We start from the raw sequence: 144,179 nt of genomic DNA on the forward strand, positions 1-144,179 counted from the left end.
ACTCTGCAGCTGAAGAGAAATGTAAATGGTGAAAACCTTCTTGGGACTTCCCCATACATCCAGTGGTTAAGACTCTATGCTTCCAATGCAGGGAGCGCAGGTTCGATCCCTGACCAGGGAACTAAGATCCCACATGCCTTGCAGCATGGCAAAACAAAACAAAACAAAAACCTCTCAGGATAGCAGGTCTCACTTGAAATGTATTCAATGAAACCTCAAATGGACCCTTCGTGTTAACTAGCAATTCTAATTTCTCTAATTCATTCCTGTTGCCCTCTCCTATACAACTATTTCATACATATCTCTTTGTCTTAGTTTTCTTGGAGTGACATAACTAATACCATAGACTGAGTGGTTTAAAAAACAGAAGCTTATTTTTCACAATTCTGAAGACGGAGAAATCCAAAGTCAGGCTGACAGCATGGTTAGTTTCTGATAAGGGCTCTCTTCACGGCTTGCATATGGCCAGGTTCTCCCTGCGTCCTCACTTGGTAGAGAGAGAGAACAAGTTCTCTGGTGCATCTTCCTGAAAGGGCATTAATCCTGTCATGAGGGTCCCATCCTTACTTTATTATCTAAACCAAATTATTTCCCAAAGGCCCTCTCTCCAGATACCATCACATTGGGCGTTAGGGCTTCATTTAGCTTCACTTGTTTGGTTTTTAGGTTCTACATATAAGTGAGATCATATAGTATTTGTCTTTCTCTGACTTATTTCACTTAGCATAATACTCTCAGGGGTACTTAATGGTGCTCATTGGTAAAGAATCCACCTGCCAATGCAGGAGACATGGGTTGGATACCTGGGTCAGGAAAATCACCTGGAGAAGGGAATGGCTAGTCACTCCAGTATTCTTGCTGGGAAATCCTACGGACAGAGGAGCCTGGCGGGCTACAGTCCATGGGGTTACAGAGTGTTGGACATGACTTGGTGAATAAACAGTAACAATACCCTCAAGGTCCATCCATGTTGTTGCAAATGTCAAGATTTCCTATTTTATGGCTTATTTTTAAAATTATATATATATATATATATTCACATCTTTATCCACTCAACAGACACTTAGGTTATTACCCTGTTTAATTTTTACCAAAGAACTTATCACAAAATCCTGTTGGAGTTCCCCCAATAATGTGTGCCTTACATTTTTAACAAATGTCATGAATAATTTTTCTTTAACATCCTCATCTAAAATGTAATCGCCACCCCCACCCCCCACAATTAGGGATTTTATGCTATTTATTACAATATTTCTGTCACCTAGAATAACATGCCACATAGTATTTGTGGAATGACTGAATGAGCATCTCATGTTAAGAGGCAGCCATCATTGCTTCCATGCCCATATCCTATACACAGTACAGGTAAGCTAAGGCAGGTGAAGCTGACGTCACTCCTCAGGAACGCTGAGATGATGTCAGAGCGAGGGTGCTCTAACTGAGCAGAGACATGGCTTTAACTTAACTGAAGCCAAGGCATCCATTTGTCTCTCTGCCTTATATCCCTCTGAGAGCCCACCTGCTGCTGCATCACAGAAACCTCTACTCGCCCACTGTTATTTAGCATTCTTACATGTTGAAGTGTGATTTCTCCAATTCCAAGTGTCTATTTGTAGATAGCAAATTCTCTCTTGTAACCCATCAGAGAGATGAGCACACTACCTCGGGCCAGGAAGAATCATTCTAACAAAGTAAAGTGTCACACAGAGACAGGTCATGGTTCCAAATTTTCAGAGGAAGGGACGGAAATATTGATTGGGAATCCCCCTGTGCAGCTATATTAGAGCTCTCTGCAAGAGACGTGGCTGGTGTTCTGCTCCAGCTTGGCTGTTTGTGCACCTACCCGCCAGCCGTGGTGCATGTTGACTGATGCTCCCTTCTCCTAAGGGATGCTCTAGTCCAATTCTAGCTCTACCCGCCCCACCCCCACTCAAACCCAGGCCTAGGGAACTGGGGGCTAACGGCTACGCCCTAGCCTCAGGATGGGACTACTCTGGGTGCGGTTTGTGCCCTAGAGCTGCTCCATGGGATTGGACAAAAACAGTTTCCTGTTGAGTCCACAGCCACACCTAGCTTTTTTCCACTCATGTTATCATTCTTTCCTGATTCCCAAGCATCCCAGTCTCAGGCTATGCCTGTAGGGACCAAATCTAAGTCACCATCCACAGACTGTAGATTTCTTACAATACGCGTACATCTCACACACACACATACACCTCCCTTAAATTGATTCCTATGATCTACCAGATGAAGCCTACGCTCCTCTGAGCATTCAGGACATTGCAGAGCCAGGCTTCTTTTTCAAGAGTTATTTTTCATCCTCACCATACTGACCTCCTATGGCTCCCTAAAACATCCCCTCCCAGCCTTTGCACAGACTGCTTGCCTGGAATGATCTGCTCTGCCTTGCCTGAGTCATCAACCCTTTGCTCCTTATTCAAGGCTCGGCTCAAATATCACCTCTTCTGTAAAGCTGCCCATGTCCCTCTGGGCTCAGGAGGTGTCACTTCTCAAACTCCTACAGAATATTGTGAAGGATAACAGCTATTTGCTTGCCTGACTCCTCTACTTAACTAAGAGGTTCTTAAAGGAATTTTGTTTTTTAATAGTTCTTAGTAATATGTGAAGGTAAAGAACCCGCCTACCGATGCAGGAGACAGAAGAGATGCTGGTGTGATCCCTGGGTCGGGAAGATCCCCTGGAGAAGGAAATGGCAACCCACTGCAGTATTGTTGCCTGGAAAATTCCGTGAGCAGAGAAGACTGGCGGAATACAGTCCATGGAGCCGCAAAGAGTCGGACGTGACTGAGCAACTGAGCATGGTAATATGTAAAGTAGTGGAGGAAATAAACAATGTACACCTTCAGAAGGCACAGATTCAATGCATTTTAACTCACACACAGACTAAGAGCCTTATTATTTCTGATAATAATTTAATACTTGAGAAGGCTCTGGAAGGATATGTATCCAACATGTTGAATAATTATCATACCTGGATGATAGTGTTATTGGTGGAATTTGGTTTACTTGTATATTTTTATCTTTTTTTCTTGTTTCTTGTGTCAGCAGCTTTTAAATATAATGCAAAATGATGATCCTAGTATAAAAAAATTAAAATTCTATTTCTTCTCAGGAATTAAATAATATTTATATAGAGAAAAAGATGAAATCTTTTGTATAGATTAACATTTTTACAAAAGAATGTCAAACAGAAAACAAATATATGTTTCCTCTGTTGTATAATTTTTGTACAGTGAACGTGGTGCTTTTATACTAAGAAGCATGCATTTTAAATGTCAAAATAATTTAGATAAATTTCTTAAACAATCTAAAAAGAAAATAAATCTACTTGGTAAATTCATTTCAATTTTTACAGTAACTTTGAATAGTCCAGCAAAAGATACGTGGACTGAATCAAACACAAGCTCACTTGGCTCTATTCCAGAAGAGCGACCACATTCTTTTGTATTATTACTTGCTGTGAATACCTATAGGAAACAATGGTGTTTAAATGGCACCAAGATTTTTCATTGGTTTCTTATATTCCTAGCATTTTAAGTTCAAGGTTTTTGCTCTGGGCTTATCCCATATTTGTAATGAGTAAAAAAGCACATAAGCAGATGACCGGAGGATGGATTTAAAAAAAAATCACTCATGGTTTCAAGTAGCCTGTCTCTCAGGAAAAAAAAAAAAAATCACCAAACAAAACCACAAGTCAGAGAAATCATTCCTGAATTCCTCGCACAAAGAAATTATGACTCTTTCTTCCCTTAGAGAAGAAAAAAACAAGAATAACAACAACGTTTTAAATGAGATCTCATTTTAGCTTTCTGTATTCAGTCTTTTGCTTAAGTATTAATGTGGCCAAATAACCTTTATCTTTTCCTCTTAAAATTATTTAATTCTAGCTTCACCAATTAGGGAAGACAATTGTGTATTTGCATAATTGGGATCACAGTTTTTTATATTGTGATACAAGTTGACTGATACATCCAGAGATTTTATACATATTCTAAAAGATGTAATAGGAGGCTGAGCTATATGTCTTGACTCCATGATTTTAAAAAGTTTGTCAAGGCACAGTAAAATTAACAGTAATGATACCTTATTTCCACAGTGCCTTTCATCTGAAGACTAAAAACATCCAACATTTAGAGTACATTATTAAGCCACGCTGACTCTGTGGCAAAAGTACTTTATTTTAGAAATGGTGACATTTTTCCATTATTTGTCTGACTTGTTAGATGGGTTGGTGCCTTTGGAATTTTCAAAGAAAGACTTGTTAACCCTTGATAGAGAAGCAGCTCAAAAAATGTTTACAAACAATATAATTTAGTTTCTACAGTAGCATAAACAGAGTATAAAACTTATTCTTAGCCCACACAGAGAAAACACAACTGATTAAAAGTATTTCTAATATTGTGGACATATACTAATGCACTAAGCCCTGTGTCAGGCATGCCACATTTGGTATCTCATTTAAACATCACAAGAATCCTCCAGATAGATAAAATTATTTTTAATATGCACAAGAGAAATGGTAGGTAGCATGGTTTAAACTCCTAAGAGTTCTAAGTTAAACTCCTGGATTGGGATCCAGATTTCTGTAGTTACCTTTTTTAACACCCTGATTGCTTCACCATTAGAAGGATGTAGAGAAGAGAGTGGAAGATGTTTTTATTAGCCTAATTTTTCTTTGCCTCTTTCATCTATTACAATCTCAATTGTTCATTAAAAAGCTAAATTTTCAGAAGAAAGAATAAAAAATACTGACATACATGCTTCATAAGAGTTTTTATCTTTGAATAGCACGGTGTGGATGGTCAGATGACTTAAAGATAGTAGGTTCCATTATGTGACTCAAGATCCTGATGTTATAGGATAGGGCATGCATGTTGTGAGTTAAGTCACTTCAGTTGTGTCTGACTCTGTGACCCTATTAACTGTAGCACGCCAGGCTTCTCTGTCCATGGGATTCTCCAGGAAAGAATACTGGAGAGGGTTGCCATGCTCTCCTCCAGGGGATCTCTGCAACCCAGGGATGGAACCCGAGTCTCCTGCATCTCCTGCATTGGCAGGTGGGTTCTTTAGCACGAGGGCCACTTGGGAAGCCCCCATAGGGTAAGGCAGAGTTTCCCAAGGCATGCCACATATTACACCACAGGCACATAAGATAATTTTGTTAACCTCTGAATGTTTTACTAGCTATATATTTTTAACATTTTGATATCTCTCTATTTTTAACACCCATAAGGAAACAAAATACCCAGCAGAACAAAGGCTTACTCTTATGGATGTTATTACAACAAAGTCAAAATAGTTAGTCTGCTTTGCATAGAATAAGTGCATTTACTCAAGCAGATCCATGAGTGGGTCAAATCTTCAATCATTAAAATTTTTGTTTTGGATGTAAGGGTAGTAGATGAATGAGTATGATGGGTAGTACATTTTGTTTTGGATGTAAGGATAGTACATCTATGAATGAACAGATAGATGGTACGGATTCTTTTACATCAAATTTCCATTTTCATTATTATGTATTTTTTACTAATGTATCAATTTATCAAATCAGGAAGTCAATCACTGTTTATTATAAGAGTATATGCCATTGTAAATTATATCTGGATTGAGTTCTTTGTGTTTTAACTAAAACTATTGTAGGTTTAAGAAATTTTTAGGCATAATAAAAGAAATTTATAACAAATATGAGCACTAACGGTGAGAGCAATAAAGTGACATCAATGACTGAATGCCAGTTACAGTTAAAGATATATCAGCTTTAACAAAAAACAAATATTGCACAAATATGACAAATATTGTTTTAAATTTGGAATTTAATTGCCAGCTGAGAGTGAATCTGTTTCGTTATGTGTGTGTTTAGAAACACTGATATCGTTTTGACACACAGAAGAACACTATGAGAAACATATCAAATATTATGAAGCAAAACAGGACAATCAAACACTCTAGAAACTAACATGCTGTATAATAAGGGTAAGAATACAAAAGCTTTATTATGTTGTGAGGTAACTGGTGAAATTACATAGAGTCCTCATGGCAAAAATGTAAAAGCAAAGATTAGGGACAAAACAACAACAACAAAAATGATTGATAAGGTGCATCTATCAAATAACAGGGCTCATTTTAGAATTACAGTTACAAACAAAAAGTAAAGCAGCAATTTTCACCCAGAGAATGACAGTCAATACAATTCTCTGCAGACTGATGAATTCACTAACATTGATCAGTTCAGTTCAGTCACTCAGTCGTGTCTGACTCTTTGCAACCCCATGAATCGCAGCACGCCAGGCCTCCCTGTCCATCACCAACTCCCAGAGTTTACCCAAACTTATGTCCATCGAGTCAGTGATGCCATCCAACCATCTCATCCTCTGTTGTCCCCTTCTCCTCCTGCCCCCAATCCCGCCCAGTATCAGGGTCTTTTCAAGTGAGTCAGCTCTTCACATCAGGTGGCCAAAGTATTGGGAGTTTCAGCTTCAACATCAGTCCTTCCAATGAACACCCAGGGCTGATCTCCTTTAGGATGGACTGGTTGGATCTCCTTGCAGTCCAAGGGACTCTCAAGAGTCTTCTCCAATACCACAGTTCAAAAGCATCAATTCTTCAGGCTCAGCTTTCTTTATAGTCCAACTCTCACATCCATACATGACTGCTGGAAAAACCATAGCCTTGACTAAATGGACATTTGTTGACAAAGTAATGTCTCTGCTTTTTAATATGCTGTCTAGGTTGATCATAACTTTCCTTCCAAGGAGTAAGTGTCTTTTAATTTCATGCCTGCAGTCACCATCTGCAGTGATTTTGGAGCCCAGAAAAATAAAGTCAGCCACTGTTTCCACTGTTTCCCCACCTATTTCCCATGAAGTGATGGGACCAGATGCCATGATCTTAGTTTTCTGAATGTTGAGCTTTAAGCCAATTTTCTCACTCTCCTCTTTCACTTTCATCAAGAGGCTCTTTAGTTCTTCTTCACTTTTTGCCATAAGGGTGGTGTTATCCACATATCTGAGATAATTGATATTCCTCCTGGCAATCTTGATTCCAGCTTGTGCTTCGCCCAGCCCAGCATTTCTCATGATGAACTCTGCATTTAAGCTAAATAAGCAGAGTGACAACATACAGGCTTGACATACTTCTTTTCCTATTTGGAACCAGTCTGTTGTTCCATGTCCAGTTCTAACTGTTGCTTCCTGACCTGCATACAGGTTTCTCAAGAGGCAGGTCAGGTGGTCTGGAATTCCCATCTCTTGAAGAATTTTCGACAGTTTATTGTGATCTACATAGTCAAAGTCTTTGGCATAATCAATAAAGCAGAAATAGATGTTTTTCTGGAACTCTCTTGCTTTTTCGATGATCCAGTGAATGTTGGCAATTTGATCTCTGGTTCCTCTGCCTTTTCTAAAACCAGCTTGAATATCTGGAAGTTCACGGTTCATGTATTGCTGAAGCCTGGCTTGGAGAATTTTGAGCATTACTTTACTAGCATGTGAGATTAGTGCAATTGTGCAGTAGTTTGAGCATTCTTTGGCATTGCCTTTCTTTGGGATTGGAACGAAAACTGACCTTTTCCAGTCCTGTGGCCACTGCTGAGTTTTCCAAATTTGCTGACATATTGAGTGCAGCACTTTCACAGCATCATCTTTTAGGATTTGAAATAGCTCAACTGGAATCCATCACCTCCACTAGCTTTGTTTGTAATGATGCTTCCTAAGGCCCACTTGATTTTGCATTCCAGGATGTCCAGCTCTAGATAAGTGTGAGTGATCACACCTTCATGATTATCTGAGTCGCAAAGACCTTTTTTGTACAGTTCTGTGTATTCTTGCCTCCTCTTCTTAATATCTTCTGCTTCTGTTAGGTCCATACCATTTCTGTCCTTTATTGAGCCCATCTGTGCACGAAATGTTCCCTTGGTATCTCTAATTTTCTTGAAGAGATCTCTAGTCTTTCCCATTTTATTGTTTTCCTCTATTTATTTGCATTAATCACTGAGGAAGTCTTTCTTATCTCTCCTTGCTATTCTTTGGAACTCTGCATTCAAATGAGTATACCTTTCCTTTTCTCCTTTGCCTTTTGCCTCTCTTCTTTTCAGAGCTATTTGTAAGGCCTCCTCGGACAGCCATTTTGCTTTTTTGCATTTCTTTTTCTTGGGGATGGTCTTGCTCCCTGTCTCCTATACAATGTCACGAACCTCAGTCCATAGTTCATCAGGCACTCTGTCTATCAGATCTAGTTCCTTAAATCTATTTCTCACTTCCACTGTATAGTCATAAGGGATTTGATTTAGGTCATACCTGAATGGTCTAATGGTTTTCCCCACTTTTTTCAATTTAAGTCTGAATTTGGCAATAAGGAGTTCATGATCTGAGCCACAGTCAGCTCCTGGTCTTGTTTTTGCTGACTGTATAGAGCTTCTGCATCTTTGGCTGCAAATAATATAGTCAGTCTGATTTTGGTGTTGACCATCTGGTGATGTCCGTGTGTAGAGTCTTCTCTTGTGTTGTTGGAAGAGGGTGTTTGCTATGAACAGTGTGTTCTCTTGGCAAAACTCTATTAGCCTTTGCCCTGCTTCATTCTGTACTCCAAGGCTAAATTTGCCTGTTACTCCAGGTGTTTCTTGACTTCCTACTTTTGCATTCCAGTCCCCTATGATGAAAAGGACATCTTTTTTGGGTGTTAGTTCAAGAAGGTCTTGTACATCTTCATAGAACCGTTCAGCTTCTTCAGCGTTACTGGCCGGGGCATAGACTTGGATTACTGTGATACTGAATGGTTTGCCTTGGAAACGAACAGAGATCATTCTGTCGTTTTTGAGATTGCCTCCAAGTACTGCATTTCGGACTCTTTTGTTGACCATGATGGCTACTGCATTTCTTCTAAGGGTTTCCTGCCCACAGTAGTAGATATAATGGTCATCTGAGTTAAATTCACCCATTCCAGTCCATCTTAGTTCACTGATTCCTAGAATGTCAATGTTCACCCTTGCCATCTGTTTGACCACTTCCAATTTGTCTTGATTCATGGACCTAACATTCCAGGTTCCTATGCAATATTGTAGTGTCAGAAAATCTTTGACGTATTATGGAAAACTGCAAGTAAAAGTAGTCTATAAAAGCTTTTTCACAGCCAGGTTGTACAACTGAAGAAGCATTTTAAAATTTATTGATGAATTCAGATAATCACTAACAATGACAATAAGTGATACTGGGATAAACACAAGAACCAAAGTCTTCTTCTTGGTCAATAGAGATACACATAAAGTTTTTTTAAAGTATTTATTCAAATTGTCAGTCACATGCAAGACTCTGAGTTCTCAAAATTTTATCAGGCTTTGGTAAAAAACAAGCATAAGTTAAAAATCAGAAATTACTGTCATATGTCATTTATTAGATTCCCTGCTGCTGACAGGAGGCCTTACATATTCATTCAAGTTGCTCCAAATGTGAAATATTCATATCTAGTCCTACTATAGTTGTACCATAGATTTAACCTTGCTTACAGAATGATTTGAAGTTCTACTGACACATAAATAGCTAAAACAATTTTGAAAAGTAACAAAATTAGAGGTCTTATACCTACCTAGTTTTAAAATTTTACTATAAAGTTTCAATAATCAAGACAGTATGCTATTAGCATAAATGGAGGCATAGAGATAAATGGAAAAGAACTGAGAATCCAGAAAGAACCCTTAACTTTATATTCCATAGTTTTTTAATTTGTTTGTTTTGTTTTTATGGGTTTAGGAGGGTTTGTTGTTTGTTTACTAAAGACTAAGACAATTCAATAGGGAAAAGATATTCTCTTCAACAAATGGTGCTGGGACAACTGAATATATTTACAAAAATGAACCCTTTACTAACACCATTAATTGAGTCAATTAGCTCACATATAAATAACTCAATAATGTAACAGACATAAGATCTAAACCATAAATCTTTTAGAAAGAAACTTCTGTGAAACTGATTAGGCAAAAATTTCTTAAATATGTTATAAAAATCACAAACTACTACTGAGAAAAACTGATGAAATGATATTCAGTAAAATTAAAGACCTTTTGTGTTTATGACACACCATTAAGAAAATGAGTTGCCCAGAGACCAGAGGAGAATATCTGCAAATGCTATATCTGATAAATGCTATAAATGATAAATGCTATATCTGATATTGTACTGAGAATATGTTTCAAAAAATTCTTACAATTCAATAAGAAGAATATAAACAACCAAGTATAAAAACAGGCTTAAAGAGAGATTTCATCAAAGAAAACACTCAAATGTCTATAATCAAATAAAAATGCTCAAGATCATTAGTTATTAGTGAAGTACAAATAAAAAACACAGTAAGCTACCACTGCACACTCACCAGAAGAGATATAATCAAAACCACAGACAATACCAAATACATGTGAGCATGCAGGGAGATTCAAACCCTCATGCTGCTGGTGGGGACGTACAGCAGTACAGCCACTTTGGAAGCAAGCTGGGTCATGTCTTCAAAAGTTTCCATATAATCTTATCATTGTTGTGGTTTAGTCGCTAAGTCATGTCCGACTCTTTTGTGACCCCATGGACTGTAGCCTGCCAGGCTCCTCTGTCCATGGGATTTCTCAGGCAAGAATACTGGAGAGAGCTGCCATTTCCTTCTCCAGGGGATCTTCCTTATTCAGAGATTGAACCCCCATCTCCTGCATTGGCAGGCGGGTCCTTTACCACTGAGCCACCAGGGAAGCCCCAATCTTATCATATGAACCAGCAATTCCAATCCTCAGTGCACACCCACAGGACGTGAAAATATGTCTCCAACAACAGATGAGTGCATGAAGAAATGTGGTATTACATATAAAATGGAATACTAATCAGCCATAAAAAGTAACGAAATTTTGCCATTTGTAACAGTCTTAATAGACTTGGAGGGTATTATTCTAAATGAATAAGCCAGAGAGAAAAAGACAAATGCCGTACAATATCACTCATATGTGGAATATAAAATATAAAATAAACTAGTGAATATAACCAAAAGAAACAGACTCACATATATAGAGAACAAAGTAGTGGTTACCAGTGGGGAGACAGAATGAGGGCAGGGCACGTTAGGGGCAATGGATTAAGAGGTGTAAACCACTATGTATAAAATAAATAAGCTACAAGGATATACTGTATAGCGCAGGGAATAGAGCCAATATTTTATAATAACTATAAATGGAGTATAACCTTGTTGCGGATCACTATGTTGTACACCTGAAACTCACATAATATTGTATATCAGCTAGGCCTCAATAAAAAATTTTAAATGCTAATCAACTTGAAAAAAACAAGAAATGAAAACATGTATTCACAAAGATTTGTGCATGAATGTTCATAGTAGTATTATCCATAATATCCATCAACTGGTGATGGATAAACAAAATGTGGTATCCATACAATGGGATGCTACTCAGCAATAAAAAGAAACAAATATTTATATGTTCCCCACAAACTGGGAAAAAAAAAAAACCTCAAAAACATGCAAGTTGAAAGAAGACAAGCACAAAAGAATATGTAGTGCTTGACTCCATTTACATAAAATAACCAAAAAAGATAAATTTACAGAGCTAGAATGCACATCAGGGGTTGTCTGGAACTAGACATGGGAGTGAGAATTGACTCAAATGATTGACTTTAGATGGATCCATATAATATTGAGGGGTGGTGGAAATGTTCTAAAACTAGATAATAGTAATGGTTATACAACTTGTAAATTTCCTAAACAAATAAATAAGAGAATTAAACTGAAGTCAACTGCCCCACTACAGTGTCATGAACCCTTGCCATTTTTTCCAGAATTTAGCTTAATTCTTAGACTCATGACCCGTTAACTAAAAGAATGACCAGGTCCCCATGAGAAAGTTCTCTGAATACAGCGATAGTAACTGACTCACTTCTTCTCTAATGTAATTTGATTATTTATTTGGATAAGGGTCCAAGGTAGAAAGAGGAAACCTCAGCTCTTGCTATGGCTCTTGAATAGAAAGTCTGAATCAACACTGATGCCCAAGGAACTGAAATGCTACAATATGCACATCAGTGGTTCTGCTGAATCACCAAGAGAGCTTGTTAAAGCATAGATTCTTTTTGCCAACAGAGAGATTCTGTTCAGTGAGGTTCTGAATTTCTAACAGGTTCCCAGCTGACGAAGGTGATGCAGGTCCACAGACCACACCTTCAGTGATACTTGTTTACCCATATCATGATGAAAAACTCTCAGATCAAGTTTTCTCCCGCGGTCTGAGACAACTACTCTCTTAGGAAAGTTGCTTACAGGGCCTACACATGAATCACAAAATCACAGAAATATGAAAATATAACTTGGTAATGACATTTCCATCAATGTACATGGAAATTACATCACTATGTGTGCTTAATCAACAATAATTGTTTCATTCCTTTAATTTGTCTCAACTTTTTAGTTCAATCATTGAAACTCATTCTGTCTTGTAATTAAGAAATATTATCCATTGTTTCCAATGAAATACATAAGTAAACACAATGTCTTAATGTTTTATTAAAATACTATGATCCATTGGTAAAAGCATATGTTACATGAAAGAAGCATGTTAAAATGGAACCGAGCCCTGCAAAAGAAAATATTCTACCATATATGAATTCAATTAATCAGTGGCCCATTACAATGATGACTAACAACAAAACTACTCAGGCAATGAGTAGGAGCTAGTGGTAAAGAATACACTTGCCAATGCCAGAGAGGCCAGAGATGCAGGTTCAATCCCCGGGTCCAATTTCTGGGGGAAGATCCCCTGGAGTAGGAAATGGCAACCTACTTCAGTATTCTTGCCTGGAAAATTTCAAGGACAGAGGAAATGGCAACCTACTCCAATATGCTTGCCTGGAAAATTCCAAAGAGTTGCAAACAGTCGGACATGACAGAGCATGCAGTGTGGCAATCATAATGGCACTAAGGCAATGTTCTTCAGATACTGTTAAACTCTAATAAACAAACATCACATAGCCAGTTCAGTTCAGTTCAGTCGTTCAGTTGTGTCCGACTCTTTGCGACCCTATGGACTGCAGCACACCAGGCCTCCCTGTCCATCACCAACTCCAAGAGTTTACCCAAACTCATGTCCATTGAGTCGGTGTTGCCATCCAACCATCTCATCCTCTGTTGTCCCCTTCTCCTCCTGCCCTCAATCTTTCCCAGCATCAGGGTCTTTTCAAATAAGTCAGTTCTTCACATCAGGTGGCCAAAATATTGGAGATTCAGCTTCAACATAAGTCGTTCCAATGAACACTCAAGACTGATTTCCTTTAAGATGGACTGGTTGGATCTCCTTGCAGTCCAAGGGACTCTCAAGAGTCTTCTCCAACACCACAGTTCAAAAGCATCAATTCTTCAGTGCTCATCTTTCTTTACAGTCCAACTCTCACATCAATACATGACTACTGGAAAAACCATAGCCTTGACTAGATGGACCTTTGTTGGCAATGTAATGTCTCTGCTTTTTAATATGCTGTCTAAGTTGGTCATAACTTTCCTTCAAGGAGTAAGCATCTTTTAATTTCACGGCTGCAATCACCATCTGCAGTGATTTTGGAGCCCAAGAAAATAAAGTCTCTCACTGTTTCCCCATCTATTTGCCATGAAGTGATGGGACTGGATGCCATGATCTTAGTTTTCTGAATGTTGAGCTTTAAGCCAACTTTTTCACTCTCCTCTTTCACTTTCATCAAGAGGCTCTTCAGTTCTTCTTCGCTTTCTGCCATAAGGGTGGTGTCATCTGCATATCTGAAGTTATTGATATTTCTCCCGGCAATCTTGATTCCAGCTTGTGCTTGCTCCAACCCAGCGTTTCTCATGATGTACTCTGCATATAAGTTAAATAAGTAGGGTAACAATATACAGCCTTGATGTACTCCTTCACCTAAAAGTACAAAGAATATCTCCACACCTGGCTGTTGCTATAAATGTTGTCAAACAATGACAAGCCTCTTTTGTTCCTTGCCTTCACCTTTACTGTACAAAACCTCAGATTGATATCATCAAATAAAACGCAACATTTCTTTTCAAGCACTGCTACCCCACAGAGTCAGGAATGTGAGGCAAGAAGTTGGATCACATTGTGGGTAACTGTTAGATTGTCGCCTTTAAAATAATGCGTGTGTGTGTGTGTGTGTGTGTGTGTGTGTGTACTTTGAGCTGAAATAGGTTAGCGCCATTGCCAGAAGCTGGTTATTATTACACCATATTACAGAGGTATATAACAATTTTCAGAAGCATTTCTTAAAGCATTTTACTTTTATCACAGAAAAAACTTCAGAACATGCATGTGAGTTCACGACAAAGCTACACCGCTCAATACCATGTAATTTCTCCATACACTGTTCTTACTCTTACGCTTATCCTCTACAATAATTAGGGGCAAAGATCTATTCCTCTGCCCTTTTTATTCCTCTTTCTAATAAACAGGATATTACTGCCTCCTCACTGAAATATTGTGGGACTTCAAAAGCCAACACTAACATGAAATTGCTTTAAATTTCTGTTCAGGAACCTTGTCAAATGTTCTGTTTAAAATTTTATTTATATATGTGCTAGCAAGAATAGAATCTTTGGGGACTAAATACACCAGTGCTGTGCATTTCTATGAAAGCACATTTTGGTACAAGTCTAATTTGGCCGAGAGGGTTCTGAGTCACCGCGTGGCCTGGGTGGCCCCAGGCAGCGGTCTAGACCAGAAGCACTGCAGCCGAGAGAGAGCAGGTGACTCAGCCTCTCCACCCCTCAGTGCCTGACCTGACTTCCAAGAGGCCCTCGCAGGAGATGAAGACCCTACGGAGAGGCCATGTAAGGATATGTCCTCTGATCTGAAAGTCTACTGACACCTCCATACATCGATCTAGCAAAGATGAAACCCCCCAGCAATGTTCAGCCACCATCCACATCAGATATAAATGCACTGTTTATCTCTTTAAAAGTACCTCATTTTGGCAATATTCTTTTCTTATTTTTGAAATTAAAAAAGAGTAGTTAGCTAGCTGGATTATCAGGAAAACACAGCTCAGCTATATTTACATGGAAGAGTGCTTCTTGAAGACCCTGAGATGCCCTAGAATCGGAGGAGGACGGCAGGCACACAGGCCCCTCGGAAAGAGGGCCGGGACCAGGCGAGGCACTCGAATGCTCTCAGCCCTGTCTCTGCTTTCTCTCTCTCTCTGCCCTCTTATATTCATCACTGCCTGATGCTGTTTTGCTCTCAATTTTTTCACCCAGCAGGTGACATGACCACATTGTCTCAGCCTCTGGACACAGAAGGGAGATGCCTTATTTCCCCCGACTTCTGTTCAGAAGGTCCTAGAGAACCCTGGCTAGCTTGGTCCAGACCCCTTGCTGCCCTCTTAGCCGCGTTCCTGTATCATCAGTGGCTGGCCCAGTCAAGCTGGTTGCCTGCCCCTGTGACTAGGCGCTGGGCCTGTGATGGCGTGATCGGCTGCCCCCAGCAGAGCCACGGAGGTACCTGCCCCAAAGGAAGTTATTTTAGCATCTCAAAGCTCACGCATGTTATCTGACCAGGACATAGATTAAGAGAAAACAGCATAAGAAGCACGTTAAGAGGCACACACACAGAGGAACAGCAGACCTGGGATGGAGCCAAATCATATTCATCATATTCAAACAACATCATTTCTGAGGATTTTAATAAACATACATCTCATACCAATCTATTATTGATAGAGTTGGGTTTTCAGAAATCTGGTTTTGGGAAAAAGCTGAGAATTTTAGACTTTCAAATTGATTAATCAAATGCCTGCTTTTGGAAAGGTCAGGAAAGACAGGAGAAAATTTCCAATACATCCTTCAACAGTCTGGGGACATGTTATTCAGAATATCTCCAGTGACCCAGAAAACAGAAGTTAGATGGTGTTTTGTGTATTTTTCCCCTATTCTCAAAGGCTCCCTTTTCTTCACTTTTCATCTCCAGAGAACAAGGAAAGTTCAGCTCTCTGACAAATGATCAGTGGTTATTCAGAAGTGTTTAAGGGCCTAAAATCTAAAACTTTGGAATTATGTATGTTATTTGATCTTTTTTTTTTTTTTTTTTAGTTAACTAGGTGACTTAAGTAATGAATGGTACAGGTTCAAACTGAGACAACATTATAAGCCAGGAAAAATATTTTCTTTGTGTATAGTTCTTACAATACAAATAAGATCAATGTTTTTATGAGAGCGAAAGAATCCAAATAGGAACTGAAGGCAAAGTTTATTCAAAAGCACTTCAGGCTTTATAAAATTAATTCAATTTAAGTGGATTATTAAATTTTATACAAAACTGTAAAAGCAAATATTAAATAACAATGTCTCAACTGATTGGATATAACCCAGGTTGAAACCAAATTTTAAGGAGAGGTTTTGACCTGGTATAATTATAGACAATCACATAATCTAAGCATGAAAAATGCTCAATTCTATAAATTTACATACACTTGAGTCTTTCAATAAGAATAATGCCACTTGTCCAACCTAGGGTTCACAGATATTTTTGTAACATGAATGAGAATAATTTGATGATATTTAGATTTTACAAATTGTACAAACACTAAATCATAATATATGATTTAGTATTAAATCACATAATCCAAAGTCATGTGTACCTGATTTCTCATAGGAAGATATAAAACAACCTCTAAAGCAAACTTAAACTGTTACTTTGGAAGCATTAGGACATAATGGACACATGTCATGGTCAGATAATATGCATGAGTTTTGAGACATTATTAATGAATTATCTTCTTTTATTATAGAAAGGTCAGGATTAGATGCGATATGATATGGGGGAAATAGCACTGTTCTAGGAGTCAGGATGTCTGGACTTCAGTGCTTTCCACCACCAAATAGCCAGGTGACCTTGAACAAGCCACAAAAACCTCTTCAGAGCTTAGTTGTTTTTGTAAAATAAGAGGATTTGATAAATGGTCTCAAAGTCCATCCCAGCTCTGTAATTCCATGCCTCCATCCATATATGGTGTGATAAGAATAGGGCTAAATAATTCAAAATACATTACTGCCTCTCCATTCTTTTCTCTTTTCTTTCTTCTCTCATCATTTTCATGACTTCAACGACATTCTCAATACATATTTATTCCTGTGTCTTTAATACCTAGCATATAGTCTGGTCAAAACTGCAGTCTATAAAAAGAGCTGTCTATCTTCAAGAAACTCAATCTAATACAGCAAACATATAAATCAATTGCATTACTGTGATTCAAGTTCAAAAATAGCTAGTAATTTATATTCCTCACAAAGACAGTACAAAGAGACCAATGAAGTGTTATTTAAGTTAGCCCAGAAAAACTTAATTAAGCAGGAAACACCTCAATATCTGACAAGGATTTTTTTAGTGATAGGGAACTAGTCAGGCAACAGAGGGAACAGAATGTTCACTGGAACCATGGCATTGTAGTATGTTCTGCTTAGGTGCAGATACAACAATTCTAATTGTCATGAATTTCCTGCCCTTGAACATCAGATTTCTTGGGATTTACCATCCTTTCTGAGAGTTGTTTTTTTTTTAACTTATAGCTTAAAAAATAAAAGCCACTGAAATATCTTTTACATTTGGTACTTCTTGATTATTATAGATATTATACATATAATATTAAAGATTATGTTTTATCAATTATTATTTGGGGGGGCTCTCTATTTGGTTCCAGTGATCAGCATCTCCATCCTTTAACAAATATTAAATGTAATGACGACTATAGCATTGTGACATATCATGATATACTCATATCTTATTTTTGTTCTTCAAGAATGTCTTATCTTTGGGTTTTTGCTCTTTCATACAAAATTTTAGTATCAGCTTATTAAGTTTCACTAAGACAAAACTGTTGAATTTTATTGGAATTCCATTAATTCTAAAGATTAGTTTGGGGAAAACACAAATCTTTATGATATTGAACCTTCTTATCCATGAAATATGTTTTTTCATTTATATAGGTCTTCTTTAACATCATTTAACCAAGTTTTAAATTGTTTCCATACAGCTTTGCCTATCTTTTGTTAGGTTTGTTGCTCTGTACTTATTTTTGTTGCTGTAGTATTTTAATGCTTCTTATTTATTTTTCATGTATTGTCATGTTATCTATAATCTCCAGTACACTGTTAAATGGAAATGGTGATAACTGACAACTTCCTGATTTTAAAATGAAATGCAAGTACATATTACCATTAAGAATGTTTACTGTTCATTTTGTACACACTATCAAAATTTTAAATTACCCTTCTAATCCTATTTTTCTGAGTGTTTATAGTGAATGAGTTTTGACATGTCAATGCTTTATTTGAATTTATTGAAATAAAATTGTTTTTCTTATTAATGCAGTGAATTACATTAATTATATTTCTAAAGTAAACTTTCTTTTATGCTTGGGGAAAAAAAAAACCAATCTGGTCATGATATGTTACTTTTTACATATCATTGGATTTGATTTGCAAATAATTTGTTTAGGATTTTTGCATGTATGCTCATGCCTGATATTGAACTGCAAATGTGCTGTCATACAATCTTTACCAGTTATTTACTACTGCAAAGCCAGGTTCTCTCAAATATAGAGACTTAAAACAATACAACCACAAAATCTGAGCAGGGTTTCACTGGGAAAATTTTCAGCTCCCTGTGGCACTTACTGAGATCATTCAGTGGTCTTCAGCTAGTGACTGGACTGAGCTGAAGTTCACAACAGTTTCAATCAAATGTCTGGCGCCTTAATAGAGAAAGTTCAAATGCTAAGCTCAGCTGGGTTCCTCCAAATAACCTCAGGGCCTCTCCACGTGGTCTACATACACAGTGGTCACACTTCTTACATATTCGCTCAGGGCTCCAAGAGATCAAGGCAGTAGCCACCAGTCCTCTTAAAAACTAGGGCCACAATTGGCATGGCACCATTTCTGCCATCTGCCATCATCTACTGGTAAGACAGTCACAAGCAAGTGAGTATCATAGAGGAAGGGAAATAAACTCCATCTCTTTTTTTTTTTTTTCTTTTAATTATTTTTATTAGTTGGAGGCTAATTACTTCGCAACATTGCAGTGGGTTTTGCCATACACTGACATGAATCAGCCATGGAGTTACATGTATTCCCCATCCCGATCCCCCCTCCCACCTCCCTCTCCACCCGATTCCTCTAGGTCTTCCCAGTGCACCAGGCCCGAGCACTTGTCTCATGCATCCAACCTGGGTTGGTGATCTGTTTCACCATAGATAATATACATGCTGTTCTCTCGAAACATCCCACCCTCACCTTCTCCCACAGAGTCCAAAAGTCTGTTCTGTACTTCTGTGTCTCTTTTTCTGTTTTGCATATAGGGTTATCGTTACCATCTTTCTAAATTCCATATATATGTGTTAGTATGCTGTAATGTTCTTTATCTTTCTGGCTTACTTCACTCTGTATAATGGGCTCCAGTTTCATCCATCTCATTAGAACTGATTCAAATGAATTCTTTTTAATGGCTGAGTAATATTCCATGGTGTATATGTACCACAGCTTCCTTATCCATTCGTCTGCTGATGGGCATCTAGGTTGCTTCCATGTCCTGGCTATTATAAATTAAACTCCATCTCTTAATGAAAGAAATGTCAAAGCATATGTATACAGTTGTTTGTTTTTTAATCTATCACAATACCTGTTTATAACTTTGTTAGAAGGTCAACTATTTTAATATCATGAGTTTGGAATATCTCTTTTTTTATTCACAAAAAAAAACATTTAGTAAGATTGTAATCATCTGCTCCTTAAGTGTTTGGTGGACGTTTCCTTTAAAACCATCTGTCCCTGTTGTTTTCTATTTTGTGAATATAATGATTCTAAGAATGTTGAGGCTTTCTATTTCTTCTTGAATTGTTTTTGGTAGGTCATTTATTTTTGTCTAAGTTTTCAATATATTGGCACAAGTTATTCATTGAATTCTCTTTTTATTCTGTACAGAATCCAGTTATATCAATTTTATTAACAATATTATATCAATTCTTTATCTAGCCAAAATTTGTTGACTTTATTAATATTTCTGAAACTTAACATAGTCATTTCTGTTGCATGTTTGATTCTTTCTCCTTATATCATGGTCTAAGTTTTTACTAATTCTTTCCATTAATTTTGTTTTTTTAACATCTCTTATTCTTATCTGTATCTAAGAATTTTATGTTTTATCCATTTATAAGAATTCTGTATTAGTCCAGTCGCTCAGTTGTGTCCAACTCTTTGTGACCCCATGAACTGCAGCATGTCAGGCCCCCCTGTTCTGGTGAATACAGGCTTCTTGTTGATCATGTTATGAATATGTTCTTCCACTTTGTGGCCTGCTTTCTCACTCCTTTGATGAATGCAAGCCCTTAACTTCAAGGTACACTGTCATATCCATCTTTTACGACTAATGTTTTGTATATTCTGTTTAAGAAATCTATCACTATCCTCAAGGTAATGAAAATGTTCTATACTACTTTTATCTATCAGAAAGATCTAACATCCACCTGGAATTCATATTTGCATGTGATGTTAGGGATCACTTTTGCTGGTGTTGGTATCTGTTGACTCAGAACAATTTATCAAACAGATCTTCCTTTTCCTATTGTTCTGTAATTTCTTCTTTATCACGAATCAAGTAGTTTGTTTCTGGGCCCTAATCTGTTATGTTGGGCTATTTATCCATTCTTGTGCCAGCACCACGCTGTAATTATTATAACTTCCTAATAAGCTTAATATCAGAGAGAGCAAGTTCTCTAAACTTCTTCTTTTTCAAGATAGTTGATTACTCTTGACTGTTTGCATTATTATATAAGTTCTAGCATCTACTTGTTGATTTCTACATAAAAATCCATCAGAATTGGCTTATATTCTGGGCTTATATTGGGGAGAACCAATATCTTTAAAATATTGACTCAATCCATGAATATAATATATTCTATCACTTATTTAGACCTTAATATTTTTTTCTCTTTATTTTTCACTGTTTTTTTTCTTTTTGAATAATGGTCTTGCACAACTTTTGTCATATTTATTCCTAGATATCTGTTGTGGTCTTTTTAATACTACTACAATTGTTATTTTATTTTCTAACTCATTGCTGATACATAAAAAATATAAATGATGTTTTCATATTGACTTTGCATGCAGCAAACCTACTAAAATCATTTATTAACCCAATAAGTGATTCTTTGGATATTCTAAGTACCAAATTATATTGTGTATGAATAATGATGTTTTCTTTTCTTTCCAATTAAAATATTTTTATTTCTTTCCCTGATTTACTGGCTAAGATCTACAGCAAAATGTTGATTAAGTGATGATAACTAGTAGCCTTCTTATCTCTGACAGAAACATTATACCATTGAATATGATGCTTGCGGTAGTTTGTTTTGATTTTTTTTTGTTCTGAAATAGACTATATCAAACTAGGTCAATATTTTACACCTTTTATATATTACTTGATTCAATTTCCTAATTGAATTTTTATGATCTGCACCACTATGAGCCAGTATGCCCTTTAAGTTTCATTTTTCAAATCCTTTTAAAATTTTTATTATGAAACTTACACTGGCCTCAAAAAGTAAGCTGGGAAGTATTTCCTCCTATTTTATTCTCCAGAAAAAAATTATAACATTAGCACTTTTTTCCTAAGTATTCAAAAAAATTGACTGGCAAATACCTTTATTCAAGAATATTCAAACTATTTTTTCTTGTATCTGTTTCAATATTATGTTTTTCTAGGACTTTGTTGTTGATGTTGTTGTTCGGTCTCTTAAGTTGTGCCAACTCTTTGCTAATTTGTCAATTTCATGTAAATTTTCAGTTATTAGCATGAAATTGAATACACAGGATCTGTAGAAATGTCACCTTTTCATTTCCAATGTTAAGTATTTCTGCCTTCTTGTTCTTTTTTTCTTTCCCTTGATTAATCTCATAATGGGTTTGTCAATTTTATTTTTCTTTACCAAAGTATCACTTCTTGGTTCTGTTAATCTTTATCATTTTTTAAAAAATCTACCACTGATTTCTTGTCTTCTCTTTGAAATTTATATCCTCCTTATACTTTCTTCAGAATTCAATTGCTATTTTTTCTAACTTCTTGAGATAGATGCTTAACTCATTTTACATTTCTTCTCTTCTTTTATGTATTCAAAACTAAAAATTTGTCTTTCAGTATGGCTACCTGCCATGAGCTTAACAAGTAGTATTTTTTAACATTTAAAAATATTTCCTAATTTCCATTGCAATTTCTTCTTCAATTCACAGATTACTTAGAAGCATACTGCTTGTTTTCCAAACATTTAGGGGATTTCCTTCTCAGCTTACTGACTTTCATCTTAATATCACTGTGGTCAGTGAACATGCTTTATTTTAATCCCTTTAAATACGTCGAGACACGCTTTCTGGTATAAAGTGTTGAAAGTGTTAGCCACTCAGTCGTGTCCAACTGTCTGTGACCCCATGGACTGCAGCCCACCAGGCCCTCTGTCTATGGAATTCTTCAGGCAAGAATACTGGAGTGGATAGTCACTCCCTTTTGCAGGGGATCTGGAGAAGCACATATTAAATTTTAGTAAATTTACTCTTGATCACAGAAAATCAAGCTATAAATATCACTATTTGGTGTTAGCTTTTATAACCTCCTTTGAATAACTACTTCAGTTAAACCCTCTTTACTGTCTTTTTTTATTGGGATGGGGGTTATCCTGAGAGGTAGAAGCACAGATTCTTGATTTAACCAAGTCTAACATAATTCAGTACTTTTACTTCTTCCAAGATAATGCAGGATCTCGTAGTCATCACTCCATATTTATATGACACCGTTGTCACATATTTTAACTCTACATATTTTAAATTCCAAAGATGGCAAAAATATTGCTATTATTATTATTTTAACAGTAAACATTTCTGTAGGTTTACCTACAAATTTACTCTTTTCGGTGCTCTTTGCTTTTTCTTGCATTTCCAATCATCCGTCTGGAATCACTCCTCCTTTCCTACTGAAGGACATGCTTTAGTATTTCTTTCAGTGTGGATCTGCCAGTGATGAATTCTCAGTTTTTGGTTGTATGAAAAATGCTTTTACTTCACTTTCATTCAAAAAGAAAATTTTCACTGGAAATAGGATTCTAGATTAGCAATCATTTTCTTTCAGCACTGTCTTCATTGTCCTCTAGCCTCCATGCTTCCATTTACTCATTAATCTTTGTTCTTTTCTAATACATGTATCTAAAACTAAAAATTTCTCTCAACATGGCTTTAGCTACATACCATGAAGTTTAGACAGTTAATCCTATTTTGATTCCTTTGGGTTATAAAAGGTTTTTTTTTTTTTTAAAGCTGCTTTTTTTGTGTATTTCTCTTTCCAGATCACCAGTTTTACTATGATGTGCCTATGTGTTATTTTGCTTTTATTTATCCTGCCTGGGTTTCATAAAGTACCTTGAGTCTGTAGTTTGATGAATTTAATCATTTTTGAAAAACTGAAAGTCATTATCACTTCAAATATATCAATATTTATTTCCTTTCACCTCTCTTCCAGGAACTTTATTTATCCATATGTTAATCGAGTCTCAGGCTATTCCCTTAGCATCCCCAAGTGTTTCATCTATTTTGTATCTTTTAAAAAAATATTTTTTCAGACTATCTTCTGATTCATCTGTAAGATTTAACCTGATGTCATACTCATTATTGAATTCTCATTTTCTGTGATTTTTAGAAATATGTTTAGTTCTTGAGTTTCCATTTCATTCTCTTAAAATTATCTTGAACATAGCATAGCTACTTTAATAGCATAGCTACTTTAACATTTTACCTGGTACCTCCATTTTTTAGACTCCCAGTGGGTCAATTCCATTATTTGTTGTTTCTCTTAAATTTTGATGATGTCCTCTCACATACTTGTGTGCCCTTTTATTAGTTATTTACTTGGGTGCTAGCTATTGTATATTAAAATTTTTTTAGAATTAAATTTAGGCCTATATTAACTTCTCAGGGAAAGATTTGATATCTCTTTTGGCAAGTATGGTTAAGGGCTTTAACAATCTGGGGTCACCTTATGTAATTTTAGGAATTAAAATTATTTCAGGCTAGGTCCCTGCAAGGGTTTGCTTCATTTCCAATTCACTACAACTTCTAGAGTGTAGCTGTGATGTTATATTTTAAAAAAAGAAAAGAAGGTAAGAAAAAGAAAAGGTAACACTGAATAGAGAGGATCTCAACTCAAAGCAGGAGGTTTCTATCATTTCTCACCTTTCTTAATAGACCCCGCTCACCAATATTTTGCGAAAACATGGGAGCCTAAATTGAATATATTATCATCCAGAGAAGAATTAAATTTGTTTCTTCTGAGACCCAGTTAGCACTACTGATGAGAACAAGCTAGTCCATTCCAAGATCCACAGCTTAATCGGGGAGTCTTGGTATCAGCCACTCAACTTTGTTACATTCCTAAGGCTTAGTTTCCTTATCTTAGCTCTGGCGTTAGAACCAGTGTAAGCCTGATTTCTCATTGATGCTTACTCAATCCTCTGATTTTACAGCATAGATTACTTTTTATATGTTTTCTTCTTCGTGTGTTTATGTGTTTGGGCCTCTCGGAGATTTTCCTTTCTTCCTACAAGCTTAGTGATGCAAGAAAGTTTTCCTAACATAGGATTTATGCAGAATCTTCTTATCATAAGGTGGACTGTCCAGAGCAAAATTCTCTGCCTCCTTTCTTCCAATTTATCATTTTGTGAGCTTTTTGAGGATGATAACATTCTCAGAAAACTTACCAGATGGAGCTCAAGTTTAAGCTTAGAGCTTTTATGGGAAAAAACTAATAGCAAATAAAAGTACATACGTTGATAATGACAAATATATGTCTTTGAAATACTTTATAATGTAAACAAAATAAATCTTCCTCATCTTCATTATGTTCTAGTTGGTTTATAGATGACTAATAAGACTCAGATGAGTCAAAGACATAAAACCTCAGTCTCACAGTAGGATCAGTAGGTAATCAAGACAGCCATTTATCTAAATCTCAAATTCTGGCTTTAAAAGAAAGATTTATACAATGGTAGTTATCCCAATTTTCTTATACATAGTTTTAGAATTGTCTCTGCACCTTACTTGCTGAATGGGAGTTCAACATGAATGGGAATTCTCAGTAAGTGTTGAGTGAATGTGAAAACAAGAGAACTAGACTCAAATCTGTAGAACAAATTACAGCTTTTTAAAGTTACTATGAAACATTTTTGTTTCTTTTTAAGATTAAATGTATTCAGAGAGTTGGAGTATGTATGAAGAAAGGTGGGAGGTATCCCAATGCCCTGGCAATTTGAGCAGTCCAGAAGGGCCTACTGTTGATTAATCATTCATATGTTAACTATAAAAACAGTACTACAGACTGCCTCGACTTACAATGGGGTTACAAATAAACCCACCATAAGCTGAATATATTGTAAGTCGAATATATTGTAAGTCAAAAATATTGTAAGTAGAAAATGCATTAATACACTTAGCCTGCTGAACATCACAGCTGAGCCTGTGGGCACGCTAAGCTGCTTCAACCTTGTCTGACCCTGTGCAACGCTATGGCCTGTAACCTGCCAGGCTCCTCTACCTTAAACATGCTCAGAACACTTACATTAGCATACAGTTAGGCCAAGTCATCCAACACAAAGCCTACTGATGGTAAAGTGTTGACTATCTCAATCAATGGTGAGAAACAGAATGGTTGTAATGGTTGTTCTCCCTGACTGGGAGCTGTGGTGGCTGCTGCCGACCGGCATCATGAGAGTATCAGGCTGCCTATTACTAACCCAGGAGAAGACAAACATTCAAATTTTTAAACACGATTTCTACTGAATGCATATCATCACAAAGTCAAAAAACTGTAAGTCCAACCATAACATTGTAAATTGGGGACCCTCTGTACCACGTCAAAAATTACAGGTAAAAGATGGCATTGGGTAGTGTTAAGACTTAAAGAGTGACCGTTAGGCTTAAATCCCACTTAAACTAGTTACTACCAATTTTACTTTGGATGAGTTTCTTAACTTTTCTAGGCTTCCAGTTCCTCAGTAAAATAATGTTAATACTTGCTTCATAAGATTCCCATGAGGTTTATGATATAACAACAAGTTCCTAAAAACACAGTAAAGATTCAAGAGGTTTATCAAGTTATTTCTTCCTAGCTATGTTTTTCTAGTTCTCCAGCCAAGCTCCAAAGTAGACCTCATGGTTTATGAAGGAACATGAAAAAACTTAAGCTGGTGTTCAAGCCGTGGTTTGTCCACATTGCTGCTGCTGCTAAGTCGCTTCAGTCGTGTCCGACTCTGTGCAACCTCATAGACGGCAGCCCACCAGGCTCCGCCGTCCCTGGGATTTCTCCAGGCAAGAACACTGGAGTGGGTTGCCATTTCCTTCTCCAATGCATGCAACTGAAAAGTGAAAGTGGAGTCGCTCAGTCGAGTCCGACTCTTAGCAACCCCTTGAACTGCAGCCTACCAGGCTCCTCCATCCTAACATTTTCCAGGCAAGAGTACTGAAGTGGGTTGCCATTGCCTTCTCCTTGTCTAAATTGAGTAAAGCCTAAATAGGCAACAGAAATAATGAGAAACAAATGGGATGTTTAAGAATCTTTGTTACAATCATGTGTCATATTTTTACTAATACAAATGAGGATTTGTCTTAAAATACGTAATTCTAAATCTGACAGTGTTAAACTTAGAATTATTGGTAGTGTTAAAGGAACTAAATAATGAACTTTAAATAGAAAAAAAAAAGAGGAAAATGGCTATTTATATATGAAAATAAAGGCTTGGCCCAGCAATACCACTTCTGGGCATACACACCGAGGAAACCAGATCTGAAAGAGACGCGTGCACCCCAATGTTCATCGCAGCACTGTTTATAATAGCCAGGACATGGAAGCAACCTAGATGCCCATCAACAGATGAATGTATAAGGAAGCTGTGGTACATATACACCATGGAATATTACTCAGTCATTAAAAAGAATTCATTTGAATCAGTTCTAATGAGATGGATGAAACTGGAGCCCATTATACAGATTGAAGTAAGCCAGAAAGATAAAGAACATTACAGCATACTAACACATATATATGGAATTTAGAAAGATGGTAACGATAACCCTATATGCAAAACAGAAAAAGAGACACAGATGTACAGAACAGACTTTTGGACTCTGTGGGAGAAGGCGAGGGTGGGATGTTTCAAGAGAACAGCATCAAAACATGTATATTATCTATAGTGAAACAGATCACCAGCCCAGGTTGGATGCATGAGACAAGTGCTCAGGGCTGGTGCACTGGGAAGACCCAGAGGGATCAGGTAGAGAGGGAGGTGGGAGGGGGGATCGGGATGGGGAATACATGTAAATCCATGGCTGATGCATGTCAATGTATGACAAAACCCACTACAATATTGCAAAGTAATTAGCCTCCAACTAATAAAAATAAATGAAAAAAAAAAAAGAAAACAAAGGCTTGGGAGTTAGAGAATAGAACCAACTCTAAGAGTAGGCTCCAAGAAATTTACACTGAAATAGTTAACATCTAAAATAACAGAAACGTTACGAAAATATGCATCTATTATAAGAAAAAATATGCAAAGCAGCAATTCAGAGATTTAGCCAGCTAACATATCTTGTCATACTTCAAAGAATCAGTTATGTCTTAATTCACAATCACATTTGGAAGTTATTTGTTTATTTTTAATGTTGGACATAATTTTAGAACATTTTAATGTTTGATAATCATTTACTGAGCATATAACTATTAGGAAAGCATTGCACTGGATCAGCAAGTGATACAAAAAAATGTATCTAGCCTTCAAGTAAAATCATACATTACAATATGACTTTACAGTACAAATTTGACTGATCCTACTGCTATAGAAGGCACAGCATGTAACAAGAGTGTAAAAATTGAGGAAAAAAAAGAGACATCTGAAAACATCAAGGAAAAAAGATGTATATTACATTGCTATTCAAAAAGTTCAAAGACCTTCCTGTGCTTTCTCTAGCCTAGCCTGGCAAGAATAATAGATTACTTGGATTGATTTCTCCCCACTGCATGGAACAAGCACCGTGAAAATTCCTTAAATATCTCATTCCACATTCACAATAATCCTATAAGGTAGGCACTCTTTTTGTTCCACTTTCCAGATGGGCAGTTGAGATTAACTTGAGGTTATACAGCTAGCAAGTAGCAGAGCTCAGTCTTAAACTTGGCGGTCTAACCAGGAAGACAGCCGTCGCCTCGTGCTATGCTGCTTCAGAAGCATCCAAGCAAGCTGCACATTCAGTGCGGATGGGACACCCCCTCCCCACCCTTCTCAGATAACCAGTTCTAGGGAAGCAAGACTCACTGTCAGGCTCTTCCCTATACTTTTACTTTATTCTCTTCTGCTGTAGCATGAACCCACTGTCTTTATTTAAAATTGGCTCAACATTATGCTAAGTGAAATAAGACAGACAGAGAAAGACCATATGATCTTACTCGTTCACAGAATCTAAAAACACCAACCTCACAGGAACAGAGAGTAGAAAGGTACTTGCTCTGGGCAGAGAAGTGGGGGAAAGGAGGAGATATTGGTCAATGGGTACAAACTTGCTGTTTTAAGATAAGTTCCAGGGATCTAAGGTACTGCATGGTGACCGTAGTTAACAATACTGTATTGTATCCTTTAAAGTTGCCATGAAAGTAGAGCTTTAATGTTCTCACCATAAATAATAACAACAACAAAAGCTAATTAAGTGAAGGATGCGTTAATTAACTTCATTGTGGTAAACATTTCACAATATATGTGTATCAAATCATCACATTTTACACCTTAAACTTACACATTATATGTCAATTATATCTCAATAGGATTGAAAAAAATTAAAATAAAAAAGTTTAACTGCCTCAAAAACCTCTAGGCACCTTTACTTCAATAACTGATTTATTTTAGTATTTCATCTGTCTTAACACATAATTCTAACTTGCAATAAATTTTAATTCAGTTCTAACAACATGCTAAGCACTGGTAATACACCAACGAACCTGTGAAGTGTCTATAGCCATCGTTATTACCATGGTGAACTTAGTTAAGACATCAAAAAAATACATATTGAACTCCAACTATGTACATGGCATTGATTTTAGAGTCTATGACGCATTCAAGAAGTTTAAGACATAATCCCTGTTCTCAACAAGTTTATAGTTCAGCCGCAGAGAGACAGAAAGAAAAACATGAGAAAGTAAATAATTCAAAATTATTTCTATACAAGACAGTAAAACAGAGCTTATCACAGTGTGTTACATAATGACTAGTTTGTTAGGATATTTTGGAGAAAAGAGGTTCTGTAGTAAAAAAAAAAAGTTTTGAAGATTCTAGATTACATATAGTCTTCATTATAGTAATATTCATTGTTATTTCTCAAGAGTTTCATACTTTGCAATGGTTTTCAAACTATTTGGAAAAAGAACACTTGTTTCATAAAGTTCAATTGTTCTGTGTAATAAAAAAAAAAATCTGTCTTCTGTGGAAAAGCTTTTTAAAAACCAGTTGAGCAAGTGTCTTTAAATATATAACAGGCATCTGCAACCCCACAGTGCCAACCTCATGAACCACATTGCTCGTGGCTGCCTTTCCCAGGACCTGGGACTTGATCTCACAGTTGTCAACAAAGTACAATTGCTACTTACTCCCCACTGATTCAGTATGCATGATGAAACAGCTTTGTCACTCCTAGACTTAGTTATATGAGTTGGAGAAGGAAGAAACCACAGTGATCAGGAATAAACCAACTTCAAGGAAGAGATAAATATTGAACTGAGCTTTGAAAATGAATGAGAAATTCCTTCATTAAGTCTAAATCTTTTTTTTAACCCACATGAAATTACTTACTTATTCAGTCTTTCCTTCAGCATTCCAGAAAAAGGAAGGTTAAAGGACAAAAATGGAAATAGATACACTGTCAACTATAATTAGGCTGAAAAGAGTTACTAAATATAGTCATTCATATATCAAAGAGCTCGTGAGAACTCCTGAACAAGCACGACTGGTATGACTTGAGTTTCTTGGGGCAGGCCTCCCCAGCCTGGGGGCTAGCAGGATAATAAGAATGGTCGCATCTCAAATTTCTCTGCCTCCTTACTCTCACCTGCATGGGGAGCAGACACCAGTCCCAAGAAAGTCGGCTCTTGTTCCCCTGCCCAACTATCTCTACAGGTCCCGAAAGAGTATTTCCAAAGTTTCTAGAATCTTACTGTTTTCAGGCTGTGGCCTAACTCACTGCAGGCAAACACTGAGGGAGAAGTTAGTGAGAGAACTGATACTCACGTTGATAACGCTGTTTCTTGGTGTTCCTCTAACTGCACACCCTTCAGGTGATGGGCAGCATGGCCTCCCCTATAACTCTCTCTGAGTGGAAGTCCCTTCTGTTGCAAGAAGTAGGAAGAATGTCCTTCTCCCTACATGAGTCAACATATCACTCCAGACCTAGGCAGAATTTTCTCTACTTTGCGCCTCTTGTCTTTCAGAATCACTTGTGAAAATACTCCCTTAAGCTTCTGCTTGTAATACATTTTTGGAGACAATTCTCCTTGGGTCTCTCACATTTCTGCATATCTCATGAGCAGAGACACTGGCTTCCTTTGCTCTGGATTAGCTTTCTAAGGATGTTTGCAGAATCAAAAGCTATGGAAGATGGAATGCCTGCCCCTGGAGCAAAGGGCAAATTTGTTTGCTGTCCTCTGGGGCACAGGCAAAAGTCAGGCAGGCTCTCTGAAATCATGACAGACTGAGATTCCCTAGGTTTGAGGTTCGCCTCCTGTAGCACACCCCACTTTGTGCACAGACCTCAGGCAGCCTTCTTTGCATCACCCTGTGGAAACATGCAACCATGCTAGCTACTGCACCATGAGTGACAAAGTCCTCTGTCTTTGACTGAGAAGTCTCATGTCCATGACAGTGCACTAGGCTACATTGTTAGCTTGCTGCTGCTAAGTCCCATCAGCTGTGCCAGACTCTGCGCGACCCCATAGACCGGCAGCCCCCCAGGCTCCACCGTCCCTGGGATTCTCCAGGCAAGAACACTGGAGTGGGTTGCCATTTCCTTCTCCAATGCATGAAAGGAAAAGTGAAAGTGAAATCGCTCAGTCGTGTCCGACTCCTAGCGACCCCATGGACTGCAGCCTACCAGGCTCCTCCGTCCATGGGATTTTCCAGGCAAGAGTACTGGACTGGGTCGCCAGTGCCTTCTTCGTGTTAGCTTGCAGAAAGGGTAAAACCCCAAACCCAACATAGTTGTTGACACACTTCTCACTAGAGGATTCAGACAAGAGTCCTTGGATTAGGACTGCTAACCTAAGAGAGACACTGCTATCCCGGGCAGTTCTCAAATTCCCCGTCAAGAAAGACCTTACATTTTACCTGCAAGGAGTGCAGTTCGCTGAGTCTCCAGCTGCAGCCGGCTCAGAATCCGCCTCAGCTTTCAAGCAGAGTCCGTGCTCTCTTTGGGCAGCCCTAGCCAGGACATTTCTGCCAGGAGGGAACTCAGTCTCATGGACAATCTTTGCTCCAGAGCTCCCTGGTAGATTGCCCAAGACTTTGCCAAATTTATAGGCGTTCCCTGTTCAATACAATTCTTCTTGCTTTTATCTTTCATGACTGTTTCTCCAATAAACTATTTGTACTTCCAACTGCATTTCAGTTCTCTGCTTCCCAGAGAACCCAACTGATATACCTGTATCCAGCTGCAGACACCAAAACAGAACATTCTTCTTCCTCTGAGAGCATCCCATATGACTCAGTTCATATATGTTAGCATCTCATATGCCGGCTCAGGTTCACTCAACATGCCCACGTTAAATACCAGCTTAGGTTCAAGTTGGAACTTCCACCAAATGAAAAATGCTCAACATAGCTTTGTGTACTTTCAGTGATCATGTTAGGATATTTTAGGTTCATGAAATTTGGATTTAAGGTTTAACAAGTATACTGCATTTATGTGAGATTAGAAAGCTAGTCTAAAATGTTGGTATTTATTGTAAATTAATATTTACTGTATTTCAATAAAACTAGGATGCCATTAATTGCAAGCATGAGATTATTTTAAGTATCATTAAGAAAAGCATCACTAAGTAATTTATAATACAACACAATGATAAGATGCCATCTATTGTAAGTCGAATTCTAATTTCAGCAATATTAAAATGAGGAGCAAAAACTGCATCTTTGAGCCAATAAAATGCAGTTTAAATAACCTTGGAATTTTCCTGATCTCAGACTACTTTTATGTTTCTAATAACTGAAGCAGACATTAATGAAGGAAGAGTCTCCAACTCTTGAATTATTTTTGCATGACATGATTATTCTCAATTAAATAGGTAAATATTTAATTTCATTTGTTAATAACCAAGTATTGGATCATAATCAAGCAGTGTTTTTAAAAGCTTCAAGCTTAATAAGCATATAAAAGTGGGTTTACATTATGAACGTGGTATATCATAGAATGTTTAACATTTAATACAACAGGGGGTAATTTTTTTTATTCAAAGTCTGAAAGTTAATTAAATCCCCCTTCTGATTCATAAGGTACACTTTTTCTAATATTGAAATTGAACTGGAATTAAGATATCATTGAGTCTAGTTCCTTCATTTCTGAACATCACCAGGAAGCCCAGGGACTCTGTTACAGATGGTTAATGACAGAGCGGTCCAGGTGGGCAAGAGTCCATGGGGGTCACGAAGAGTCCGATGACTGAGCAACTGAGCAAACACGCATGCACACACACACACTCACACACACACACACAGACACACACAGACACACACACACACACAGACACACACACACACAGACACACAGTTAGACACACACACACAGAGACACACATACACAGACACTCACACACACACAGACACACACACACACAGACACACAGACACAGACACACACACACACACAGACACACACATAGACACACACACACTCACACACACACACACTTAGACACACACACACAGACACACACACACTCTCACACAGACACACTTAGACACACACAGACACACACACATAGACACACACACACACACACACACACAGACACACACACACTCACAGACACACAGACACAGACACACACACACACACACAGAGCAGAATCAGAGCCTTCTGCCCAGGGCTCTCTCCACCACCTCACCAAGCCAAACACTAGACTGTCAGTCACACTTGTGCGGACAAGCCTCCTGAGGCCACTCAGAGAGAGAGTGAGACTCTTCCCTCTTTTGCACAGAGAAGAGACAGTTTCTTCACTGCCTTAAATAATGTAGACACAAACAAATCTGGTAGGCCTAGACATTTTGAAATGAGAAAGGATTCCTCCTCGTTTTTTCTTTTTCTTCTTAAACAATGACCCTTGTAGGAGATGACTGGAGTCTACCAGTTCTGAGAAGGAGACGGGACTAGAGACGGTGAATCTGTGGACTGACTTTACGTGGTAGCCTTTCCTCTTCCTCAGCACATTCCTAGGAAGAACCAGAGCCACGGTGAAGCAGGTGACATGCTGAAGGCTCAAGGAGCCAACCACAACGCCCACCCTCCACCCCCAACGCCTACGGCTCAGGAGCACCTGCAAAGGGAAATGCTGGCTATTCCACAGGAATATACACATATATAATATAATATATTTACAAATAGTAAATATATTATGTATAAAGTTATATATAAAGTAAAATAAATAAAAACATATAAATATATAAAATAATGTATATATTATTTATATTATATAAATATATATGAAGTTATATATAAATATATACATATATACTGTTTATATACATATAAACTTTATTTTTTTTTATACATATAAACTTTAAAAGTCTCATGGAACTTGTTTTATCTTCCAGACAGATAGGCAAGAACAATTCGAGGTTGTCCTGAAACATTCCTACCTGTCCTTTTGTACCTCAAACTGAGTTCAGGGAGTCTGCAAGCATGAGCCAAGCGACCTTGCAGCCTTCCCACGTGCCCCCTGGGCCCTGGGGTCGGTTTGGACGGCACCAAGAGACCTGCCACCTGGCAGCTGACTCCTGGATTTCTCTCTTTCTTAAGGAAATATCAACAATCTTTAAAGGAAGCACCATCAAGAAACTAGATCCTACAGGACCAAAATGGCACTAGTTGAACTAAAAATAAAAAGATAAATTTAGAGAATAGATGGAAGAGGAAAAGATAAAGTCACCAGTAACAGGCTGATTTCTTATTGCCTCTTTTTAAACAGCTCTACCTTAGACAGCAAAATGTCAGGTCACTGAGTTCACTGATTCATAAAGAATACTTTTCTGTGACACAGCATCTACCACGCCATAGATGTGTATTAAATATTTATCGAATGCTTATGATGGACCAGGTACTGAATTGTTTCTCAAATGCATTTTTTTCCATTTAATCCTTTCCACAATTTTGTGAAACACTGTCATCCCTATATCACAGACAAGGAAACAGGGGAAGAGAAAATTTTAAGAAACGGATTGAAGTATCTACACCTGGTAATTTCAGTTTACTACTCACAACACTCTCTTAAAAAAACCAGGTCAGTATGGTCTTTCTGATATTTGCAGTAGCAAGAAAAAAAGAGATGTCTGGTCACATCTAAATTATAAACCCTGCACCTAAAATCAGAATTTCAACTCATAGGCTTCTCACCAAATACAGGCCACTCTCAACAGGTTTTGCTCTGAGCTTCTCCAAAAGAACTGGCTGAGTAACACCATCCAAATTTGCAATGACTAAAAACCAGCCTTTTTTGTTGAGTGTATGAGAGGGTGGGTAGATTATGCTGTTTTTCCTCTCCTAGTTGCTATAATTGAAACAGGCAGAAGAGTACGGCAATTCAGAGATAAAAAGACGTCACCTTTATGATGGTTGTGGCATGAATGTATGGCAAACATAGTCTTCCTAACACTCAACCTCAAAATCGGATTATTTCTCTGAGCTTCAGCCCTGCACTGAACCCCTGAGCTGGGTTGGGGGTGGGGGACAGAGCCAGCCCCTGTCTAGCTGGTGATGTGGAGGGCAGAACGAAAAGCTCTCAGCTGGCAGGTAAATCCCAAGATAAAGGGAAGGAGGAAGGAGATGAGGTATGCATTCCCGGTTTCTTATCCCAAACTCAGCATTTTAAGCAAAGGCACTCCTCCTCTGACGGATGAAGAGGAGGCAGAAATGACATGCTAATTCTTGTCCCTCTCTATAGAGCCACCAAGTCTGAGAGAGGAGGTATCACGACCACCACACTCACATGTTCAGGTATGCAAAAAATACTGGAGTGGGTTGCCATTTCCTTTTCCAGGGAATCTTCCCAACCCAGGGATCAAACCCACGTCTCTTGCGTCTCCTGCATTGGCAGGTGGATTCTTTACCACTGTGCCAATGACAACGTGCTGTTTCAGGTAAAGTCAAGGATTTTAAAAGGAAAAATTTCATTGACACCTGTATTTTATAGACTAATATGAAGTAAAACTCATATTTTATGGCAAGATAAGAAAAATTTAAACAGAAAAATTTCTTTCTGCCCTTTAGCTTCCTTTCCTCTCTCTACTGTGCATTGTGTATCGTGTGACACATCAACCAAACCTCCCCCTTGGGCAGAAATACTTGCCCAACCACAAAAAGCAACATTCTCCTAGCATCAGCAAGGCAACTCCTTAAAAGATAACATTCCTTCCTGATCTTGTAAGGAGCCACAGTGACGCCTAGATCTGGACTGTGTAAACTTTCAACAATATGCCATTTATTGTACAGCCCTTTGTGTCTAAAAACATATATAACTGTGTCTTGACTTTTAATGGGCACAGCAGTTCCTGCCTGGAGCATTCTGAGATGCTGTTTCCAGGTTATAATTCTCAGTTGGGCTTGAATAAAATTTTCCATTTCTTTCTTGGATCAGCTGATTAATTTTTTCATTGACATTAACATATGTATAGATACAGAAATTATATAGAAAGGAAAACAGAAATGCCCACTAGTGACTCAGGATTAAATCAAATAAAGCTAACGGTTAATTCACACCGTGGAATAAAGGAAAGCCACAAACAGACTCACCACTCTGCTGCGATGACTCAGCAGGGAGAGACGCCACATGTGTACAGGCGGGAAGAGGGGTCCAGAAAAGGGGTGGGGGTGGGAATGAAGCAGGTTCTGTGCTTGATGATAACACCTCCTTCTAAAGTGGTCGCTGAAAGAGGAGAGAAACTCAAAATGAAAGCCGACATAGGGGTCCCAAAGAGCCTTTCCTTCTTTCCTCCTCACTCTGAGAAATAAACTGCAGAGCTGGGGTGAAAACCACAAGCTAGAAGAGCCACAGTGAACATAGCAGCTCCATTGCTACAGGAAATTTAGGTCTAGAAGCTCTCAGATTTGGAAACACCACTGCAAGGTCTAGTCCCAAAGGCTATCAGGATTTCATAATAAAATATCAGATGTATCATATCTGCTCATCCTTAGTTCATTAGCAATAAAATTAAGACACTCGATTTTGTAACTTTGACCTCCCAAGATCTCTTATAAAACATTTTCATGCTTCCAACTGATCACCAGAGATACCTAAAAAAGTCACCAAAATTTATCTCAGTCACTTTGCATCAGAGGCACAAGTAGAATTTTTACCAGCAAAGCCCATTAACAGATCTCAGGAAATAAACATACAATCTGGGTAATAGAGTCTAACCAATTTTTCCCTTTGTGCCTAGTCTAGCTTCTTCTGTTTATATGGTGCCACATTCAAAGGCCTTGCACTTAGCACTTCAGACCAAAATTCCTAGCAGCTTAGAGGGACATGTGCAGAGATGCTTCACCCAGCACTGCCCTCTGGAGCATGGGGAACAGCACAACTGCACCTGACTTGCAAGAACTCTGCCTTCTCTCCCTCTGACAAGAATCCTATAAAGCAGCCCCAACTACGGCCTTTCAGGGACAGCGTGTATTCTAGAACATGAGCTTGTACCTCTCCATTTTCTGATCAAAGAATAAGCTTTGCTTCTGAACCAAACTCAGTCTTGTTTTACTAGCTCAAATGACACCAGGCAGGAAGATCTTTGTTGGGGTCCAACTTGAAAGGATAAGTAACAAAATCTTGGCAACTGCAAAGGGACAGACCCTAACATTTTGTCTGCACCTATTCATGGGACTCTCAGCCCATACTGGCCCCAAGTGGGAGGACAGCAGAGGCTTTAAGAAGTCTGTGTAACAGTGATTGACTCTGATCTTTGGGTAACTCTGAGAGGGTAGAATGGCAGCAGCCTTTAGCCAAATTCAGAGCAACTCTGCCCAGGAACCCGATAACCAGGTGTGGTGCCCACACAGCCTGGCCCCCAGAAGCATATGGACGGTTCCCCTTTGAGGAAATCATACTGTGGCATTGCTGGGGATCAGAGACTGACACTCACTGCCCATCACCTCTGGGTGGTCTTCCTACAGTACTGGACGACTGGGGAGAGAGAGGACCTGTGGACAAAAGGGAGGGATGACAGACTTGCCCTCTGTCTCACTAGCAGCACTGGCCTCTTGACACCTCTATGGGGTGGTAGCAGCTGCACCAGGCTTTATGCTCTCCATGCCAACCTCCAGGGGTTAGCAGTAGCATTCTCCAGAGTCACTTTTGGTTTGGTAAAAGAAAGTGGCCAGCCCCATTAGCCTATACTGAGATTGGGAAAGGGCCCAGGTAATAAGAACCATCTGACAAAATGGAAGAAGGACATTTGATCTAAGTTCAGGGAAAAGCACCAGGGATGCCTGAGTGTGTCCTAAGGTAGGTATGCAACTGGTGACTTGACCTTTTCTAGTCAGCACTAGCTTCTCTGAAGTGGGCTGAGGAGCCCTGAGAGCTATTCCCATCATCAGGAAGCCCTGCGAGCTGCTGGCAAGCACAGGAAACATCCACTGCTAGACCTCTCCTCTCCCACGGCTAGTGAGATGAATCTTAGGTGTTTCCTTTTCAACTGAGGTTACACAGGCTCTCTTCTTCAGCAATCTGGGGAGTCTCCCATGGAAATCCCTCATGTTTTTAGCTTTTACCTGGTGAGAAGTTCAAAAACTTTTCCTCTTCAGCTGAAAGGAGGCAAGGGAAGACCACCTCCTCAGCCACTCCCCAGTGACCAAGTTAGTCAGGAACTAACGTGGTTAAGCTGCTCTGACTCAGAGGCAGTCTATCTAACTTCCTATGAGATATTCTGACTGAGGAGGGACTAACTATCCCAAGCACAGGCCATTACAAATTTAAGGGAGACCCTCAATTATATCCGAGTCCATATTGTATGCCACCTATTTCAGTCTTTCAAGAAATTCATTAATAGTTTGGTGCTGGTTCCTAATTTCCTGAATCAGAAAGCTTATTTGGGTCAAATCTTATGGCATTTGAGCACCACAAAATCACTCCAACCACCTCCTCAGAACTTAGACAGCCTGGCTCTAATCTGGCTGTGAGATGAAAAGTTGGCCCATCTCTAAATTACAACACCATTTTACAATTGAACCTGCTATGCCAAAATTCCCAATATACAATTTGTTATATGGCCTTCTATCAAAACAAAGGCCTTCAAAAGAGATGTGGGGATTTCCCTGGTGGTCCAGTGGCTAAGATTTCATGCTCCCAATGCAGGGGGCCTAGAACTAGATCCTACATGCAACAACTAAGAGTTCAAATATCTAATCTAAAAAGATCCTGCATGCCACAGCTAAGATTCAGTGTGGCCAAATAAGTAAATACTAAAAAAAAAGAAAGAAAAATAGATACGCACTCTCCTTCACTGAGATTATATATCTTGATTTGGGCCACAAGCCCGAGGATCCCTCTACATGAAGCATAATTAATTACCAGCAAGGGTCCAACAACCCATCAGGAAAAATACTCCCTTTGAGGCAGGTCCCTGAGGGAGAAGAAGTGCTCAGCCAGATATATACCAATCTACCACTTCTGATCTGTATAACTGGAAGACTCAGAGAAAGGGGTTGAGGAAATATCTAGAGGGGTTCCTGAATCTGATCAAGGGACTCTTTCAGACCTATGAGCCCACTTGGGCTGACACCCAGAGCCTCCTCCTAATGGGGGAAGAAAAGGCCAGACAAAGAGAACAGAAACAATTCAGGTCAAGCTATTTTGAGACCAGGGCATCAAATGGTCCCAGATAATGAACCCAACTGGGACCACCCAGATAATGGAATGAGGTGGAAGACAGAGACTGACCCACTATAAAAATATAATTCTAAAGGTCATCCAGGCAGCAGGAAAGAAAGCTGTCAATTAGAATAAGAAAAATGAAATCAGTCAGGAACCAATAGAAAACCTTAAGCATTCCTAGAACTCCTCAGGGAATATGTTCAAATCTTCTACCCCTGTCTCTGACTCACTGGAAGGGAATGCAATGCTGAGGTCATATCTCATTTCCCAAAGTGTCCCTGACATTAGATGTAGACTTCAGAAATTGGAAATAGAACCAGATACACCTACCTCACCTCTCAGGGTTGCCTACTGCGTATTTAATAACCAAGATATACAGGAAGAAAAGTCAAGAGGATAAAAAAGCTCAGAGGCAAGCACACCTAATGACTGTTGACCTCCAAATCAACCAATTAGCATGGGAATCTGGACTAACCACCCAGAGAGACTCTCAACTCTTGATAAGTGACCCCCTAGTCCCCATGGAAACATGGAGAGCAAGCCAAGGAAACTAGGACCCAGTCATTGCACCATATGTAAACCAGAGGGACGACGGAAAGGCAAATACCCTTCCCACCCCAAAGGAGAATACAAATGGCAAATCTTGGCCACTACCCTTCAAAGCATATGGTCCAAACAGATGAAGAATGATGAGGCCAGAGGGCTCCTAAGCTAGAACTCCAATTGACACCCAAGAGACCCAACTGACATTGGACATAGGGGAAAGCCTGTTGAATTAGTTGACTTATAGCCACTTAGTTGAATTCTTAGTGCCACTTATTCAGTTCTGAACACCAGACCCAGGCAAACTCTATCACAAGAGTTGTAAAATTATGGAGGTATTGGGGAAGACTCAAGAAAAGGCATTTGTAGAGCCATTGCAGAATGCAAGTTAGATGAACATACTAACACCAATTCCTTCTTATATGTCCCCAAATGCCCAATACCCCTCTGAGGAAGAGATACTCTTACATAAATTGAAGGCCACCTAATGGGAGACAAACTGGAGATTGGTGTCCCTTTAGACAAAGGTACAAGATGATACCATTAATGACTGAGGACAAACCTCCTGGCTGTAAATCCTGAGGTCTGGGCCCAGGGATGGGTGGGAATAGCTATAGGAGTTAGTTTCATGATAGTACAAACATGATCCAATATAAAATAAGGCCTCCTCTCTGTTGGGAGGCCTTATTGGGCATCACTTCTGTTACACAGAACTTAAATGACCAGGGCCTTATTGGACCATGCCAATCAGCCTGTAATACCCCCATTTTCCCTATAAAGAAACCCAGTGGGGAATACCACATAGTACAGGGCCTGGGGGCAGTCAGTGAGGCCACCTAGGATATACACCCAGTGGTCCCTAAGCTCACACCCTGCTGGCTGCTCTACATCAGTAGGACCTGGTATTCTGTATTGGATTTAAAAGATGCTATTTTCTGTATTCCATTAGCCCCAGAATCACAAGAAATTTTTGCGTTTGAGTGGCAGAACCCAAACACACAGCAAAAAGAATTCTGCTGAACGGCCCTGCCCTAAGTATACAAAACTTCTTCCACCATCTTTGGAGAAACTTCGGTTAAAAACCTAAAAGATCTACATCTAGAGGAGGGAACTCTCCTCCAGTATGTAGGCGGCATTCTGAATCTTCCTCTGACCTGAAGTTCCTTTTCTGAAAAACAACAGAAGTGTGAGCAGGGATGTGCAGGCCATGGCAGTGAGGCTCAACACCAGGGAACAGGTTTGCCCACAGGCAAAAGAGCTAGACACCTACATTTTAAGGAAGGCCTGTGACAAACATATCTAAAGGCGTCTGGGGAGAAGTTCTGCTCCTCTACCCAGGGTATGATGACAGGCACTTGTGATCAACAGGAAGCAGTTACAGAAGACGGACCTTCACCCCTCAGCACCCCTCAAGAATAAGGAGCAGGACAAAAGAAGGAAGAGAGATCTGTCACCAGCAAAGCCCATAACCATTCCCGGGGAATGAAAACAGAATCGCAAAGAGTCGACTGAGCGACTGAACTGAACTGAGCTGACTGAAAAAAGTCTAACCTTTCTCTTCCCCTTTGTGCTTAGTCAGGTTTCACTTGCTCGCAGGGTGCCGCAAGCAGAGGCCTGGCACCCAGAGTTTCAGACCAGGGTTCCTCGTGTAAAGCCGTGGCTGTGCCCGCTCCCTCAGCTCAGCAGGCGGCGCAAGCAAGCACCGCGCGGGAGCCTGCTCAAGATGGCGGCAGCCTGCTCAAGATGGCGGCAGCCTGCTCAAGATGGCGGCAGCCTGCTCAAGATGGCGGCAGCCTGCTCAAGATGGCGGCAGCCTGCTCAAGATGGCGGCAGCAGGACGCGCGCTGCACCTGCTCCGTGCGCCAGCCTGATTGAAACACAGCTTCACAGGAACTCTGAGAACTCCCTCCTCTCCCTGGCTGACAAGATCCCTGCAAAGCCGCGCCGCCCTCCACTTTTCAGACTGTGGGGGAGGATATGTACCCTAGAGCTCAATCTGGGACCTCTCCACTCTGATCAAAGAATGAAGCTTTCCTTTGTGTCTGAGCCAACCTTGGTCTCAGTCTACTGGCTTGAACAACACGGGGCAAGAGGATCCTTGTTGGGAACGATCTCCTTGGGAGGGTGGGTGACAGAACTTCTGCCCTGAGTTGATGGCCATTTCCCTTGACGCAGGGCTTCCCTGGTGGCTCAGCTGGTAACGAATCCGCCTGCAGTGCGGGAGGCCTGGGTTCCATCCCTGGGTTGGGAAGATCTCCTGGAGGAGGGCATGGCAACCCACTCCAGTATTCTTGCCTGGAGAATCCCTATGGACAGAAGAGCCTGGCAGGATGCAGTTCATGGGGTTGCGAAGAATCAGACACAACTGACCAACTAACCACAGAACAACACAAGCAGCTATGTCACTTTCTCAATCATAAAAGTTGGCCTGAGTGTCCATTTCTATCTCAGCTCCACTTTTTAACAACAAAGAATGTAATTTTCAGAAATATCTTCTTTTTTCTTTTTAAGTGCCATTGAAAATTTTAATTGTGAAGTCCAATGGCGGTCATGATAAAGATTTCTACCTATTTTAATATGTAAATTGCCCAAGGGCTTAAACTAGCTCGCTATCACTTTGTACTACATTGTGGAGGAGCAACTTGGGCACATAAATAGAATGAGTGGTAATTAATTATCACAAGTTATAGTGAGAATCATAGCCATTAGTGCCAAAAGCTAAAGGTGAAAATTTTTGAAATATGTGTCTAATAGAACTGCCTTATCACTCTCTGTTTCTCTCATTTGATACTTACATTACATTCAGACCACCAAAAACAGACCTCAATTTTCAAGAAAGAAATGGCTAGAAAAACCAAAAAACAATCCCACAAATTCTCAGTCTTATAGTTGAAACTGTTAGTTGCTCTGTCATGTCCAGCTATTTGTGACCCAGTGGACTGTAGCCTCCAAGTTCCTCTGTCCATGGGAGTCTCCAAGCAAGAACACTGGAGTGGGTAGACATGCCTTTCTCCAGCGATCTTCCCAACCCAGGGATCAAACCTGGGTTTCCTGCATTGCAGGCAGATTATTTACCATCTGAGCTACCAGGGAAACATTGCTAAATACCTTTCACACTCTAGTTGGCATGCAGAAACAGCTGTAGAAGCAATACACATTTCTTGGTTGGGGTGGGGGGAGCCTTCAATAAATATCTAAAACAATGACTAACTACTTTCCCCTTTAGATCACAGTTGCAAATACCTAGATAAGGAAGAGAAAACAACCTTCAGTTTTATAATTGCCTTCTGGCACTTTCTATTTTGTGTGCAGAGTGTGTAAGGAGAAATAATACATCTGGAAAGTTAAATAAGATCTTTGAAACTCAAACTGATACAGGAGGAAGGATGCAGGTAGGTTTAAACGAAGAGAGGAAATGATTCTAAAAATGAAATTCCTAAAGAAAAACACTGCAGAAACAGTGCATAATAATAATAGTTTATGGTTTTTAAGTAAGAGATATTATATAAAGCTAAAAATTAGATGCAACAGAAATTTTCATGTTAACCTTTATGACACTCTTTGAGTATCAGACATAGCATCACATTGTTCTTATTGTACAGATGAAACAGAATGGGAAGTAACAGACCTATGATAAACAGAGAACAGACTAATAACAGAAGGAAAACTAGAGCCAAGTGATAAATACACATTTACTTCACAGAGATATTGTTGCAAATTCCCTCAGAAACACAAAATACCACAATAACAAATGTCTTTCAAGGTGAGTGCTATTAAGGAAAGCCAGTGCAGTCTTCCACATTATAATCTATAAAACTTTAAAGAAGATAGCTCCTTGGATCTTGTAATCCAAAGTACAGTATTCGTAATTAAAAATAAGAAAACTAACATTCTTCAGTTTTTACACTTTATGATTGCATTTTAAACCCCTGTTTCCTTTGTGATCACTATGTGATCCATACCTTTCAATTTTGGGGGTAGTATAAATGAAGCATAGAGCAATTCAGGAACAAAACAGAAAATTAACACTGGGCAGCATGTATCATATAATGATTTTCAAAAAGATCTGCTAAATGATATAAATTCGGTGAAACAGAGGTGTTTAAAGATTAACTGGATTTATTCATTGGTTCCATTAAAGGAAAGTGAATAGTTAAGTAAAAACACTTTTATTTCACTTTCTCTTCCTTTTTTGATCCATTTAATGGCTATATCAATTGTGCATATCATGACTTATGAAGCAATGTAAAAAAATAAGAGTGTCAATCATAAGCTAAAGGGAGTAGAGGTTTAAAGGTAATATCTGAGAAGGGAAACCAAGAGGTGAACTTAAGAATTAGAGAAACCAAGCACCTTATATAATATATCATCAGGGAGAGCCAAGCATAACAGAAAGAACTGGAGGAAGATGACAGGGAGGAGAGATTACATAAAATACTAATGTGCCTCCAGGGTACTGGAACTAAATGGTGAACAGTATGTCTAGATAAGCTGGATAGAGTTCATTGTAAATTTGGAGTTCAGCGTATAAGATGACATGAATAGAGAGATAAGTGCCTGCGTACCCAAGTCTATGACAAATATGTTTGCAGGCATTCCTGCTGGGGCTTAGAGAATACACTGATTACCCATGGTTCCCTGGAGGCCTAAAAAACTTCATTTGTTGCAGAGGAAGTATGCTGGGTACCTTAGTCACCTCTAGGATCAGTGCCATTAATAACAGTTCTGTTATCATTATTTACTGGGCTCTTTCTCTATCCACACCATAGCTGTCTCCAGGTTTGTAATTATCTCCATCTACCTGATTTACCTCTCCTGCCATTTAACTGCTTCAGGTCTTCAGGGAAACAATTATCAAATCCCTATCCCAAAATGCTAAATGATCCCTCAGGAACTGACAAAAGTTATCACAGATTACCTTTATGAGGCAAGCAATATGTTCCCTAGCTACTCATAGAAATAGGTACAGGAGAGATCCAGTGTATACCTTGACAGTCATTCACAAGTGCCTTCATTCATTCATTGAATTAAAATGTACTGAACACCAACCATATATTAGAATCTGTGACACTGGAGATATAAAATTGAAAAGCAAGTCTCTCCCCTCAAGGAGCTCCCAATCTGGAGAGGAGATAGACTCACCCACTGTTGGTCAGGGACCCAGTTGGTAGCACTGATAAGAATACAGGGAGAATCACAATAGGATAAGACAAGGAAAGTATTATCAGGGTGTCCTTTAAGGGATGGGTAGAAATTTGACAGGAGAATAAATATACTGAGGGCACACCAGAAAGAGAACATAAAATTTTAGTTATAGTGAAAAATTAAATTATCGTTACCAATTATCAAAATCATCAATCTATCGTTTCTTCACCTCCATTCATCATATTCTTTTGGCATTTGTTTCATATAATTTTAAAGTGATATCATAAACATTGACTATGCCAAAGCCTTTGACTGTGTGGATCACAATAAACTGTGGAAAATTCTGAAAGAGATGGGAATACCAGACCACCTGACCTGCCCCTTAAGAAACCTGTATGCAGGTCGGGAAGCAACACTTAGAACTGGACATGGACCAACAGACTGGTTCCAAATAGGAAAAGAAGTACATCAAGGCTGTATATTGTCACCCTACTTATTTAACTTTTATGCAGAGTACATCATGAGAAATGCTGGGCTGGATAAAGCACAAGCTGGAATCAAGATTGCCGGGAGAAATATCAGTAACCTCAAATATGCAGATGACACCACCCTTATGGCAAAAAGTGAAGAAGAACTAAAGAGCCTCTTGATGAAACTGAAAGAGGAGAGTGAAAAAGTTGGCTTAAAGCTCAACATTCAAAAAACTAAGATCATGGCATCCGGTCCCATTACTTCATGGCAAATAGATGGGGAAACAGTGGAAACGGTGACAGACTTTACTCTTCTGGGCTCCAAAATCACTGCAGATGGTGATTGCAGCCATGAAATTAAAAGACGCTTACTCCTTGGAAGGAAAGTTATTGACCAACCTAGACAGCATATTAAAAAGCAGAGACATTACTTTGTCAACAAAGGTCCATCTAGTCAAGGCTGTGGTTTTTCCAGTAGTCATGTATGGGTGTGAGAGTTGGACTATAAAGAAAGCTGAGCGCCGAAGAATTGATGCTTTTGAACTGTGATGTTGGAGAAGACTCTTGAGAGTCCCTCGGACTGCAAGGAGATCCAACCAGTCCATCGTAAAGAAAATCAGTCCTGGGTGTTCATTGGACGGACTGATATTGAAGCTGAAACTCCAATACTTTGGCTACCTGATGCAAAGACCTGGCTCATTTGAAAAGACCCTGATGTTGGGAAAGATTAGAGGCAAGAGGAGAAGGGGATAATAGAGGATGAGATGGTTGGATGGCATCACCGACTCAATGGCCACGAGTTTGGGTAAACTCCGGGAGCTGGTGATGGACAAGGAGGCCTGGCGTGTTGCGGTTCATGGGGTCTCAAACAGTCGGACACGACTGAGTGACTGAACTGAATAAACATTATTGGTACCACAAAGTAGAAGTGGCCCCCTCACCCCATGTATCACTCTAACCAGTTCATCTTATCAATATCACTCAGTTTTATCACTTCATGCAGCTGAGAGCATGGCATCACTGCGCCATGCTCTGCCTGTCTCTATGCTTCTGCTTTCCTCTACATTCCTGCCATGATCCTGCAAAACAACTCTGATTCCAATCTCATTCTCTTCTACTCCTCATTAAAAAGGAAGAAAAGTAGAAGAAAATAGCTTTGTTACTTTGTGTAACATTGGATTAGGGCTTCCTCATGAATACATTGTTATCCCCTTGGGTCAGCCACCCTAACCAAATCTGAAAGACCTTTATGATTCTTGTTTCCTCAATCTTTTATCTCAGTCTGCACATAACAAGTGATATTCAGGTTGGTGGGGGAGCAGGTTCTGATGAACCTGGTCCTCAAATTTTGGAGGGGAAGTAAAAGACCTTCAATAATTTTTCATGGTCACAAGCCCTAGGTACACAAATAGTACTAGATGACTGCAGGTGTAACATAAAGGGTACAAATAATGCCCAATTGCTAGCATGATAACTATCATTCTATCCCATTCTCTCCCAGTGGGGCCTTCCCTGGTGGCTCAGATGGTAAAGAATCCACCTGCAATGCAGATGACTGGGGTTTGAGCCCTGGGTGGGGAAGATTCTCTGGAGGAGGGAATGGCTACCATTCCAGTGTTCTTGCATGGAGAATTCCATGGACAGAGCAGTCTGGTGGGTCATAGTCCATGGGATGGATCCCAAAGAGCCAGACATGACTGAATGACTAAGACTTTCCCCTTTTTTTCCTCTCCCAACTCAAAAAACCATGTTCAAAAAGATGTAAATCAGGGTAACTTTATATAGATAATCATGACTCTACCATAATTAATTTATAGTTAACTTACTCAAAAAACACCAGCATTTTAAACATGAATAATATTATCTATTATCAGAGCCATCTCTCCAGTGGTTGTTACCTGCCCGGCTGCCTGATACCATGGCTGGTTGTGCAAGCTATACTGGCTGTACTAGGAGACAGAATGCCAGTTTGTTAGACCTTGTTTGATGCATTCTGGTGTCTTTCTAATCCAAATGCTTTATCTGTCTTTGTAGATTTTGAACAGTGAGCAGCACATTCTTTACATCTCGGTCAGAGGATGGTAGAGTGGCCTCTTTATTGAAAGAGAGGAATGAAAGGCAGAGTAAGGGATGAGGAGAGCAGAGCTAGTTTAAAACTCTTCCCCATTTCCTCTCTCATTCAAAAGGAGAGTAATAAGATGGTTAGAGAAGAGCAGAAAGAGTTTACAAGTACTGAACACTTTAATCCTCAAAATCACTCTACAAAATAGGTGTTATTGTCCCATTTTACACTCTTGTGAGAAGTTAGTAACTTGACCAAGCACACAAGTCAATGGCTAGGAAAGCCTTGCACCCTGACCTTTCTGGCTCCAAATATCATGCTTTAAAAGCCATCAACCAGGAGGACATTTTTCCTTGATAAGAGTCAGCAACTAGGCTCCAGTATGCAGGTTATTTTGGTTCCTTCAATATTATGAAGTCCTAAATGGCTTCATATTTCTAGCAAGATCCCAAAGGGAGGAGGCCGGCTCAATTCCTGTTATTCATGCACGTGTTGACTACTCTCACAACTTCACTCTAATCAACAGGCTTGCATTCTCCCACTAGGGCTTCCCTGGTGGCTCAGATGGTAAAGCATCTGCCTGCAATGCAGGAGACCCGGGTTCAATCCCTGGGTTGGGAAGATCCCTTGGAGAAGGGAATGGCTACCCACTCCAGTATTCTTGCCTGGAGAATTCCATGGATAGAGGAGCCTGGCAGGCTACTCTGTCCATGGGGGCAGCTCTTCACTATCCAACAAGCCCGAAATAGGCTGAAGCTACTTTCATTAACATTAATAGGTAAGTAAGTAAAGAACCAGATAGGTTTATGTTGGCATGAAAACTACTAGATTCCTTTTTGTTTTACAAAAATAATCAGTATAGGGACTTTCCTGGTGATCCAGTGGTGAAGAACCCACCTGCCAATGTAAGGGACACAGGTTCGATCCTGAGTCTGGGAAGATTCCACATGCCATGGAGCAACTAAGCCCGTGCCCCCCAACTACTGCGCCTGAGCTCCTAGAGCTTGTGTGCTACAACTAGAGATGCCAACTCAGTGAGAAGCCTGAGCACTGCAGTGAAGAGCAGCCCCCCAGCTGCAACTCCAGAAAGCCGCGTGCAGCTCTGAGGACCCAGAGGAGCCAAAAGCAAATAACTAAAGAAAATTGTTTGAAAAATCAGTATACATTAGTATTTTTAGTTGAAAACTTTAAAATCTATGGTTTATATTACACTTGCTGTATTTTCACTACATTAAGGCAAGAATAGGCTCTAAATAGGTTTACTTGCTTGAATTAGAGATAGTTCAACTTCTAAAGTCTTTACAAAGTTCTTCAAATAGCTTTGATGAATAAGCAAACAATTAGTTTTTTCATAGTTCTAAAAATTTAATGAAAATGAGTTTTTATAAATATATAGTGTATTTTTTCTAAAAAGCAAAATGTCTTTTTCTGAGTTGACAAATTCATATTTTTATTATATTTGTGTGTGTGGTGGTAGAGAAACACATGGCCCATGGAGCCAGAATGTAAGGATTTGAAATTTCACTCTACCCATTTTTTAGCAGAAAGTTATTTGACTTCTCTGAATTTCAGCTAATTAAGCTAACATTTAGAACAATGTCTGGTATGTATCCAATAAGTCTTAGCTGTTATTAACCTGGAGGGAGTAATTGCTCCACACAGTCCCTCTAATTTAATTGGGAATTTCTGTAAAGCAAGAATACCTAATCTACAAATTGCCTCCAAATGTAATGAAATTTTAATACTAACTTAACAATTAATGAGGATGATATAATAGTACACTCTAGGTATATTTAATTAAACATTTATTGTTTAAATCTTGCAGCTTTTGATATTCTGAGCAGTGTTTTTTCATTCTAGCTCTCGAATATTTATTTTTATTGGCCTTTGAAACGTCATAGTACTAACTATTTGTAGTGCTTGATGGATAAGATGGTCTTGGCCAAAGTAAATGGGACAGCTTTGAAGGCTTCCTTTTCTGTCTCCTAATATCTTTCTGTGATAGTCTGCCTCTTGGATAACATTTCTTCTCAGCAAGAGTTTGGTAAGGTTTCTAGAAGTTTGGAAAGGTTACTAAACTGGGATTCAAAGATAGGACAGTAAAGTAAAATCCCAGGTATCACTGATGAGCCAAAATTCTAAAACTGCTTTTGCCTAAATTCAGAGTTTATACCAAAACCTAGGCTGAAGCTGTCCCTGCATTTAAACATAAAAAGGAGAAAGAATGATTTAGTAGAGGGTTGGAACTGGCACTGATCCAAGGAGGAATATCTTCTTTAATAATCTGGGACTATATCTTGACATACATAGTTATCATGTCATTCTAATTTTCCAAATGGCATTGCAAAACCAATGGTGGGTAAAACTGATACCTTAGCACAAGCCAAGGCAAAAGTACTAAACTACCAATAGTGATTGTATTTTTCACTTCCATTCAATCAGAGAAAAAGAAAAAGAAGGCATACAAGAAAAAGTTGGTTTAGCTCTAGAACATCCTTGATGAAGCAGTAAAATTTTACATTTTATTAAATCTCAACCTTCAGTATGTCTTTTTAATATTAAGTGTGATATAATGTGAAGTACCCATAAAGCACTTCTGCTGCTTATAGAAATATAATTGTCTTCAGGAAAAGTATTTATTTGAGTTACAAATAAGCTGCTTTTTTCATGGAATATTATTTTGAAAGAAAAACTGGCAGCCAACTATGGTATTCATACTTGGGTATTTGGCAAGCATTTTTGGAAAAAAAAAAAAATGGATGTAGAGAGCCTGTCACTTCAAGAAAAACAACTAACAAGCTTAATAAATTTCAAGTTTAGCAAGCTAAAATAAAATTTTGGAAAATTTTATCTGCTACCACAAGCTTGGCCTCTTGCCAATACTCAAAGACTTTTCTGGTGAGACTGGTGGGATATTAATGAACATGATATTTGGATATTATATAATAAAATGAGCTACCATTTGAAAGATGTGCATTATTCAGTGAATCATTACTTTCCAAATGACCAATGCATGATATTACACATCTATTAAAAATGAAAGATAGACCAGTGAATTTTAATGTAACAGTATTAGTCTGGTCTAAGATAACACATTGTATTTAACTTCTAATCAATTATCATTTATCAAATTTTACTGGTGTAGAAAGAATAAAAGCTTTAATTAACTGAAAAGGTCATTAGAATATCCTCTCCATTTATGTATTTATGTGAGGCCATATTTTCTTCATCTACTTCAACCAAAACAACATATGACAACAGATAAAATGCAGAAGCAGACATGATAATCCAAGTTCAGTTCAGTTCGGTTCAGTTCAGTTGCTCAGTCGTGTCCGATTCTTTGCAACCCCATGGACTGCAGCACGCCATGCATCCCTGTCCATCACCAACTCCCAGAGTTTACTCAAACTCATGTCCATCGAGTTGGTGATGCCATCCAACCATCTCATCCTCTGTCGTCCCCTTCTCCTCCTGCCTTCAATCTTTCCCTGCATCAGGGTCTTTTCAAATGAGTCAACTCTTCCCATCAGGTGGCCAAAGTATTGGAGTTTCAGTTTCAACATCAGTCCTTCCAATGAACACCCAGGACTGATCTCCTTCACAATGGACTGGTTGGATCTCCTTGAAGTCCGAGGGACTCTCAAGAGTCTTCTCCAACACCACAGTTCAAAAGCATCAATTCTTTGGCAGTTAGCTTTCTTTATAGTCCAACTCTCACATCCATACATGACTACCAGAAAAACCATAGCTTTGACTAGACGGACCTTTGTTGGCAATGTAATGTCTCTGCTTTTTGATATGCTGTCTAGGTTGGTCAATAACTTTTCTTCCAAGGAGCAAGGGTCTTTTAATTTCATGGCTGCAATCACCATCTGCAGTGATTTTGGAGCCTCCCAAAATAAAGCTGTCACTGTTTCCATTGTTTCCCCATCTATTTGCCATGAAGTGATGGGACCAGATGCCATGATCTTAGTTTTCTGAATGTTGAGTTTTAAGCCAGCTTTTTCACTCTCCTCTTTCACTTTCATCAAGAGGCTCTTTAATTCTTTGCTTTCTGCCATAAGGGTGGTGTCATCTGCATGTGAGGTTATTGATATTTCTCCTGGCGTGTCTTCTATTAATTTATGCATTTAAAACATTTGCAAATATATAAACAATGCCACGGTTTTCATGATTTTTTCTTTTGGAAGATATAATTATTTTTTTCATAAAAATATGTCATATATGTTAACATGTCTTGGGTTTACTTTTTTTAATGAATTAATATCAAGATTTACTTAGTTTTCATCTCTAATAGGGAATATCAAGTGATCAGTTCAGTTCAGTGTGATAATAATTCATAAACAAAAGTTCTGTGGTGCTCAATTTTTACAAGTGAAAAAGAGTCCTGTGACCAAAACTTTTGAGTGTTATAGCCCTAAGGTTAAAGAAATTCTAGACCAGCAGCCATTGTGACATCAGCTTCGGGTCAGCCTATGGAGGATTCCACACAATTGCTCAGTATTTCACAGAGCTCTCCAGCTGAACCGCCCTATAAGAAGCTATCCATCAAAGAGGGCCTGCTATTGCCCTTAATGTTCTCCATAGGACATTCAACAATGTCACCGGGAAAGATACCCAACAAAAAGTAAGAGAAAAGCCATTTCATTCTTCGATTTCTTTGCTTCTTTCTTTGATTTTGGTCAGGTTTCCCAACACTTTGTCTCTTGTTTCATTATGAAAGATGTACAAACTTCAAGCCAAAAGGGTAAAAGCTGCTGCTGGGCAGATGTGGAATTCAAATTTCTCCAAGATCAGACAATCTCTTAAAAATGCTTACCACAAATGTAATAATCAGTACCCGAGTTCAACCAGATGTCCAACTATGACTTCCCATGACTGTGCTCAAGAGGACCTTAATGCTGGTGAAGAAATGAATCTTCTAGTAATGCTCCAAGATATTAAAACCGCCCAGCTTGAACTCCTCAGCCAGATGACTAGCATGATCTGTGCGTTATCAAAAATCCAGGAAAGGACTGACTTCTATCAGAAGCAGATGGAAGTACTGGAAACCAAAATGAATGTTAATGAAAATAAACAGGGTACAACAGCTGAAGATATCTTCTCTGTGAAGGAAGACATTGATGCTTTAAAGAAGAAGGTGACAGAACTGGGAAACCAGAATTCTTGCTCCAATGTACATTGTTTAGAGGTTCTGGATGGAGAAAAGGGTAAAGAGGTCATAGAACTTCTTCACAAAGTCACACAACCAGAAACCTTGAAGAACACACTGACCTCTATAGATTCTGAAGTCTCTTCAGCAGAACCAGAGAAAGAGCTCAATTATCCTAAGTCCACTGATCATCTTGAGGAAAAAGCAATATCTCCCCAGATTAAGGATCTGAAGAAAAGTAACTATCAAAATGCATTAAGAAGCTTTCAAAAAGCAAAGTCAAATATTTATATTTACCCAGACTTTAATACATGGATCAAGCTAACTTTTGTCCATGGAGGAAAGTGGAGATTTTTCCTCAGCGCAACCAAGTTAGAGGAATTCATCCAGTGGCTTCTTTCCAGGCCAACCCTCCCTCCTGAGGAACCACAAGTCATAACCCAGAAGTATTGTCTTTTCACTGGGCCTATCACAAGCTTGACCACCATCTGTGTCTCTGTTTTCAACTACATTTATTGTCTTTTTGGTTCCTCAAAAGAGGAAGTAACTCGACTATAGAGTAATTCTCTGCTTTGCTTGGTACAAAATAAATGTAAGCTGGCCATGCCAAGCATTCACATGTCTTTGTGGTTACTGAGAACTCCTTGGTAGTTAAGTTAGCTCACTGTGGGTTGGCTGCCTGCAAAGTTTCATTATGTCTACAGTAAGCTGAGGCATATCATCCCATTAGACCATTGTGATGCATTTTCTATCAAGCTTCGTATTTTCCCAAAAGCAATTCATGATGACTCGTCCAGTGCCCATTTCATAGATAACTGGAAACAAAGAATAAAGGGGTCCAAAGCATGAGAAACACTTTTAGCAGCCCCCACTATCGTCTTAGTGGGCTCTGCAGATAAGATCTGTGACACAGAGACAGACTCTACTAAGAAAATGTTAAATAGCATAGAGCGCAAAAGATAACACGGACAAAGTTAGAACTGTAAAAATGTAAGGCGCTGAAAGGACAAGGTATTGCCAAGAAAATATTTATTCCAAAATTGGGATTTTTCTCTCAGCTTCATCTCTATCAAACAATTGGAAAAGGGGGGGAAAGCTGAATATGCTATTGGATTGTTTGGGGTTTTTTTCACATTTTCATGAAATGAGACAAATGACATATCTTACAGGTTTGATATAGAGGAAAAGGCAAAATCCAAGGATGGATTTGTGAACTAAGTTAAATCTTGACACTATACCACCATAGAATCTTATATGACAAAGTCTTTTTTTTTTTTTTCTCTTCAGATGAACCATATAAATACTACACATCCAGGGTGGACTTCATTCCTGGACATAATAGGTGGTTGCCATTGTAATGTAATTTTTCTAAATATCATGCTAATTGCAAAAAAAAAAAAAGTTCCCTTCACCACTAGTTAGTGAATGAAATCTACCAATAGAGAATCACAAGCTGTTAAACTATAAATATTCTTGGCAAATGTACTATTTTAAACTACTCTCCATTAATCATTTGAAAGAGGGCTTTCAGTTCAGTCGCTCAGTCGTGTCTGACTCTTTGCGACCCCATGAATCGCAGCACGCCAGGCCTCCTTGTCCAACACCAACTCCCAGAGTCTACCCAAACCCATCTCCACCAAGTCGGTGATGCCATCCAGCCATCTCATCCTCTGTCGTCCCCTTCTCCTCCTGCCCCCAATCCTTCCTAGCGGCAGTTAGCAAAGAACAACCATTTCAAATGAGGAAAAAGCAGCTAAGGTGAGCATAGAGGAAACTAAGGGAGAAGTAGGCTAAGAAGACGCAACATTGTCTGGAGCCAGTCTGGTAATAATTATACACTACAACTTTTTCATTTACAAATGCATTTTATTTGACCTTTCTTTACAAATGTACAGATAAGATGTAAACAAACAAACAAAAAAAAACTGAAAATATGTCAGTATGTGATAGGGGCAGCATGGATCATCCTATCATCAGTTCAATTCAGTCACTCAGTCGTGTCCGACTTTTTGCAACCCCATGGACTGCAGCATGCCAAGTCTCCCTGTCCATCACCAACTCCCAGAGTTTACTCAAACTCATGTTCATCAAGTCAGTGATGCCATCCAACCATCTCATCCTCTGTTGTCCCCTTCTCCTCCTGCCCCCAATTCCTCCCAGCATCAGGGTTTTTTCCAGTTAGTCAGTTCTTCGCACCAGGTGGCCAAAGTTCTGGAGTTTCAGCTTCAACATCAGTCCTTCCAATGAACACCCAGGACTGATCTCCTTTAGGATGGACTGGTTGGATCTCCTTGCAGTCCAGGGGACTCTCAAGAGTCTTTTCCAACACCACAGTTAAAAAGCATCAATTCTTTGGTGCTCAGCTTTCTTTATAGTTCAACTCTCACATTCCATACATAACTACTGGAAAAACCATAGCTTTGACTAGACAGAGTTTTGTTGGCAAAGTAATGTCTCTGCTTTTTAATATACTGTCTAGGTTGGTCATAACTTTTTCCAAGGAGCAAGTGGTCTTTTAATTTCATGGCTGCAGTCTTTTAATTTCATCCTATCATATACCTACTTAAAACAAGGATATCTATTAAATAGGTAACAGTGCTAATAAAGGGCTAACAGTGCTAACAAAGTAAAATACCATTCCGGTAAAGACAGCAGAAAACTCACTCTCGCTACTGACTACCAGAGATATCCTTAAAGAACAGATGCGCTCTAGCCGAGCACACTGCATGTGCCCCTCACATCAGAGCAACTAGGGAAGGTCTGCCATGACTCAGGCAGATGACCTCACAAGCAGCTTCTGGGAGAGTAAGAAGTGACTCAGCTGGTATTTCCTGGGTCATCTGAGCCTCTATATTAACGCACACTTTCACTTTTTCTCCCCTAGGTGCCCCCTTCCCACTTGTCTAACATTTCTAGACAGGAAAAGGGTTTAGGTTAAAAGCCTGGAATTAGAAAACCTCAGTTCTAAACCATCTTAAATTCTATACTCACGAGCTTTATGGTTTCTCATCTTTTTTTGGTCATCTATAAAAAGGGAATCATTATATTTGTCCAGTAAATATTTCTTCAGTGTTTGCTAATAGCAAGGAACAGTGGAGCATAAAAGAAAAAGAAAAAGTAGAAGACATTCCCTGTGTAGACACATAATGTCAAATGGGACAAGCAAAAGACATACAGCTCTAAGGTATGACAGATGGGCAGCAAAGAGCAATATAAAAACTGTTCCTGCTATCAGAGGAGAAAGAAGGTTGAGGGGCCTTGTAGTCAGGAGGCAAAGTGGAGGGTGGTGAGGGGCGGTAGTAAGGAGGAGGTGGTGAGGGGTGTACCAGGCAGAAGGAAAAACAAGCGCACAGGAGTGGGTAGGGAACATGGGAAGTAGAAGCCACAAGGCACTTGATTAATGTAAAGTGCTGACAGGCTATCATTCAACTCTTCTATGGATCTCATTTTTCTCTTCAGGGATCCCCACTATGTTCATTTTAACCTGTTTTGTGCCTACATAAGGATGTTAGAGAAGAAGAAAGTAAGAAGGACACTACTTGATTTTCTCAGGATCTCAAAATTTCCCTAACGATGACTGTCCTGTTCATTCACAAAAGTTCCCCGTGAGGAAAGAGGATTTTGACTCTTGAGGAATTTTGACTCTTGAGAAAGAGGATTTTCCTCTTGAGTCAAAGAGGAATTGACTCTCAAGTCAATTATTTATTATCATCACCCAGACGTGCTCTCACCTGACTCGTTAAAATTATAACTCAATTTGAAACTACATGTAAAAAAATTATTGCTTTCAAATGAGCCTGCCTCTCAGCCTACTCACCTCCATCTCACCCGGCTCAGAGGAAGTGATGCCTCTCCCCTCCACCTTCCTCCTCCAGTGCCTCGTAGGGACTTAATCAGTTATTACTGTTCTTTCCTCCAGGTTAATCACCAACTCCCGGTCCTTCGTGCTCAGCTTATACCAGTATCTGTCTGCCTTGTTCCTGTTCTGTGTTCCCCTCCTCTTTTGCTGACCTCCCATCGTACTCTTAGAGAGCCCCCCTGCCTGTCCCCACCTTCCCCTCTCCCACTCTTTCCACAGCTCTTAGAATCAGGTCTTCCAAGCTCTCTCTTCTGGTCCTCTTCCCATCACTCTGGCAGATCCTCCTCAGTTTCTTAGATGATTCCTCTGCCACTAGTAATTCCCTTAAAATACTGATGCTTCACTTTAATCATTCCCAAGTCAAAGCAGTCCTAACCCAGCCTCTCCTGGGACATCTTCAGCTTTAGTTCCAAGTACTACTTATCTTCTCCACCTGGATGAGTCTCAAACGCTCTACTTCCTAAAATTCACCTTAGTAGCTCTTCTTTCCTATGATTCAAATCTATTTCTCTTCTAGTATCCTTTTTATTAACGGCATCCCAGTGCAAACTATTGACATCACCAAACTGGAAATTACTCTCATCTTCTCCCTTACTTGCTATATTAATCACCAAATATTTCATTGCTTATCTTCCAACAATTCATGGAATCTATCCTCTGTCTCTGTCCCCACTTCTCTTTTGGTTCAAGCCATCAGTTCAGTCAGTTCAGTTCAGTCACTCAGTCGTGTCTGACACTTTGCATGCACTCCATGGACTGCAGCATGCCAGGCCTCCCTGTCCATCACCAACTCCCAACATCACCATTTACTCAAACTCATGTCCATCGAGTCGGTGATGCCATCCAACCATCTCATCCTCTGTCACCCCCTTCTCCTCCTGCCTTCAATCTTTCCCAGCATCAAGGTCTTTTCAAATGAGTCAGTTCTTCACATCAGATAGCCAAAGTACTGGAGTTTCAGCTTCAACATCAGTCCTTCTAATGAATATGCAGGACTGGTTTCCTTTAGGATGGGCTGGCTGGATCTCCTTGCCATCCAAGGGAAACTTTCAAAGAGGTCTTCTCCAATACCACAGTTCAAAAACATCTATTCTTTGGCACTCAGCTTTCTTTATAGTCCAACTCTTACATCCATACATGACACTGGAAATACCATAGCTTTGACTAGATGGACCTTTGTTGGCAAAGTAATGTCTCTGCTTTTTAATATACTGTCTAGGGTGGTCTTAATTTTTCTTCCAAGGAGCAAGGGTCTTTTAATTTCATGGCTGCAATCACCATCTGCAGTGATTTTGGAGCCCCCCAACATAAAGTCTGTCACCGTTTCCACTGTTTCCCCATCTATTTGCCATGATGTGATGGGACCAGATGCCACGATCTTAGTTTTCTGAATGTTGAGTTTTAACCCAGCTTTTTCACTCTCCTCTTTCACTTTCATCAAGAGGCTCTTTAGCTCTTCTTTGCTTTCTGCCAAATGGTGACAAGGGTGGTGTCATCTGCATATCTGAGGTTACTGATATTTCTCCTGGCAATCTTTATTCCACCTTGTGCTTCATCCAGTCCAGCATTTCTCATGATGTACTCTGCATATAAGTTAAATAAGCAGGGTGACAATATACAGCCTTGATGTACTCCTTTCCGGATTTGGAATCAGTCTATTGTTCCGTGTTCAATTCTAACTGTTGCTTCCTGATCTGTATACAGATTTCTCAAGAGGCAGGTCACGTGGTCTGGTATTCCCATCTCTTTCAGAATTTTCCACAGTTTATTGTGATCTGCACAGTCAAAGGCTTTGGCATAGTCAATAAAGCAGAAATAGATGTTTTTCTGGAACTCTCTTTGCTTTTTCGATGATCCAACAGATGTTGGCAATTTGATCTCTGGTTCCTCTGCCTTTTCTAAAACCAGCTTGAACATCTGGAAGTTCACAGTTCATGTCCTGCTGAAGCCTGGCTTGGAGAATTTTGAGCATTACTTTATTAGCGTGTTAGGTGAGTGCAACTGTGTGGTAGTTTGAGCATTCTCTGGCATTGCCTTTCTTTGGGATTGGAATGAAAACTGAGCTTTTCCAGTCCTGTGGCCACTGCTGAGTTTTCCGAATTTGCTGGCATATTGCATGCAGCACTTTCACAGCATCATCTTTAAGGATTTGAAACAGCTCAACTGGAATTCCATCACCTCTACTAGCTTTGTTGGTAGTGATGCTTCCTAAGGCCCACTTGACTTCGCATTCCAGGATGTCAGTTTTAGATGAGTGATGATACCATTGGGATTATCTGGGTCATGAACCCATAATATCTCTCTATGAATGAAAGGTTTTCCTTCTTGGTATCCTGGGCTTTACAATGTCCATAATCCGATCCTAAAAGGGTAATTTTTTAAATGAAAGAAAGATAATTTTTTAACTTATTGAGGCAACATTGGTTTATGAAATTACATAAGTTTCATGGGTACCACGTCATACATCTAGTTCTCTATACCCTACAGTGTGCTCACCACCAAAAATTCAGTTTCCATCCACCAGCAGATGATCCCCTGTACCCATTTTGCCCTCACGCCTGCCCATTCCCCTCTGGTAACCACTACTCTCTTCTCTCTGTGTGTGTTTGGTTCGGTTTGGCTTCATTTATTTTGTTTGTTTGTGATTCCACAGGCTGGAAAAAGGTAGCTAGAAAGTTTTACTTTTTTCCTCCCAGTTTTACTGACATACAGTATCACTTAAGGTACATGGCATAATGATTTGACTCACATACACCATGAAATGAATACAATAAATTTAGTGAACATCGATCATCTCATACAAATTCAAAATTAATGAAAAATGAAAACATTTTCATTGTGATGAGAATCCTTTGGACTTACTAACTTAACAACTTTCATATATAACACACAGTAGTGTTAATTATGTTAATCACATTATACACCATATCCCTAGTACTTATCTTATCTAAGCTGAAAATTTGTACCTTTTGACCACCTTTATCCAATTCGCCTCCTCCCACCCCCTGCCTCTGGTAACCACAAATCTTTCTCTGTAAGTTTATTTGTTCATTTCTTTTTTGAAGTATAATTGACCTACAATACTATGTTAGTTCCCAGTGTAAAACATAGTGATTCAATATTTCTATACATCACAAAAGGATCACCATGATAAGTCAAATTGCCACCTGTTCACTATAAAAAGATATTACATTATTATTGACTATGTATTGACTGTACTTCCTATTCTGTATGTATGTATCCCTTTCATGACTTGTAACTGAAGTTTGTGCTTCTTAATCTCCCTCACCCATTTCACTCGTCTCCATGCCCCTCTCCTCTGGCCAACTCCTGTTCGTGTTCCCTGTATCTATGAATCTGTTTCTGCTTAGTTCTGTTTGTCAGTTTGTTGTGTTTTTTAGATTTCACATATAAGTGAATTTCTATGATTTATTTGACTGAACATAATGAACCCTTTAGGTCCATCCATGTTGATGCAAATGGCAAGATTTTTCTTTTTATGGCTGAGTAGTATTCCATTATGTATATAAACTTCTTTATCCGTTCACTCACTGGTAGGCACTTTGGTCATTTCCACATATTGGCTATTGTAAATAATGCTGCAATGAAGTAAGGGGTGCATATTATCTTTTCAAATTAATGTTTTCATATTCTTTGGGTACATACTCAGAAGTGGGATAGATGGATCATATGGTAGTCCTACTCTTGATTTTTTTGAGGAATCTCCATACTGTTTTCCATAGTAGCTGTACCAATTTACATTCCTATCAACAGTTTATAAGGGTTCCATTTTCTCCACATCCTTGCTAACATTTGTTACTTATTGTCTTTTGGATAATAGGCATGAAGCCATATCTCATTGCAGTTTTGTTTTGCATTTCCCTAATAACTGGTCTTGCTGAACATCATTTCATAGAACTGTTGGCCATCTGTGTCTTCTTTAGAAAAATGTGTATTCGAGTTCTATATCCCTTTTTGAAACAGGTTGTATTTTTTGTTATTGAGTTGTATGAGTTCTTCATACATATTTTGGATATTAACTCCTTACTACACATATGATTTACAAACATCTTCTCAATTTATCAGGCTGTCTTTTCATTTTATGGATAGTTTCCTTTGCTGTACAAAAGCTTTCTAGTTTGATGTAGTCCCATGTGTTTATAATTTCTTTTCCCTTGCCTGAGGACATACAGAAATATATTGCCAAGCCTGTCAAAGAGAGGGTGGGCTTTTTTTAAAACAGTTCTAAAATCTTTTTTATTATTTCTCATAGCGAGGAGAATAAAATCCAAATTTCTTAGCAGAGCCTATGCAACCATTTCTATCCTGAATTTTTACATTTGGAAAGTAGTGTTTTATGGTGGTAAGGCACAGTGGCTTTGGTGTCAGACTCACCTGGTTCAAGAGCTGGCTCTGTCAGTCACTAGTCATGTGACTTTGGAATTAAGCCAAAGCTTAAATTCCCAAAGGCTTAGTGTCCTTATTCCTAAAATAAAAATAATAATCATAAGTTATTGCCAGGCATTATGATGATGATTATTATATGAAGCTCTTAGCAATCTAATTGACATACAGTAAGTGTGAAATAAATGGTATGGTATTTATTAACAAGTTACTTCTTCATCCACATCCTTCCATGATAAATTTACCTGCAAACCACCATCCAAGCACATGAATGTCTTGCGTGTATGTGTGCTCAGACACTTCAGTCGTGTCTGACTCTGTGAGACTCTATGGACTGCAACCCGCAAGGCCCCTCTGTCCATGGGATTCTCCAGGCAAGAATACTAGAGTGGGTTGCCATTCCCACCTCCAGGGGAATCTCGCCAACCCAGCGATCCAACCCTTGCCTCTTATGTCTTCTGCATTGGCAGGCCGGTTCTTTACCACTAACGCCACTTGGGAATGTCTTGCAGATTTTTTCAAATCTTGTATCTTTGTTCTTGCTGCCCCATGGCCTTGGATGCCTTTCTCTTATCTAGCTGATAAGCAATAATTCATCATTTGAGTCTCAAATATTTTTTTTCCCCTAAGACACCTCTATCTCAGTCTGTCTGTGGCAGAAGCTGGAGAGTCTCACAAAACCCCTGTCAGTGGTGACCCTGATTTTATATACATAAAATATATATTGTCATTTTGTGTTAACATGTGTCTCCTTCATAACATTTTGAACTTTTTGTGTTAGAGATAGAAACTTACTTGTTTATCTTGAACACCATAACCCATTTTACCAATAGATTCTCAGTAAATATTTTTGAATTTTAAAAAATACAGAAAAGAAAGCATCATCCTCCTCCACAAAAAAGTGGGTATAACTTAATAAATGAATGGTTATAACATATATGCCAACATGAAAACCCCTGCACATTCACCAGATGTCTCAAACCATTCTTGGGGCTATCAAATTGAGTACAAATACTGGATAGGCAGCACTGGACAATGAAAAGAGCAGGAACATTAAAGACAGAACACTATTTATTCACTGAACTTTATCATGTATAAGGCACTGCTAGGAGTTGAGTATATAATGGTGAATTTCATAACTACATGATTTTAGCAAATACCTTAAGCCTTATATTTTTCAGTTTTTTCAACTCTAAATTTGTATAATGCCGTTGTGTTAATTAAATGAGACCATGTATATACCCTACCCAGGAGAGTGCCTGACTCAGTAGATCCTTAACAAATGGTAGTTATTTCCTTCCTTCTCTAGGCTAGATGTTAAAAGAGGGCATGAAGGCGAACAGACATGGATCCTGACTCAATGAGCTCCCATTTAGAACTCTGCTTCCTTTCATCAACCATAAAGGACTCCAGACAAACAATAAACCAAGTGACAGACTGAACACAAAAGCTCCAAACCAACTCTTGACTCCCTCATCCAAAGAACAGTGTGACAAGAATAAGATAGGGTGTGACCCTCTCCTCCTGGTCTGGGCATTCAACCAATATGCCATCATTTGTAACAGCCATTCACCAACCTTTAATTGCACACTACAAAAATAAGCATCAGAGAAAAGTATTGGGACAGCGGGGGAAGACACTCAATTTAAGATAAATAATTTAGTTCAGTTGGAATACTTGCTCGCAAAGATACAGACACTACAGCATCCTGTTTACTCAAAACCAATACTCACCAATGTTTATTGAAATGTGACACTATGCCAGGAACTAGCTGAGCTCAATGTGAACCAAAAGAGATGGAAATGACACAAGCTTTCTTTTCCTTTCATGAAAAAAGAACTTACTTTCCAATAGCACTTACGGTTGCCAGTTATTTTGGCTGGTTGCTTTGATTTGGAGTAGAAAGCCACATACTTTATTTAAAACTTAATTTAGTTTTGTCACAGGAGACAACTCAAGTCTCATTTAGAAAAAGACATTGCTATTCCTAAAAGCAATGTTTTAAGGTTAGTTCTTCAGGCTACAAAACTTCAACTTTTTCTATTAATATATACGTCCAAAACGTAGACTGTCCCTAACATATCAATAGAGTATGCTCCAAAACTTCATTTGTAAATCCACTGAACACAATTCAAGACACATATTACAAAGAAACAGCACTGGAGTTGGATTTGGGACCAACTTGTAAAAGTTGATGGAACCACAATACACCTGAGATACTGGTATGCATTTAACTACAGAGCCAAGCTTTTGTGCATTCTCATGCCAAACTGTATTCAGGAAAGTAACTAAAAGAGCAGTATCTCAGCATGCGCAGTATCCCAACACGCAGATCAGGGTCCCCGATTCTGGTAGTAGAGTGAAAATTTCACAGGTTGATGGTACTAGGAGGATACTTTGAGCAAGAGGGAGACAAAGGACAGGATTCAAATGGGGACCAAGTCAGGAACTGTAGGGATGAAAAGCTGAGATGGGAGATTTGGGGCAAGAGAGAGAAGGCTCCATGTGGCTCCTGAAAATTTAGTCCAAGGAATAAGGGCCGAAGTGGGACCAGAGTCATCTTTTACAGTAATGAGGGACCGAAAGCTGGAACAGAAGGGAGACGGTCTATATTAATACATGTAAAGCACTTGGCGTGAGTCTTGGCCCATGGTGGTATTCCATCAAAGGTGATGGAGTCATTATACACGGTAAGGTGGAGGGAAAACTTGGAGGCTTTGCTCCATCGTTTGTCTTTTGGGATACAATCTACTTGGACTCCATGTAAGAAGCACAGAGCTCCAAGCCTTTCTGAACTATGGAGTCAGTGGAGCAGGACTATGGCTGAACCAATGGAACATGCAGGTAAAAATATTGCTCTTGTGAGGCTCTTGCGACGAAGATAGTATAAGTCTGCATAGCCCCTCATTCCCCTCTTCCCCAGCCCATTGTTTTCACCTAAAGCTTGAAGTGGAAGAGTGTAGGGCATAGGGATATGCACCCCAGTCAGAGGCAGAGCCAAGCAGAAGGGGAAGGACGAGGACAAGAAAAAAGAAAACTCACAACAGGAGAGAGAAACAGCTGAAGTTGAGGAGCAGACTTTCATATAATAAGGACAGTGGTGGTGGTTTAGTTGCCAAGTCATGTCTGACTCTTGTGACCCCATGGACTGTAGCCCGCCAGGCTCCTCTGTCCATGGGATTCACCAGGCAAGAATACTGGAGTGGGTTGCCATTTCCTTCTCCAGGGGGTCTTCTCGACCCAGGAATTCTTCCCAGGATTCTTCCCGACCCAGGAGTCATACCCAGGTCTCCTGCATTGCAGGCAGATTCTCTACTGACTGAGGCACGAGGGAAGCCGTAAGGACAATACCACCAGGCACTGGTGAGGCACTACATCATATGCTCTGGAAACACTTTAAAAAAAGGCAGGGCCTCCTGAGGCAGGTAAGTCAAACGTGATGGTCATCCTCTTTCTATTTGGGGTTACATTTTAGCTCTAAAGAATCTGCAAAAGCTTCCAGGAACAGCTCTCCACAGGACTCTTCCAATCTTCTCCTTCGGTCAAGGGTCTCACCTACTTTTAGACATGTCTGCTCTCTCCAACTGTTATGCAGGAAAGGAAAAGAAATGCATAAAAATGTGCCCGGGTGAGAGTCTGATTCTGATGATGCATTCTTTTCTGCCAGTCCTTTCAGAAGCGGCGCTCTCGTGAGAAAAGATCCTGATGGAAGGTATGACACATCTTTTAAATATCAGAAAACTGAAATGTGGGTACGACTCTCATTTGCAAGTGACCCTCAGTCAACTTATCCTTGCCAACTACAAAGATAATAATTGCTAGATGTACTGGTTGTAATTGGATCACAGGCATCAGTGACAGGGTTATTTGTTGTTATAGCAATATTAACAAAATCATGCCTAAGGCAGTCTAATTAAAAGAGCACCACAGGTGACCCAACTGGCATCTTCAATGTGTTATCTAAGAGGTATGATCTAACACAAGTCAGAGCTGACTTAATGAAGTTTCTGATCAGAGGCTGTTCTGAAGACAGTGAGTTATTGAAGGAGACAAGGTGGAACTGATGACTGGCAGATTTGTGCAGACTATCTGAGGACAACGAAAGCAATGGAATTTATTGGATTCAGTCTTGTTCCTTCCTTCTCAGCAGCAGGATCCCAAAGTAATAAATGTTATCTATGAAAAGAAGCCTAAAGATCACCTAGTTCGGTTATATTCAAGTGAGCTTTTTAAAATCTCCTGGCAGATCAACATCATGGGTCAAGGGGCATAAACTTATCACCACCCCATTTGAGAATCATGACTACAAGCAGCAGCATGATGTAGGGACTAAGAACAAACACTGAAGTATTAGATAGCCCTGAATTAATAAGAGAGAGAGCTTTCCTGGTGCCTCAGATGGTAAATAATGCCTGCAATGCAGGAGACCTGGGTTCAAACCCTGGGTTGGGAAGATTCCCTGCAGAAGGGAATGGCAACCCACTCTGGTATTCTTGCCTGGAGAATTCCATGGACAGAGGAGCCTGGTGGGCTACAGTCCATGGGGTCACAAACAGTCGGACACAACTAAGTGACTAACAATTTCACTTTTCAATAAGAGATATGTTACTCACTAGTTGCATGACCTTGCTTTGTTTCTTAAATTTCCTGAGCCAATTTCCCTCTCTCTAAATTGGGGACTATCATAAAATATAATGCAACTTCATGTGCTGAGAATGAAATGAGGAAAAGTCCCTAACTCAGCAACTAGCATATAGTAAGCACTCAATAAACATAACTTGCGATGGTTACTTTCATGTGTCAACTTGATTAGGCTAAGGGATGTCCAAATAGCTGGTAAAACATTTCTGAGTATGTTTGTGAAGATGCTCCCAGAAGAGATGAGCATTTGAATCTATAGATCAGGTTAAAAAAAAAAAAAGACCATTCTCCCCAATGCAGTGGGCATCATCCAATGTGTTGAGGGCCTGAATAAAACAAAAAGATGGAGGAAGGGTGAATTTGCTCTCTGTGGAGCTAGGGCATTCATCTTTTCCTACTCTTAGACATTAGCACTCCTGGTTTGGGGCCTTTGGCCTTGAAGCAGGACTTACACCAGCAGTCCTCTGGTTCTTGTGGTTTTGAATTCAGACCAAGACTTACACCACTGGCTCCTCTGTGTTCTCACGCCTTCAGGTTTGGACTGGAGCTATACAACCAGCTCTCCTGGGCCTCCAGCTTGAAGGCAGCATTTCATGGGATTTCTCAGCCTCCATAATTACAAGAGCCAATCCCTCATAATAAATCCCTTCCCATGTGTTTATTCTATTCACTTGGACTCTCTGCAGAACCCTAGTACATATACTATTACTATTGAATTTATTATTGAATACTGTAACTATCCAGTATGTTGAGGGAGAAAAAGACGGAGGAGCAAAATGTTAGTCCAACTCTCTCAAGAGGAACCTTGAACCTCCACAGATAGAAGTGACTTGCCTAAAGTTACCTATCTTAGAAGAGCCTAGACCAGACACCAGATGGTGGGTCTGGTGCTCCTTAGGCCACAAAACCAATCATAATATAAAATAAGGTTTTACTCTGTGCGTGCGTTAGTTGCTTAGTCATGTCTGACTCTTTGTGACCCCATGGACTATAGCCTGCCACCAGGCTCCTCTGTCCATGGAATTCTCCAGGCAAGAACACCAGAGTGGGTTGTCATTCCCTTCTCCAGGAGATCTTCCCAACCCAGGGATTGAACCTTGGTCTCCTGCATTGCAGGCAGATTCTTTACCATCTGAACCACCAGGGAAGCACCTAAATAGATTGTATTATATATAATGGAGACAATTAAATGTTCCTTATTCTGAATTTCAAACACAGGTGAGTAAGTGAAAGTCACTCAGTTGTGTCTGACCCTTTGCAACCCCATGGACTATACAGTCCATGGAATTCTCCAGGTCAGAATACTGGAGTGGGTAGCCTTTCCCTTCTCCAGGGGATCTTCCCAACCCAGGGATCGAACTCAGGTTTCCCACATTGCAGGCAGATTCTTTACCATCTGAGGGGAGGCCCCAGAGCAAATTATAATCTAACTAGGAAAACAACATTATTTATGGTTACTTTTGCTCAATCGTATTTGACTCTTTGCAGCCCCGTGGACTGTAGCCTGCCAGGCTCCTCTGTCTATGGAATTTTCCAGGCAAGAATACTGGAGCGGGTTGCCACTTCCTACTTCAGGGGATCTTGCCAATGTAGGGATTGAACCTGCATCTCTTGTGTCTCCTACACTGGCAGCTGGATTTTTTACCACTAGCACCACTTGGGAAGATCATAGTTGTTTTTACTTATTATTTCCCTACAGTCTCTCAGTTAAGAAAAGAACTTTCCACCCTGAGAAAATATATGAAAAAGGATCCTAATTTAATTTTCTTCTCTTTATTTGCTCTAACATTCTGGTTCTTCTATGGCTTCCAACAAGTTAATTATTTTTTTAATTTCTAAGAAGTAGGAAGGTTTTTTTTTCAGTTCACTGAAAATAACTTTTAGAATGATAAAGTTTTGCAGAACTTTGATCATAACAACAATGTAAAGGAATTCAAGAATAACATGGAGAAAATCATTATATATAAATTTCAGATTTTTTAAATCCCTGAATCTAAGAGAAGATAGATTGCAGAGTTCCCCCTTTTCTGTTTTTTTTTTTAATCATAGGTTTTAAACTTTCACAATTGTAAAATCTATTTCAGTGTATTTATAACTTTGAGAATACTATTAATATGTGACTGAGCAGCCTAAAGAAAACTGAAAAAATTGGAAAGATTCAATTCACTATGACTCATTTAAATGGACCAAAGAACTAGCAGTCTCAGATTCATTTCTCTGTCAATTTATTAAAATAAGCTCAGCTCACAGACAAATGGAATTTTTAATCAGGAGTGAAATTTCCCCAGCCAACTCTTCTGGTCTCTTGTTAATTGAATGTGCAGAATATCCTTTAAAGAAAGACATGTGTGGACATGATGGGGCTGGGTTACACTGGATCCGTCTTCCCCATTGTGTTCTCCTGCTATCCCTGTGTGGGTAAGAAGCCCTGAAACTCATCTCAATCCCAAAGTCCTCAATTCTGTGCAGTTTTCTTAAACAGGCCCCTTGCTAGGACATACATTGGAAAAGAAAATAAAGACGCTATGTCCTCCTCTCAGTCTGTCAAAATCAATGATTTTAATCTGCCAAGTCAGCCCCAACTCCACTGAAAGACATCCCAAATTAAGTGAGGCAGCACCAGGTCCCTTCTCCTATTGTCTTGAGTTTATCTCACCATGGCCATAGAGGATTCATTCATGCAATAATTTAACAGTCACTGAAAGCCTACTATATACCAGATACCACACCAAGTACTTGGTAATATGTTGGTGAGTAAAACAGACGTGATACTATCCTGAAGCTCCCAGGGAATGGTTTAGAGACCACATTCTTCCTAAAGATTTCTTTTCTCAGATGCCAGTCTGTTTTCAGTCTATTCAGAGCCACTGCTATTTGGTGACTCACTTCCTCTGCTTTGGCCCGGGCTGTGACTTGCCACTTCTATCTCCTCCTGGAGTCCCCTTAGTCCCCTATTGCCAGGTGATCGACTTGGCTGCTTGGACTACCCTAGAGTTATTTCCCACTTTCCCACTGTGACGCCTCCACCAAAGAGGCTACATGGTCAAGTAGATGCTTCGTCAGCATCCTTTACCCTCTGGCCCCAGAGGCAAGCAGAGATCTGCCGGAGGGATTTCTGGGGAATTTCTCTTCCTTGATAAAGAGGGACACATGCAACTAGTAAGCACTTCCAAGTTCCTACTTCTTCTTGCTTTGAAAGCAGAAACAATGGCTGGACGTCAGCACTCACACCGTGAACGGGGGGAAAGATCGAGAAAATACAAAGAGGCTGGCCCCGACATTGTTGCGTCCCTGAAACAACACCAGAAATCTATATCGAAGAACTGATTATTATATGACATGAACCCATATTGTTTAGGCCAATGTGGTGGAGTTTTTGTCTCTTGCAGACAAATACAATTCTTACGGACACGTTACCACTGCCGCTATCACAGCCAAAGGTGCCTCTGCATCTTAGGAGTTTAGCAAATCTTTCTATTGCTATGCTGTCCAAAACAAGGGTGAAAAACTAGTCCCAAAGTGTTATTCAATCCTGATGAAGTCTATAAGCTTACAGTTGTTCAGTGCCCATCAACTTTTATTTTGGTTGTTTGCCTGGGGGGTACTTCTCAAATCACCTTGTGGGCATGAGAAGTGAGACCTGCCGTGCGTAGGTACCCAGACTCCATGCCAGTGGAGTGCCAGAGATATCCATTCACTTCAAATAAGATTATAGCACCTTATCTCTAAAGTACTCCTCAGGTAGGAAGGCATCCACAAATGTACTCCTACATCTTAATCTCCCAATAACATGGCTACTAATTTCAAACTCTGGGGGTATATATGCAAATAACCTCAGATCACTAAAGGATTTAAGTCATATTTCACTCTGAACGAATCACATTTATATATTCTAAACTTCACATTTGTTATCTCTCTCCTCCTGTTAACTAAATAGGAAGTATTTTCCATTGTAGGAAAATCGCATCTGTGCTATGAATCCCACCTCCTCCCACTTTCTCAGGGACTTGCCCCTCTGGATTATATCGGTTGTCTTTTACATAACTTCAAACTTTCCTTCTTTACTGAACTCCCTTTGTAATCATTTAAACATACGATTGTCTCCCCTATCTTTTTTTAAAATTTATTTATTTATTTTAATTGGAGGACAGTCACTTCACAAAACTGTAGTGGCCCCTGCCACACATCAACACAGGTCAGCCACGAGAGCATATGAGCCCCCCATCCTGAATCCCCTCCCCCTCCCCTCCCGATCCCTTCCCCCACCATCCTGACCCCCCTCCCCCTTCCCTCCCCACCCCTCCCCCTCCCACTTCCCTCCCCACCCCCTCCCTGTCCCGGACCACTGGCTTTGAGTGCCCTGCTTCATGCATCAAACTTGCACTGGTCATCTGTTTCACATATGGTAATATACATGTTTCAGTGCTATTCTCTCAGATCATCCCACCCTCGCCTTCTCCCATGTAGTCCAATAGTCTGTTCTTTACATCTGTGTTTCTTGCTGTCTTGTATATAGGGTCATTGTTACTGTCTTTCTAAATTCCATATATGTGCATTAATATACTATACTGGTGTTTCTCTTTCTGACTTACTTCACTCTGTATAATAGGCTCCAGTTTCATCCACTTCATTAGAACTGATTCAAATGCATTCTTTTTAGCTGAATAATATTCCATTGTGTATATGTACCACAGCTTCCTTATCCATTCATCTGCTGATGGGCATCTAGGTTGCTTCCATGTCCTGGCTATTATAAACAGTGCTGCGATGAACATTGGGGTGCACGTGTCTCTTTCAGATCTGGTTTCCTCGGTGTGTATGCCCAGGAGTGGGATTGCTGGGTCATATGGTAGTTCTATTTCCAGGTTTTTAAGGAATCTCCACACTGTTCTCCATAGTGGCTGTACTGGTTTGCATTCCCACCAACAGTGTAAGAGGGTTCCCTTTTCTCCACACCCTCTCCAGCGTTTATTGTTTGTAAATTTTTGATGGCAGCCATTCTGACTGGTGTGAGATAGTACCTCATTGTGGTTTTGATTTGCATTTCTCTGATAATGAGTGTTGTTGAGCATTCTTTCATGTGTTTATTAGCCATCTGCATGTCTTTGGAGAAATGTCTATTTACTTCTTTGGCCCACTTTTTGATTGCGTTGCTCATTTTTCTGGTATTGAGCTGCATGAGCTGCTTGCAGGTTTTTAGATTAATTCTTTGTCAATTGCTTCATTCACTATTATTTTCTCCCATTCTGAAGGCTGTCTTTTCACCTTGCTTATAGTTTCCTTCCTGGACAAGGAAATGGCAACCCACTGCAGTATTCTCACCTGGAGAAAACCATGGACAAGGAGCCTGGCAGGTTACAGTCCATGGGATCGCAAGAGCCGGACACAACTTAGAGACTAAACCACCACCACCACCATAGTCTCCTTCATTGTGCAAAGGCTTTTAAGTTTAATTAGATCCCATTCGTTTATTTTTGTTTTTATTTCCATTACTCTGGGAGGTGGGTCATAGAAGATCTAGCTGTGATTTATGCCAGAGAGTGTTCTGTCCATGTTTTCCTTTAAGAGTTTTGTAGTTTCTGGTCTTACATCTAGATCTCCAATCCATTTTGAGTTTATTTTTTTATGGTTCTAGTTTCATTCCTTTACACGTGGTTGACCAGATTTCCCAGAACCGCTTGTTAAAGTGTCTCTTCTATCTTAAAAAACAAAAAGAAAATTTTACTAGACTACAAGTTTCCAACTAAAACCTTGTTTAGTCTCCCAGTTATAAAATATATAGCTATAGCTTCAATTTCCACTACTATCCTCAATCCATTCTAGTCTGCCTTCTGTTCTTCCCAACCAAGTACTCCCCAGGCCCCACCCTACTTAGCCTCCTAGATCAGACAATATCGGATGCGTTCAGGGTGGTACGGCCATAGACCTGGCTTCTGTTCTTATTGCCCAGATTCTAGCATTAAGCCACCCATGACTCACATGTTTCCAAGTCTATGAAAATGTTCACATCTTCCCTATTTAAACCCCTAGCTTCCTCTGTAGTACACAGGATTCCACCCCTCCCTCTAGTAACCGTCTTTTTCCTTGCCTTGCATCTTTCCATGTCCCCACACTTCCTTGGTTTTTCTTCTGACTCATTATCAGCCTGCTTTGCTGATGTTTCCCCTTCTACCCATCTTTCTGTGTAGAACCTCCTCGGGGCTCAGTCTCTGTCCCTCTTCAATTCTCTCCCAAAGTGATAGCTATTCCTGTATCTTCAAACACCATCTATAGGCAATAGTATTTAAAACATATCTACAGCCCAGGTTGCTCTTCTGAGTTACAGACTCATTGGTCCGAATGTTTATATTATCTCTAGTTGAGACACTTGAATGTATTATAAGAATCTCAAATAGAGCATGCTCTCCAAATAAATTAACCATCTCTAACCACTTTGCTCCAAACTGCTTCTCCTCTAGCGTTACCTATCATGGTAAATGACAACAGCATCCTCCCAGACTCTCTAGCCAGAAGTTTGTGAACCATCCTTAACACTTCCTCTCCTTCAATGATTCTCCCCTAATCACGCTACACTCCATTTCTGCCCCCCAAAAAACAATCACAAATTCAGTTGACTTTGCCCCCAAATTGATCTGCTTTCCAGTTGAAGTCACCATCATCGCTCACCTGGCTACCCAAATCACCCGCTCACTAGTTTCCTCTAATACACTTTTCCTTGTCCCAATTCCATTTTTCATGTAACAACGACAGCAATTATTTAAAGTGTGAAAAGTGAAAGTTGTTCAGTCATGTCCAATTCTTTGCAACCCCATGGACTACACAGTACATGGAATCCTCCAGGCCAGAATACTGGAGTGGGTAGCCTTTCCTTTCCCCCGGGGATCATCCCAAACCAGGGATCGAACCCAGGTCTCCCGCATTGCAGGCAGATTCTTTACCAGCTGAGCCACAAGGGAAGCCCATTTAAAATGTAAATCTGACTAAATCATTCCTCTACTAAAACCATTTCATGGCTTCCCAGTTCTGCATATTACATACAAAATCCTTCTCTGTGTTTTCTGAACAAACTCTTTTTTTGCCTCAAGACATTACAGATGCATCTGCTGGGAATGCTGTTTCCTCCAGATTGTGCATAGCCAACTCTTACTCATCTTTCAGGTATGAATTCAATCACTATTTTCTTAAGGAACTCTTCTGATTAACTTCTAAATACTGTCAGATTCCCTATTTACTTTCATACCATCTTATGATTTTTAGTTATAGGATTGTCACCATAGTAATTAAATCCTACTTGTGTATTTCAAATCCTGAAAGATGATGCTGTGAAAGTGCTGCGCTCAATGTGCCAGCAAATTTGGAAAACTCAGCAGCGGCCACAGGACTGGAAAAGGTCAGTTTTCATTCCAATCCCAAAGAAAGGCAATGCCAAAGAATGCTCAAACTACTGCACAATTGCACTCATCTCACATGTCAGTAAAGTAATGCTCAAAATTCTCCAAGCCAGGCTTCAGCAGGACATGAACTGTGAACTTCCAGACGTTGAAGCTAGTTTTAGAAAAGGCAGAGGAACCAGAGATCAAATTGCCAACATCTGCTAGATCATCAAAAAGCAAGAGAGTTCCAGAAAAACATCTACTTCTGCTTTATGGACTATGCCAAAGTCTTTGTGTGGATCACAACAAACTGTGGAAAATTCTTGAAAAGATGGGAATACCAGACCACCTGACCTGCCTCTTGAGAAACCTATATGCAGGTCAGGAAGTATCTCAAGGCTATATATTGTCACCCTGCTTATTTAACTTAAATTTATTTAACTTAAATGCAGAGTACATCAAGAGAAATGCTGTGCTGGAGAAAGCATAAGCTGGAATTAAGATTTCAGGGAGAAATATCGATAACCTCAGATATGCAGATGGCACTACTCTCATGGCAGAAAGTGAAGAAGAATTAAGAGCCTCTTGATGAAAGTGAAAGAGGAGAGTGAAAAAGTTGGCTTAAAGCTCAACATTCAGAAAACTAAGATCATGGCATTCAGTGCCATCACCTCATGGCAGATAGATGGGGAAACAGTGGAAACAGTGGCTGACTTTATTTTTCTGGGCTCCAAAATCACTGCAGATGGTGACTGCAGCCATGAAATTAAAAGATGCTTACTCCTTGGAAGGAAAGTTATGACCAACCTAGACAGCATATTAAAAAGCAGAGACATTACTTTGTCAACAAAGGTCCATCTAGTCAAAGCTATGGTTTTTCCAGTAGTCATGTATGGATGTGAGAGTTGGACTAAAAAGAAAGCTGAGCACCGAAGAATTGATGCTTTTGAACTGTGGTGTTGGAGAAGACTCTTGAGAGTCCCTTGGACTGCAAGGAGGTCAAACCAGTCCAGCCTACAGGAAATAAGTCCTGGGTGTTCACTGGACGGACTGATATTGAAGCTGAAACTCCAATACTTTGGCCACTTCATTCGAAGAGCTGACTCGTTGGAAAAGACCCTGATGCTGGAAGGGATTGGGGGCAGGGGGAGAAGGGGACGACAGAGGATGAGATGACTGGATGGCATCACCGACTCAATGGACATGAGTTTGAGTAAACTCCGGGAGTTGGTGATGGACAGGGAGGCCTGGTGTGCTGCGATTCATGGGGTCGCAAAGAGTCAGACACGACTGAGCGACTGAACTGAATTGAACTTGTGTGATTATCTAGTAGAGAGAGACCCTAACTAAATAATTAAAGCTCCATGAGGGTAAGGACTGGATATAATATACTCACTAATGTATTCTCAATGGCAAGCAGAGGGGAATAGTAGGTGCTCAGTAAGAGTTGGATGTTTAAGCTGAGTTTCATTTAGTTCAGGCTTTAAGACCTTTATTGACTCCCTGTTCTAATCATAGACATATATGACTTTAAATGACTAAGTACTTATGTTTTAATTATAAGCATTTAATTACATTAATTATCTAATTGTGATATATTTACACTTCCAGAAGTAATTATGAAAAGGGATATATTTCTATAAACTAAAAGAAGTACTGAATTTTTCTAGGAAGTTCATTTTGGGAGCAAGATTTCATTGCTCTTGAAGACTACTGGACAGATAATTGTAAAAAGAGGAAAGAGTAAAGTTAAAAATCAACTAACTCAGTAAAACTGACATATTGACCATCGAGGTTCTAAATATTTTAGAATAAAATCTCCCACTTTTTAAAGATATTTTCTAAGTTGAATGAAATTTTAATTCAAAATCTAGAGCTATAAAATTAAGAAGTTGAAGAAAGACACTCCAAAAATTTCCCTCTAGAAACCTTCTATTGTAAGAGCTTAAAGGCCAGTCTGTGTCCCTGAGGTCCATTATTAATACATGTGGGGACAGAATGATTAACATGGGATGAGAGACGACAGGGGGAAACCCGTGCCAAAGAGAAAAAGACAGATGAGGATTTAAATTTTGAGAAAGTCCAAATTCTCAAGGGCTCTGATCTATTGACATAAGAATATTGTGGCAGACAGAATGAGAAAAAGTAATTAGAGCAGATTTCTCAACCCGAGCACTATTGACATTTTGTGCTGAATAATCCTTTGTTTCAGGGTCTGTCCTATGCATTATAGAATATTTAGCAGCAAGCCTGGTCTCTACCCAACGGATGCCAACGGCACTCGTCCCCGAAAATAGTTACACTCAAAAATGTCTCTAGACATCTCCAAATGTCCCCTGGGGAAGGCAAAATAGCCCCTGATGGAGAACCAATGGATTAGAAAAAGTTAAAGGGGGCTTCCCTGGTGGCTCAGAGGGTAAAGAAAAAGTCAGAGGAACTACTGACTGACTCAAAAAAAGGACAAAGGGACACCGGGTTTGGTTTTTGGTTTTGTTTTTTATTATTCACCAGTTAATTGATGCATACATTCCTTCATTCATTTGACAAGTCACAGTACTGGCCACTGTGTTCCAAAGATGAGTAGAGCACAGTCACCGTTCAGAGCCGAGAGTCTACTTCTGAGACAGAGGCCATTGTCTTAGAACAGATCATGGATTTACAGTTAAGTGAGATGTTGGCTTTAATGTATAAACAAAGTTACCCAAGAAAGGTCTCTACCTTGCTCGAGACACACAGCACCCCTGGTTATGGCGGAGGTAGGGAATTAGGTGTAAGCATTCGGTTCAGCTTCCTAGAGCACCCCCACTGACCTGCACCTATAAATAGATGCAACTATTAGATAAAACTACTTGGTCCAGAACCCCTTGCCACCAGATTTCCCGGTGCAAACTGGATAAGTCCTTCAATTCTTTGCGTGAGATTGAATCCGCAAGGGAACACCAGCCGGTTTTCCTCCTACTCAGAGGCACAGTCCTGGGGTATCCGGGTTTTCCGCAGCTGTGTCCCAGTGCCCATATCAAGCTCTGTGGGGGTCCAGAGGTGGGTGTGGTGGGGACAGTGCTGGCTTCCTGACCCCCGAACCGCAGCGGGTATGGCACTGTATTCTTGAATTCAGCTAACTCCTAATTCCATATGCCTGCTCCGAGAGGGGCAGCGGCACTGCTGACAGGCCAGGTAGCAGGATTCTGGAATTTTTTCTGAAAAATTCAGCAACGGGCTCCAGCACTCTGATGAATATGTATGAGCCGGATTCCTTGAATTATAGTTTATCCTGCTTAAAATATGTAGAATGAGTTCTGCTTTTTGCAAATTGTGCCCAGCAACTCTATACAACAAACTGCAATAACTCAGTAAACCCATCACAGAGCGCGATCACACATCCCCAGTACGGAAACAGATCAGGGATTCTTCAGTGAAGCACCAGATGAAGAATTTGGCTTCCATTTAGGGGCCATGCTGCATGAAAAATATGTTTGCTTTTGTTTGTGTGTTGTTGAATTGATATGAGTAAAAATATAAGATTTGCACTCTAAGTGCAGTGCCAGAGATAAGCTCAGGGTGCAATATGGAGGCGGTACGCAGTCAGGGAAAATTTTTTAGAGAAGTGACGCCAGAGCTGAGTCTTAAACTACTGAGCAATATGCCGGGAAAATTGCATTCAACGGCTAAAGAACAGAGCAGGCCAATCTTGAAGGAAATCAACCCCAAACATTCATCAGAAGGACGGATGCTGAAGCTGAAGCTCCAATGCTCTGGTCACCTGATACACAGTACCAGCTCACTGGAAAGGGCCCTGATGCTGGGAAAGACTGAGGGCAGGATGAGAAGGGGGTGACAGAGGATGAGATGGTTGGATGGCATCACCGACTCAGTGGACACGAATCTGAGCAAGCTCCGGGCGATAGTGGTGGTCAGGGATACCTGCTGTGTGGCATCCACGGGGTCGCAAAGAGTCGAACACAACTGAGTGACTGAACAAAGAACAACGCCAAGCAGAGGCTGTGCCCCAGGTGTAAAGAGTTGAGACAGCACGTGACATTTATAGGGCAGGCAACTGTGTAGGGAACTGGATTGTATAATGACAGGTAGTGAGTTTTCAGAGATCAAATGGACGGCAGAGACAAGAGCAGGAAAGAGGGGGAGCAATATAACTTCCACAGTTTCTTGAGTCTAAGAGACCACTGATTATAAGACACACTAAGATGTTTCAGGTTCCTCTCATAGCTCAGTTGGTAAAGAATCTGCCTGCAATGCAGGAGACCCTGTTCAATTCCTGGGTTGGGAAGATCCCTTGGGGAAGGGATAGGCTACCCACTCCAGTATTCTTGGGCTTCCCTTGTGGCTCAGCTGGTAAAGAATTCACCTGCAATGCGGGAGACTGGGTTCAATCCCTGGGTTGGGAAGATCCCCTGGAGAAGAGAAAGGCTACCCACTCCCTTCTGGCCTGGAGAATTCCATGGACTATATAGTCCATGGGGTTGCAAAGAGTCGGACACGACTGAGTGACTTTCACTTTCATTTTCTAATTAAGACATTTCAAGTTAAAAATGTAAGCACTATGATAGATGTACTCATTTGTTTTAAAACAAACTAAAAAATACCATCCATCTATCAATCTAAGCGTTCTCTTTTTAATACCTAAACCAGAATTCTACCTAAACTTTCTTCACAATATTTGCCTATGAGAGTCTCGAGGATCTGGCGTTCCTTCTCTAAGAAGTCACTTGCAGTCATTTGGAGGTTGGTTAAAGTTAGTGGCCACTGGTGTCTGTGGTTTTGACTTTTTTAAGGTTTGTCAGTAAATTTCAAGTCACATCAAATTAAATGAGGATTTCTTCTGCTGCATTTCTTATTCAGTTAAATTCAACATTTTGTTTTTCCATTGTTACATTACATATTACTACAGGTCAAATTGTTTCTCTTAAAAGTTAGCCAGAAACTTTTCACAGATTGATATTCTAATACTGAAAAATGGTCCTATGTGAAAAAAATTAGCCACACGAGCTTTTCCCTGTTTTGGGAAACCTGTGATCTGTTACAAGAGATTTGGCACTCTCGACATTTCGACACTCTCCTGGAGTACATGGCAGGCAATCTTCTACGTACAGAATTTATTTTCAGTTCAGTGCTGCAGCACAAAGATATCTTTTTGCAGACATTCTAAGCAAAGAATTAGGGATCCAAATTGAAGTTAAATTCAACTGAAGTGAAGTGAAGTCGCTCAGTCGTGTCCGACTCTTTGCGACCCCATGGACTGTAGCCCACCAGGCTCCTCTGTCCACAGGGATTTTCCAGGCATGAATACTGGACTGGGTTGCCATTTCCTTCTCCAGGAGATCTTCCTGACCCAGGGATCGAACCCAGGTCTCCTGCATTGTAGGCAGACGCTTTACCGTCTGAGCCACCAAATTCAACTACTTGCTATCAACGCAAAAAAGTTCACCTGGTGGAGACAACAAAACAAAGAGATACCACAAGGCATCACCTGGTGTACAGATGTCCAAGAAACGACTTCTGCCAAACTCCACAGCCCTCTCCTCTGTCTGGAAACTCGTAAGACACTTTGGTGGTAAGTTTCCCTGTCTTCAGAAATGGCAGAAGATAAGGAAAAACCATATCTCAGGCAAATTGGGGCCTAGAGCAAAGTCCAATGTGAGCTTCTGAATAAAACAAAAAACTTCTTTCTCCTTTAGACCAGGAGATATGGGGGTGTGGAGAAGGCCAAGCAAAAAAGATAATTTTGGATGAGGCGTGAGAGTGGAACAAGAGGACAAGTAAATAGAAAGAAGAACTTTGCTTTAGGGTAAGAGATGATTTTATTAAAAAACAAAAGGCAGAGGGCAGTTGATGCTACCATACCTAAGGGACTCTTATATGCAAATACTACGTGGTTCCCTTCATCTCTGAAACATGCCTAATCTTCCTTTTGAACCAACATCCTGCTAAGTAGTGAAAGTGTTAGTCACTCAGTTGTGTCTGACTCCTTGTGACCCCATGGACGACAGCCCGTCAGGCTCCTCTGTCCATGGGATTCTCCAGGCAAGAATACTGGAGTGGGTTGCCATTCCCTTCTCCCAGGGGTCTTCCTGACCCAGGGATCAATCCCACGTCTTCTGCATTGGCAGGCAGATTCTTTACCACTGAGCCACCAGGAAGCCCAGCTAAGTAGTGACAGTTTAAAATTATCGATTTATAATATTTTAGTTTTTTCTGTTTCACCCTATTTCCATTCATTTCAAACATCCAGTCTATCAGAATTTCATTTCCCCTATCCAACTTTTTTTTTAAAATCTCTTTCGGATAACTCACTCTTAAGTCCTTCAGATATTTCATCCCTAAAATGATATACAGAATACAGAAAACAGGGGTGTGTGTGGCTCATGTTATCTTCAGATAGCAGGGGCAGAAAGGTCTTCTGACCCTTGCTTCTGTCTCCCCATCAGGATCCATTATCCACCACTGGACAGAGTAGCCTCCTGAGCTTTAAGGATGACCCTGGGACCCTGATGTAACTTATGGGTTGGTCTGTATGGTGGGAATGATTCAATATCCCTCCTTGACTGATTCAGTTCCATCTCTGCCTTCTTTAGTGCTACAGATCACACACACACACACACACACACACACACACATCGAGCTCTGTCTGTAACCCTTTTCTCAGGCCACTTCACCCCCTTCTCCATACTGACACTCCTCCAACACACTGGTCTGCTCTCCAGCCAGAGGAATTCTGTATTTCTCTTCAAGGGGATGAGAAAATATTTACAGTCACAATTTAGGAATTGAGAGTGACTTAGGAAAGATAAGCTCTGGAATTTTGCCAGCCTGCCCAACTCTGCAGAGCTTTCGAGTACATTCTGCTGCAGGAAATACTCTCAGCTTGGTGTGGAGATGTCTATGAGGCATCTCTTTCCCGAGTTCCACATGTTAGAAAAAGCAAAAGCCCTTAGGAGGTTGGTGTTTCCTTAACGTCGCTCACACACCACGCCTCTACGTCCAAGCCAAACCCTGGAGAGAGGTGAAGGGAGCTCACGGCCTGGCAGTCTCACTCTTCTTCTTTGTCCTTCCTCCCTTCCTCCTTTCCACAATCTCCTGGACCTAGTAAGAGCCTTGAAAATCACGTCTCTGTAGTAGTTAGGAGAACACGAACTACTGAAACAGATGTGCCTTGTAATATTTATGACTTAACATAAAGAAAAGTTCTTATCTCGGTTACACTGGCACAGTTCAACGCATGTGTTGCTGGTCAGATACCTTTCTATATGCTCATACTGGGACAAAGTCTTTTCCATCATGCAGCTCTGATTTTCTCTTAGCCCCTGAGGAATCCTACCTGTGAGACTGCTAGGAAACACATAAGGTCGTGACAATGACACAAATCGCCATGGACCAGAACTCAGGAACACAGCTCTGCCCAAATACCACGGAGGCTGGGAACTGTAATCTAGACTGTGTCTAGGAGGAAACGTAAACTCTGAGGGAACAAGTTTCATCGTATAGGTCATAGATAAAGGGGAATCTTTTTTACACTTATGGAAGAAACATTAAATTCTGAGTTCTCTAGGCTCATTTCTGTATATTCTGAGGTAGTTTTACAATTCTGTTCTCCAAAAACGGATCTTCTTATATATCATCTTGCTTAAAGTCTTATTTTGAATTTTAGAAGCTGATAGTAACCCTTTTTCTTTGCACTTTTGATGTAATGTATGCAATCCCACACAACAAGCATCCCCTAAAGCAAATGAACATTTTCAAGTACAGCAAATTACAAAAGATTAAAGCATATTAATGCTTTGAAAATATTCTCTTTTACATAAAATTACTGTAGCACTGAATGCTATTTCTGATATTTCCAAAGATGTCCAACAAAGCTGAAGAACTGAACTTACGCCTAAAGGAAGCCAGCAATCTGCTCTCATATACCATACTGAGGTCCAAAGAGAGACTGAAATCCTGAGCTCCTAGGCCAGCTCATGACTAAACAAATCTATCCTCCTCATCTCAGCAAGACCAGCCTAATCCCTGACCTCAGAGTGGTCCTTGCAGGCCTTACTAGATTTCAGACTTTATCCCAAAGGGTATATGGAGAAGTAGAATAAACAGATTTGCATTTTTGAGAATTTAGCAGAATAGAAGCAGGTAGCCCTGTACAGAGTTTATGGCAGTAATCCATTCAAGAAAAATGAGGGCCAGAATTCTATACATTCAAAAGGATTTGATTTAGAAAGTCAGTTGGATGCAAGGATTGGCGGGGAGGGGAACCAAAAGGATGACTGACAGATTTCAAATCTGTAAGAGAGGAGAAGGGTGGTGATATTCTTTAAAATACAGGAGAAGAAAGTTGGGAGTGGGGAAATGTAACGAATTGAATTGTAGATATTCTGAATTTGAAATGTTTGTGGTACATCAAATAAGAGATGTTTATTGGGGACCTTGATAGGTAAATTTGGAGCTTAGAAATGGGTCTAAGCTGGTGGAACAGATTTGGGAATCTCTACAATGTTGGTGATAGTTAATGTCATGAGAGTGGATAAGCTCAGTCTCTAAAAGTTGTGTAAAATAAAAAGAGAAGAGGAATGAAGGGGGACTTTAAGAACACCAACACTTTAAAATGTGCAGAGAAAAGGAAGGAGACAAAGATTGAAAAGAAACATCCAAATAAGTAAGGGAGTAGAGGGGAAAACAAGGATAATCAAAATGTCATAGAACTATTAAGTATAATACCTACCTCAATTAAAAATGTGAATAAGAGTAGGGATTTTACATTGTTTCTGCTTATGGGATGTTGGAGACATTGAGCTAGTGCCTGTCAAGATTTCCATTCCCCAATCTGACCTAAGTCTTCAAGGACTCACTCTTCCCCTGTGGATGAAAACTGGGGGAAAGAGTGAATTATTCACACCATGCAGTTGGACAGAGGTTGGTTTTGAACAAAGGCTTGCTCCAGGATGGGCACTAGCACTCCCGGTGGACATCACCCAGCAGAGTTCTCACTGGATTTCAGTGGGAAAGGCAACTGTGTCCTCTGGCTGAGGAGGACACAGACTCCACCCTCAGTGAGCCCTCAGACACTTGACAATACCTCTCACGGGGTCCTGCCCGGAGACAGCCCTTATTCGTGGCTGCATGAGCCCAGTCAGGTCCAGCCACCTTCTTATTCATCACCACAGCTTCTGTCATCTCCTCAGTCTCTCTCCATCTTTAGCACAGGTTTAGGGGGAGATGTTTTTCCTTTGGTGACTCATGGGAAGGAAGTCTTACTTTCACTTATGATATTTCCCCAAGGTACCTGAGGGTTTTTTAGACCAAAAACAGGAAGACACTTTTGGTTGCTCTTTCTGACCTTGTGACATTCTTCCAATGAGGCACAGAGCTCAAAACAACCAGCTGCTTTAATTGGAGGTGGGAGGGGGGTCAGGAGAGAAGGAAGAGAAGGAGATACTCTGTCAGTGAGAAAACATCATTTATTTAATACTAGTATATAAAATATTAGACTGGTTAAAAAAAAAAAAAGCTGGTGCAATGGTGAATGTTTGTGCCCTCTCAAAATCTGTATATTGAAATCCTAACATTCAGTATAATGGTGTTAGAAGGTGGGGCCTTTGGAAGAAGACCAGGTCATGCAGTGGAACTTTTATAAATGGGATGAGTGATTTTACAGAAGAGATCTTCCAGAGCTCCCTAGCCCTTTCCACCATATGAGGATACAAGGAAAAGTGTGTGACCTGGAAGAGGGCCCTGACCCCATCATGCTGGCATCCTGATCTCAAATTTCCAGCCTCCAAAACTGTGAGCAATAAATTTCGGCTGTTTATAAGCAACCCATTTTGTGGTACTTTGTTACAGACCAAACAGCTACGTAGTATTAAAAAAAAATGACTTTCAAACATAGGGAACAAGAACACTATTTGTTTAAAAAAGATATAATTGCAATGTCCAATAGACAGAGGTATAAAACAGGCATCTCTCTTCCTTCCAAAGGAGAAATCAAGAGAAATAGACAGGAATGATAAGTACTACATTCTTACTGATGTCATTTTTCCAGAGCATGTATCCTCTACCCCCAGGAATATATCTATGAATGAATAAAGAAGATGTGGTATATATATACATATATACATATATATATGTATATATATACAAAGAAATATTACTCAACCATAAAACAGAGAGAAATAATGCCATTTGCAGCAAAAAGAATGGATGGACTCAGAGATTATCACACTACGGGAAGTAAGCCAGAGAGAAAGGCAAATATCCATATGGTATCACTCATACGTGGAACCTAATTTTTAAAAATTACACAAATGAACTTATTTACAAAATAGAAACAGACTCACAGATTCTGAAAACAAACCTAAGGTCACCAAAGGGGAAACGTGGTGGAGAGGAATAAATTAGGAGCTTGGGATTAACACACACACACTACTATACAGAATAGATAACCAACAAGGCACTACTGAAAAGCACAGGAAACCCTACTCAGTATTCCGTAATAACCTATATGGGTAAAGAATCTGAAAAAGAATAGATATATTAGGTCAGCCAAAAAAGTTCATTCAGGTTTTTCATAAGATGTTATGGAAAAATCCAAATGAACTTTTTGGCTAACTGTGAAACTAATGCAGCACTGTAAATCAACTATATTCCAATAAAATACAAAATTTAAAAAAAAGGATAAATGTGTTACTTTGGGCTGGACAATGATTCTGAGCTACCTGATACCGTTAAAAATCAAAAGATTTTATAAGACAATCAAGTTAGCTACAGCAAATAGATATAACTGTTTATGAGCCTATATTGACCAGTTCCATATTAGTTCTAACATCTGTGGCTGTCAGTTGGGCCACTGAACTTCTTCTGCAATCTCAGGTTCTGGAAGAACCATTAGCCAAGCCACAGGCCCCAAATTTTAAAAAGTGAAAGTGGCATCTAACTCCAATATCTCTCACTCGGACATCATCCTTCACCATATCCCAACATGTTAGATTCTCATGACAACAGACGGGGGAATGAACCAATTCCTCTTCCTTACATATCACTAACTACTTATCTTTAAAATCTTGCTTTTCTACTTTAATTGATTTTTGGCTAATGTTTCCTTTTACCACTTCATTCTTTGATTCAAGAAAAAAAATCAGAAGTAATAATTTATATCACAGTGAAAATATTCAAAAATATAGAAACGGGGGAGCAAATACAATCTTTCTAATATAATTCTCTTTATTAAAAGTCATTGTGGTTTAATGGTTAAGAACATTTACTCTGGAGCCAGGCTGTCTGGAATAAAATCACAACATCACTAGCTGCGTAATTTGGGGCACATCCTGTCTTTGCCTAGATTTCATTTGAAATCCAGAAATAATCTCTGCCTTATACTACTGCTAAAACACTAAAAGCTCTTAGGACATTTGCCTGCCACATAGCAAGCCCTTAATAAATGTAATCTATTGACTACTATCTTACACACCTCATTTACAAGTTCATTTCAGCTCATTACCTGAAGTTTATCTTATCATTTTCTTCAATGTCCATCACTATGCTAAAGATAATAATTAGCCATTGATAATGATGACACTGCAAATGATAAGAATGAAGTAATAAGAGGTCAAAAGAGAGAACTCGGGGTTTTGGTCTACAGTGGCTTGAACACCTTGGGAAAATATTCTTGGAGAATCTGATCCCGACCCTAACAAGTTACCAGAGGGGAAAAAAACAGCTCAACATTTGTGAAGAACAGCTTTCAATAACCAATTTGACTAACATTACAATCAGTTTAAACATTATTGTATAATATCAAGTGTTAGTCGCTCAGCCGTGTCCAGCTCCTTGCGACTCCATGGACTGTAGCCAAATCTCCTCTGTTCATGGGACTTTCCAGGCAAGAATACTGGAGTGGGTTGACATTTCCTTCTCCGGGGGAATCTTCCCGACCCAGGGATCGAGCCCTGGTTTCCTGCATTGCAGGTGATTCTTTACTGTCTGAGCCAGCAGGGAAGCCCCCAAAATTCAAGAGACTGAAGTAACATGTAATTTGTCATAATATAGGATATATTGTTAATGTAATTTCATACCAAGATAAGACATTTTTAATCAATTAATCCAATGGATTCAGTAATGAATTCATTACAATAACAAAAAAGGAGTTAGTCTGGTATCATCAAAAAAATCTTTAAAAAGTGTTTTGACCGGGTCAGCTGGGAATAAAATGGACTAAATAACTGAGTCCAAGGTTAGCAATTATGGTCAGGGTGCTGCTGTAATGGAATTTCTTATTATAAATTAAAAAGAATATAGAATTTTTAACATAGTAGAATAACCACTCTGACACTTAGGCCCAAAAGGCTAAAGAGAAATATCCTTTATATTAACCTGATATGGTGACCTCATTATGGTTTAGTCAGTGTAATCCTTAGCCATTAGCTGAGATATAGATTTTTGTACCAGAGAGTATTGTTCTCTCTGAAAAAGAAATGCCTTTAGAAACATTTCAAATAATTTATTATAAAAGCTTTCTAGTGAAGCTCTGGGACAGTGGTAAGAATGTGGAGGTAGGGAGAATGCTATTTTTAGACTCTAAAATGTCTTTTTGATATGAGTATAAACTAACCTGATTTGAACTTGGAATTTCCAGAAGGATTTCTTGTTGAAACAGGACTAACTTCTCTCTTGAGAAACTCTGTATTTAAATAAAAAGATCAAGCTAGGTACTGGGTGAGGTCAAGGACCTATGTTAAGCAGCACCAGAGCTGTATGTGTGCATGTATGTGTATGTATATGTGTGTGTATCTGCATGTGTATGCATGTATATATGTGTGTTGTATATGTGTATATTGTTATGAATGTGTATGTGCATATGTATGTACATACTGTGGGGAGCCCTCCAGATCCACCCTTCAGAAATCAGGCACACACATGGTCAGCTACGGAACAGATTGGTTACAGAGTGTTCACAACTCAGGTCTATCCAGTAACTGGCCTCGGGGAAAGAGATGACTCAGTCAAGTTCACACCGCTTGCCTTGGGGGCAATCCACACACAGTGACTCGCCCACGTGGGTGTACAAAGGCTAGGCCTCTTTGTCTTGATTCAGGGCAGCTATAAAGAACTACCCCAGCTCCAGAGACTCCTGTGGTGTCACATTCGCTGAAGCCTTTGTTCCACATGCATCGCTTCTCTCCCCCCCTCATAGGGGTTGTTTTGGAGCACACGCCCCAGTAAGCCTTCTGGACACAAATCTCCAACTCAGAGTATGTTTCCAGAAGCCAAACTAAGATACTAAGCATTTATTATTTAGTATCACTTTAGCAAAAGGTTAGTTTACTGATCTATAAATGTTGAAGGGAGATGAAAGTAGGATGAATTCCTATATTTAGCCAGACTATCTGTTGATATAGAACCAGTAAAGAACTAAGATAGTGGTTTATTATTTCACTAGTCTGGGTAACCTTGTGTGTTTTCTCTCATGCAAACTATCAGACAATTGTTTAAATCATTTTTTAAAATGGGGCAAAGGGTACTTTCAATTCAACTCTGCCAGCACTCTGCCAACCACTTCTACTATTACCACCACTGCCTTTCAAAGACAGTGGTGTTGATATTGGGTGGTCCATTGTCATTGCTGCTGCTAAGTCGCTTCAGTCGTGTCCGACTCTGTGCGACCCCATAGACGGCAGCCCACCAGGCTCCCCGGTCCCCGGGATTCTCCAGGCAAGAACACTGGAGTGGGTTGCCATTACCTTCTCCAATGCATGAAAGTGAAAAGCGGAAGTGAAGTCGCTTAGTCATGTCCGACTCTTAGCGACCCCATGGACTGCAGCCCACCAGGCTCCTCCATCCATGGGATTTTCCAGGCAAGAGTACCGGGGGGTTTAAATCAAGATTAGGCAAATAACATGTCAAGGAAGTACAGTGGAGACATCAAATTAGTATATCTTTCCAGTATAGTAATGGATAACATGTGGTTGGATAAACAGTAGGTATCAGAGAAGTTAGCTGATATAATGAAGGCATATCAGCCAGTGAGTATCAGCTGAGAGAAGCTGCAACTTAGAGACCAGCGCAAGTAGACTGCATCAAAGAGGTTTAGAAGCAACAGTCTTGGAACTAAGGCTCAGAGCCAAGTGCCAACGGTGCACATGAGAAGGGCCTGGGCCCATATTTAGTAGGGGGATACATATCTAAAAAGGAGACGCCATTTGACTCTCTCCTATATTCGTTAGTACTTTGGTTTCCCACTATTTCCTCAACATGTTTTCATCATAGTAATAGTCGTCTTTTCCAAAAAATACTTGGCACTTTTTAATTATTTGGAGAATATTCTTATGGGTTGAAACCTGCTTTCATTGCTACAGATCCAGCTTCTCAAAGGCTAGAACCTGAGCATAGTCAGGCAGCCAGGGATCCAGGAAGGCAGAACCTGTTGCCAAAACTCAGGTACAAATATGAATAGCAAGATTGAATAGATCCTGGGTCAAGTTCTTTTGTCTAAGAACAGGACTGATTAGTTGATGTCAGAGCCTTGGGTGAAGCTAAATCTACAGGTGGGGATCAAGAAACCCCAGCTATGGACTGAGAAGCATGTGAGGGGAGTAAGCCAGGAAAATTATTGCAATAGCAAAGGGCAAGACCTGGGATACTCAGGCAGCTGTCATATACTAGGGGTAAAGTAGCTATTTGGAGAAAACCACTATTGCAGAAAAAACATGAAAAACTTTTTGGTAAGAAAGAAGCTGTAGGTACAGTTTCTCATATGTGAACCTCTGAAGGCTTTCCCTAAAGGGCTAAGGTATGTAATAAACACTTATGTTATAAACACTTACTCTCCAGCTGAAGCAGAATTAAGCTCATTAATCTTTTTCCCTCAGTGGTCTGATAAAACCAAAATATTACAGAACCTAATAAACATATTCAGTTCAGTTCAGTCGCTCAGTCATGTCCGACTCTTTGCGACCCCATGAACCACAGCATGCCAGGCCTCCCTGTCCATCACCAACTCCCGGAGTTTACCCAAACCCATGTCCATCGAGTCGGTGATGCCATCCAGCCATCTCATCCTCTGTCGTCCCCTTCTCCTCCTGCCTTCAATCTTTCCCAACATCAGGGCCTTTTCAAATGAGTCAGCTCTCCGCATCAGGTGGCCAAAGTATTGGAGTTTCAGCTTCAACATCAGTCCCTCCAATGAACACCCAGGACTGATCTCCTTTAGGATGGACTGGTTGGATCTCCTTGCAGTCCAAGGGACTCTCAAGAGTCTTTTCCAACACCACAGTTCAAAAGCATCAATTTTTCAGTGCTCAGCTTTCTTCACAGTCCAACTCTCACATCCATACATGACCACTGGAAAAACCACAGTCTTGACTTGATGGACCTTTGTTGGCAAAGTAATGTCTCTGCTTTTTAATATGCTGTCTAGGTTGGTCATAACTTTCCTTCCAAGGAGTAAGCGTCTTTTAATTTCATGGCTGCAATCACCATCTACAGTGATTTTGGAGCCCCCCAAAATAAAGTCTGTCACTGTTTCCACTGTTTCCCTATCTATTTGCCATGAAGTGATGGGACAAGATGCCATGAAATTAGTTTTCTGAATATTGAGTTTTTAAGCCAATTTTCTCACTCTCCTCTTTCACTTTCATCAAGAGGCTCTTTAGTTCTTCTTCACATTCTGCCATAAGGGTGGTGTCATCTCCATATCTGTGGTTATTGATATTTCTCCTGGCAATCCTGATTCCAGTTGTGCTTCTTCCAACCCAGTGTTTCTCATGATGGACTCTGCGTATAAGTTAAATAAGCAGGGTGACAATATACAGCCTTGACGTACTCCTTTCCCTATTTGGAACCAGTCTGTTGTTCCATGTCCAGTTCTAACTGTTGCTTCCTGACCTGCATACAGGTTTCTCAAGAGGCAGGTCAGGTGATCTGGAATTCCCATCTCTTGAAGAGTTTTCCACAGTTTATTGTGATCCGCACAGTCAAAGGCTTTGGCATAGTCAATTAAGCAGAAATAGATGTTTTTCTGGAACTCTCTTGCTTTTTCAATGATCCAGCGGACATTGGCAATTTGATCTGGTTCCTCTGTCTTTTCTAAAACCAGCTTCAACATCTGGAAGTTCATGGTTCACGTATTGCTGATGCCTGGCTTGGAGAATTTTGAGCATTACTTTACTAGGGTATGAGATGAGTGCAATTGTGCGGTAGTTTGAGCATTCTTTGGCATTGCCTTTATTTGGGATTGGAATGAAAACTGACCTTTTCCAGTCCTGTGGCCACTGCTGAGTTTTCCAAATTTGCTGACATATTGAGTGCAGCACTTTCACAGCATCATCTTTTAGGATTTGAAACAGCTCAACTGGAATTCCATCACCTCCACTAGCTTTGTTCATAGTGATGCTTCCTAAGGCCCACTTGACTTCACATTATTATTATTATATAATAAACAAAAATATCTAAAGAGATTAACTTAGAAGATAATAATGATTGTATCTCATATGTGTCTAATGGTAGACAAAATGTGATCACACATAATCTCATTTGAAGAATGTTATATTCTATATATGTTATAATCATTATTTTATAGACAGGAGAGTGAAAGTGAAAGTCACTCAGTCATTTTGAACTCTTTGCGACCCCACTGTAGCCTGCTAGGCTCCTCTGTCCATGGGGATTCTCCAGGGAAGAATACTGGAGTGGGTTGCCATGCCCTCCTCCAGGGGATCTTCCCAATCCAAGGATTGAACCCAGGTCTCCTGCATTGCAGGCAGATTCTTTACCATCTAAGCCACCAAGAAAAGCCCAAGAATATTAGAGTGGGTAGCCTATACCTTCTCCAGGGGGACTTCCCAACCCAGGAATCAAACCGGGTCTCCTGCATTATAAGCAGATTCTTTACCAGCTGAGCTACCTGGGAAACCCATAGATAGGAAAATTGAAATCCTAACAGACATCTTGCCAGGAAGTATCAGAGCTGGGACAGAAACTGAGGTACCTGGGTTCCTAGCTCAATTCTCATCACTTGCTCAGTCGTGTCCAACTCTTTGCAACCCTTTATGGACTGTAGCCCTGCAGGCGCCTCTGTCCATGGGATTCTCCAGGCAAGAATACTGGAGTGGGTAGCCATTCCCATCTCCAGGAGATCTTCCCAACCCAAGGAGAGAATCTGTGTCTCCTGCATTGCAGGCAGATTTTTTTACCATTTGAGCTACCAGGCCATAGGACCTCTCTACACCTATAACACTTAGAATTAGATGTGCTGTGAAGATTCAATACATGTTAGTTAAAGGAACATTCTGTGATTGAAATAGTTCACCTGTGATGTGACATTTTGTGCCACCTAGTAGTTTTTTAGACCTAGCATGCATGTGAAAATATCTTTTTGCGGCTCAGGTTCCAATTGTAAAATAAAGACTTTAGAATAAATATTTTAAAAGATTCTTTCCAGATATAAAATCTAATAGATTTCTTCTCCAGTAAATGATGAATAAGTCTTCACTATCTGGTAATCTGTAAACAGCTGTGTTTGTATGTGTGTGTGCAACAACCTGTGTTGCCACAGATTTTCCATATTACATCCGAAGAGTTGCAACTGATGTTCATAAAGGGATATTTGATGGTTCAAAACTTGCCTATATTTCATATATTCATATAGTTCTTTCCTTCCTTTGAATCTTCTCATGCATATTTAGGGATATACCTACTTAATTGACAGCTTTCTAGTCCTATTTAATTGAAGTTTAGCTTACATGACTCTATTAGTAATCAATCATTGACTAATACTGATAAAAACTATAAGACAGAACTTAAGGAAACTTATTAAAAGTATGTCGAGTTAGCATTTATAAGTCAGTTGTGTCATAAATGTAATTATTCTTCATAATTACAATTTATATACTTATAAATGTGTGTGTGTGCGTGTGTATGAAAGTCACTCAGTCATGTCCGACTCTTTGCAACCCCATGGACTGTAGCCTGCCAGGCTTCTCTGCTTATGGAATTCTCCAGGCCAGAGCACTCAAGTGGGAAGCTATTCTCTTCTCCAGGGAATCTTCCCAACCCAGAGATTGAACCCAGGTCTCCCACATTGCAGGCGGAGTCTTTACCATCTGAGCTACCAGGGAAGCCCTATTTAAAATATAAAAATAAAAAAATAAAATAAAATGCTTGGTTCATGTGACCTTACCATTTCTTTCACATACACCCACAGAGCTTTCTATGCGATATTTATGTGAACTTTGAGTCACCCCCACTTATTTCTTTGTCTGGTCCAAAGAGTGACTCTGACTCTCCCAAATTCTTCCCCCTGGTATGTTACCAATACAGCCCACATACTTTAGAAGTATGCCTACTACTCAAATATCCAGTTTGATGTTTTACAAAAGCTATAAATGGAGACAAATAAATGACCTCAGTATTGTGAAGTATCTGAAATTCCAAAATAATTCAGCTCTAACACAGCCTGGAATACATGTCTTCATTAAGAAGTAACATACCCTGGATCACTGTCTGGGTCTCCTTGTCTGGGACACAGTATCCGTGTAGCAGAGCTTCCCAGGGGGCTCAATGGTAAAGAACCTGCCTTCCAAGCCGGAGATGCAGGTTCGGCCCCCGAGTCAAGAACATCCCCTGGACAAGGAAATGGCAACCCACTCCAGTGTTCTTGCCTGGGAAATCCCATGGACAGGAGGAGCCTAGGGGGCCGTAGTCCCTGGAGTCGCAAAGAGCCGGACATGACAGCAGGGGCAGCATCCGGTGTAACAGTCATGAAGCCTTAGTTTGGGAAGAGATTTCAGACTCTCGCTGAAAACATGGATTAGGACACTCTGTGTTCTTCTGGTTCAGTTATTGCTCTTCACTTCTTTGGATGAACTGTTTTGTTCACTTTAACAACTTATTTCATACAGTCAGGGATGAAAATGTTTAACAAAAGGAGATGGTCCTGTGGGACTGAATTCCTATTTACCCAGGAATTAGGACAGACATTTTCAGTCTAACTAATTACTGAGCATGTGAGATTGTACTACTCAAACTGATTTATATAAGTCACTACGTTTGCATATACTTTCTTAGTTGATGTACATACATTTATTCTTACCATCAATTTTTTCTTCTTTTGACTTGCTTTTTTTCCAGCTTTCACCTAACACTGTCTTATCTTACTACTTTCATAGATTCTTAGATATTATAATTTTATTTCTCAACACTTAGATATTTATAAAGGAAAATGTTATAAAGAACTTATTAATCCATGATAGAAATTTCTCTTTTATAAATTATACTTCTTTAATTATTTACTTCATCTGAGAGTTTCCTCACAAATTATTAGAGTGCTAACTTGGTTTTTATTTTATGCTAGTTGTTTCATAAGCTAATTTTTATTTTGATTCCATATAGCTGTCTTTGTTTCATCTGTTAACTTCTCCCTAGTTTCTTTAACAAAAAATGTCTAAAATTTTAAACAGAATAAACTAAGTAAAAGCAAGATCAGAACCATGTATACTCTGCTGTGAAAAGTTATATAATCAGATAGCCTTCTATACGAAAATTTAAAAGGGTATAAATACTCTGTCAATGCAAATGATAAAAATAGTCAGTTTATATAAGACCAAGTGATAATTTTCCTAGAACTCATATCATAAGGTCTTAAAATATAAAAATAAATCTTTCAATATCTTTCAGAGAACTAAAATTAGTATATAATTTAATTGCTCATTTATATAGACATTTGAACAAATCTAAAAGCTCAAAAAATAATGAGACAGAAATAGATGGCTTTTATAATGTCACAAAGATGGAATCATTTTACTGCTTTACTTAGTCACTACTGAAATTAATTTCTCTATTATATCATAAACTGGGCCAAGACACCATTAGAGTACATATATGAATGAGTTGCCATCTTAAATTAATTCTCCCACAAAGAATGCCTCAGAAATTTGTGGGAAATCCTTGAAGAATCAAAACATTTTATAAATAAAAAACAAGTGACTAAAGATTTAATCCCTCAAGCAATATAGACATTAGAGACATCGATGGTAGGAGAGGTTTTCTTTGACTAAAACATTTTGAGACTTCTTAATTGAAGAAATCATGGTATGAGAGGTTCAGTTCAGTTCAGTTCAGTCGCTCAGTCGTGTCCGACTCTTTGTGACCCCATGGAATGCAGCACGCCAGGCCTCCCTGTCCATCGCCAGTTCCTGGAGTTTACTCAAAAGTCATGTCCATTGAGTTGGTGATGCCATTGCATTTATTTTAAAATAGATAATAGATACAACTAAGGTATTTACCTAGAAGAACATATTCTTTCCATATTTTTTGAAAATGAACTGAGATGCTGCTAGGTAAATGGACTTAAGAGTACACGTGAATCTAAGAGGCAAATAAATATTCCCAACTGTTCTGCAACTATGGTTCTGAAAATATTGCATCATAATTTATATTTCCTGTCTATGTCAAAGTCCAGCAAATGGAATAAGAAGACATGACTAAAGGCAAGCTAAGCCTTTGATTAACATCCCAGGGAAATTTGAACATATGAGATTGTTGTCAAATGTTATTTGAGTCTGTATAACATCCCTCTGGATTCTTGCCTCATTTAATCTGGTTAGTTGGTAATGTGACTCCCCTCATCCCCTACCCTTTGAGAGATGATTCAGACCTCCAAGGTCTAATCCCTTACAATCTCAATAGATGGACCTAAATTTTACTTTTTAAAGTTGCTTTTGACAGAAGCATGGATTTATAAATAACTGTGGTCTGGGCAGAGAATAAGAATATAATTTATCACCAAACCAGCTTATTTGTGAGGGAGTAAAAGGGCTCAATATAGTTACTGTATTAGTTGCCTATTGCTGCTGTAAAAAATTATCACAAACTTAGTGACTTAAAACAACATAAATTTATTTTCTTACCGTTCCAGAGGTCAGAAGTCCAAAACTGGTCTCACTGGGTAAAAATTCAAGATCTTGGCTTTTGGTAGATGCTCTGAAGGAAGGATCTGTTTCCTTGCCTTTTTCAGCTTCTAGAAGCTGCCTACATTCCTTGGCTCATGACCCCTTCTAGCCTCACTCCAACTTCATGCTTCATCATCCATTTTCTACAACTAACTCTGATCCTTTTGCCTCCCTTCCAAAAGTACTCTTGTGATTACACTGGGCCCATCAAGCTAATCCAAGATAATCTCTCCATCTCCAAATCCCTAATGTAATTATATCTCTAAAGTTCCCCCCTCCTTTTTTTTAAACCACGTAAGGTAACAAACTCAGGGGTCCTGAAAACTGGGACACAGACATCTCTGGGGGATATTATTCAGCTTACCACAGTTACCGTGGGGATAAACTGGGACTATCACAACAAAACCGGGACACTGGGTCACCCTTTCCTAATAGACAAGATAGACCTGAATATCCAGGGCCATCTTCTCTTTGTGTTCTTGCGCTCGCCATTGTCAAGTCCTAGAATGCTCTCCATTTCCTACCCACCATTTCATCTCTGCTATTTGAAATAACCTCTCTGGTTCAGGAAGAAACCACCTCCACCATGAAAACTACCCAGCTCTGAGTCATGTTCCCCCTCTGGGCTGCTGCTCCCTCTTTAGCATGGATCTGTCATCTCCTATTGGACTTGCCACCATCTATCCAATTTAATATAAATATATTTGTAAATATGTCTTTTCTCCCCTACCCGAAGTAAGTTCTTGATGGTAGGGACCATGCTGCAGGCCAAAAGAGAGCCATCAACATTCAACACAGGAAACACAAGCAAGTCCTCAGCCACTTCTAGGCCTAGATCTGTTGGTGGAGGCCCTCCAAGCCTAGTTCCCATCAGCGTCCCTAGGCGACCAACCATGCCTAGGAGTCACCTGACTCTCAAGCGCTTTCTATGCATGAAGGAGACAAACGTTTCACCAGAAACTTCCTCCAGACTGGACGAAAGCCAACATTTCTATGGAACTATGTGTACCACTAGACGTGATTTTTATCAAAAGGATGCTGCTTATCCTGCTTATTAGCAGCAGAAACAAACAAAAAAACCACTTTGATAGTATTTAATTATAAGCTGAGTGCTTTCAGATCTTCGCTGACAATCAAAACAAACAAACAAAAAAACTTGTTCTTTTTTTTTAAATTTTTTAAATGGCAGAAGATGATAACATTGAAATCTTTTTTTAATAAAAAGAAGAGATACAAGCTGCTAGAATTTCATTTGGTCATTATTTCTCTGGACACTATGTGCAATAGTAGAGGTGTAAGTGGAGGCCACAAGAAGTTACATTTATTTTGTGGGCCCTAATCAAGGAAATATTAAAAAGCAGAGACATTACTTTGCCACCAAAGGTCCGTCCGGTCAAGGTTATGGTTTTTCCAGTGGTCATGTATGGATGTGAGAGTTGGACTGTGAAGAAAGCTGAGTGCCGAAGAATTGATGTTTTTGAACTGTGGTGTTGGTGAAGACTCTTAAGAGCCCCTTCGACTGCAAGGAGATCCAACCAGTCCATCCTAAAGGAGATCAGTCCTGGGTGTTCATTGGAAGGACTGATGCTGAAGCTGAAACTCCAATACTTTGGCCACCTCATGCGAAGAGTTGACTCATTGGAAAAGACCCTGATGCTGGGAGGGATTGGGGGCAGGAGGAGAAGGGGGCGACAGAGGATGAGATGGCTGGATGGCATCACTGACTCGATGGGCATGAGTTTGAGTAAACTCCGGGAGTTGGTGATGGACAGGGAGGGCTGGCGTGCTGCAATTCACGAGGTCGCAAAGAGTCGGAAACGACTGAGCAACTGAACTGAACTGAATCAAGGAAATTTAAATATGAAACCAAAAATAGCCCTTGGTATATTTGCCTCACCAGATGCAGACTCCCAATATTTTCAGCCAGATTTTGGTTTATCAGAAAGTGAGAGAGTGATAAACATTACAGAATAATTTATTAGGAAAGGACGTTGGAAGTCATTCACTTTTTTCCTCTCCACTATTAGTCATTCCTAGATTCATTCACAACCCAGAGAAAGGAGGGCCAGAAATAGCCACCACGCGAAGACTATTGTGAAGCAGCTGTCCGGGTGCACCAAGGCAAGCAGACAGTTGGAAGTCCAAGTGCAGAGACTAAACAGAGGCTATATCGAAACCGCAATCATGCTAATCACCAATTTGTTAGCAAATGTGCTGCACTTTGTACTTTCAAAGCATTGTATCATCATTAATTAATTAACGAGTGATAATTACCATTGCAGTGGCATACAAAATTGCGTGCAAGATTTGGAAAGAAACTATTTTATATGGCATACGCTGAAAAAGTGAGAAGTTTTTCGCTTTCTATTCTTGTTGTCTCTAATTTGTTTATTTGTTTTCCACCAAACAGCCTGAGTCATGTTCTCTCTCACTCTTCTGTTTTAGCTTACACTGTCCCTGCTACCAGCAGCCTTCCTCCTCAGATAACCCCCGTGCATCTATTACATGTATATCAGCAAAAAACATCACTTTCTCCTGAGACAGTGCCCCAAGGCTGTTAGGCTATTTTAGGGATTCCTGCAGTCCTTAATAGAACCTTTCACCCTCTGTTAAATGTCCTATTTAATTGTCTGAAACCCTTGCTAGACTGTTGGCTCCGTGCGGGAAGAGGCTTGGGTGTCTTGTTCACCGAGCACAGTGATCCATACGTGGCAATCACCCAGGAAGTGTTTCTTAAATGAATAAAAGAATCCCCCACGAGGGAGAATGAAAAGAGGTTCTTGTTACCAACATGAGCTCCCATTCTGTAAAAATCAATCTGCTTTGCATTCCAAATGCTTTATCTCATTGAATGTTCGCCATGTTCCACTGAGATAGGTTCTAGGTAGGAAATTGAAGTGACAGAGAATAAGTCATTTGCCCATGATCACACTGTTGGTAAGTGCTGAAACAGACTGAATCACAAGTTTTCCTGATTTCAAACCTACACTTCTCCAAAAGTGGTGAAGAAGAAAACAGTGGCTCCTGAAGTCCAGGAACTGGTCTGACCCTCCTGGTCAGCTCTCTGTGCTATCACAAACTGGACACTGACCTCGAAATCTGGACCGTGATTTCCTCCTATTGCACAAAAACAATCTCACATGCCATCAGCATCAGACAAGGCCACTCTGAGATCATGACAAAGTGAGACAAAACATGCCACTTCATAATTTTATCTAAGTACAGACCAAAACATGGTCCCTGTAAAAAACTCACAAAATACCAAACATTACCCTCTCCTGACCAATAGGAGTTTCTGTTACTTCTTCACCAAGGATAGCTTTCACCTCACTTCTCTATGGATAAGATGTACTGAGATACTCAATCACAAAATTGCCCTCACTTCCTAAGAGCACCCACCTAGAGGGATTTTCTGTTTCCTTAGATCTTCCTCAAAACCACCCAAATCCCATAATAAGTCTTTTTAAGCATCCTCTCACTGAAGTGCACCACTGCTCCCGTGGTATGAGTTCTCCCTGCTGCAATGAGGAATAAGCCCAACTTGTTCAACCACAGATATGCTCCTGGTGGGCTTTGGCTAGAGGACATTGATAGCGAGTTATACAAGACTATCTTTGGGGCTGGAGAAAAAAAATGTTAGAACTTTCATTTATAATAAGAATATAACCCAATCAGTATTGAACATAGTAGGGAAACACGGCTCTCTTCTTTCATCTCTTCCTCTGTGAGATGACCACATGACGAATAAAGCGCATTAGAGAATAACAGGACGACACCTAGAGAGCCACAGAAGGACAAATACTGTGTGATTTCACTTACATAAGATATCCAAAGCATTCAAAGTCATGGAAACAGAAAATAGAATGGTGGCTGCCAGAGGCTGGGGGGAGGGGGAAATGGGGAGTCATTTGATTGGTATAGGATCGAAGTTTTGCAAGACAGAAAAGTTCTAGAGACTTGTTATAGAACAGTGTAAATCTAGTCAACACCACTGAACTGTATACTTAAAAATGATTAAGACTGTGTGCTTTAAAGTTTTTAATTAAAAGTGTCAACATTTTTAATTTAAATAATTAAATTTTAATTAAAAAAACACAACAACTAGAGGCAATGGTGACTTCTATACAACAAAGGATTTGACATAGCAACCATAGCCTTTCTTCACTTGAATACTGGGACATAATGCTCTTGATCTGCATCAAGTTAAGTGGATTTACAGGTTACATTAGCTTAAATAGAATATACACAATACTTTGTAATATACTGCATATATTATACATGTATATTTGTGTGTGTATATATATAGTATACTATATTCTATACAGTAAGGTATGCATGCATGCTAAGTCGCTTCAGTGATGTCCGATTCTGAGATTCTAAGGACTGCAGTCCGCCAGGCTCCTCTGTCCATGGAATTTTCCTGGAATGGGTAGCCATTTCCTCCTCCAGGGGATATTCCTGACCCCTGGATCGAATCCACATCTCTTCTGTCTCCTGCATTAGCAGGCGAGTTCTTTACCACTAGCACCACCTGGGAAGCCCACACAGTGACGGCTAGTGAGCATCTAAGGAAATGGTTGTCCTACACATATTAACGGTTCTTAGTCTTGACTGCATGTGAGAATGACCTGGATGTTTTTTAAAAATACCACCACCTAAGCCCCACTCCATAGCAATTAAAGCAGAATCTCCTGGAGTGAAGTCTGAGAACTCTTTTGTTGTTTTGTTTTTTTTAATGTCTCAAATGATTCTGATAGGTAGCCAACTGTTGAGAGCCACTGAAAATGTAAGTTCACCAGTTATCTTATGACAAAGCACTTAGTTCTTAAAGTTAAGGACTTATTACACATCGTTCTTTTACAACTGAAAACTGTTCCTAATTTACTGACCTTTTCTATAATGAAAAATTGTTACAAATAGTATGTTATTTAGCAGATTTTTAAAAAATACATCAACTTTTATCTTTCCTTTTGAGGAAGAGGTAACACTTTGATAATGAGTGAAATAATAATTGCTTTCAAAAGAAAATTGTGCTATAGAGAATTTCGAAAACGTATCTTCAGAGATGTTTCCATCACTTTATTGCTGAAAGTGATGTCATCATAGCTGTACAATAAAAAACTTGAAAACAAAGTTTTCTATCCTGTAATTTAAAAGTTTTGGTTAATTTGAGTCCCAATATTAAAAATATAAAAGCTTCATGTTAATTTTTAAGAAGTATTGATTGTCATGAAGGAAGATAGCAATTTACCATACAAATTTCAACTGAAGCTTTGCATCACTAGTGGAGAGAGTTGAAAAATTGTCTCTATTAAAATTTGTTTAGCCAATTGATACATCTTTAATTTTAATTTATATATCTTTGTGAGATATTTTTTCCAGGAAGGCAGGATTAAAATTAAATATAGAACCAGAATTTTGAGTTGCTATATAAGAAAATACTCAAAAATTTTTTCAAAAGTAGTAAAGCATATTTAATAACAGGGCTCTTATTAAACATATTGCTATACTATCAAAAGTAAAATAAAATAAAACAAATCATATTTAAATATCATTTAATGTATTCTGAGTCTACTTGGGAATGTTCCTAATAACACACAATATAATTTAAGTAATTTATAAATACATAAATGAACATATTTTGAAACTGTACTCAAAAATGTTGATATTGGGAAGAATATGGTCAAACCAGATTAAAAACACAACACTGTGTACACTTCCTCCTCCCCAGAAGTACAGTGTCTCCAAACCATTATTTTTTCACAACATTAGCCATTTATTCCTGGCAAACGCAGTTAAGTATTATTTATACTGATTAAGGCTCTAAGTGTATTGTAAGCAGGAGGGGATATGGGGGGCGTGGCATATTTGTTTTGTTACATGATAAAATTAAAAACTAGGTGCTTGAGAAAAATCCTAATCTTGCTCAGGTATCAAGAGAGTCAATTGATCCAAAATAGCATCACTAGTTAACATAACAAAAAGATAACAGCAAAGAATTTAAAATTTAAAAGTCTAGGAGAATACTCAATGCACTTAATAACATTTGAAGTGCATTTTGTTGCTTTAACCATAAGTAAAATTTTAAAAAATAATAATAACCATCCACTTCCTGGAGTTCCAAAACTGCTCTCCCGGAAGCCTCTGCTATCAAATCATCACTGAATTCTCTTTCTTTGCCCTCGCAGTATACGTTTTCATAAAGACAAGATATAAAAGATACATTTATACCATTTTGTAGTGTAATTGGGCTTTTACTGAGAATTCTTATATTAGATGACTTGGCTGTGACTAGAAGAATTTAGGAAAACAGAACAAAGTAAAATAAAACAAAATGGCTGTTTATTAAAGAAAACAAAATAATCTACAGTGCAACTCACAGGTAAGTAAGTATGGTTAGCGTGTGTTTGAAAGTCTCATGACATGTGAAACACCAGATGTGGCTCCTTTAAAAGCCTATCACTTGTGGAGAAAAGGGAACCCTTTTGCATAGCTGGTGGGAATGTAAATTAATCCAGCCACTAAGGAGAGCAGTATGGAGATTGCTTTAAAAACTAGGAATAAAACTCCCACATGACCCAGCAATCCCACTACTGGGCCTTAAGCCCTGGGAGAAAACCATAATTCAAAAAGACACACATACCCCAATGTTCACTGCAGCACTATTTGCCACAGCTAGGACATGGAAGTAATTAAGATGTCCATCGACAAATGAATGGGCAGAGAAGCTGTGGTACATACATACAGTGGAATATCACTTAGCCATACAAAGAAGTCAGTTCTAGCAAGGTGGATGAATGTAGAGCCTGTCACACAGACTGAAGTCAGTGAGATAAAAACAATTCTCATATATTAACACATATAAATGGAATCTAGAAAACTGGTGCCGATGAACCCATTTGCAGCACAGGAATAGAGATGCAGACGTGGAGAATGGACGTATGGACAAACTGGGGGAAGGAGAAGGCGGGATGAGTTGAGAGAGTAGTGCTGAAACATACACATTACCGTCTGTAAGACAGGAGCTGGTGGAAGTTGTATAACACAGGGGCTCTGTGACAACTTAGAGGCGTGGAATGGAGAAGGAGATGGGAGGGACGCTCAAGAGGGAGGGGATGCATGTATACCTGTGGCTGACTCATGTTGATGTAGGGCAGAAACCAACACCACATTGCAAAGCAATCATCCTCCAATTAAAAAAAAAGTCACTGTATCATTCATCCCCAGCCATAGTGCCTAAATTTCAATCTTGCAACATCTGAAACACAGGTTTCTGACTAGCCTTGTAATACCACTAGCCTTGCTTATCTTGTCACTGATTTATTTACTTATTTATTTTTCTTGTCACTGATTTAGAAGAAACCCAGATTGAAGGTGTCCTATCCCCTCTGTGTCTGCCAGACCACGCAGGTGGCATCTAGAGAGACGGTAAACTTTCTGACTCCCTGTGGTAAAACTTATGAGTAAAAAACACTTCTGAATGTGCTGTATTAAGGTTAGGTTCAAAGAAGAAAAGACATGGGCCTTTAAAAGGAATCTTGAAATGGTAGGAAACCCTGAGCATGCAGGTGAAGAATAATTGCTAAGTTGAGCCAGAGATGTTGTGACTGCACTCTGAGAGCTGAGGTTTGCAAGCAGAGGCCCCAAGTGCCCCTCTTTCCCCATCCCCAAAGGGTCCTCTTGATACCAAATCAGATGGGTCTCCAGTCTCCTCCACTGAACTTGTCATTGAACTCTTACATTCAGCTTCCATTTAAGAATTATTTTGAAAAACACATTACACGAACTTAAAAAAATCAGTATGAATATGACTAGATAAACAATATTATGATATTTTCTAATCCTGGTATCAGTGGGTGAGAGATTAAATTGTAAAAGGAGTCCAATGAAGGCAAAGGACTTATTCCTTGAAGAAGTATCACACAGGAGACACAGTGAGTAGGAAAATCAAGGAGCAACAAAGAGCGGACCTCACAGGAGAATTCCAGTTTCTGTCCTAAGAAATGGAAGGAGGCATGAAGCACAGACCAAAGACAGTGGATTAGAGGAGGACGGTGAAGCAACTTGGTGGGCTTTTCACTCGACTATAAGAGCATGCAGTTAAAGTTTTGTTTTCCAAAGTGAAGAATTAACTTTTACTTTGAATATTTTCCATCTTAGCTTCTTATCTTTTCTATTTTATTAATTTATTTTTAACTATAAAAGAATTATAGTTTCATAGCCAAAGAGATGGGGTGGTAACTTTTAAAATAACTATTATGGGAGTATTAGCATGTTTATGTTGCTGCTGTTTTTTAAATTCAGTGTAATCTTAGCACACTGTATATTCTGCTTTATACTCTTACCATTATATGCAGAATAGTGCAAATTACTTAACCTAATTTTGGTGACAGAATCAAAATTAGCATGAAGTGAAGTCGCTCAGTCGTGTCTGACTCTTTGCAACCCCATGGATAACAGCCTACGAGGTTCCTCCATCCATGGAATTTTCCAGGCAAGAGTACTGGAATCTTTCTAGGCAAGAAGGTTGCAATTTCCTTCTCCAGGGGATCTTCCCAACCCAGGGATCGAACTCAGGTGTCCTGCTTTGCAAGCAAATGCTTTTACCATCTGACTCACCAGGGCAAGCAAAATTAGCATAAACACTGTTAAAAGTTAATAGTGAGAAAATTTCCTATTTTTATCAAAACATTTAAAACTTAGTTATAATCATATAGAGAAAAGAAAAAAGTTAAAGTAGCATTTACTTAATGCACAATAATAATAATAAAATGCCTTATTTCTTGGTAAAAAAAAAAAAACTTCTCAAGATTAATTTGAACAAAACTTGTCTTCTCATCACATTAGCTTATGTTAAGAATCAAACACTGTTTTCACACTTTGGTAAACTATGGTGCCCCTAAATTTGGGTCAGCTTCCATCATTTTATTATTTATACTTTTAATATTATGAAATAATTCCAAAAGTTCCTTTAACATGAAGCTTTTTTTGGCCACCATCACGTCCTCTGGGACTTCTCCATTCTCTTCCTCACACAAGCAGGTGCCTTCCAAGTGTCCACAAGTTCACTTCCATCACTTTCTGGCTGCACACCTAGACTCTCTTGAACAGCAGTAGTCTTGACATCGCCGTGGTCAGCACCTTCTTCAATAACTCTACTCACACTTGATTCAAAGTTCCTTTTCCGGTCTTACCACTGTTGTTTTGCTGCATATTCATTTGATTTGGCCAATTTCCTCTTTCGATTACCCCCTGTAAATATGTTATGTGGACTTATCACTGGGAGACAAAAGAGGCAACACGGCTACACGCTTTGTTGCTTGTGCACAAATCGAGTACAGATGTCCAGTGACCAACAATCAACTGTCTTTGAAAGTGATGTGACTGGTCACCAGTCATGGTGCCTCTTCTAGAAAGTGATTTAGGAAGACAGCTGTAGACTGAAGAGTAAGCGATGTTTGTACCTTATATAACTAGTCCCGATTAACATACCATATTCACTGAAATTTGGATCTTTTTTGGGGGGAATCTTTTTTGGTAAGTCGCTTCAGCCACGTCTGACTCTTTGTAACCCTATGGCCTGTAGCCCAGCAGGCTCCTCTGTCCATGGAATTCTCCAGGCAAGGATACTGGAGTGGGTTGCCAGGCCCTCCTCCAGGGGCTCTTCCCGATCCAGGGATCAAACCCACGTCTCATTATGTCTCCTGCATTGCAGATGGGTTCTTTACCACAAGAGCCACCTGGGAAGCCCTTGTTTGGGGTGGGGGAGGCTGTGTTATTTAACTGGGCTTCCCCAGTATCTCAGATGGTAAAGAATCTGCCTGCAATGTGGGAGACCTGGGTCTGAACCCTGGGTCATGAAGATCCCTCGAGGAGGGGATGGCTACCCACTCCAGTATTCTTGCCTGGAGAATTCCGTGGACAGAAGAACCTGGCAAGTTACATTCTATGGGGTCACAAAGAGTTATTTAACTAAATCACAGTAACTGAAATTCCTTTGAGAGACTTAGTCGTTTTTAATCTGTATTTTTCTTGAAGACCTGGTAACATGTAACACATTCAAGAAAAATGCAAACAAGAAAGGCAAAGTCCCTCACTTCAACACGTTTCCAGTTTAGTGGATAGCAATAAGATAACTGCACATTTTCTGTAATCTGATGAACATGATGTTCAAAATGATGTAAAAGTAGGTAAGTGAAATTACCCTTGGTCAGAGACTGAAAAAGAGACAACAAAGACAATGGCGGGGACAAGAAACATTGTCAAGGTTACGCCAAACACATGCTTAGATTTCCACCAGAAAGATACAAAGCATTTTGGTTTTCCTGTTTCCTTAATGGTAACTGTCTTGCTATTATAAATGATGTTATGCTGAATACTTTTGTAACTGGAATCACTTTGAAGTGGAATAACTAGACAAAATGGCATGAACAGCTTTAAGGCTACTGGTAGACCTTCTGACCTGAAGCACTAAAAGGGTTTGGCTTCAATGCCATTAGCTTGTGATCTCTGTTTAGATCTCTCAATCAAAGGTAATTTCACCCACCTACGAATTTTTATATCATTTTTGAACTTTATGGTTCATCAGCTTATATTATTTTATGAAGAAAAGTATGAAAACAATACCTACAAAGTATTAGGAATCCATTTTTCTGGAGAGCTAAAGTTGGGAAAACAGCACGGATTGCTTATTGAATGTCAAGGATGATAGCTGTCACAGAGAACAAGAATCTCCAAAAAACTTATTTTATGAGCCTTCTGGGATAATAATCCATGTGGAAAATTAACTATACTGGAGAAATGTTTAATAGCTCAGGAACACTTTGTATTTTGAGTGTTAAAAAAAAATTATTTGTGACACTTCAAAGAAAGAACATAAAAAAGGAATGCAGTCAACTTGTACTTATGTTCCTCCTAAGTGAGTTCCACTGCTTATTGCGGGGGTGTCAGGGAGGAGTCAGGGCACAGACGGCGGAAGGGTGCATTCTGTTTGTGCTTGAGGTTATATCTACATTAACCACGCATAATGCTTAAATAGACAGTAATTTAAAAAATGAAATTTTGCATACCTCAGGTTTTACCCAACAACATGAACACAGAATGACTCTGTGCTTCTTTTGCTCTTGTTCTGGTATATCTCAGGAGAATATAAAGATTATACCACATTAAAGTTTTTCTCCAAAAGCTTTGCAAAGTATTAGGTATAAAAATTAATTGAACATATGTACATTGCTTCAGTTTCCGTGCACAGTAGACTCACATTTGTGATTAAAAAGTAAAGGACTGGAGACTTCCAGTCCATCGGGAAAGGCGTTCAGAAGCGGTCACTCCATCCTAACAAGTTAAAAACCGAACAAAAAAATAAAAATAAAAATAAATAAAAAATAAAAACTGAACAAGCAGAAAAATCAACTCTCCCCAGATTAGAAAGAGATGTGAGGTCACAGAGCAAAACGCTGTCCCCTAAACTGGAAAGACAGACAGGTATTACAAAGAATGACAACTTACAGTCAAGAAACCCCACGGAAGAAACTTCATGGGAATTGGTGTCAGGGTATAAAAATCTAAACTGCAGTTGATGAATTGCTGGAGACTCAATGTGGACAAGTCTGAGAGTTTAAAACTTCAGAAAGACCCAGTGTTGACAGAGGCGGGTGGGGGAGGAGGGGGTCAAACTGCTGTAAGTCTCACCTCCAGGGCCTCCACCAGTTCCTCAGGGTGAAAATGGGAGAAAAACACCCTCATGGTTCTGGCAGGGAGAGGGGAAAATAACTATTTTGAAATATGACAGAGATTTCTGTTCTTCTGAACAAGACCTGCTCTCAGGAGAAACTATTTCACCAGAGCCTAACCTGCTGGGGTTTTATCAGGGCCTAATCTATCTGTGGAAGGTAAATACAGATAGCTGTATTTCAGCTTTCTCTGAAAGGTGAATCTCAGCCTTCTCTAGTTTTCTGTAGAGAAAATTAAGAATTACTGGTGAGGACTTCCCTGATGGTTCAGTTGTTAAGACTCTGCGCTTCCACAGCAAAGGGCATGAGTTCAACCCCTGGTCAGGGAACTGAGATCCTGCATGCTGCACTCTGGGGCCAAAAAAAAAAAAAAAACAAGAAAGAGTTTAAAAAGAACACAGGAAAAAAAAAAATAACACAGGTAAGGTTTACAATCAATGAGCACGGGGTCATCAGAAGACTGCGCTCTAATCACAGGACTACAGAAGGCTCTCCTGATACCACCATATCACCAAAGACCCATTTACGGCAGTTCCTTTCAGTCAGTACGTCATGTCCATATTTCAGCAAACAACTATAAGGCAAAAATTATACTTTGAAGAGACTGAGCAAGCATCAGAACCAGAACCAGATATGGCAGGTATGTTGAAATGATCAGATTGACAATGGAAAAAGTAGACAACATGCAAGAACAGATGGACAATACAAGCTGGGATGGAAATTCTAAGAATCAAAAATAAATACTAGAGATCAAAAACAGTATCACAGGAATAACGAAGGTCTTCAGTGGGCTCCTAAGTAGACCGGATATGGTTGAGAAAAGAATCTCTGACCTTGGGGACATGCAACAGAAACTTTTAAAATTGAAAAGCAAAGATAAAAAAGACGAAAAAAGTAGAACTGAATATTCAAGGACTGTGGGACGACTATAAAAGGTCTAACACACATGTGATGGGAATAGCAGAAGGAGAAGAAAGAGACAGAAGAATTAAGCAGTTTTTGAAGCGATAATGACTGACGATTTTCCCCAAAGTAAGGTCGGATGCCAGACCACAAATCCAAGAAGCTCAGAAAACACCAAGCAAGATACATGCCCTGCAAAACCACACCCCGGCATATAATTTTCCAACTACAGAAAATCAAACATAAAGAAAAATCTTGAAAGAATCTAGAGAGAAAAAAACACCTTCCCTGTATGCAAGCAAAGATAAGAATTACATCCCACACAGTGAGCGAAGGAGAGGGTGGGATGAACTGAGGGAGCAGCACTGAAACGTATGTGTCACCGCGTATAAAACAGACGGCTGGTGGGAATCTGCTGCCTGACACGGAGGGCTCAAACCTGGCGCCCTGCGGCAATCTAGAGGCCGGAATGGGGTGGAGGGTCGGGGCGGGGGGGACACATGTATAGATGGCTGATTCACGCTGACATACGGCAGAAACCAACCCAACATTGTAAAGCAACTAGTCTTCAATTAAAAATACGTAAATTTTAAAAAACAAATTACGTTCTACTTCTTTTAAGAAATCATGCAAACAAGAAGAGAGTATTTAAAGTGCTGAGAGAAAAGTCACCACTTTAGAATTCTTTAGCCTGTAAAATTATCCTTCACTATGAAGGTGAAATAAAGACTACCAGACAAAGAAAAATTGAGAGAATTTGTTGCCTTAGACCTTCCTTGCAAGAAATGTTAAAGGTTTTTCACAGAGAAGGAAAATAACAGAGGTTATAAATTTGAATGAAAGTTAAAGTAGCTCAGTTGTGTCCGACTCTTTGCAACCCCATGGAGTACACAGGCCATGAAATTCTCCAGGCCAGAATACTGGAGTGGGTTGCCATTTCCTTCTCCAGGGGATCTTCCCAACCCAGGGATCAAACCCAGATCTCCTGCACTGCAGGCAGATTCTTTACCAGCTGAGCCACAAGGGAAATTTGGATCTACACAAAGAAAGGAATAGCATCAGAGCATGAATAACTAATGGCAAAAAAAAACCCTCATGTTCTTATTCTTAATTGATCTAACAGATAATTGTTGCAAAATAATAATACCAACAATGTATGTGATTGTGTATGCTTATGATGTCTGTACATATATATGCATAAACATATATACATATATGCTTACGTGTAAGTGAAATGAACAATAGCAGTGATACTATGCCCAGGAGGGAAGAACTACACATTCCTGAAAACCCACAGAACGTACAGTACCAGGAGTGATCCCTCTGTAAATGACGGACTTGTAGTGACGAGGTGTCAATGTAGCAAACATACCGCTCTAGTGCAGGAGTTGATAGTAGGGGAGGCTGTAGGTGTATCTGGACAGAAGACGTATGGGAACCCTGTACTCCCTACTCAACTTTGCTATAAACCTAAACTGCTCTATTAAAAAAAGCAAATAACTGAATAAGGTAGTTTCTGATTTTAAAAGTGGGCATCATTCTAATAGATGTTCATAGTACAGAGTAGAAATAAAGAGACTATATCTGTGATTCAAGAGAAGAGAGTATTAACTTACTAGAATTTGGGATGTATGAGAAGATATGCCTCAGGTGTCTATAAATGTAAACACTGAGATCTAACTAAGACTGAGATCTAAACTAACAAGAACATTATGGAACTATACTCATGAATGAAATGTCAACATAAGCTGGCACAGTTTATATGGTTAGGACAGAAAAAAGAGGAAAGTTAAAATTGGTATAATTATACATACATGCATTTACAATTCTACTGAGGTATATTTTGACACAATTGATGAAAAATATAAACGGGAAATATTTTATCTTCAAAAGAATTTTTAAAATACCATAAACTGAATAAAATGCCACTCTGCTGCTACTCCAGAATCAGTTTACATTCCTGATGACAAATTTCAGAGAACTATCATTCCCAGTATCCCTTGGGGCTCTGTCATTTCAAATTCCTTTCTAAGAACCATAATCCAGATATTCTAAGTATCAGACAATACTACAAATCATTCCCTTTAAATTAAATGTGGCCTTGACCAATCAAGGGGGCTTCCCTGGTAGCTCAGTTGGTAAAGAATTCGCCTGCAATGCAGGAGACCCAGGTTTGGCTCCTTGGTTGGGAAGATCCGCTGGAGCGGGGATAGGCTACCCACTCCAGTATTCTTGGGCTTCTCTTGTGGCTCAGCTGGTAAAGAATCTGCCTGCAATGACCAATCAAAATAAATAATGAGTTAACTCTCAAACATCAATCAATACTGCTAATGTTTATTGTTTATTTTAAAGTATCATAATAAAATGAAATAGTACTATAGTTTGACACATTTTTAAAATGTTTTGCTCATCTGTATTTATTTTTGTGCCTGCATATATTCACCTCTCCATATGTAACTTAATTAATACATATAACATACATGTGCATATGTTCTCAGAATCTGCTGCTTGAAATGTATAAAATTCATTTTCTTTTGATTGTTAGATATTTACTCCAAAATTTGTAAATGCTCTTAATACTTTAGACAATGAGTTAATCAGTGACAAAAATTAAGTTGGGTTTATATCGTCATTATATCTATCAAACACTTGGGAAATTTTGTTTGTCTTGAGAAGAAAAACAGTGTGAATTAAACCACCACTTTTCCATGAAAGACGGTAGCTGTCAATCATAAAACACGTCATTCTGCCTCTTGTCTCTGTACATTTTCTACTTTGCACTAAATTCTAAATTTAATAATATATTTCTATTCTCTCTCTCTCTCAAATGACAGCAAAAAAATTTCCCCAATATCTGAGCAACTGAAATGCTATCCCACTTCAATAGTCCTCATCCTAAGGAGTCACTGGTTAGCAGAGAGGCAGCATGTGTCCCTACAGGAGTATGACTCACACCAAGAAATAGAAAACGGTCACTAAAGGGACTTTTCTAGTCACAGAATGACACCTTCATAGATGTCTGAGAGCTCCTGGTTTTAGGAGCTTGTCAGGTTTTAGTCTCTGAAATACTGCCACCTTCAGGAAGAATGGTCATTGAATATTCACTGTCCTGAATGTTCACTGGAATATTCATCGGAATAGTCCTGAATATTCATTGGAAGGACTGATGCTGAAGCTGAAACTCCAATACTTTGGCCACCTCATGCGAAGAGTTGACTCATTGGAAAAGACCCTGATGCCGGGAAAGATTGAAGGCGGGAGGAGAAGGGGATGACAGAGGATGAGATGGTTGGATGGCATCACCGATTCAATGGACGTGAGTTTGAGTAAACCCCGGGAGTTTGTGGTGGACAGGGAGGCCTGGCGTGCTGCAGTCCCTGGGGTCGCAAAGAGTCAGACATGACTGAGCGACTGAACTGAACTGAACTCAGGAAGAAATGTGGGAACCTGCGATTGCATTCTCATTTATGTGTGTGTGTGAGCTGAGCAGTGTCCGACCCTTGTGATCCCACGAACTGTAGCCTGCCAGGCTCCTCTGTCCATGAAATTTTCCAGGTAAACTTGTTTCCCTTTAAATCCAAACTGTGCATTTCCCTTTCTTTAAACACAGCTATATATTATCCTGTTATTTTTTTCTCCATATATCTAAGTGCTAGTAATATATTTCTAAATATCTTTTTAACTTATCAGTATCCAAACAATTAAATATTACAGAAAAGGCTTCCCAAAAATAATAAATGGAAGAGAATTCACAATTATCCACAAATAAAAACTAATAAAGTCAAGGCTTTTCAGGTATTAAATTATGAAGCATAAAGAAGAGGCTCTAAGATTTTTCTGTGCTCAAGTAAGATATATGTGTGTGTATGTGTGTGTGTGTGTGTATGTGTGTGTGTGTGTATGTGTATGTGTGTGTATAAAAGATCTAGGTACAAGGTTTTAGGAAATAATTCGAAAACAATCTACATTTCACACCAAAAAAAAATTTCCTATAATGTATATATTGAGGCTTCTAAAAGAGATGGCTTTCCCCCTCTTTATAGTTTAGTGTCTCATTCATGAGGTAACATGAAATTTATAAGAAATTTTGTACCAACTTTTCTCTCTCTTTCCCTCTCCCTCTTTTTCTCTGCTCTTTTTTCATTTACAAATCAGCTCTTTTTCATAATCTATTCTTGGCCTAATTTTTATTAGCATTATTATAAAAATTACTTTTCCTTTTGCTTATACTTTTCCCTCTTTTTTCCCCATCTTCCTCCTCTCTTCCTTGGTTTACTTTTTCTTCACTTAGAAGGTCCATTGTAAGTTGCCAGTTTCTTTAATGTCTTATTAGCAATATCTACAGTGCCCTCTTTCAGCTTTCTCCTTATTCAAAATCTATTCCTATAATCCGACAATGCCATCAAGTACTTTTCCAAAACAAAGTTGTTTTTTAAAGTGTAATTACTATGAAATGTCACAAATATTTTACAAAAGATGAATTACATAGATCAACTGGAAAGGACATATATACAAAACCTCCTCTCACTTTTATCTTCTAAAGTAATTTGACAGTTACAAAGATGTAAGTACTCCTAAATTAATATATAATTGTATAAATTAAAATCTTAATGAAAAGAAGAACAGATGAATCGAGCAGAAGTGGATGGTATTAGGATAGATGAAAATTTAGCATGTGTTAAAGTTATCATTCTGAGGGATTTCCAGTGGTTAAGACTCTGCACTCCCACTGCAGAGCGGTGGGTTGGATCATTGGTTGGGGAATTAAGATACCTCATGCCATATGGTGCAGCCAAAAAGAAAAATGTTATCATTATTTTAACTGGGAAAAATTGCTTATTTGATAAATGATAACTGAATAATTGGTTAACTGTTTTAAAAAACAATAAAACTGTATCTCCTACCTCATAATAATAAAAAAAAACCAGAGTGAACTGTTTTTTAAAATAAAAGTCTATTTTTTTAAAATGAACATTTATTAAATTATAATATAGATAAGAAAGAATAAAGAAAAATTATTGATATGTGGGTTAATAAAAATGTAAAGCACCTCTGTTAAAAAAAATCATAAATATAGTTAAAAGGCAAAGAGTAAACTTAAAAAAATAATTTTCAACATTAATGGCAGGTAAAGGTTTAATATCTGGAGGAGGAGATGTCAACCCACTCCAGTATTCTTGCCTGGAAAATCCCATGAACGGAGGAGTCTGGTAAGCTATAGTCCATGGGGTTGCAAAGAGTCAGACATGACTGAACGACTTCACTTTCACTTTCTTGAAAGGTTTAATATTCAGTTATTTATTCAGTTTCAAAAATAATTAATTAGAAAATGTTCAAGTATTTGTAAAAAATTAGACAGACTTATTAAGCTATATTACAGTATAATCATAATGTATACTTGTATACAAAGAAAGAAGAGACTAACAATATATTGTCAACTGATTTTTTTTTGAGGTTAATTTCCTTTCTTTTTTAAAATATTTGTCTGTGTTTTCAAATTTTCTGTAACAATATGACATTTTTAAAAGAGCTGTTTTTAAACCATTAAAAACTCTTATTTCAATTCTGTGTTTAAATTAGGTATACTAATGGGAAAGCAGAAACATCATATGTAACATACATTTCAAAAAATGATCCTTAATTGAAGATGAATCAAAGAAATGGAAAGATAGTCCATGCTCTTGGATTGGAAGAATTGATATTGTTAAAAGGCCATATAACTCAAAGCAATCTACAGTTTTAATATGATCCTATCAAGTTACTCATGACATTCTTAACAGAACTAGAACAAACAATTCTAAAATTTATATGGAACCATAAAAATCAGAATTGCCAAAGCAATCCTGAAGAAAAAGAACAGAACAGGAGGCATAACCCTCCCAGTCTTCAGACAACACTACAAAGCTGCAGTGATGAAAGGAGAAGGAAATGGCAACCCACTCCAGCATCCTTGCCTGGAAAATCCCATGGACGGAGGAGCCTGGTGGGCTACAGTCCATGCGGTTGCAAAGAGTCAGACACAACTTAGTGGCAGAACAACAACAATAATACTAAGCAATTATAACATGTGATTATGGAGGTTGACAAATCCGGGATCTGCAGTGGAGCTGCAGGAGAGCTGACGGTGGTGCTCCAGTCTGAAAGCTGGCAGGCTCAAGACCCAGCAAGAGCCAATGTTTTAGTTTGAGTCAAAAGGCAGGAAATGGCTCGGACTGTAGAGAATCTGCCTGCAATGCAGGAGATATGGATTTGATCCCTGGGTTGAGAAGATCCCCTGGAGAAAGAAATGGCTACCCACGCCAGTATTCTAGCCTGGAGAATCCCCATGGACAGAGGAGTCTGAGTGATACAGTCCACGGGGTCGCCAAGAGTCGGACACGACGGAGCGACTATGCACAAGCACCCAGTACTGAAAGCAGCATGGTACTGGCACAAAAACAGACGGAAGGACCACTGTAACAGGAAAGAGAGTCCAGAAGTCAGCCCGTACACCTACAGTCAACTCCTCTTTGACAAAGGAGGCAAAAATATACCATAGGGAAATGACAGTCTTCAGCGAGTGGTATTGGGAAAGTTGGACAGCTGCAGGTAAATCAATGGAATTAGAACACACCCTCCCACCGTACACAAAAATAAACTTAAAATGGTTTAAAGACTTAAATAACTGTCTTTAAATATAAAGACTTAACACCTTAAAAACTCCTAGAAGAAAACATAGGTAAACATTCTCTGATATAAACCAACTAATGCTTTCCTAGGTCAGTCTCCCAAGGCAAAAGAAATAAAAGCAAAAATAAACAAATGGGACCTAATCAAACTTACACGTTTTTGCACAGCAAAGGGATCCATGAACAAAAGGAAAAGATAACCTATGGACTTGAAGAAGATATTTGCAAACGATATGACCAACAGGGACTTAATTTCCAAAATATACAAACAGGTCACAGGACTCAATAACCCAAAACAAACAACCTAATCAAAAAAATCCACAGAAGACCTAAATAGACATTTCTCCAAAGAAGACATACAGATGACTAAGAGGCACATGAAGAGATGCTCATCATTGCTAATTATTAGTGAAATACAAATCAAAACTACAATGAGGTATCACTTCAACCAATTCAGAATGGGCACCATCAAAAAAGGCTACAAATAACAAACAGTGGAGGAGGTATGGAGAAAAGTGAACCCTTGTACACTGTTGGCGCGGTATCAACTGGTCCAGCCACAATGGAAAACAGTATGAGATTACTCAAAACACTAAAAATAGAGTTGCCATATGATCCACCAACCTCACTCCTAGGAATGTATCCAGAGAAAACTGTAATATGAAAGATACAAGCACCCCTATGTTCGCAGCAGCAGTATTTACAATAGCCAAGCATGGAAGCAACCTAGATGTCCATCAGCAGAGGAATGGATGAAGAGGATGTGGTGCATATATTGTTGCTATTATTCAATTGATCTGTTGTGTCTGACTCTTAACGACCCCATGAACGGCAGCATTCCAGGCTTTCCCGTCCTTCACGATCTCCCTGAGTCTGCTCAAACTCATGTCCATTGAATCTTGACACCATTCAACCATCTCACCTTTTGTCGTCCCCTTCTCTTCCTGCCTTCAGTCTTTCCCAGCATCAGGGTTTTCTCCAAGAGTCAGCTTTTCCCATCAGGTGGCCAATATATTGGAGCTTCAGCTCCAGCATCAGTCCTTCCAATGAATATTCAGAGTTCATTCCTTTTAGGATTGACTGGTTTGATCCCCTTGCTGTCCAAGGGACTCTCAAGAGTCTTCTCCAGTACCACAGTTCAAAAGCATCAATTCTTCGACACTCACCCTTCTTTATGGTCCAACTCTCACATTCATCCATACTTGCTGGAAAAACCATAGTCATATGGACCTTTGTCAGCAAAGTGATGTCTCTGCTTTTCAATGCACTGTCTAGGCTTGTCACAGCTTTTCTTCCAAGGAACAAGCATCTTTTAATTCCATGGCTGCAGTAACCATCTGCAGTGATTTTGGAACCCAAGAAAATAAAGTCTCTTACTGTTTCCATTGTTTCCCCACTTACTTGCCATGAGGTAATGGGACCAGATGCCATGATCTTAGTTTTTTGAATGCTGAGTTTTAAGCCAGCTTTTTCACTCTCCTCTTTCATCTTCATCAAGAGGCTATTTAGTTCCTCTTTGCTTTCTGCCATTTGAGTGGTGTCATCTGCATATCTGAGGTTATCAATATTTCTCCTGGCAATCTTGATTCCAGCTTGTGTTTCATCCAGCCCAGCATTTTGCATGATGCACTCTGCATATAAGTTAAATAAGCAGGGTGACAATACACAGCCTTGACGTACTCCTTTCCCTATTTGGAACCAGTCTGTTGTTCCATGTGCAATCTTAACGGTTGCTTCCTGGCCGCCATACAGGTTTCTCAGGAGGCTGATAAGGTGGTCTGGTATTCCCACCTCTTGAAGAATTTTCCACAGTTTGTTGTGATTCACACAAAGACTTTAGCATAGTCACTGAAGCAGAAGTAGATGTTTTTCTGGAATTCCCTTGCTTTTTCTATGATACAATGGATGTTGGCAATTTGATCTCTGGTTTCCCTGCCTTTTCTAAATCCAACTTGTACATCTGGAAGTTCTCAGTTCATGTACTGTTGAAGCCTAGCTTGAAGGATTTTGAGCATTGCCTTGCTAGCATGTGAAATGAGTAAATTGCGCAGTAGTTTGAACATTCTTTGGCATTGCCCTTCTTTGGGATTGAAATGAAAACTGACGTTTTCCAGTCCTGTGGCCACTATAGAATGGACTATTATTTAGCCATAAAAAAAGAATAAAATAATACCAGTTGCAACAAAACACATGGACCTAGAGATGATCATACTAAGTGAAATAAATCAGAAAGAGAAAGGCAAATACTATATGATTTCACTTCTAGGTGGAATCTAAAGTACAACACAAATGAACCTATCTATCAAACAAAAACAGACTCAGATATAGATAACAGACGTGTGGTTGCCAAGCGGGGTGGGTAGGGGAGGGAAGAACTGGGAGTTTGGGATTAACAGATGCAAACTATTATATATAGGATGAGTAAACAGCAAGGTCCTACTGTATAGTTCAGGGAACTATATTCAATATCCTGGGAACATCATAATAGAAAAGAATATTAAAAAGAATGTGGATATTAACACAACATTGTAAATCAACTATACTTATAACAAATTTTTTTAAAAATATGATTCCTTTGTCAAATCCCATAGAAGGGATAACACCAAGAATAAGTTCTACTGTAAACTATAGGATTTGGGTAATAAGATGTATCAAAGCAGGTCCAGTGATTGTAACAAACGTACCATTGTGGTACAGAGTGTTGATAGCGGGGAGGCTCTGCATTTGGGGAGCAGGGGGTTTATAATAAGTAACTGTATTTTCTGCTCAATTACTCTGTGAACCTAAAACTGCTTTAAAACTTAAATTTAAAAAATTCCCAGAATGTAAATTTGACACACAGTAGATCAGTACCATATAATACAGAATTTTAAAACAATACCAATTTACTGTAAAATCCCTTGAAGTATGATAATCAAGTGCATAATGAATGTTTAGATATCAACTGCTTTGAGCAAAACTAGATTTCACATAATGAAGATGAAACCTAAACACAATATTTTTTCAGTTGCCTTCTTATTCCCATAGAATGGAAAGAAAATGAACTACAATATAATCATTCAATTGAAATTTAAGAGGCACATAAATAATTTTAAATTATATGGGAAACCACATTAATATATATATACATATTTTAGTAAAAGGAAATGGACAAAATGTTTTAAAATATATTTCATTTAACCCAGTATACCTAAATATTATCATTTCAACATGGAATCAGTGTAAAAAATTAATGAGGTATTTTATTCTTTTTATCTTTTGAAGTCACTGAAATCTGATAGCATGTTTCAACTTAGTTGCTAAATTTTCACTGGAAATACTTGATTGGTGTTCAGATTTCAAAAATTAACTGCTGAAAAAGAAGGCTAATATACATCAATTTTTCTAAACATAACTAAATCTTCCTATAACTGAATTGAGAATCTGTTTTCAAATTTGAATTTAAGTGAATTAAAATTAAAAATCAAGTTCCTCAGTAGCACTAGCCACATTTCATATGTGGTTAGAGGCTACTTTTTTGGATACCTCTCCTGTAAGGAATTCAGACTGAAATGTTGACATGGGCTATGCTACATTATGGGGAACTTTGTATGAATTTGGCTGCCCGGGACCTTAACTGTGACATGCAGGCCCTTTGTTGTGGCTTGTAGACCTAGTTTTGCCTGGAGGCACATGGGATCCTAGTTTCCCAACCAGGAATCAAACCCACGTCCCCTGCATTGAAAGGCAGACTCACGACCACTGAGCTTCCCTGCTGGTTCAGCTGGTAAAGAATCCACCTGCAATGTGGGAGACCTGGGTTCAGTCCCTGGGTTGGGAAGGTCCCGTGGAGAAGGAATGGCTACCCACTCCAGTATTCTGGCCTAGAGAATTCCATGGACTGTATCCTTTATGGGGTTGCAAAGAGTTGGACAGGACTGAGTGACTTTCACTTTCACTTTGTGTGAAATTGGCCTACTCCTCAGCAAGTTCAAAACTAAATCTTAATCATGTTGACAGAAATGTATATTGTGGAACCTTACCTAATTTCTTGGTCTCTCTTTAATATTACTGAATCACACACATAATGAATTATTCTCTACACATTTAACTACAAAAAGAGAAGTGATATGAAAATCAGGTATTGGTTCCAGCAATAAATCCCCTGCACAATTCACTTCCCCTTGCTGGATTTAGGGATGATTCTACCACTGTACAATTTCTTCCAGTAAAGACTGAAGGTGTGAAGAGTGTGAAATACAGACATTTTGCTATTTACAAAATGGATGGATTTGTGATTACTCAGGCAACAGAACTTTCTCATGTATTTAAGAAGTCTTGCATGACCCAAAGGAATAGAACTAAGGAACTGTCTAAAACTCAGCTGTGCTGTTCAGCTTGTTCATACAAATTGGACAAGGCCATACCTCTGGTGGGTGTTCGTGATTGCAATATTCTGAATGCATCACAACTGGACTTGAATTCTTACATGCTGATTATGAGAAGTCATGTCCTAAGTACTAGCAGTGCAACATATACATGAACATGGCTGCCATTTGATGTTGTTTGGAAAAATGATAACATGTCGTGACAAATGCTCCTTTCCTTTCTCTGAATAAATGTGTTACCCAAACCATCATCCTCATTTAGTTGTTGTTACTGTTGTTCAGTTGCTCAATCATATCTGTTTCTTTTGCGAACCCATGGACTGTAGCCCATCAGGTGCAGCTTAAAGAAATAAATATTTTTAAAAAAATGAAATATCTTAAATGCTAATCTAGGACTAGAGAAGAGGTTCTCAAAGGGGTTCATAGAACCCAGGAGGTTCCCAATATTTTTCCAGGGGTTATGTGTGGTTGGAGCTAGTATCATGACAATATCAAGAGGCTATTTACCTTTTTCACGGGGTTGATGCTTTCACTGACGGTGGATGTAACTCTGATCGCCTCAACACAAAGCAAGAGAGTGACATCAAGCTGTAGTAACAGTCACTATATTCTTCACCACCACACACCTGCAGCTAAAAAAAAAAGAGGAGAAGAAAGAAAAGTCATTTTCACTTACAAATGTCTTTGAGAAAGCAGTGAAAATTATTAATTTTATCAAATCCTGACCCTTCAGGGCATGTCTTTTTAACCTGTGAGACAAAATGGGAAGCATACATACAATGCTTCTGCTACATACAGAAGTACACTGGTTGTCTTGAGGAAAAGCATTGGTGCAATTGAGTTTCAAGTTGAATTAGCCACTTTTTTCACAGAGTAGCATTTTTATTTGAAAGAACAAGTGACAGACAAACTATGGTTACTCAGACTTGAGTATCTGGCAGGTATTTTCTCAGAAATAAAGAGAAACTGTCCTTCAAAGCAAACAACCAATAGTATTTCTTGCTAATGATAAAATCAGAACTTTCAAATAAAAATTAGAATTTTGGAAAACCAGATCCTAACTGGGCTTCCCTGGTGGCTCAGAAGGTAAAGAATCTGCCTGCAATGCAAGAGACCTGGGTTCAATCCCTGGGTTGGGAAGATCCCCTGGAGAAGGAAATGGCTACCAACTCCAGTATTCTTGCCTGGAGAATTACATGGACAGAGAAGCCTGGTGGGGTACAGTTCATGGGATTGCAAAGAGTTGGGCACTACTAAGCAACTACATGCAAAATGTTTCCTGATGAAAAACAGTGATAAAATTAAGGAACATGATATTTTTGATATTGTATGATGAAATGAGTCAATATGTGGAAGATCTGCATAATTCAGTGAACCAACAGTCTCCAAAATGACCAGTGTATAACACACTCATCATGTAAAAGACCCATTCGGTAGACCAGTAAGTTTTAATGCCACAGAAGTGAAAAGTCTATAGATGTGAATTTCTATTCCTCAGTGCAACTAACTTTTAAAAAATTACTACTTGAAGAATTCTGGGGTAGTAATAAGGAATATCCATAATAATCTAAAAAGCTACTTAAATACGTTTCCCTTTTCCAACTACACATCTCTTTGAAGCCAGATTTTCTTCATCTATGGTAAACTATATACACTGCATCACAATAGATGGACTGCAGAAGCAAATGTGAAAATCCAGTTGCCTAGATTCAGCTAAATATTAAATCCAGGTAGATATTAAAGAGCTTTACAAAACATAAAACATTTTTCTCATTTTTTTTGGTTTTGGAAAGTTTTTCTATTTTTCATTAAAAGTATGTCATTTATGTTAATATGAAATGGGCTGATTATTATTACAAGCTAAGTAACAAATATTTTAAACATGTTTTCAATTTTAATTTCTAATATTGATACAATGTATATTAACAGGCAAAACCCATATAAGCAAAGTTTGGAGGAGTGGGGGCAGTCCCAAAGCTAAAATATTTGAGAATTGTTGGACTAGAGAAAAAGGAGCAATCAGGAAGAGCTAAGGATCACTGCTCTGCATGATCAGTTATCACATCATATCCAAACATACTCCTTCCCAGAAATCTTTTAAGGCCCCAAACGAATGGTGTATTTTAAATATAACCAATTTGCACCAGTTTTCTTTACATACCAATGCATTATACTTGTGGAAATGCAACATAAAATCCCAAATGCAGCACAACTCCTTCATTATCAGAGACCTACTATTAAGTGGCAGAAATAATAACTAACACAAGATAACTAACTGAGATTAACTAACTGATAACTAATCTGAGATTTTACCACGTATCAGTGGTTCATTTTCATGTTCAAAGTCTCCTTTTCAATATTTATTATCATTTACAACCCTCCATGAACCTTTAATGAATAATTAAATATATTATCTAGAAAACAAACTACACCTATTGAGTAACAGTTAATTCATTTTCCTCTTTCAGATTGAAAAATAAATAGAAAGTTTATTTGGATACAGCCATGGAAATTTACATGGACACAGCTCTGTATCCATGTAATGTCAGGCAAAGCAAAAACAGTGGAGTTTTAGTTATTCTACCTACAATAATCATGCAATTTGTTTATATGTTAAAATTTTGACATTTTAACATAGATTGTTGATTCCTCCCCATACATTATTACCTCCATAAATGATTTGGAGGTTGATATCTTCTGTGGTATGTAGGTGTTTTTGTTTTTAGTTTAGTTTTGAGTCATTCGAATAGTGATAGCAATGAGTTTGCCCATTTTTGCTCAGTCACCAGATATCTGAGAGTCAAAGAGTTTGTGTCCATTATTGGGATTCAGTGCAGTTTTAGGGCTTGCAGCAAGATGGTATTAAAAAGCCTGGGCTTTAGAATCAGAAAGTAGCTTTCTAGTTGATAGCTTTGTAAATTCAGGCAAATAGTTTAGGCTCTTTGAGTTTCCTTATATGTGGAATGGAAATAATGACATAGGCCTCATATAGCTGTTGTGTGGTACACAAGATGATAGTCATCATTATAAAGGAAATAAGTCAAGTTGTGTTACAGTTCAAAACACTGTTTTAAAAGTTGATATTATCGATATTTCATAGTATTGATAATTCGTGGCAAAAAAATTTTAAGAAACCTTTTGTAGTTGGCCCTTGGTGCAATTTTTGCCACTTTAAAACATGTTTCCATGCTCAGCGTGCAGTTGTCTACTACACATATTTGAAGGTAAATAGTGTTGGTACTTGGCAAATTTTAAATTGCTCAGATTTAGCCTCAGACCCAAAGAACTGTCCCTCTTCTCACAGCCCAGGATGAGCCAGACACCCTGGTTCAACAGCTATAGTATTGACTCTCCACAGGTGCAGCTGGGCCTCTGGTTTATTTTAGGATTTTGAACCCAATCTGGAAATTCCCTATCCGAATTTACTTTCTTTTCCCCACTTGGACAAGTCCGTCCTTCTCAGTTTCTCCTCATCCTTCTCAAATACAAATTTAACACTGTCCTACGAATTTCATATACCTTAATTAATATTCATCATTACTTGGGGAAGATTCTATATTTTGACATGATACGGACTTTCCACATTAGAGAAATTTCTGACAATAAAGTGTGCTGTTGAAATTCTTCCCTTCTTTAGTAGTTATGGCTGCATTTCCACAATCTATTACAGTGTTGGTAAAAACATTAAGATACCACCGATATGTTTAGTCCATAATTACAATACAATTAACATCTTAGCCCCATGTTGTGATAATGTCTACAATTAAAAACTAATTTTCCCCTACCTTGCAAAAGTATTTCAGGAATTAGTTTTTAATTATGCATGAGATTTATAGAGTAAGGGCATAACCTTGCTACAGTTATTGAATACATCCTTTTTCATTCGGAAAACCTGGAAGCTATCGCTTGTCAAAAGCTATTTAGAGATGACTGTAATGGCCAGTCTTCAATTTTTTTTCAACCTTCTTCTAATTTTTCTTTTCTTTCCAAACAACTCACTGCCCTACAAAAAGTATCAGATTTTTAAAATTGCTCATTTCTGTGGGAATATTGGCTTGAGGACGATATATATATCGCCTCTCTGACAATTCTGAAAACTCAAGAGCTGGAGTCACGGAGCGAGGCAGGTTTCCAGTAAAACGCGGCCGGCAGCGCAGCCCGCCGGGCCCGGCCCAGTCCGCGCGCCGCAGCCCCCGGCTCTCGGAACGGGGCGCCCGGCGCTCGCCTCGCCCCGCTCGCAGACACACACCCTGGCCGAGCCCGCAGAGCCCACCCGGCTTCCCTTGCTGGATGCCTCGGAACCTTCTCCACACTCATCTGACGATTCTGTGGCTAAGCAGTAGTTTCCAGCTTCCGAGAGAAACCCTTTTCAAACTCAAAATAACTGAGCAGACCCTACCGCGGCCACCATTCAGCCCGTGGTCACCGCACTTTCTAAGTCTCTGCTTAGTGAGAGAACTTTAGAAAAGACCGAAAGCTCCAATCGATTCTGTAACATTTTCCAACGTGTGTGTGTCGTGTTGCCCATAACGTCTGCATGCATCTATTTATTTGCGCTGTCCGCTAAGTTTACGGGCACTGCTTGGGGGCATGGATGGCTTCGCCCACTCCCTGCAGAGCGAAGCCCTCGGGGGCCCCTGGCGGCGCCCAGGACCCCCAGACCCCGGGGCGGCCGAGACGAACGAACCGGCGGGAGGGCCTCCTCTCCACCCCACGTGTTCAATTAAACTGGGTTCCCAGAGACAACAGGACGCCCTTCCTGCAAGCGGCGGGGGTATCGCAGGGCATCTGCCGCCCCCTGTCGGTGACCAGGGGCAAAATTACCCGAGCCTGGTTAGAATCAACTAGAAGGGCCTCTCGAATAAAGACTATTCCATGACTAGGCAGTAGCTTAGCAAGAGGACTCTCAGGGAGCCTGCCTTTCGCAGACACCCTCCTCCGACTGCGGCGTTTGAATGCAGGTGTTCGCAAGTGAGGGAGGGGGTGTTAGGCTGTCGAGAGGAGTCTGTCGCTGCTTCTGGGAAGGCTGGGAGTGCGGGGCGCGTGCAGGGTACATTCAAGGTTGTTTATGCTCTCCACCTTTCACCAGCCCGTCTCAGCCTTAGGAAGAGCACTTGCCCTCGGCCGGGGTAGGGTCGTTCGTTAGAGCGGTGTGTGTTCCCAAACACCTGTCCCCTCAGGTAACGTCGTGAGCAGAGTCCAGTAACCTCTGCTGCAGAGATGAAAAAGCTGCCCTACCCAGAAGCTGCCTCAGTCGTGTCCAGGAATGGCCTCCCGATAGCATGCTAAATTCTCTGCTGGGGATGCTGCTTATTTGGTAGGAATGTGAATATGCTTCAGAAAAATAAAACATTGAGGAGAAAGCTCTCGGTCACCCCGGGCTAATTTTCTCCTAGGTCTGAACGTGTTAAAATTTGTCACCCCTTGGACACACTCGAGACTGCTAGCCGCGGTGGGTGGGAAGGGAGGAGGTTATTGTTACACAGTCAAGATATTCCTAATTTTATTTTCATGTTGTCCCACCCCATTACCGCTTCCCTCCACACACCACACATTCACACACTGTAGTACCCTAAGTGGTTCACTCGTGTCCTTATCTGCCTTGGCGCTTTGGGAAGAAAGCAAGAGAGAGATGAACGAAGGTGAGTGGGGGGAGGGAGGGGGAGGGGAGGGGGGGAGGGAGGGGGAGGGGAGGGGAAGGGAGGGGGAGGGGGAAGGGAGGGGGAGGGGGAAGGGAGAGGGGGAGGGGGAAGGGAGAGGGGGAGGGGGAAGGGAGGGGGAGGGGAAGACAGGGGGAGGGGGAAGGGAGGGGGAGGGGAAGGGAGGGGGAGGGAGGGGGAGGGGGAAGGGAGAGGGGGAGGGGGAGGGGGGAGGGAGAGGGGGAGGGGGGAGGGAGAGGGGGAGGGGGAAGGGAGGGGGAGGGAAGAAGGAGGAGACTCGCCTTCCACGGCCGACTTTCAGCGGGAAGACACTCCCGGCGGAGGGTCTAGAGGACGAGAACGTTAAAGTCCACTGCAGGCTGGCAGACCTGGCACGGGCGCTGCCCGCCCCCCCCCCCCCCAGGCGCCGGTGGCAGCAGGAAGTCCGGGATGCAGCTGGTCCCCTCCGAGGTCCCCGCCCGTCCGCGCCGGGGGTCGGCCCCCCAGTGTCACTGCGAGCCTGAGAGGGGAAGGAAGCTCCGCTACCTCCGTTCCCCCTCCCATCGCGCCCGGGCGGCAGCCGCCGGTCATAACCCTGCCGAGTCCCGGCTCCCGAGAGGCCGCAGGTGCCGAGCGGCCCATCCCCGGCGGGAGCTAAACGTGGGGCCAGCGGAGCCCTCCCGCGTCCAGTTCCGTGAGGGTCTCCGGCGCGAGGCGGAGGTCCCCGGGCCCGGACGCTCCCTTCCCGCGGCCTGTGGGCGCCGCGGCAGCGCCGAGGAGCAGGCGGAAGGCGCGGCGCAGCCACGGTCACGGCTGCCGCCGGGTCTCGGGCGGAAGCGCGGGCTTGGGAAGGGAGGGGCTGCCGCGCCCCGCGAGGCCCCGGGCTCCCGGCAGCCGTGTGTGCAGGCTGGGTCCAGGCTCCGCTGCGGTCGCCAGGCAAGGACGGCCCCTGGTCAGCTGCAGCCCCGTGCCCGCGCCTGCCCGTCCGACCGTGTTTCTTTCACTTGCACACGCCGAGCCCCCACCAGCCGCGCTGGCCACAGCGCCAAGGCTGTCGGCTCCCGCGTTCGCCACCCCCAGGACCCAAAGCCGCCAACCCCAGCCTCCCGGCCAGCCGTGACTTCCCGGATAGGGCCATGCTTTTCTTCCAGGACAATCACGGCTCCTCCCCTCCCGGCGATCTTCTAGGAGGCCACCACCTCCAGAGATTCCGAGGCGATTTCCTCTCTGCTGGTACTAAGCTGGTAACGCCTCTCACTGAAAACACAGGGGAGAATGAGAAGCTGAGTATTAAGCGAGGGACCACCGCCACTTGGAAAAAAGAAAAAAAATACACAGTTCAATGTAGGTGGGATGTTTTGATCAGTAGATTAACGGGTGATAGAAGTTCAATATTTTTGAGAACCCTGGTTTGCAAGCTTTTTAAAAGTTACATTGCTCTGTTTTCTGCTCCCTCAACAACACGGAAAACGGAATCTTGCCTTTGTTGTTGTTGTTATGATTCAGTCTGTTGTAACAATTTCATGGCAACTTGTGAGGTAAAGTGGAGATGAATACCTAGGTGAGAGTCGTATTACGCAGTGGCAGGCTGGATCCAGCGGACCAAGTCCATGAGACTCATTCTCTGCCTCTCTGAGTTTAGCCACTTAAGTGGGACTTTTATCATTTAATTATTTTTTTAATTATCATGAGGCTCTAGGTCTTCTAAGAGTAAAAATAAGGCAAATTGAACACAACACTTAAAATTCCCTCAAACGATCTTTACCTTTTTGGTGGCAGTAATTCCTGGGGCTGATAAAGAAATTTCAGATCTGAGGTCAAAAAATGTTGATTAAAAAAAAAAAACAAAACCCTCAGTTATATTTCTTTTATTTAGTCAACAGATGTTTAATGGAGCACTCGTACATACATACTATGGGCTATACAAATGATAACATCTGTTGAATGCTTAGTATAAGCAGGCAATATAATTGATGTTTTAAAAGCATTATACCATTTTACCCTTCAAGGAACAATATGGAGTATGCTGTTGTTATTATCATCCCTGGAGAAAAACTAGTTACTGCAGGCTTGAAGTAACTTGCTCAAGGTCACCTAGTCAGTAAGTGGCATGGCAGGAGGTTAAGCCCAGTCCCAAGCAGGTTTTATAGGCCCAATCAGTACATTGTAACTGCCAGTTAGATCTGGGAATCTGTGTATTTTGCAACTATCTCAGGTGAATCTGATGCAAAGTAGTTAATAGCTTAAACTTGAGAAAAGTTTGATATAATAGTACTCCCCCTTTTTTCTGATAGGAAAACAGACCCAAAGAAGTGATTTATCTGAAGACACTGAGGTTAATTAATTGCAGAAAGAGATTCAGAGAACCATTTCCTAGTTCCTTGCCCAATGTTCCTTTCTACCATCCAGACCATATCAGTTCAGTCAAAAAAGAGTCAGAGAATGTAAATAAGTCAACATTTACAATAAATGTACAGTCAAATCTTGATTATCCTTAGCTTCCTCTTCTAATGACTTCCCTTCTGGATATTTTACTGTTGTAGTTTCTTTCCCAGAGGGAGTGAGAAACGGAGTGAAACTCAATTATTTCCTTTTTGCTAATGTTAATTGAGAAGAACTCTTCATACTAAAAAGGAAAAAGAAAAGCTACAGAGGTTTCATAGCCTAGAACAAGTTCCTAAAAGAAGGCTTGCAGAGGATCCCTGGATTTTGCTTTTCCATGCTACCAGAAACTCCCACGGCTGTAATAAGAGACATGAAGTGGGTGGAAGGCAATCTAGATGCCTCATCTAATGCAGCCCCTCCCCCACACTTCTTCCTATGACCCCAAGTTTACCTAATGCTGGCCACTGAGAGATAGGAAAAAGGAATGGAAACAACAAAGGAAGTGGGATGGATTAGTCTAGAGAAATTTCTACTTTTGTTTTGGAGAGTGGAAGAGTTATAGTTCGAAAAAGAAATAACTAGGCCACTATGCCTCCATCCTCCATCTAAAGCGCTCAGCATAGACAGTCATTCATTGTCATAAAACAAACAAACTTAGTTAGCTTACAACATCCTGACTTCTATCTTATTTTTAATCTCTGTTTTTTAACCTACTCTCAGGTTATAGGGACGTAGAGAGGCTGTGCAAGAGCCATGGGTGCTGCTGCCTTTTCTCAACAAGTCTGACCAAATTATTTGCTTTACTTAAAATCATTTGCTGATTCCTCATGAACTCTGTGGAATAAACTCTGACTCTAAAATGGCAAACAGTGTTACACAACTCGCCCCTGACTACTTCTCGCCACCCTCACCTCTGCCTCTCACTGAAACTTTGAGCACTACTAAACTAGGTGTGGTCCTCGGAAAACACAGTGCCTTTGTGTTCTTACACTGTGCCCATCGTCCCCCTGGAATTCCTTCCCCATGGTGTCCCTTCAGCAAACACCTACTTATTGCCCCAAACACTGCTCAGACAGTGCTGTACCTATGAGGTCTTTCCTGACTCTGTATCATCTCCCCAAAGCAGTCATCTCTTGCTCATGTGGGAAGACGCTTCTGTTCTTTTTATATTCTCTGTGATGGCTCTTAGTCTGTGTAGTGATTTTTTCCCCATATCCTTCTCTTTTATTAGACTGGAACTTCTTGAGAATCTGTCTATTTCAGTTCAATCGCTCAGTCATACCCAACTCTGTGACCCCGTGGACTGAAGCATGCCAGGCTTCCTTGTCCATCAACAATTCCCAGAGCTTGCTCAAACTCATGTCCATCAAGTCGATGATGCCATCCAACGATCTTATCCTCCGTCATCCCCTTCTCCTTCTGCCTTCAGTCTTTCCCAGCAACAGGGTCTTTTCCAATGAGTCAGTTCTTCTTTGGCATCACGTGGCCAAAGAATTGGAGTTTCGGCTTCAGGATCAGTCCTTCCGATGAATATTCAGGACTTTAGGATTGACTGGTTGGATCTCCTTGCAGTCCAAGTTACACTTAGAGTCTTCTCCAACACCACAGTTCAAAAGCATCAATTCTCTGGCCCTCAGCTTTCTTTATGCTCCAACTATCACATCCATACATGGCTACCGAAAAAATCCATAGCTTTGACTAGTGTACCTTTGTCAACAAAGTAACGTCTCTGCTTTTTAATGTGCTGTCTAGGTTGGTCATAGCTCTTCTTCCAAAGAGCAAGCATCTTTTAATTTCATGGCTGAAATCACCATCTGCAGTGATTTTGGAGCCCCCCAATATAAAGTCTCTAACTGTTTCCATTATTTCCCCATCTATTTGCTATGAAGTGATGGGACCAGATGCCATGATCTTAGTTTTTTGAATGCTGAGTTTTAAGCCAACTTTTTCACTCTCCTCTTTTACTTTCATCAAGAGGCTCTTTAGTTCTTCTTCACTTTCTGCCATAAGGGTGGTGTCATCTCCATATCTGAGGTTATTGATATTTCTCCTGGCAATCTTGATTCCAGCTGTGCTTCATCCAGCCCGGCACTTTGCATGATGTACTCTGCATATAAGTTAAATAAGCAGGGTGACAATATACAGCCTTGACGCACTTCTTTCCCTATTTGGAACTACTCTGTTGTTCCATGTGCAGTTCTAACTGTTGCTTCTTGACCTGCATGCAGATTTTTCCGGAGGCAGATAAGGTGGTCTGGTATTCTCATCTCTTAAAGAATTTTCCACAGTTTATTGTGATCCACACAGTCAAAGGCTTTAGCATAGTCAATAAAGCAGAAATAGATGTTTTTCTGGAACTCTCTGGCTTTTTCTATGATCCAGCAGATGTTGGCAATTTGATTTTTGGTTCCTCTGCCTTTTCTAAATCCAGCTTGAACATCTGGAAGTTCACGGTTCATGTACTGTTGAAGCCTGGCTTAGAGAATTTTGAGCATTACTTTACTAGTGTGTGAGATGAGTGCAATTGTGCGGTAGTTTGAGCATCCTATGGCATTGCCTTTCTTTGGGATTGGAATGAAAACTGACCTTTTCCAGTCCTGTGGCCACTGCTGAGTTTTCCAAATTTGCTGACATATTGAGTGCAGCAATTTCACAGCATCATCTTTCAGGATTTGAAATAGCTCAACTGGAATTCCATCACCTCCACTAGCTTTGTTTGCAGTGATGCTTCCTAAGGCCCACTTGACTTCACATTCCAGGATGTCTGGCTCTAGGTGAGTAATCACACCATCGTGGTTATCTGGGTCATGAAGATCTTTTTTGTATAGTTCTTCTGTGTATTATTGCCACCTCTTCTTAATATCTTCTCCTTCTGTTAGGCCCATACCATTTCTGTCCTTTATTGTGCCCATCTTTGCATGAAATGTTCTCTTGGTATCTCTAATTTTCTTGATAAGATCTCTAGTCTTTCCCATTCTATTGTTTTCCCCTATTTCTTTGCCTTGATCACTGAGGAAGGCTTTGTTTTCTCTCCGTGCTATTCTCTGGAACTCTGCCTTCAGATGGGTGTATCTTTTCTTTTCTCCTTCACCTTTCACTTCTCTTCTTTTCTCAGCTATTTGTAAGGCCTCCTCAGACAACCATTTTGCCTTTTTGTATTTCTTTTTCTTGGGGATGGTCTTGATCACTGCCTCCTGTAAAATGTCACAAACCTCTGTCCATAGTTCTTCAGGCACTCTATCAGATCTAATCCCTTGAATCTATCTGTCACTTCTGCTGTATAGTCATAAGGGATTTGATTTAGGTCATACCTGAATGGTACAATCACAGAAAACTAATCAAACTGATCACATGCACCACAGCCTTGTCTAACTCAATGAAACTATGAGCCATGCTGTGTAGGGCCACTCAAGATGGATGGGTCATGGTGGAGAGTTCTATTTAACCTTTCTTTAGTGGATCAGAAAAAATAGGAAACATAAATTTATTTTTAAGTAGAATATTATTACATTCTTAAATAATATGCTCAGTATATTTAAAGCAATAGGTATATTTGTTATCTATATCCAAAAAAAAGTCTGGAAGTGGAGGAAAACATACTGTACATATTATACTTTTTTTGGATTACCATCATTTTAAAATTTAGAAATACTTAGTGGAAAAAGATTTCCGGAAGTTGAAGAAAAAATACTGAGCATATTGTTTGAAACTGTAACTAAAATACTGTTTAAATATAAGTATACCCTGTTTCCTAAATTTCAGACCCCTGGTGGTCCCAACCACTAACACTATGCCTAGTGCCTTATATTCGACATGTCTAATGTATTCTAAACGGAACAGAGCAACCAGCTAAAATATCCACTGGTCCAGCGGCTTCCGGTTCTAGCTCATTACAGCTCTTGCTTCTGTCTATCCTCTTGGCGAGCTCTCATCAGCTTCAGTCACTTTGTCAGTCACACTCCTCCATTTGTTCTCCCTTTCAGCCAGCATCAGTGCTTTGGGCTAAATTGTAATTATTTACATGCTTTGGATACGTGTTATGGAAAGGAGTTCCCAGACTCTTCCCCACTGATGACAGTACGTGTTATTAAGGGGTAGAGCAAATAAAGGCCTCCAAATCAGCTGGTGGACCATTCATTCATTTATTCAACAAATATCCTTCCAACATGTGTGATCTGCTAGGCTGTGGGCCAGGCAATGGCCTACCAGACCTGTAGGAGTGCTGTTCTATCCAACATCACTAGTCCTACTTGTTGCAGAATCTCCTATTGCCGGAAGCTTATGAGTGGGCAAGAACTTTCTATACCTTCCAAGACCATCAGGGTGTGCCAAAACCAGGCACTTAAATGAGTTTGCATTGATAAATTTTCCATGTAGGTTAACTCTTTAATGATTAAAGAATTGTGTGTATATTGAGCAAAATTTAAGAAATAATTGATAGTTAATAGCACCTCTGGAACACCAATAAGTATGTACCTATTGTCCATATCCCTGAAAAATAGTCTCACATTAACAAAGTAATCTCCTATGATAAGAAATCTGAGCCTCTAGAAGGTTCACATAGCATTTAATAATACCTTAACTATCTTTTTAAGTAGCTTATTTATTTATGTCTGCTTTTTTGGCTGCCCGGGGTCTTCGTTGCTGCATGGGGGCTTTCTAGCTGTGACGAGCAGGGGCTTCTCTCTAGTTGCAGAGCCTGTACCTCTCACTGTGCTGGCTTCTCTTGCTGCAGAGCGTGGGCTCAGGAGTTGCTGCCTGTACTCTCTAGGGCACGCAAGTCCAGTGGGTGTGGCACACGCATTAGTTGCCTCATGGGATGTGGTATCTTCTCGGACCAGGGATCAAACCTGTGTCCCCTGCGTTGGCAGGCAGATTCACAACCATGGGGGCACCAGGGAAGTCCTCTTGACTATCTTATGTGTTTGTCTAAATAAGTGTATTTAGTAATGTTCATATTTTTATCTGATAACTAATGAGGAAGAAAATCTGTGATATGGTAGGTGCAGTTGAATATACTTTTTTAATACCACTAAAGGGCTCCTTGTTATCTCTCTAGAGAAGAGAATCTAGAACTTTAGATTCTTTAGTCCTGGGGAAAATAATGTGAATTATAGCAAGATACAAAGAACTAATTAAGTCTCTGTATCTGAGGAGTGATTATATTCTTTAACAAAATTCATTTTGGGAACTCCTGACTTAACACTCAGGCCATGTCTCAAGTTGCAAAAAAAACAGAAATATACAGTTAGTTATTTGAGTAATTTAGGCCCCCAGGTAAACTATCTTTGTTTGAATTTACCTCAGCAGTATCACCATTATAATCATATTAGCTTAAAGTAGGAAAGGCAACATACTGTATTAAACATATTTGGAGCCAAATGATTTGTGTTCAAATCCTAATTCCTCTATTTATCAGCTCTGTGACCTTGGCCTTGCATACCTTCTTTTCTCTTTTGTTTAACTCTTATGAAACAGGTATGTCTCACCTGCCCTGTCTACCATCTGGGAGGTGTTGTGAGAATCAAAATAAGGTACCAGATATGAAAGCTGCACTTTGAATTACAGAACAATTCAAATATATGTTTCTTACGTCGGTCTTAGGCTAGGGTAGGCTAGGCTAAGTCACTTCAGTCATGTCTCACTCTTCTGCAACCCTATGGACCATAGCCCATCAGGCACTTCTGTCCATGGGGTTCTCCAGGCAAGAATACTGGAGTGGGTTGCCCTGCCCTCCTCCAAGGATGTAGGTCTTACAATTTTCAATTAAGAGAAATACTCCTTGAAATGAATTTAGGAAATATCCAAGATAATTCTGATTTAATTCTTGAAAGTGAAAGTGAAAATGAAGTCCCTCAGTTGTGTCCGATTCTTTGTGACCCTGTGGACTGTAGCCAACCAGGCTCCTCAGTCCATGGAATTTTCCAAGCAAGAGTACTTTCTTAGGTAGGTTGATAAGAAGTCCAGGTCCCCGAGGAGAAGAAAGAGGTCTGGGGCTCTTGAGGACAAATTTTTTTCCTACATTGCTTTGTCTTAGTCACCTAAGACGTTATTTTCTTTAAGCCTAGAGCTAATGATTACACAACAAAACTCATCTAGCTCAAGGATAAGTTTTTCCTTAAGTTCTGTACTAATGATTATGTAATAACAATGTATCTTGCTTGAGGACATGTTTCTCCTTCTTTGCAAGAACCTTCTGACTAATCTTGTTACCTTAAGATATATGTTGTGGGAGTGGGTCTGGTAAAACTATATAAGGCCTTCATAAGACCAGTGAGTGGGGGTAGTCTCCATCCCCCTTCCAATGTCTATGTCAGAATCTTTCTCCGTCCTTTTTCACTGTAATAAAACTTCTGCCACACAGATGCCCTGAGGGGTCAAACGTGGTCCCTGATCCTGAAGCTATATCTTCTTTGGAGATCACAAATCCGACACCGTTCACTATAAGTTATCAATTCTTGAAATTACTCACAGAATAGAATTCTCTGAATTAGGTACCAAGAAACACCTTCTCAAATATTTGTCCATTTTGTTTTGCCTTGTTCAGTTCTGTTCAGTCGCTCAGTCATGTTCGACTCTTTGCGACCCCATGAACCGCAGCACACCAGGCCTCCCTGTCCATCACCAACTCCCGGAGACCACCCAAACCCATGTCCATTGAGTCGGTGATGCCATCCAGCCATTTCATCTTGTCGTCCCCTTCTCCTCCTGCCCTCAGTCTTTCTCAGCATCAGGGTCTTTTCCACTGAGTCAGCTTTTCGCATCAGGTGGCCAAAGTATTGGAGTTTCAACTTCAACATCAGTCCTTCCAATGAACACCCAGGACTGATCGCCTTTAGGATGGACTGGTTGGATCTCCTTGCAGTCCAAGGCACTCTCAAGAGTTTTCTCCACCACCACAGTTCAAAAGCATCAATTCTTCGGCATTCAGCTTTCTTCACAGTCCAACTGTCACATCCATACATGACCACTGGAAAAACCATAGCCTTGACGAGACGGACCTTTGTTGACAAAGTAATGTCTCTGCTTTTTAATATGCTGTCTAGGTTGGTCATAACTCTCCTTCCAAGGAGTAAGCGTCTTTTAATTTCATTGCTGCATTCACCACCTGCAGTGATTTTGGAGCCCAGAAAAATAAAGTCAGCCACTGTTTCCACTCTTTCCCCATCTATCTGCCATGAAGTGATGGGGCCAGATGCCATGATCTTAGTTTTCTCAATGTTAAGCTTTAAGCCAACTTTTTCACTCTCCTCTTTCACTTTCATCAAGAAGCTCTTTAGTTCTTCTTCCCTTTCTGCCATAAGGGTGGTGTCATCTGCATATCTGAGGTTATTGATATTTCTCCTGGCAATCTTGATTCCAGCTTGTGCTTCCTCCAGCCCAGCGTTTCTCATGATGTACTCTGCATATAAGTTAAATATACAGTATATTATAATATACAGCCTTGACGTACTCCTTTCCTATTTGGAACCAGTCTGTTATTCCATGTCCAGTTCTAACTGTTGCTTCCTGACCTGCATACAGGTTTCTCAAGAGGCAGGTCAGGTGGTCTGGTATTCCCATCTCTTTCAGAATTTTCCACAGTTTATTGTGATCCACACAGTCAAAGGCTTTAGCATAGTGAATAAAGCAGAAATAGATGTTTTTTCTGGAATTCTCTTGTTTTTTTGATGATCCTGCAGATGTTAGCAATTGATCTCTGCCTTTTCTAAAACCAGCTTGAACATCTGGAAGTTCACGGTTCACCTATTGCTGAAGCCTGGCTTGGAGAATTTTGAGCATTACTTTACTAGCGTGTGAGATGAGTGCAATTGTGCGGTAGTTTGAGCATTCTTTGGCATTGCCTTTCTTTGGGGTTGGAATGAAAACTGATCTTTTCCAGTCCTGTGGCCACTGCTGAGTTTCCCAGACTTGCCTTGTCTTGACCAATAAAATGAGTACTGATACTACTGAAGCCACCAATCAGTTTCTACTCTAAAGTAGTGAAGAAAGCATCAACACAGTGACAAAAAGTACCACTGACTCCTCTTGTCATTTTACGTAATTTATCTTACTGTGAATTGATTGGAATCATTATTAGCATCTGTGCCAACAGCCTTAAACAAAATATAAATTCTGCAGCCACTGATCAGATGTTTGTGAGTTTATATGCAATGTGGTTGAGAAAACTGAAGGACACAAAAAGTTCTTTTCTACTGTAGATCCTCACATTTGATTATGAAATCATTTTCCCCTAGAAGATGATATGAATTCAGAAGTCTAAGCTAGTGCTGTTCAAAATAGAAGTGTGAGGGAAATGCACTAATAAAAACAGCTGTATAAGAAGCAGCAAGGGGCATCACAACTCAAAACAATACCCATTTCTTCCAGACAGGTCTTCTTAAATAAGACATATCTGCTTCACTTCCCACCTCTATCTTCCCTAGTATTCCCTTTTCCAGGGGACCTTCCTGACCCAGGGATCAAACCCAAGTCTCCTGCATTGCAGGCAGATTCTTTACCACGAAGCCACCAGGAAGCTATCTTCCCTAGTAGTCGGTGATTAATGATCAAAATGTACATTTTGCATAATAACTGTATTAACATGCCCCCATTTTCATCCTATCTCCCAACTACTAGGGAAAAAAAAACAAACACGAAAATTTATTGCCAAATGAAAATACAAAAAAAGCCTAACTCAAAACAATTTTTGTTTATTTTGGAGAAGGAAAGGGAACATGTGAGCACCACTGCCTTTCATAAATTACATAAAAATTGTATGTAGAATGAAGTTCCTTACAACTGTTAAATCCTATAAGGTTATAACCATCCTGAGTGACTTTCTGAATTGAGCTCCTTTCTAACATGTAAAGAAACCAGATTTGAGATGATTCTCAATGTCTCTGCAGTCGGGAGAGAAGTGATTGGCCAACCCCCATCTATGCAGATAAGAACTGAGTTTCTCTGGAGATTTCCCCAGGGAAGGCTGAGAACTGAGTAATGTTCAGGTTCAGGGCTGCAAAAGTGTCCAGGGGGTTATGATATGAATATGTGTGTAAGCATGTTAAAGAGATTCCCCAGAGGCTAATGTTCAAAAATACTAGAAAACACTAGAATTATTAATGATTCCTCCATTTTATGATTATATTTTTCCTGATGAACTTGGTGAATGAAACTGTTTTTAAGTAGACAGAATAAAAGATAGGTCCATGTCCATATCAGAGTATCACAGATAACAAAAGAAGGGGTTTCTGATTACTCTGTGCCAACTTGTGGGTTTTATGAGGACAATTAATCTTAAGTATCACGAGAAAGGGATGGAAGAGTTGGAAAACCGTCACAGCATCTCCATGGCTCCAGTTCATTTTTAACTCTCTTCTGTTTCCAGTCTTCCTTGAAGAACAGAAGGCCTGATTTCTTGCTTTTCCTTAGTTCAGTTTTCAGTGTTGCAAGTGTTCTGTGGCCACTGTGTGACCCTGAATTCAGCCCTGTGACCAGAGATTCACGGAGACGGACCTGGCTGAGTGACTGGCCTAGAACACGGAGTCCCTGGCCTCAGCATTAGCCTTCTCTCTGACTCTAGACGTGTAAGTCTGCACGGTAATTTTTTAGCGTGTAAACTTCCAAAGAACATACAAAATTCATGTTTCACTACCTCTATGTGACAGGACTGCGAAAAAACAGCTACTCTGTTTTTGGAGACTTTCCCTACAGCATTAATTAATAAAGAATAAAATTTCATAGTGGTAAAACTTTCTGAGGTATTAAAACTGAGTAAATCATAACTTGACATTATTTTCTTTTTCCTGATGTTATTTTCTAATGATGAATTCTGAGTACCCACTATGTACCAGGCACTCTTCTAGGTTGAGGTTGTATCACATGTTAATGTCCCCCCAAAAGTTCATATGTTGATGCCCTAATCCCAATACGATGGTATTTGGAGATGGGGTCTCTGGAAAATAATTAGAGTTAGATAAGGTCATAAGGGGGGACCCTCCGATGTGATTCCTGTCCTTCTAAGAGGAGACAGCAGAGAGCTTGTTCTACTCCCCACCCCCCCTCTGCCCCTTGGGCATCTGCACAAAGAAGTCGTGAGCACACAGCAAGACGTGGCCTCCTGCAAGTCAAGAGACAAGGCCTCAGAATGAAAATCATCTGCTAGCATCTTGACTTCCAGCCTCCAGAGCAGTGAGAAATACAGTTGTTGCTTAAGCCACTCAGGCTCTAGTATTTTGTTATGGCAACCCAAGTAGACTAAGGTAACAACGAACAAACCTGACACATAATGAAGAAGTAAAATCCACCATGGGGCATGTGGTTACAAGTGCTATGGACAAAGATAAACTAGGAAAGAGCAATGGGTAGCGGGGTTATAATGTGTGAAAGGAAGACTTCAGTGAGAGGGTGACCTTTAATTAATGACCTGGAGGAGGTAAAAGCCAGCTGTGTGCAGCATGGGGAAAGAACAGGCCAGGCGAGGGGAGATAGCACGTACCAAGGTCTGATGCAAGAATGTGCCTGGTGGGAAAGACTAGGCGGGTGAGTGTGGCTGGCATGGATGGAGAATGGGCAGAGGAGCAGCAGATGGGGTCAGAGGTCTTAAGCGGGCGATGTGGAGCAGACATGTAGGACATTGAGGCCATTGTAAGGGTCTGGCCTTTATATAAGTGAGATGGGAGGATTCTGACATGAGGAGTCTGATGTTTTACAAGGAGCACTCTGTCTGCTGAGATGAAAATCACGAGAAATGGCATTGGTGGAAACAGGAAGACAGGAGCTCCTGCAGTGGTCAAGGTGAAAGACAAGAGTGGAAAGTAGCAGCTGTGGGGGCAGTGAAAAGTGGAATACGTGCTTGAAAGCTGAGCTGACCGCATTTGCTGATTGCTTGAGTGTGGGGTGTGAAAGAGAGGAGTTAAACAAACCAGGACTTGGGACCAGAGCAACTGAAAAGATAAAGCTGCTACTACCTGAACTGGGGAAGACTGTATGAGCAGGTTTGAAAGAAAACTCTGGATACTTTAAGCTCAAAATATCCCTTATGTGTCCATTAAGTATTCAGGATGAGATATTAGTAAGGAAACTGGATTTATCAATACAAGTCTAGGGGTTCAGGGAAAACGTTTCAGTCTGAACTGCAGATACAAATTCAGGAGTTCATTTAAAGCCTGGTAAATGAGTGCAAGGATGATATTCAAAATACTGAACAACCAGTATGGCAATCTTAGTAACCAATCAGAAAGTGCTGGAACACAGTTCTAAAGACTCAGGTGTTGCGGGTGGGGGTGGGGGAATAAAAGGTCAGGTGTTAACATTTTAGAAACGGATCACAGGTAGGTATGAGGCTCCCAGAATGAGGCTGGAGTGGTGGGTGGGAAGGGCATCAGAGTGAGAGCAGTCAAACACTAATTTGAATGGAAATATTCCAACATTTCATCAAGCATTATGGCATACCAGTGTGCAGCAGTTGAAAAATAGCCCCACGGGAGTGTAGAGAAGGAGAAGAACAGGAGCTACTGCGGGGTCCAAGGATACCCCGGGTGGTCCAATATCTACAGGTTGGAGAGAAGAGGACAGCAAAGGAGACTGAGGAAGAAGAGCCAGGCAGGGATCATGTCCTAGAAGAAAACTGAGACGGTCCCGTTGGCATCTGTAGTAGGAGTTGGCATCTCCACTTTCACTCTCAAAAATGTCTTCATTTTGACTTAAAAAAAAAGAAAGAAAAAGTGGTCAAGAAAGCTCCTTACAAAGAGACCACAAGTGAAGAAAACAGTTTTAAGCGGAAGGAATGATCAGCTGTTTAAAATGCTGCTGCTCAGTGAAGTAAGAAGGGGACTGGCTGCTGGGTTTAGTCTCATGAAGGCCACTAGTCCTTGTCAGAAAAGCAGTTTCAGCGGTGCCTTGGGCGTGAAAGCCGGAGTTCAAAGGAGAATGCGAGGAGAGTGGCAGATGACAATAAATACGGACAAACATCTTAAAAGGTTTTGCTGTTAAAAAAAACAAAAGGCAGAAAGTTGCTGTGGGTGGGTTGAGTGCTTGGGTTGAGTGGGTGGGTTGGAAGGGAAGATGAGTCAAGACAGGGTTTAGATAATGCCATGGATTGATATCTGTGTCCCTCCAGATTCATATGTGAAAGCCTAATCACCAGGGTGATGGTATTAGGAGGTGGGGCCTTTGGAAATGACTGGCAGGGTAGAATGAGGGAGGAGCTCTCATGAATGCGGTTCATGAGAGACCCCGGAGATCAAAAGCTGCATTGTTTAAGAATGAATACATTAACAAAGACATTAAGACTATATTAAGCAGAGACATTACTTTGCTGACAAAGGTCCGTCTAGTCAAAGTTATGGTTTTTCCAGTAGTCATGTATGGATGTGAGAGTTGGACTATAAGGAAAGCTGAGTCCCAAAGAATTGACGCTTTTGAACTGTGGTGTTGGAGAAGACTCTTGAGTGTCTCTTGGACTGCAAGGAGATCCAACCAGTCCATCCTAAAGGAAATCAGTCCTGAATATTCATTGGAAGGACTGATGTTGAAGCTGAAACTCCAATACTTTGGCCACCTGATGTGAAGAACTGACTCATTTGAAAAGACCCTGATGCTGGGAAAGATTGAAGGCGGGAAGAGAAGGGGACGGCAGAGGATGAGGTGGTTGGATGACATCACTGACTCAATGGACATGAGTTTGAGCAAGGTCCGGGAGTCGGTGATGGACAGGGAGGCCTGGTGTGCTGCAGTCCATGGGGTCGCAAAGGGTCAGACACGATGGAGCAACTGAACTGAAACTGAACTGAATGTAACACTATACATTAAGGCACTTTTTGACCTAAAAGTTCATATTTTTCTTTTGATCTTAAAAAGAATGAAACATTTTCATGCACCCCCTGAAAGTAAGGTGGGCCCTATGCACTATGCTTACTGTGCTTATAGACCCTTGGCCCTGGATGCTGTTAAGTAGATGAGAAAGGGACAGGGTTAGTGCACAATAGAGGGCTGGCCTCAGACGAAAGCCCGGGTTTTTCATCCACAGACAGGAAAGAAGGCCGACAACAGGGTATAGATTCAGTGCTGGGAGTTTGTGCAGGGTGAGCATTTTGGTGTTTTTGCCCTGATTGTTTCTTTTTCTCAATGAAATAGTAAGCATGGTCATAAGCTAAGAAAGAGCACAGTGGAGGACATATGGAGGTTTAAAGAGCGGAAAGCAGGAATGTGGAAGTGTGAATGGACCAGGGAACATGTAGTAGGATTTCAGGGCAGCACTAAAAGCTCCCCTGAGGGTAGGTGAGGAATGGAAAATTGAGACCAGGCAGCATGAGGTGTACGGTTTTCTCCAGCCGTGTCTAGCTGCCCTGCTATAGAGGCGGAGTCGGAGAGCTGGATTCAAGCAGGGATGGAGTTTACCAAGTAAGTCTGACCAAGTGGGGCTCCCCTCCTAGTTCAGTCAGTAGAGAATCTGCCTGCAATGCAGGAGACCCGGCTTCAACTACTGGGTCAGGAAGATCCTCTGGACTGGGAAATGGCAACCCACTGCAGTATTCTTGCCTGGAGAAGCCCATGGACAGAGGAGCCTGGTGGGCTACAGACTATGGGGTGGCAAGAGTCAGACACGACTGAGCGACTGAACACGCACATTCTAAGGGAGACGTGGCAGGCAGTTAAGGTGTGTGCAAGTGAGCAATTATAATCACGGACCACAGCACTTAAGAGTAAGAGGCGAGGATGCATGTGGGGGTCTGAAAGGACTGAGGGCACTGAGTGACAGGAGGCTGGATTATCAGTCCTGTTGGATCTGAGACGGAGACTCTAAAGGAAGTGAACTGTAAAAGCTGTCAGTGATGGTGTGAGAATGGGATGCTTGAAACAGAGATTATGGGGGGATGTACAGTTGTTACTAATGAGATGGCCTGCATGTAAGATATAAATATCTGTCATGCAAAATTCAAGTAATACCCCACAACCCTTTACAGTCTCCAAAGGCAACCACTGTTAAGGATCCGATATGTAGCAAATATACAGCATATATACATATATACATGCAATATGCACATTGCTTCAGGGTTGGTTTATTAGGTATATTTTTTACATAAATAGAACCATGCTATATTATCCCATTCTTTATTTTTTCATGTAACAATATAGTCTGGAATCATCATGGTTGCTTACATAGATCTTTCTTATTTTTTTCAATGGCTTCACTTTTTTTACTTTTTCAGTTAAGTGAACTTCCAGTTGAACTGTCTATTAGACTAGACTAGATATGTTTCATGTTTATAATGGTGTAAGAATGTGAAACTAATAAAGTCCCGGCTTCTGGTCTCCTCATTCTCATAGATGGTTTCCAGGATCTGGAGGAGGGCAGCAACACGTTCACACGGCCATAGGTTCATATAAAATTTGCAAGAGTAAGATACTTCAAACATGATTAGTTAAGACTGCAGTCTCTATCCAAATTCCCTCCATTTTACTTTCCCTGTTTTGGATGATATTAAAGAGGCTATGAGAATCCAATAAATATTCACTTCCAGTATACAGATGGCCAGTAGGCACATGAAAGGATTCTCAACATCACTAATTATTAGAGAAACAAAAGTCAGAATTACAATGAGGTACTACCACTCAGAATGATGACCGCTCAGAATGGTCATCATTAAAAAGTCTACACATGGATAATAAGGATAATAATAAGGATAATAAGTCTACACATGAATGGATAAGGAAGCTGTGGTACATATACACCATGGAATATTACTCAGCCATTAAAAAGAGTACATTTGAATCAGTTCTAATGAAATGGATGAAACTGGGGCCCATTATACAGAGTGAAGTAGCCAGAAAGATAAAGACCAATACAGTATACTAACACATATATATGGAATTTAGAAAGATGGTAACGATAACCCTATATGCAAAACAGAAAAAGAGACACAGATGTACAGAACAGACTTTTGAACTCTGTGGAAGGCGAGGGTGGGATGTTTCGAGAGAACAGCATCGAAACATGTATATTATCAAGGGTGAAACAGATCATCAGCTGAGGTTGGATGCATGAGACAAGTGCTCGGGCCTGGTGCACTGGGAAGACCCAGAGGAATCAGGTAGAGAGGGAGGTGGGAGGGGGGATCGGGATGGGGAACACATGTAAATCCATGGCTGATTCATATCAATGTATGACAGAAACCATACAATATTGTAAAGTAATTAGTCTCCAACTAATAAAAATAAATGGGGAAAAAAAAGTCTACACATAGCAAATGCTGGAGAGGGTGTGGAGAAAATGGAACTGTCCTACACTGTTGGTGAGAATGTCAGTTGGTAGAGCCATTATGGAAAAAAGCATGGAGGTTTCTCAGAAAACTAAAAACAGAATTACAATATGATCCAGCAATCCTACTCCTGTGAAGATACCCAGACAAAACTGTAATTCAAAAAGACACATGCACCCCTGTGTTCAGAAGCACTGTTCACAATAAGCAAACCATGGAAACAACCTACGTGTCCATCGACAGATGAACGGATAAAGAAGTGGTACATATATCCGGTGGAATACTACTCAGCCATCAAAAGAACGGAGCACCACAAATGGACCTGGAGAGCATCATACTAAGCGAAGTAAGTCAGAGAATGACAAACACCACATGATATCACGTATATGTGGCCTCTAAAATAGGGCACAAGTAAGCTCCGTCACAAAACAGACTCACAGACACAGAGAACAGACTTGTGATTGCCAAAGAGGGGGTGAGAATTTGGGGTTGGCAGATGCAAGCTATTACATTTAGAATGGATAAGCAACAAGGTCCTAATATATAGCACAAGGAACTATATTCAGTATCCTGTGATAAACCACACTGAAAAAAATAGAAAGAAAGAATGTATATATGTGTATAAATGAGTCGCTTCGCTGTACGGCAGAAATGAGCACAACACTGTATATCAGCTTCAATTTTAAAATTTTTTAATAAATAAATAATATACACTTCCAAATGAATTCACATCTGAATAAATATGCATTTTCAAACTTAATTCTAAGTTCTTCCTCTTAAGGAGGGCCTTTAAGATTGAAGAAGCTGTAGGCCCTACCAAGCCTGGATCTGCCCTACCGGTTTAGCAATTCTCCTTTAACAGCCTGTTTCCTCAGGGATGTCTAGATCCCCATGACTTACTGCTGCCCCAAACATGCATTGCTGAACCACAAAGCGAAATTCCTCTCCCGCTTCCTCTCCTCCTCCTCTTCCCTCTCCCTCTCAGAAAGTCAATAATGAGGTAGCCACAAAGACTTTTACTTTCCTGGATCAAGTTACTGACCCTCAAAGTGATTTTAGGAAATTAGGAAAATATGCAAATAACTCAGATTGTCTCAAACCCTCTAATCTGGGCTATTTCTTTGTGTCATTGTTGCCTTAATTTCTGTATCAAAGCAGATAATCATTAACTGAGAATTTTAGATATATAAGATACTTTAGAGGTCATCTAATCCTGTCCTCTCATTTTTACAACTTGGAGAGCTGTGGGGCAGAGCAGAAGGACCTATGACTGTTTATAATTCTACAATGAAGGCTAATCATTTCTTAAGTCAGCCCTGTGTTAAGTGTGAGGTGAGAAGATCAAGTGAGTCAGGTCCCAGCTCAGAGACAGAAAACTGCTAACCACATACCCTTGTAAAATTCAAGTACATTCTCCCTGCTAACAGACACTAATGACTATAATAAATTAAGGAGGGTTTAGTTAGGCAATAAACAATTACTGTTGATGACAGGGTGTAAACTTGATGTCTTAATTAATGTGTTGACCAATAGCTCTTTCTAGGTTAAGAGCCCTGGTCCTAATTCAACTGTAATATCTATGTCTGTACTTTTCTTTTTTTTTTATGTACTAGAACTAAATCATATTCAATATTCAAATAATAGCTGCACAGAGTGAAGTATTAGAAAAATACAGGGACTCAAAATAAACCTAAGTTTGGCCACACTTGCCTCTAAGAGTGATGACACTTTGACTTACCTCATAGTATTATGAAGATTAACGAGATTATGTCTATAAGTATTCTAAGCTCTTTGGATTTAAAAACTGCAGTTGGCTGGCAGCAACATTTTTCTTGATGTCTAGTCTGGGTGGTTCAGTTGGTAATGGGATAGGACTTTAAAGTAAGGAGACTAATCTTGGACAAGCATAGTCCATCAAGATGCATGCATCCAACCCTGCTTGGTCCTGCCATGTGGCTACCACGGGAAACTCGGTACTTATTGTGTTGAGGCTTCCACTGCTTAAAACATTTTCTGAACTGCTCTTTAGGAACTGCTGTGGAGTCAGCTTAGGAGACACAGGAGAAAAGCAGACTCCTTATGGTTTAGGGAAATTGTGGTTGTCCAGAAAGACCTTTAAATACAACACCAATTCATTTGGCAGAAGACTAGCACCTTGCATAGACAAAGTTCTGTATGTCTAGCAAAGAAGCAATTGCATAAGACAAATGTCAGGTTAAAATTTCCACAGAGTTGTTATAAGGCTCATTAAAAGCATTTTAAAGTACATCTATAAATGTGACATTCTCCTGGAAGATAGGAAGGGGAGCTTTTTAATATGAAAAGTAAGACATTTAGTTTTCAGTGATTTGACAGGCCATATGCTGGCCAATGGTTTTAGTAAAAGTGAACAGATAAGTAGTTGTTCAGTTCCTCAGTCATGTCTGATTCTTTGCGAGCCCATGGACTGCAGCACGCCAAACTTCACCATCTCCCAGAGTTTGCTCAAACTCATGTCTACTGAGTCTTTGATGCCAAACAACAATCTCATCCTCTGTCATCCCTTTCTCCTCCTGCTTTTAATCTGAGTAGTACGTTCTAGTTACTTAACCATTTTTATGTACATTTGGGTTTCCCTGGTAGCTCAGCTGGTAAAGAATCTGCCTGCAAGGCAGGAGACCCTGGTTTGATTCCTCGGTCGGGAAGTTGCCCTGGAGAAGGGATAGGCTACCCACTCTAGTATTCTTGGACTTCCCTGGTAGCTCAGATGGTCAAGAATCTGCCTGCAATGTGGGAGACCTGGGTTCAATCCCTGGGTTGGGAAGATCTCCTGGAGGAGGGCATGGCAACCCACTCCAGTGTTCTTGCCTGGAGAATCACCATGAACAGAGGAGTATGGCGGGTTACAGTCCCTGGGGTCACAAAGAATCAGACACAACTAAGCATAGCACATGCACATGTTCATTTTATTTTCACAACACACCTAAGATACTGCAAACATTAATAGTATTATCATCTCATTTTACTTATGTAAAAATTAAAGCCCAAGAAGTTCAGAAATAAGCCTAAGTTACCTCAATAACCAAGTGATTGGTTAATGAGCAGCCAAGTTAACTAATATCTATACATATATACACACACACATATCCTCAGTGAGTCTTATATAGAAATTTTAAATCAATGCATTCAAGTCATACAGGTTTATATAAAACAAAGAGAAATATAATTCAATTAGCCAATGAGGTGGAGCTCAGACTCACCTCTTGTAACTTCTCACCCTGAGTCCTTTCAACGTGATAACTAATCTTTTCTAAAGTGTGTTATGAAGAATTCTGAGCCCCCAAGATAGTCTTAATAGTGATTTTAAAATATGCCCACAAATTCTTTGACATTGCTCCCTTCAAAAACTGAAGCTAAAAAAAAAGGGTGGAACTTCATTTACCTTCTCTT

The 144,179-nt window shown here is 40.0% G+C and overlaps 1 protein-coding gene, 1 long non-coding RNA gene and 1 other non-coding gene across 3 annotated transcripts; 2 read left to right on the forward strand and 1 right to left on the reverse strand.

Annotated features, from left to right (window-relative positions):
- Nucleotides 1-47,989: 47,989 nt before the first annotated feature.
- TRNAC-GCA (transfer RNA cysteine (anticodon GCA)) lies at nt 47,990-48,061 on the forward strand. Its single transcript has one exon. It is a non-coding gene; the product is annotated as a tRNA-Cys (tRNA).
- A 4,102-nt stretch (nt 48,062-52,163) lies between these two features.
- Nucleotides 52,164-53,150, forward strand: CCDC54 (coiled-coil domain containing 54). The gene has a single exon (XM_061134213.1). It carries the CDS (start codon nt 52,164-52,166, stop codon nt 53,148-53,150), a length of 987 nt encoding a protein of 328 aa, XP_060990196.1.
- Nucleotides 53,151-56,649: 3,499 nt separating this feature from the next.
- On the reverse strand, nt 56,650-118,142 carry LOC133049918 (uncharacterized). The gene is made up of 3 exons (XR_009691493.1): nt 117,992-118,142; nt 60,847-60,937; nt 56,650-58,813 (listed from the first exon to the last, which is right to left on the reverse strand). It is a non-coding gene; the product is annotated as an uncharacterized LOC133049918 (long non-coding RNA).
- Between the last annotated feature and the right edge of the window lie 26,037 nt (nt 118,143-144,179).

The sequence above is a fragment of the Dama dama genome, chromosome 31 (genome assembly GCF_033118175.1).
Source record: "Dama dama isolate Ldn47 chromosome 31, ASM3311817v1, whole genome shotgun sequence".
NCBI lineage: Eukaryota > Metazoa > Chordata > Mammalia > Artiodactyla > Cervidae > Dama > Dama dama.

Bases quoted from the DNA above. Each gene is read 5' to 3' on its own strand.
- CCDC54 (XM_061134213.1), top strand. From the start codon at position 52,164: ATGTACAAACTTCAAGCCAAAAGGGTAAAAGCTGCTGCTGGGCAGATG.